Source organism: Pyrgilauda ruficollis, unplaced genomic scaffold (assembly GCF_017590135.1).
Source record: "Pyrgilauda ruficollis isolate IOZ18807 unplaced genomic scaffold, ASM1759013v1 scaffold35, whole genome shotgun sequence".
NCBI classification, from domain to species: Eukaryota; Metazoa; Chordata; class Aves; order Passeriformes; family Passeridae; genus Pyrgilauda; species Pyrgilauda ruficollis.
Genome location: NW_024524934.1, coordinates 7,453,197 through 7,597,375, shown reverse-complemented (window position 1 = coordinate 7,597,375; position 144,179 = coordinate 7,453,197). Strand labels below are relative to the sequence as shown.

The following is a 144,179-nucleotide window of genomic DNA, read 5'->3' as shown; positions in this document are numbered from 1 at the left end:
AAAATCCATAGTAATAATATTTTTATTTTAGCACTCATACCTGAAGGCCTCCAGGTACTTTAAAAAAATGTATAGAGTAGTAAAAGCAATTTAGTCCCCAATATTTGCGTATTTTAATTCATGGGATATTATTATTCCTCTGCACACATATTGCTTTAGTCATCTACATTTTTATGCCCTTTATTTTTACTGTTCAACTGAATTTTAAAGTATATTTATGGACTGCTGTATTTTCCCTGCACACCTATGCACTTTGTTATTTATTCATAATCTCCTGTTTCATTTTAAGCTATTGATTGCAGTATGTTTTTTTTAAATCAATAGTAAAGCTTAAACTCCAGGTTTTGACTTTTTAAACTAGAGACCACACAGGGCTAAATAATGCTTTGTTTACACAAAAGAGTGAAGACAGGATTTGGCCCAAGAATACATCACTCCAGGTATGCGGGAAACCATTAAGATTCACACTGCATACTGTATCTCTGGCACACAAACAATGGGCAGACAGGTATCAGCCAACTCCACACATTGTGAGGAGTATTCACTTTGCTTGCAAAAACTTCTCATTTATGATCAAAATTCCTTGTAGCAGCAAGGCCTTGCCAGCGTGCTTCAGCTTTTCTCAAAGCACTTTCCTGGAAGCAAGGATGCTCTTAGCAAGTCCTTCCCAAGACCACTGTCCCTTCCAACAGCACCAACACAGGGAGGTGTGCATGCAGCCATTCAATAATGGAGTGCTGTAGCACCAATTATCTGCTTTGTAATCAACAGCATAGGATGTTTAAAAACATTACATTGCTCAGATTGGTGTTTTTCCACATCTTGTTCCCTTGAAGGGCTTTGCCAGAGAGGAAAACTGAGTACAGTTAATCTGAATTAACTGCTAAAACGGATTAGTTGAAAATGCATTAAATCTCTGTGTACGTATTCTCCTTCAGAATTAACTTGGCCTTTATGAGACTTATCTTACTTTACCTTAATTCTGAACAAGGACATCTACACAGGGATTTAATGGAATTTAATCAGTTCACTTTAAATTCAGATCGTTCAGCTAGCTTGGGTTTCTTTACTTCCACATGCCTCTGTAGACTAACCTATGACTCAACATATCTGAGGAATGGCTGACAGAGGGTAAGAGTTTATACAGCATTGCAGCCATTTTTCTGAGCCATGGTGTCTGCTTCCTATCTTCACATGCATGTATGCACTCAGAAAGTCTGACAACACATCTGCACACCCTTGCAGTTTTCAAAGAAACTTGCTTCTGAAAACAGCCAGGATCCTCTCCATCATAACCACACAAAGACACTCAGCAATGGCACTCAGGAAGTCAAGGTGGTTCTACCAGGGCTGACACAAGACCCTCCTCCATGAAAAATTGAGATATCAGGATGTGAGGGGGCACCTCTACCATTTTTTTGTTAATTGCCTCTTAAGGACCAAGTCACGAGGAGACACAAACACTATTTTTTAGAGCAACTCCTATTCACCGAGCTGTTATTTCCAAGTGGACATGGCACAGAGGCTTTTTTATCTAGCAGCTATTCCAGCAAACAAAAAACAAATGTCCCCCTGGAGTTAAAGGAGACCAGTTCATCCCATTTGATTGTTTTTGGCAATGCTTAAATGCAGATCATTTAAGCTGTTCAAGAGGAACTACCATGTTCCTCTGACTTTTCTGTTCCAAAAGGGAGGAGAAATGAGCTGTGATTGCAAAACCCTGCCGTCTGCCTTATAGCTTTCTCTCTTTCCCCATATATTTGTACCAATATATCTAAGCCACCTTCTTCTTCATTCGGAATATTTCTCTTCAGAAGTCACATATTCCACTGTTCATCTCCTAAGGGCAGCCAGAATATCACATGAAAGGGAGTTGTCATTTCTCTGCTATTCCTTTGGGTTTCATATCATAATTCAGAAAGGCCCAGGCAAGCCTGTTACCTGCAGGATTTTGCAAGATCTTCTTGCATGCTGTCTTTTCCAAAGATATTTGAAAACAAATTTTAAATACCACCAGCCGTGGCACATATAAGCAAAATATTTTTTGTTGTTTTTGAGATGGAGGAAGAGACACCAGAGAGAACCAGGAAGATGCTGCATGGGCTTAGAAACAAGTGAGGTGTAGGCTGTGTCACTGCCCTCTCACAACTTAGACTGCATGAGTAAAGATGGAATTTTTACATTGTACATGTTTAGCCACTGCTGTTTAAAGAAAAAAATTGGTTTGTCATGAACACCTGGACACATCTCATCAGAGCTCTCTGCCAAAGGTAGATAAGATTCATAAGCAGATGGCTTTGTTCTGGGTTTCATGCTTGTTCCTAAGGCAGATCCATGTCTTTCCCTCCTCTGTCCCTCCATATAGTCAGGCAACAATTCCTCAGTGTATTTACAGCACTGCTCTGTCCCTCTGCCTGCATCCATCCTTGTCTCTTTGGCTCTACCATCATCTTGTCATCAAGCTCTGGACACTGGAGGGGAACTGCCATGGATTCTCCTTTCTCTGTCTTATGTACAGAGCAGGCAAAAAAAACCCCATTGCTCTGTTTTCAGGTCTTTTTTTTGTTTGTTTGTTTTTTGTTTTTCTTTTGTTCAAATAATCAAAGCATTTGTTATTTCTCCTCTTTAGGCCTACAGACTCTGCAAGGGATATTGATCCTCTGTGGTGTCATCACCTCCTCTTCCTTGTAAGAACATTGTGATGTTGATCTCCAGCTTCGTGCACCTCACAACTATCGCATGCACTCCAGCCTCCTGCTTCATCCCCTCCATGCCACTGACATCAGCTTTGCTGCTTGCTCTACAGCTTCTTGTGATGTTTTAATGTGCTGACTAATACAGGTCTTTACACAAACACCCTCTCTACACCTGTCCACCAGGTTTATCCACCAGTAATCCTCATTCTGCTCCTCACTGCAGGGAAGTCCCACAAAACCAGCCCCTCAACAATGGCTGGGGCAGCCATCAGCCAGATAAGGCAATCTGCAGCATTTTTATCACAATTGCTACCAAAGATTAGAATTCCTTCTCTCTTCTTTGCCCTTTCTCCCTTCTCTTAGTCTACACAAACTTGTAGCCCAAGAGGAGGGAAAGATATACATGCTTGTATAGCATCAAGCCAGCACTGCTACTCCCAAGTCCCAGTTGCTCCTGCTGGAATGCAGACATTAAAATAGAGCATCTTTGGGCAGTGGAAACACCCTGAATGTGAAGACAGGCATTGCCTTGTCTAACACACACACACATATCAGGTGCTTACATAGCAAATAAGTGAGAGGCACTATTGGAGATACGGTTAGTAAATTGCCTTTTTTTCTTATATCTTGTTGCAGTAGGAATATCTGTCACTCTCTTAGTGGTTTGCTGCTTGGAGGGTGATTTTAATTAAAATGTAAAATGTCAAACATTAGTAAGAAGGAGGATAACCCTGTGGGGAGTGAGGATGAATCAAATTTATTAGTCACTGAGCAGCAGGCTGGTAGCCCTTCACTTGGAGAAATCTTAAAGGCAGTTAATGTGAAATAAAGAATCATTCTAATCTCCCCCTATTCAAACTAACCTTCTGAAAAACACTATCACAAGTTTCCACTAATTCCAGAAATTAAAAACAAATCTGCTGTAGCGATCAAAAAAGCCTCATTTTGTGTGCGTAGAAAACACAAAAAGTTAAGTCCCATTTTATGAACTGTAAAGGAAAACGTCTCTCTTAGGGGCATTTCTCCCTGTCATAAAGAAATGGCTGTGTTAGCACTGTACACATTGTGCAATAGGATTGTTAGAACCACTGGCATTTGGTAGCACACATGAAAACCAACCCTTGGGACTATTTTTAGGGAACTGTTTCCAAGAGCAGAATTTGCTGGTCCACAGTGCTCAGGAGGAAGGATGATTATAAAACCCTCAGGAGAAGGTCAGGACTGCAGCACACCCAGGCTCCACCTGTCCTCATATGGCCAGATAGTCTCTGTAGTTCTGCCTTACACTGTTGGATGGTCCTATCATCCTTATCATCCACAGAAAAATAGTATCTCTGTCATTTTTCAATGTTCCCTTTAAAAAAACATTTCCACTGTACTTTTTACTTTGCTAATATAAAGTTAACAAACATTCTTATTTTAATTTTTCAAGTTTCAAATTTAATAGAGTCAAAGGAAGAGTAGAACCACATCCTATCTCATAAACAGATTGCCTGGTGGCTTATTCCCCATAAAGGTAGCTGAGAAGTTTATGGGGACTTTCAGAGCCCTTTGCCTAACAGAAAATGCACATAGTGACAAAGTTAATTCTGTCTTGCAAAAGAGGGGCTGTGGGTGGGGGTCTCCAGGCAGCTTTTCAGCTCTACAAATGGATGGTGGCATTTTCTCTGGGCACCTCTACGCATGGCAGAAGTCAGAGATTTTGGTTGGCAATCATGTCCTTGTGCTTATTTCCAGTCCCTGCACACTGTTTAGTCATAGGGCAGGCTACAAGCACTACTCTCGGGTCATTCATGGTCCACATTTGGGTTGTGCTCTCCTTCATGCTAGAGCTAAGCTTCATTTTGCAAAGGGGAAATTCCCTTCCCTGAGAAGGCATCAGTTGCTAGAGAAGGAATCAAGGCAGCTGTCCCAACAGAGACATTAAATACAGGATCATTTTCATACCATCATTTCATAATGCAATGCTTTTTATTTTTTTTTTTAACTTATGATGGGGTGTAAACTCTTGTGAACATTTTGAACAGCTTTTAGCTAAGAGTCCTTCAAATTAAACTGTTTGATTTCAGCTTGAAATCTAATTCTATATGGCAAAAAAGACAGGCAGCATTTGGGAGGTGGGGGGAGGAAAAAAAAGAATAGAGCAACAATATAGAGCTTACAAATTACAACCAAGTGGAGCTGTCAATAAGATCTTGCTCACCATATTGTCACAGAATTTTCCTTCTGTGTCACACTGGTCATTACTGTAACACTACATGAGAAATCACTCCATCTGTTAAAAAAGAAAAGAAAAGCAGCTGCTATCCTCCAGCAAAGATAGAATTAACAAACACACAGTTACTGTACTCCTTTAAACTTTTGAAGCCACCATTTCAGTCCCATTTTATTTTTTCCACACAAGCCACCAAGCAATTCCACTGCCATAGTAATAAGGCCTTCAAAAAGTTCAGCAACCAACATGAAAGTTGCTACCTATGGAAATTGTATGACTGTGACAGCTGTGGTTCTTGCTCTGAATGTTTGGAGGGCTTTGGATTTTCTCTGGTGGCAGGGAAAGGGAGTTGAACATTTTGGGGAGGGGAGCAGTAATCCAGTGATTGCAGGAGACTAGGACAAATCTTCAGAGATTCAAGGCTGTTTTTCTGGCTTAGCTTGGCAGTTGAAACAGGTGAGTTCCATTACACCCAACCACATAAAATAAAAGCATTTGAATGTGTGAAGCGGAAGAGCCTGGATCAAGAGCAGCAGGCTACCAGCAGAGGCACTCAGGCTCAGGAGGAAGCCTGGGTTAGGATTTTATGGCTTGTCATTAACACTAAACAACACATGGAGCCCCCAGGAACAGGCTCCTTCAAGATCACAGTTGGGCTGTGTATACCAATAAAAGGGCTGGGTGTGACTGCACCTATGTGCCATGGTTTTCTGTTCCTACATTATGCTAGAGGGCAACCTGTAACTTCTGCAATTTGGGGAACGTTGATCCAAGATCAGGGAAACCCCAAATCAAACACCTAACAGAGAACAAATCCTAACAGTCACATTCCTCCCAGGAAGGATGAGATCACCAAATATGACTTAACAGCAGCAAAACCAGACACAACAGCCAGTGCATTTGAATAGCTATTGAAGGACAAAGGCTGGTTTGGGTGTGATCAGGCAGGACTGTACGGGAGACCGCACATTCCAGGGAGATGGAGCCACTTGCATCATCTCAGGCAAGCTGCAGCCTGCCTGGGGGACACCCCTTCTTCATATTTGTGTGTGCCTCCCCTTCCCTCAGGCTAGGCTCTGTATTTACACATCTCACCAATGCCTGCCTTCACACTGGCAGGTTCCTGCACCAGCTTGAGCCGTGACCAGCCATGGTCAAGGGCCGTGGAGCAACAAGAGGGTGTTCAGATGTGTCACCATGCTCTGTCACCCTTCTTACACTCTTCACCAAGCACCTGCTGTTGGCCAGGAACAGGGATAGGAGCCTTCTTAGAGGCACAAAGTTACCGTGAGTGCAGCTGCCACCATGCAAGGTGACTTGGTTTTTGTCCTGGCAGGTTGTTTCAGAAGTCTGTAGGCACATCTATTGCCAAAAGAGGCAAATGCAGCTCCAGCTGTTTGAACAGAAACCCCCTGTACTCAAAGAGAGTTCACTCCAGGGGCATTCCTGATCCATTTGCTATCCTGTAGGACTCTTCTGTTCACTAGGGAGTGATTTGCAGCTATTCTGTGGCAGAAGGAATATGGCATTAGGCAGCATCATTCCAACAATCTGCAAGATGGTACTCTAATTTTCTGGAAAGAGTGAATTTCGTTTTAAGTGTGTAAGTTGTATCTGTGCATCTGGTCTGTTAATTCATCCAAAGGCTTCACCATTCTAATAAGCTCAATGGCTACCGTAGCTAGTAAGGTACCTCAAAATAATTATTACAGGTACTCTATTAAATAGAGTATTATTTACTTTGTAGCAATACAAAGATCCAAGTGAGATCAGCGTTCCATTTCCTAGCACCAGTGATAAAAATCTAGTTCCAAAGAATTATTACGGAGAAGGCAATAATAGGAGAAAGGAAATTAAGACACAGAGATTTGAAGTACTACTTCAGCAGGGTAGTAAAGCAAGAAATGCAATCACCTGTTTTAAGCCCACTGACACATATATAAACAGGACCTTCATATTAGTATCAATGTAAGGTATCCAAATAAACTGTACTGCTAGTAAAAGTCATCTAAAAAAATTTTTAAAAACAGTCCTGCACTAAAGATGATCAGGAATTTTTCAGAGCTTATATCAAATGTCATCAGAGAAGGAAGGAAGGAAGTATGATTTTTTTCATGAATAGCCATTTGTTTCTAGAAGGGGGGGGAGGGGGGGGCGGGACAAAACAAAGCAAAGCAAGAAAGAAAACCTGTCCTGCAAAAGTTTCCTCAAACCCTGGGTGAAATTTCTGGCCATGGATAGAGAAAGCCCTAAGTGACTAGAGCCCACTCTAAGGTGATTCAAACCACAGACTAGCCCAAGGTTTCCTTCACACTGGAGCACCCTGTCGTGGCAGGCTGAGTCCTTCTCATTTTCCCTGCACACTTTTGCAAGTAAATACAGTTGGGCTGATGCAGAAGATCAGGTTTTCTGTCCCTGTTCTGAACAGGACTAGAAGAAATTTAATACAGGGACTTTCAGCCACAGGATTCACCTGAATGGCTCTGGAGCCTCAAAATCAGCAGAGTAGTCAGGTCTCCTCCTGCCTACCTCTGCTACATACATGCATGTGACAGAGCCACTGTCGTAGCATACATTGTGCATTTTAAACACAACAAAATATTCTGTAAGGGCTGCCTGACTTTCCAGCCCTATTGTTTTTACCAGGGATAGGCCAAAGGGCTTGGATGCATGCAGGGATTTTAAATACCACAAAGTTTATTAGTACCATTTACGTGGCTTTGGTTCAAGCCAATCCATTCTGACAAAAAAGGAAACTCTGGTTTTTTGAGGCAACACAACATGAAGGCATTCAATGCATCTGCCAGCCTGCCATCATGTAGTTTTTCAGTGTAAAGGGTCAGCAAAACCACTGCACCACACATGAACTCTAACACAGCAATATTTATTGTGCAAATGAAAAACTGTTTTACACAGCATGCCCAACCAAGGGCTTGGCACCACAGCAAGAACTAGTCTCTATAGCAAACTGGATTTTATCGCAGGCTGAAAGACTCTTAAAGTCCTTGAATACAAAGAGCTCCATTTAGAAAGAAATTGCAGTGTGTAAATATAATCCACAATCAAGGCTCTCAGAGTCACAAAATAGCATGACTATATCTCTGATTACTAATTTAATCAGGCACCACAAGCACTTAAGTGAAGAACCCCAACCAGACAAAGGGAGCTCCTTACAGCTGTTTTTAGCAGGCTGTATTTTGCAATAGGCATGTGAGCACAGATCCCAGTTTGTAAGAGATCCTAGGTCTGAGGGGCAACATTTACCAAAACAAAGTGAGATTGCAGTGACGTGAACCACAAGAATCTGCACAGACCTAATCCTCACTGCTAAACTGCATATTCACCATGGTGTGAGCAAATATGAGTCCTGGCATCATCCACACTGACTCCCTGTTAGTCAAGATGCATAAGAAGCAAGAGCTAGCTCAAAAGGCTGAAAAAAGACACTTACGTTGGAAAGATCCACCATTATTCTTGCTACTGAAATCAATAAATTAATACATTCAAACCAAAACCAGACAGGTGTCTGCTACTGATGTGAGTGCCATTCCAGACTAAGCAAAAATCTTAAGTAACCTACACTCAGTAAAACATCTGAAGAGAGCAAGACTTGGTAGGACTTTTCTGAGCTGAGACTTCCCTACAAGTTCCAGAGGCATGAGGGTTACCACTGTCCAGCCCAGGGCAGCAGCACTTTCCACACAGCAGCTGCAAAGTCCTTCTGATCTCCTTCTCTCCAGGACTTCGAGCAGCATCTGGGGGGAAAGTAGGATCTTATGTCTCTTTATTCTTTTTTAATTACCAGAGAGCACATAGGTCTCTCCAGCTACATATTAGGTGTCTTAAATATATCTGTGGATCTCTGCACCAGAGAATAAAACAGTGTGAGTATGCAGGCAGCCTTTGGATTTTAGCCCATTTCCCTTTCTCCCCCATCTACCTTGTTCTGTCCGCTGACACCAAAACCCTTTGGAGTGACTCATCTACTACAAAGGCACGTCTCTGTGGTGTTCTGCCAACCTCACAGGGATACCTCCAACATAAGAGGGGCAGCCAAAAAGGATACAACCTTTACATACCTATTGGTAAGTCCCATGACCAGTCCCGGGCTGCCTACAGACATGAATTATGGCCATTAACTTAATTTTCAGATAATATCTCAAAGTGATATTAAAATACCTATACAAGACATACCTTCTCCTCTCCCACCTTCCTCCCCACTCAGCCCTAAGTAATCAATGGGTGAAAAAAAAAAAACCTCACAATGCCACACAACAGGAAATCTCTGCTTAGTTGGATGTATTAATAGCTCAACTCATTTTCTGATGTAATTGCTTTAATTGTTCCTGTCCCAACTGGTTTGCCAGGAGAAAAAGGAAGGTTCATTTAAATATTAAACACAGAAAATGTTGGGGTTTTTGTTACGGCTTTGCGCGCAGATGTGAAGCAGAGTGCTAAATATCAGCACTCTGCCTCGTTGAAGACTGTTGTGTTAGCAGGAATCCTCACCTATTCGTACAAACTAGCGTGTACCAGATGGCTCCATGGGAGTCAGGAGGCTTGAAATGGAGCAATCATTCAGTCTGCAGATGGAATATACAGTACGTTCCCAGTTAAGTAAGGGGCTCATTTATTCAGATAGATTCTGCATATATGGAGCGTGTCTCAGAGGATAAGCCAGTTTCTATCTCCAGATTTGTCGCAAATTTCTAAGCTAGGTCCATCCTCCATACACTTCTGCTACTAGAGTCCAAAAAAACCAAAGCCCCCTTACTTAAAACGTGAAATTTTGCTCAAGCTGTGCTGAAGTAGAACACTGAACACAAAATCTACAATTTTTTTTTTAAATCTTCTCAATCTGGAAAACAAAAGGTGCTCCAATATTTTTTTTTCTGCACTCATTATGCAAACATTTGGACAGAACCTCCAAACTGAGTGTAGAAGAACTACATATTTATAAGCTGGTTATGACTATTATTTTATCACCAAAAAATAAACCAGTGACTTAATGGCAAGTAAGAACCGCAACAGCAGCACCCACTGCTGCCATGCAGAGTCCCAGCAGACAGACAGCCATGCCTGCCTTTGACTTCTGCAGAAGCACAGAGGCAAGATATGTGTCTAAGGGGCAAGAAGGAGTCTGCCTCTTGAACAGACACCCTTAAAAGTCCAAGCTAGAGGTTTTTGACATGGGACTGTTGTTATTTGTACAATGAAATAAAACAGAAGATGTCCTGAACAGGATTAGTGTGGGACTCAAACTATACAAAGACATGGCAAAGCAACCTTGGTCTGGATGAAACAAGAATTCTAGCCTCATATTTTCAGTGGCTTACTGAAACTTTTCTAGGCAAATAACAGAAGAAAATTATGAAAAAGCTTTTTCACTTGTCAGGGTGGAAAATATTCTTTGTTTCACAGTGTAAGGCTTTGTAGAAAGTAATGTGCAGGAAAAGGGGTATGAAAAGTTATCTGGGTTTTGGTTTGTCTTAGCCAAAATCCATCAAAACACAAGCGCTCATGTTCCACAGAGAAGGGAAACACCTCCTCCTGTGTTTTGTCTTCCCAAGCCAAGTAATTAAAAATATGTAAAGCTTTTCTCTCCACACAAAGTCTAAAAGTAGATCCTGAGAGCCTGGTCAGGCTATGACCTAGATCCACACCCAGCAATGCTGCTTTCCACAGTGGCCCTTCTGGGACACCAAGTTGCTTCAACACACACAGCTGTGATGGTTTAACACCAGCAGGAAATTAAACTCCAAATAAGTCACTCCCCTTCCCCCCATCTCTTCTGGTAAAGGAGGGAAAAAAGCAGAGACTACAGAGACTATGGGTTGAGATAACATTTTACTGAAAGCAAAAAGCAATGGGATAAGACATGCCTGATAATAACAATATTAATACCAAAAGTATTCAAAGGGAGAAGGTGTTTTACCCACAGAAAGGCATTCACCACAGGGAACAAAAACACACAGGGGCTGACCCAAACACCCTCCCACTGGAGAGGGGAAGGCAAACATGGCACACTTCCCATGGGATGCCCAGATTTTCCCTCCCAAAACCAAGGCCCCCAGTGACGATGTGGATAGTGTAGAACAGCAAGCTTGCCATGCCCACGCCTTAGCTCTGCCCCATCTCTGCAACCAGAACAACCATCCCCTTTTCTGCTTCCTGGAAGCACCATCACCTTCTGGTGTGAGCGTTTCCAACAATTTTTGGCAGCCTTCACAGAGGCAAAGGGATGCCTTCCAGGCTTTGCTAGTTCTGCCCTCTCTATACACCATGCTGCAGCTGCCTACAGGGGGACCTCTCACTGGATCCTTTATTTGGTTCCCGGTACCTGACACAGGCAGTGTAGCATGTGATAATGGTATAGTTTACAAATGTGAACATCACAGGATAAGTATTGATTTATAATGACAAGCTGGCAGAGCAGGAAGAGGGAATTGTTAAGGGACTGTCTCCTATCACTTTCCAAGGATGGGAGGAACTCAATTATACCCAGCAGCCTCACCTAACGTAATTGTATTCACTGTCTGTTTGCCTTTGAAGTGCCTCTCCTGCAGTATGTCTTGGCAGAGTATTCTGCCACATCAAAAAGGAAAAAGTTTTACTACCTGTGCTTTTGGAGGGCTCATTAAAAACACACCAAGTAGAGAGATGGAGCAGAAAATTGTTATCAAATCCTCCGGGGTTTTTTGTTTTGTGTTGTTTTTCTTCTCAGATCACACAGAAGCCCATGCACTTCGTGGACTCTGTTACAGAAACGTTGATAGCACAGAATGTTGTTAATTCATCACAGCTTTGCTAGGCTACTTGTCTTCATTTGCCATGAACACAAACAAATTCTACAGACACACCATATCAAATCTGTTCTCCTGAAAAGGCACATTCACTGGTGAAACAAAGAGAAACGTAATGGCAATTAATAAACTAACATTTACTGCACTAATTAGCATCTCCTAGAGGGCTTGATTATGTGTTTACACCAGTTAGATACAGCTCAGTATGAGAAAATACTCACATTTCATACATCAAAAGACATTTCTTTCATATTTCCTCTTCCATTCTTATAGTAGTGAAGTGTGAAGACAAGAGCATGAAGAAAGGTAGAATAATTCATTACCTTGTCTGCTGCTGATTTGTACATTCAACATTTTTTTGGAATAAACACAAAGTCATAAATTAGCTTGTAGCAAAACAGAATTAATTGAATGTCTTAGCAGGATCATCAAACCAAGGTTTAAAGTCAATTTATCTGCCTGGGATATTGCTAATGTAGCTTCAGCTCATTAGGGTGAGAGCTGATGCTGTGGATGGGACACACAGGCTCATGAAAACACACACCAACCCATGTCTTCCCTATGTAGGGACAAAAATACCTCATATATTTCATGTGAAAACACTTGCATAGGCATGTACATGTATTGATATTCACAGAGAAAAAAATGTGAGCCATAAAATAAGTACTCTCAAGACAGGGATTTCACATCAAGGATTTCAAATGGCTCCTGAAGACATCTAGTGATATTTATAAACATAGATTGTCACAGCTTCCACTGGATCTTTGTAGCACCATGTTAATTCCTCAGCTCGTGAGCAACATAGATGCCTCAATGGATACCAAGAGGCACTGTGGTTACATCAGCCCTTCCACCTAAGAGGTAATATTCCAAGGCTGAAAGAAGGTGCAGGACAGTTAGGACACAGAAGTCAGTACTGTGGGTTTGAGAGACATTTTGGGAACAAGTACCATAATAATGTCTCTGGATGCTTCACTACAGCCAGAACGTTTGCTGTCAGGAGAGCTCTGGACAGTAAATGCTCCAGCTAAGCAAGGCAGATGGATGTCAGGCTGCAGGAGCCATCGGAGTGTGCTATTGGCTCCATCAGGCAGCTCCTATAGGCAGCAAGTTGGAAGGGTTTCCGAGTTGTTACAAAGAAGTGGGATTTAACGAGCACCTCAAATGCAGATCAGGGCTTGAAACTTATCCCAACACTCCGTGCTCCGAGATGCGTTCTCCAGCAAGAGCAAAAGATTTTCATGGGACTGGTGAAAAAAACCCCAAAACCATCATGGCTCAAATGCAGCTCCCAGTTGCACCAGACTAAAGGAAAAGCCCAAGCTGACAAGAAACAAAGTACAACCATTGTGTGTCACTAAGTGGAAGGATCACACACATCGCAATTCAAACAAATTCTGGGGAAGGAAAAGGCAATGCAGCGCAGCACTTCAGCACAGCTTCAGGTGAAGTTCGTGATGGTTGCACAGGCTGATGCCAAAGGCCAAAAGCAACACCTGGCACATGAACAAAGTCAGTGCACTGAGACAAGCAGTCAGGATATAAATGGCATTTCAAATCTACAAACCAGTGACACACAACTTGCCAGCTGTGAGCATCTCACTTCTGTCACTACATACCCACCTCATGCTCTTATTCCTCTTTACTGTTTGCATCTTGGGAGGACTTACAGTCTCAGCCAGCTGTGCTGAGAGCCACATAAGAGTGTGATGGCAGAGTCTGTACCTCACAGTCTAGTAAAAGGAGGAAAGCAGCTGCAGCAATGATAAGAAATTAAATGATGAGACCTCTCATAAAGGGTCTTAAGTGATAGGCTGCTCAAGTCACATCTTTAACACTCTCTTAAGCACAGCAACACATTACTGCATACACACCTAAAGATTCAGACAGCAGAATGGTACAGGCAGCAGTCTCCAAAAGCACCCATGTTCAGATCCTCCTGAATTGGGCACTCAGAAGATTTTGATAATGCCAGTAGGTGCCTATGAAGGGTTTGCTGAGGAAACTTACTTTGAGAACTTCAGGGTGTTGGAGACACTCCAATCAAACCTTTAGTGCTTTAGTTTAAGCAGACCCTTAACAGCAGTTTTAGTCCCAACCTGTGAATAGAACATTTCTTCACTTAGCAGCAGCTCCTGAGAGGTGTTACCAGTAGCCTTACGCTTCTTCAGGGGCAAAGCAGTCACCCTAGAAATCTTTCAATTTGCCACCACTTTTGTTCAACAAGCTGGCCCTGACACAGACTGTAAGTCTGGTGAGCCTGCCACATCATAAATATGGGCACAACCTCCTCACCTGCACACCCAAGCCATGAGATCGCATTCCACATGTGCGTATTAGCAAGCTGTCCTAGGCTCAGTCTCCATCAGGCAAAAGCAATGCCTGTAGGTGGTTTAAAACACATAACAAAGGCTACTGGTGCTCAGGTGACTCCACTGGACATTCAGGGCTGACTTTTTCCAGGTTGCCAGTTTTCAACAAAACAGGATCACTTGCTGCTTTTAGATTCCAGGAGACAGTCATGGTAGGAATACCCTTTCTGCATCTCAGGCCGTCCAGAAACTGTGATTTCTGCTGCTGCAGTTGAGAATTTTGCCACTTTGAAATCATTGGAACTTCAGTCCTATGTTTCAAAGATCTCCAAGTACAGCAAGCTAGCTCTATGAGCATATGGATGCATAAAAGGGACGCAGAAACATTTTTGCTCTTTCTCCTTTTTGACCACCTCCCTATTATCCTACTATCCTTCCTTCCCCATTTACTGATCTGTTTGCTAGAGGCAACGTTGAAGAATCTTAAATGGGATATATCCAGCTGGGACAGGGAATATAGCTGGCAGCACCACGGCCTTCTTCTAATGGCCCCAGCTTTCAGTTGTCTTCTCCCTTGCCAGACGTCTGTCCTTCTGTAAGCATGGCTGGCTGCAGTCCATCTGATATGAAGATGATGTCTGGCAGCTCATGCTCAAAATAGACTCTTTGATGTAGCCCCTCATCCTTGCCAAACACCCCAGCACTAGGCTAAGGAAAAGGCAGGGCTATATTGTGTATACAACTGTATGATACAGGACTAATACACATATTTGTCCAAATATTCAACCAGCATCAAACCCAGCACCACTAGTTGTAATGGATCAGTGCCATTTCACATCAGTCCTCCTAAACAGGAGCAAGCTGTTCACAGCACGTTTAGCTGTAGATACAACAGAACTTCTAAAAAAATTCTTTATGAAAGACCTGTTTCCCTACTACCTTAATCATCCCTCTTTTGGGCAAAATTCCACTTTCATTTTATGGAGGTGATTTAGGACTAAGAAGTCTTAGAAAGCATCAGCAAAGTAAAATCAGGACTGCTCTGAAATCCAGCCCATAAGCTGTGTTGTTCAGACTCCAAATTCTCCCATATTATATAGATTTCTGATGTGCATCTCCGTGCATTCAGAATAGTATTTTCATTTATAGTTTCCCATTCTGTTCACACAAGTTACTACCATTCTCTCCTAGAGAGCAAGCATTTGTCTTTCTGCTATGTTTTCCTCCTCTACAGATGAGAAGGTCCTTCTGGACCATGGGGTATGGCAGTGCATAGGTCTTGCACACTTTTTCAGCAGCTAATTTTTCAGCTACTTGAAAAAGCAAGAATTTCAAAATATGCCTGCTTGAAGAAAAGCAACCTGTTTGTTTTCTTGCAGTAGAAATGACCCTGATTTAGTTAATAAAAAGATTGTTTATTTTTGGTGAATTTACATTTGTTGGCAGCTTGAATGTCACTCCAGCTCCACTGCTTCCCTGTCCCTCCCTTTCATGTGATCTGAAAGCAACTTTGGTTTGTTTCTCACTCACAGCAAAGCAGAGCTGCAATAAGAGCAAATGGTCCTTGGAAATCACAGTCACATTAGGCTTCTGTTCAAATAGCTTTTAGGGCTGCGATAATAGGAGGCATTCCTAATAACTGGTGACTCAGTGAGACCCTGCACAGAAGGCCTCCAAATGACAGTACACAATTTAGAATTTAATCTAGAAACAGTGGCGGTGATGAGATTCCAGCTGGGGACCTTCTGGTCTGGAGGCCAGCGCTGTACCAAACAGTCTACAGCAACTACTTTATCTGACCAGAAAGGGGATGAGTCTCCTCTCCCCTGAACTTCACTACAACTTTCAGGGTCGTGTCAGACCCATGAAGCAGAGAGGGTCTTCACTGCTGCCTTGGCTCTGGAGGCTCAAAACCTTGAACCATGGCACATTAAACTGCTAATATGTGGACAGCATCCAGTCATGCAGCATTAATACTAAAGTTAGTTCCTGAACACTGAATTTCAGCACACTTCGGTTCACAGGCCACCTGTATTGTGCCTTTGGACTGCCATTGGTCTGCTATAAATCTAGACTGGATGCTTGCCCAGAGAGAGCAAAGACAGAGTTGTCCCCATGCTCTCATTTCCACCCAGCACACCTCTTATGTCAAAATCACACCATGCTGCTAAGTATGACTTGTGCTTAGCAGCCCAGCAAACATAAAGAAAAGGTTTCCTTTTTTTGAGAGGAGAAAGCCATGACCCTGGTGGCAGAAAAATTATATTTTTTTTCTTAAAACAGAGACTTTGAAGACTTATTTTTTTGCCTTTGTGATGCGCAGAGAGGGGAACATGGCACAGACCTGTTTTTCCAAGAAGAGCCTTGAGTGGGCTCTGGAAAACAGGCAAACACAGTGCTTGGGAAGAGAGAGGCTAGATGAGGGCCTCTTGGGTACACACATATACCTCCTGCCCTCCTACTTAAAGTTCTTCTGATATGCTCTGGTAGCATCCAGTTGGAACAACAGGAAATCTCTCACACATAGCAGAGAAAAGAAAACTCCCCTTCAGGAAAGCAGGTTGAAAGGAGACATAATTGCACTCAGAGAGTTGGGTCCCACTTAGTGAAAAAAGCAGTGTGGACAATAAACTTCAAATAGCCAGGACAGCATTTACTGACTAGTGGGCAGACAAAACAAATACCAGTATTTTGGAATTTACCTTTTTTTTTTACTATCAAGGGTCTTCCAATGGGGTGCAATATTTGCTAACATTGAGTAATTTGAGTAATCCACAGATAGTTCAAAAATACAAAGGGTTCATTGCCCAGATATCTCTATTTAAAATAGCTTTGCTTTTGTTCATCAGTGTAAGGCACATGGCTGAGAAATGGCAAGGTGCCAAAATGAAACTGCTCCTAATTTTCAGAGGAGGCCACCGGCTAATTACACAGACTGCAGGTGTGAAGAGAGAAGCTCAAAGTAATCAATAGTAGTAATTAATCTGCTAGACTGGAGCTAAAGAGCTAACAGCTGGACATCAGAAATGGACACATGCAACAAGATCAGCAATAATTACCTCTTTAAATATTGAATTTCCATAGCAACAATTAAGCATATAAATAAAGGCTTGAAATCAAGGCTCCGAGGCATGATGCTGAATTGCAAACACAACATTCTCCGAATCAACCCTTTTAATAAAACAGTAACAATATGCTTGGGCTGGGTCGACTGGTCTCTGGTGCTAGTAGAAACTCAGCTTCTGCTGCCTCCAGATTTTTTGGCTGTTCTTCCTTGGCTGCTTCCAAGCCCTCAGGTTCTGCTGTAACTTCTCCTCATCCAGCTAGCATCTAAAGAGACCTAGTGCAACACATGCCTGCTACTCACCCCTTCTCTTCTAAGGCTGTCCATGTAACAGCTTTGTTTTTTCCTCTCTTGGGAGATGGCTTCCCTTCAGAATTCTCTGCTGGGGCACCATTTACTTTAGCAGTGCCATCTTGCCTGCATCAAAGCACTAGTTGGTAGGTGACCTTACTGCAGCTTTTGCTGGGCTGTCACAGATGGATCAAGGGCCAGAGGAACAGCTCTGCTGCTCATTATTTTCTCAGCTGAGTCTGTTCTGAGATGGCTTCCATGGACCGTGTTCTCTGCAGACTGTCCCTAACCAGGCAGCAACCACAGACCGTGTCACTGCAGTTCAGATGAATTTTAGCATCTAAAGCAGAGGAGGCCAATCTGCCTCCAGCTCCATCCTGCTTTACTGCAGGCATGAGTTGCCTTCTCCTTCACAAGAGTTAAATAGTTAAATTTCCAACATATTTGACAGGTCGCATAATAATTCACACCCCAGTAATAAGAAAGAAAAAAAATTAAAATCCACATGGCAACTATGAACAGAGTCTATACTGAAACACTGTCAGGGGCATTATCCTCCCTACAACTGCTACAGCACAAAAAAAACCTAAATCACACCTATAGAAATCCAATAGAAAAAAAAATAAATCCTAAATTACATACTTCAGTTTGATCCCTACATTCCCAGAACCAAACTTGGAGCTACATTTCAGGATAACTTGGAGAAAATTTCAGGATCTGTTTCTGCAATTTTTAAATTTTCTGTATTTTAAATATTCCTTTCTCCTATCACTTCATTAATCCTGCTTTCCAGGATTTTTTTATTTTCCTTAAAAGAGCTAGAAGAAAGGGACACATTTCTATAGGCCAATACTGGCTCCAGTCAGATAGCTCAGCTGAGGAACAGAAATGCCTTGAACTTTTCATTCCTTTCAGCAAAACATTATAAAGGTCCACAGTAAGTACTCTTAGGGTAGGACAGGGACCTATATTTTTTGCCTCAGAAGGCAGTGGCATTTCTTAATTACCCTCATGTATTGATTCACCCAACCATGTCAGCAATATTTCTTAGTCTCCACGGTCTGTAAATATTTCCACACATTGTGTTTCAAACTCTTCTGTAGTACAGATTTGTGATGTGCCTGTCATGCTATGATGTTTTACCAGTGCAGTGCTTCTGCAGCTTTGGTACTGACTGTGTTTTTTGTCTTTTTAACAAGTGTGCAGCAGTTCAATTCTCTGTGAACTCCCATTCATGTTGCCAGGTGTTACCAACTCATCTAAGTTGAGTTTGCTTTAAAAATTATATGCTTGGCTGGGTGACACATTTGACTTTTTATCAGGTGTATACAAATTATTACCTCAATCTGGCCACTAGCCCAAAACCAGCTTCAGGAGGATCACCTGCTTCTCTCCCAGGTTTTCATCCCTGGAAGAAGCAGCTCAGTTGTCCATAGGTGACACATCTCTGCCATGGAGAAGTGTTTGGGAGAGGTAGAAACAAGAAAAAAGCTTCTTCCTAAGCTCCACTCTAAGCAGCAATCCCATCTGCTCTGGCATCTCAGTGGTTGGTAGCTAAAGATCAACATTCAGGGACCACAGAGGTGCCTCATCCCGGTGGAATGCCAGGAAAGGCCAGAGAAGACAGGCTCAGCTCCCCAACAACAACAAAAAAAAAAAACAGCTAGAAAAAAAACCCCAGCAGATCCAGCCCTTCAGTGCCTCATATCCTCCATCGTATGAAAAATTATGCATTTACACAGTATGAAATGCTACCATTCTGGTTCAGGGATTGAAAATAGAGAGCCCACAGCAAGGTCAGCTGCGTGGGGCTGAAGATCAGTGTTTGTTCTTAACTGCTCTAGAGCCCTCCTGTGACACTTCAGCTAAACTGCTCACATCTAGCTTGTTGTACCCATTCATAAATATGGTGGACAGACACATGAAGAAATGCGATTTTCTTTCCTGAATCACCTATTTGGTTTTGACAATCGAGGATCTCTTTCTCAGGAAAGTTTGTCTAGATTAGGCAGAGAATTCAAAATTAGCCTACCTTCCCCTAAAATGGGCAGATACACACAGTGGGGGCCAAGGTGTATATAAAGGTCCTTCCCTATCACTGTACAACATCAGAGCTCACTAAATCAGGCACTCATGTTTTCTAGCTGTTAGAGGATTCTGTAAACAGTGCTTGACCCCAGTCAATCCTCAGAGTCTTTTTGCCAGTGACTGTTCTTGTACCACATCAGCAGCCCCTTCACATATGAAAATAAAATTGGAAAAAGCCTGTGAAACACTTCTCCCTCTATCATTCGGTGTATATCAGGAACCCCTGTCTGTGACCTGAGGAAACAGGGAAGCAGAGAAAGAGGGATCCTGTCATCTCAAGACACAAATGTAATAACCAGCAGCTATTCACTCTGCCCAACTCTAGGCAGTAAATTTAGGTGCCAGCACTGAGGGAGATAAGTCATCCTAAGCTGCCCGTATACCGAGAGAGGAAGTTACTCCTCTGAATTTGTGCTCAGAGGAGGATATTAAATTCTTGTTTGCCCTCTTCTGCCTGGTGCACTAAGCCTCCTAACATGCATGTTACGCATGACACAAGGCTGATATGTTCTAAGTCAATGTAGGCATGTGCTTAAAGGTGGAGTACAACTGTGTTTTGACAGAGCAGCAAAATAGTGTAGAAAAATGATAGTTTTTAATATAAGTATAGCTGGAAAAAAAAACTAGGGATGTGAAAGGGATTCTTCAGTTTCTTTTCCATTTAACTGTCTTTGGGGGAAGAAACCACAATAAGCTGTCAGGTCAGTGTCAGTTCATAGAAAAAATGCCAAGGCTGCCTTCCCAGGATATTTTGAGAGCATTCGCACTGGAAATACACAAGAATAAGAAGTCTCATGACATTTCTGCCAGTTCATGTCTGGATTGCATTATCATTTGAGAAGAGACGGAGTCCCTCCCAGAACAGAGAGTCATTTCCATGAAGAGCTGTGAAATGGAGCCAAGGCTTAGAGCATATCGAGGGGGAAGTGAGTGCAGCCTCAGGCCCCCAGATTGCCCTGCAGCAAGCGGGGCAGTCCCTCCAGGTCCTGCTGCTGGCAGCTGGGGGCAAAGCCAGGAGCCCTCCTTTCTGACTGAAAGCCACAAGCCTGTTTTCAACACTGAGCTAGGAACTTAACTTTAAAGACACTTCTCTCAAAACCAGAAAAAAATTGGCCTCTCCAAGTTCACATCTGCCTGTGATGGGCATTTATTCAGTCCTACCAAAAAGACTATCTCAGTCAAGTCTTCTCCCACAGGGAAATTAACAGAAAAAAAAAATTCTATCTTTGCTGCTTTAGCATGTAGGAGGAGTTTCTGCCTTCCCCTTGACCAGAGAAGGAGCCTGGAGGCATTAACCTTGCTGGACAAATGATAGCCTCTGCAAATACCTCTTCAGCACTATAAAAGAGTTTACAAATTTCTCATCCGGGAACAAGCTTGCTCACTACTTTGCAGAATCAAATTGACTTGAGTCAGGTATGTAGAAATTATGTGCAGGTGTATACACACACACACATATATATATATATATATATATATATATATACATATATACACACGTGTGTGTTTGTGTGTGTACATATGCACTCATGTGCGTACAACAAACAACTTCATCATTATTGTTTCAGTATAGAACAGACTTTCAGAGAAGCATCTCATTGTTAAAAGGTTAAGCTTAAATAGCCCTGCTCTCCCTGTTTCCACCTGGTCAGATTAGGGTTTCCCACTGCATAGCTGGCTCCTTAGTTCATCCTGTGCTTTCCATATACCTCTCAGCATTTTCCCCCCACAGCACACAAGGCAGTCAAAGAAGTGAGCTTTGTGTGTATGGTTGCTGGTTGGGACTGGTGGATCCTGGCAAGTGCATCCTCTAGCAGGGTACACGTGTTCCCTGGGCTGGCAGCCAGCCAGTAAATTCCAGCTTGGCCACCTGCATGTAGCATTCTGAGACACAAAGAAGATGAGGAAGCACAGCATTGTGTGCCAACAAGCAAGGACCATGCTGGATGGCAGGAGAGACAGAAGTCATCTGCTTAAAAAGCTCACAACTCTTTGCCTAGAAAATGCCACCCATGCAGATCAATATCAACCAGTCAAAGGTTTACCAGATGCTTTTGAAGTCATCTCCAACCCAAAGAAGCCACCAAAATGACCCTACAATTTGCTAAGTATTCTTTAGATCTATTTCATTGACAAAATGAGTCAATCTCCAGAAGAAATGTCTGCAACAGGACAGGGGTGGAATAAGCACTGAAGTTCCCATTTCTGCATGCTATCATAAGCCACTCGCTTAATGACTTCGTGTGAGGATATCCATTTTATCAGACCAGCTGGGCAAAGAGACATAACACTACACAGGCCTCCATCTCCTTGGATATCTATGAATTAGAACAACACTGTCACATCAGGCAGCTGCTGTTGAGTGAGTGTTAAGGTAGAAATGTGTATCAGTGTGACACATCACAGCCTGTAGATACTGAAGGAGACATTTCACTGAGGTCACATGTCTAGTGCCAGCAGACAGGCAGCTCCTTGCCACCCTTGGAAATGACCCAGAGCTTAATACAGAGCACCACTTCAGGGAGACTGACATGATATGATTATTCTCTGAATTGCAGCACAGCTCCACAGAAAAACACTACTCAGCTCACAAGGACTGAGAATTGAACTAAGTTCTGTTTCTACATATCCTCAGCTGAAGTCACTGCATGGGAGGTGAAGTGGGGGGGGGGTGGTGGTGAGAGGGAAGTTGTCACAGGAAAAAAAAAACCAGGTAGCCAAGTTTTTCCAGACTTGGTAACTTGTAAAACACTTGGACTACCATACTTGGAGATTAAAAACATGCAAAAGTAGCATAGGAGCATCTACTGTGACTGTGCAAATATCTGGCCTATATAAACCCAAGTCCTCATTACTGGTTTTGTTGTCTTCCTTCCAAGTATTATTACATCTTCTCGGACTTGAACTGTAAAATACTTTGAGAGTGGAACATTTCCTACTTTGGTCTTACACAGGATCTAGTGCAATGAGGCTCAAGCCACTATGCTACCAGAACACAACATCTTGAACACTGCTGTTCTCATACATGCTGACGCAGAGGACACCCAGTTTAAAACACGATGACAGCTCTAAGACCTTGGGGGCTTGATTCTCCAGATCTGTATGCTGACCCCTCCTGCCCCACCCTGCTTTACAGGTCCCCATTCCAGTTTGGTGGGATGCAGAGTAGGGGTGAACACCTCCATCCCGCCAGATGCCACTCAAGCACCTGTTTGGGAACACTTTCTCTTCCCACAGTTTAGCATCTTCAGTGTTTATAAAACTACATGTGTACAATGCTTGCCATGCTGTTCACACAGGAAATCAAAACTGTTTATTTTTGCAACAGGCAAATTGTGGGCTAATTTATACAGATGTATTTATTCAGTGACTCATTAACAGTAAGTATCACGAACCTAATTTACTGCAACATCAGCCCACAGATTGTGGCAAATTATATTGCAGAAAGAAACAGGACCCAGGTCTGTCAGAACTGACTTTTAGAACTGAGGTTTATTTTTAGCATCCATTTCACAGCCAGCTTTACATCAGCAGGATGGATTTTGTCAGTACTCTCTACCTATGCTTACTCACCTATCTTCAAGTCTTTTTTTATGAATTTCTGTTCTAGTGACAATTTTTTTTTTGCATGGCAAGACGTAACTGTTCCTGAGGATTAAATCCAAAAGTAGGGTAGGGTTTGAGTGCTTTAAAAGCACTTATGTAAAATGACATCAGTAATTGACTCCTTATACCTTAATCAAACCAAAGAAATATATCTGTATAAGTATCAGTATAAGGAAGGGAAATATTTAATTGTTTTAGATCAGCTTTTAAAATTAAGATTTATTTTGTCTAGGAAACAAGTGCAAGCCAAACATTTTCTTCAGATCCAGTTTGAAAAGAGTTTATATTTAAAGAACTTGCAGTGAAAGAAGATCAGAACTCAGGATGAACACTCACACATGCTGCAAAAGGGGACCAGCATCTTGCCTGCAATAGTCTAGTGGTCAGAGTATTCACCCTAGAGGCTAAAAAGTATTTTTCTTCCCTCCACCTGTTTCAAAGAAATTAAGTCATGCTCTCTAACCATCAGGAGAAAGTTATAACCATCAGGTTGGCTGCAGGGTATTCAGTTTTTCCTTGATTCTCTCCTATTGGAGCTGTTCTGCTTCTCAATGAATATGTATGAATTCATTAAGAGACAGAGAAAGAGAGACTAATTAGTACACTTAGCTGGGAAGGCTGGTTACCCTGTCCCAGTCCCTGCTCTAGTGAATCTCTCATTAACCATACAAAGAGGAACCAGGGGCAAAAACAAGTTATAAACATCCCCCTTTCCAAGCCAGAGCATCCTATAGCTTAGCAGGCAGAGGTCTCATGTGCACATGATTGAGTGCCTTGAGAAGCAGACTTGACACTAAAAGATGATACACAGTGAGCAATCTAACCTCAAAAACCCTTCCCCTCCCCATCTCTAAGCATTTAAGAGGCAGAAAAGAAGGGGAGAGGCAAATGTCCCATTCTGACTTCCAGACACACATTGAGAAAAACCATCAGTGCCTCCCAAAAGCTTCAGAAAACCTGTCCCTTTCCTTAGTTCTCCAGAGCAACACCTGTCAGCTTGGTTAGATGCTCCCAGAGCTTTTTAAAAAAAAAAAAATGCATATGTTTTGACTGCTGGGTTTTTCTCTCACCTTGCTTTTCCCAGATTGATTGCAAGCTTTAGTATAAACATTCATTTATTGCTTGCATTTAAATTTATACAGAGCCCATAAAAGATTAATACCTATCCATGAAGAAGACTTTTATATCAGTCAGATCAAAATTAATGAAACCAGTCGAGTTAGTAGGTGGTTGGTTTACATGTTTTTATTCTAACATTATCCTATCACGTTATACTACCCTGAAAGTGGTTTAATGTATTTTGTACGTGTTGTGAAATGCTTTTGTGGTCTCTTGCCACTGCACCCTGGTGAAAAACGCCCCCTGGTTAGAACTGTTTGAATAAATTACTAAATCAAGCACAAAGGAAGAAAGCCAGCACAGAAATTGGGGAGGAGGATAAATCAGTGTGAGGAGAGAATATATTCTTAGACACAAAATCCCTTGCATAATACTTTGCTCAATAGATCATATTTTCCTTTAGCATTGAGGGAAGAGGCTTTTTGCAGATTAGAACATTTTGGGCATTTGACTGAAGGCAGAGAAAGTTTTATTTATAAACAGAACTGCAAAGGAACAATAGGCACTAACATCTGTAATAATTTGTGAGTTATGTTTCTGAGTGTCAGCCTGAGAATATGAATTATTTCTTTGCAGACCAACCATTTCATCACCCAGTCTATGTCAACGAAAATAAGAACCCCTACACTACCTTTATTTGTCTTCAAGGTAAAACATGTACAAGATAAGGGCTTTTGTTTTGGGGATTTTTTGTTTCATTTTCTTTTCTTTTTTTTTTTTTTTTTTTTTTTTTTTTTTTTTTGAGAGCAGACATATTTTGTTACTGAAGAGCTTTTAAATCGTGGGGGAAGAAATAATTTCCTCTAACCCTTCTTTTTCTCTCCATTGAAGGTATAAAAACTGTGCTCCACCTGTTAACACTCACAGACCAATAACTTAAATTTTTGGCACTTATTTATAGACTCAATAGATCCATCCACACCTGCTTTTCCCTTAATTAGTTGACTACCCAAAGGCTGCAGACTGGCTGCTGCCAGCTTCCTGTGCTAATAGGAAGATCATTTAGGGCTGATGTAAATCACAAAATAAATGAATAAATAGATCTCATGCAGAAACACTAACAAAGGAAATATTAACACAAGAGGGGAGAGAAATAACTAAAAGTGAAAGGGACGTGTATTGCTGGGGAGGGTTGGTTGCTTGGATTTGCTGGATTTTTTGTAGTCAAATCTGAGAAACATTTAAACCTTTAAAACCTCTTTAGGGTCATACATAAGCAGTGCAGGGCCCAAGTTCAGTACTCTTGCACTACTTCCACAAGAGTTTGGGATCACCAAGAAGGAGATGAAATCTTTGGCCTCTTCCCTTTACACATTTTATAGAAGAGAGCTATTGTGGTGGTAGAAGTCAAACTATTATTAGACTAGCTATTACTCAGAGGGAGGAAAATGCTTGAGAGAGATTTACTTTTCACTGTGCTATCAGCTGAGATGTTAGAATAGTAGGCGTTTGAAGACTAAAATGACAGGAACATTGTAAGCACCTAAGCAGGATTTTTGCTTTTTTTTTTTTTTAAGAAAACACTTGAGTCCTGTTTTTCCAGGCTAGTAACACAGAGGCATCATTTACTACATTTAGCCAGTGAACATCCTAGCAAAGAAGTTAGTCTCTCATCCCCAGATAGGGACACTGTTGAGGCAACATCCTGTTTGAACTTGAACCTAACCCATTTCAAAGGATGGAATTAACTCCAAACAAGGGCTGCAACTTTCACCGTATATAGTGGTTTTCTTGAGAGCTCTACTGCTTTTAAGTTCCTGCCTTAACACAAGAGGTACAGCACCCAGGACAAGGACACCCTCATCCATCATATGCCCTCCAGACAGAGCCGTAATTACAAAATCTGGTCCTACTACTGCTCAGATTGTTCAAAGTTTTATTTTTAGGAGAGCGGCTCCAATAAAGCACTCCAGTCATACTGTTTCCAAGGCTCAAAGGAAAAAAATTGCCTGGTGGTGCATGTTAGGACAGGAGAAGAGGAAAACTGTGTAATTAAATACCTAAGGATGAAATAGAACAAGTAGGATAGTAAGAAATAATTACTCATTTGAAGGTTTGCTTTGACCCGCTATTCTGCAGTCACACCTATTTTACTATTCTGTTACCATAACCCATTTTGTTCTGCTTCTAGGCTCAGACCTATGATATTACATTAGATGAATTTCCCATGTTGTCCTTTTCTGTTTGGGAAGTAGTATAATTATAGTGACTGATCTGGGAGAGCAACAGTTTGAAAATGTTGCCTGAGGCTTACCAAAGTCCCATGACTTGTTAATAAATCCCTTCTCTCCCAGGCGCTTTTTTTAGCGCCTTCTTGAAATAATGTTAGCACTTCATTGCAACGTTTGCCTCAGTTTGTGGGTTTGCCAAAATCCAGGGATAAGAGAAGAGGTTCAGGTGCATCTGACATATCAGAGGGCCAGCTTGGCTCACACACAGGCCAGGAAATCTTTCTTCAAAGAGGTCTGAAATCTCCGCTGACTCAGACTACACCTTACCTGAAATGCAGGGAGGCAGGATGGAGATGTATCAGCCTGCTGTTGCAGCCCCCACAGGAGAAAATACTGAAGACTTGGAGAGACAGACCATAATTTTGAATTCCTTTCCTCTTCTGCTAGCCCACAGACATTTGAAAACATTTCTATAATTTCCATTACACAGTAACAAAATTGATTTTGTTACAAAAAAAAAAGAACACGACCACTCGATCACAAGACACCCTATTTCCTTTTTAGTGATATACATACCAAGCAAACCTATATGTTAACTTCAACTGCTTAAGTCATCACTATTTTCAACAACAACAAAAAAAAAGATTAACAAAAGCCTTTTCTATTACTATTGAATAAACCTGGGAAATTCACTGACAAATACCTTTGCTATCAGAAAGCCTGGGCTGCCCAGTAATATGTATCAATCTGGATAAGCAATCCTTTGAAAATAAGAAACTTCTATTTGCACAACTGTTTCTTGACCTTGGTTCCCCAGCAACACGCTTTGTAGAGATGCAAGGAAAGGAGGACAACCACTGATGACCACAGTGAGACAGCATCCAAGGCCTTCCTTGTGCCAGTGCTAACTGCACTGCAGGTGTGCTGTGCCAGAGGGAACATCTAACCCACACCCAGGCACACAGCCTACAGCAGCACCTCACTCCAGCACTAAACCTGTAAGTCCATGTTATCTTTTGCCTTTCTACCATGAAAACCTCATTTCTAGGTACATCTCCTTACTGCATCTTGGTGCTGAAGTGAAATTCTGAAGTTCCCCCACATGCATACGCACACACAGGTATGTGCATTCAGTTTCTCTTCTCACCCACCCTGAATTTTTTTCCTTTTATCCTCCAAGCTCTGCCAAACTCCAGCTAATCCTTCCACTGTTCAATACTGCTCCAGCTAATACAGTGACTGCAGCTGGAGTGGTTGCAGATAATTCCCAGTGAGCAGCACCAGCTCCAGGGGGCCAGAGTTAATGTTTTATTGGCATGTACGTTGATTCTGTACTTCCTGGATTTGAATTTTCCATTTGGAAAGGTCCCTGCTACAACTGGGTCATCTTCATTCTGCATTAATAGGGATTTGTTTGGGTTTTTTCCTTACAACCCTCAGAGCTCCTTTGTGGTAAGGTAGCTGTAATTATCTTCAAAGACTTTCTTTCAGAGTTTTTAGCATCTCACATTGCATATCACCTCTAGAATCAAACTGAGATTTGTAAAGCAAATTACATCCCAAATACTGAATGCAGAAAGCTGTAAATGTAATTTGACCAATAGAGACATCTACTTACAAAAAAAGCACATCTCTGCTGCATAACAGAGTGAGAAATCCCAGTGCTAGGTATGGGGGGAGAGGCTCTGCATGTGCTAGGACACCAGGATAGAGCCAGAAGCTCATTGTAGCTTTCAGGCAAACATTCAATTCCTTGGAAGCATACTCCAATCACTTAAAGCAAGGATGATGACTCTGCAGCAGGTTGGAAAGCTATGGTGGGCTTTAAACCATCACCACTCCTAGGGATATGGGATAAGTATCACCCTCCTTTTCTATCCTCGTGAACAGCCCCACTGGTGCAGCCCCAGTGGGAGGAATTGGTGATTCTCCCACCCCACCACCATCAGATAAGCAGCTCCTTTCCCCAGACCCTCTGGACAAGGTTGGCATCCCCAAAGTCACACTCCTCCCTGGATCCTAACAAGTAGCCAGCCAGCAGGAGCTGCCACAAAGGAACCCAGATGAGCCCACCAGGAGCAGGTCAGCGCTGTACAAGCCCTACCAAGACAGCAGTGCTGGCATTTCACCATCTCAGTCTAGGGAAAGCCAGGCAGGGGTGTGTCACCCTCTAGAATAAAAGCCTACAAGCCCTGGTTGACCACCTGCTTCAATCCTACTTCCTGCTTCCACACAGTGTGCCCTGGGGGAGTCTTCTTCAACACTATGCCAAGCTGTAGCATTATGACTTTATTCTGGTGGTTTGGCACAATTTCAAGATTCTCCGTGCCTTGTATAAATGTAAACTTCCTGCTGAGGCTGAGAAGAGGGTGAAAAAGGTTCTGCAGTTTCTCCTTTTCATCATTGCTCAGCTGTAAACCATTGTAGAGCAGACAAAGAAGAAAGCACACAAGCCCAAGGGGACCACAGAGATGAGTGGGCAGTGCCAGCTAACCCTGTGTGAGGTACCTGCTCTCACAAAGGGAAGGCCCCTGTTAACCCCAGGCTTGCAGCATGCCATCAGCATCACTATGTTCCAGCAGGGCAGAAGGTGGCAACTTCCTCTCCTCCTCCTCCTCCAGGCTCCATGACCACCCTTTTCCTTGCCTTTCTCCAAACTGACCACCTCTCCAGCTGCAAAGCAAAAGTTTCCTCCCACATACCCTGTGAATGTGTTCTCCCACCCAATGCCTAGAAACTTGACCAAGCCCAAAGCATTTAATCTCAACACATGACAGTGTCACCATTGCTACTACACATGAAGCACACCTGCCCACAAATGAGCAGCCACTTACAGGTGATGCCTCTGGGATGGCTTAAAAGCAATCTCAGGTTCAAGCCAGCTATATTATATATTAAAGCCTGGAGCTGGAGTTTTCCTTGATCATCACTAAAGAACACAACAGCCTTCACTAGATCAGGCTGAAGGATGTGGACAGAGTAGTTTATACTGACCTTGATCAGAGGTTGCTCATTCAGCAGCACAGGAGATGTCAAAATTTGGCCAAGCATTTCTCCAGAATGACCCAGTTGTTTCAACACTGACAACCAGGGGTAATATGCTGCTTTTTCCTCTTCTCCCTCCCCCCCTAACTGCAATGTCACTGGGAAAAAAGTTCCCTTATCTAGTAAATAAAACAACCTTTAGTTTTGACTCACTCTTAGGAATAAACAGGGTTGAGCAAAGCTTATTTCTTGAGAAAATTCTTCCACGTCCTTTATGTCCTATCCTATCCTGCTGCAACACAACATGGATTTTAATTCCTCAACTAAAATGTTTGGCTTCTGCATTCCATGCAGAAGTTTTTAAGTAGAGACCACTTTTTTATCTATTCCTACAGCTGCTTTCTTACAATTACATTAGCTATCTATTTATTTTCCTGCTAAAAAAAAAAAAAAATTGTCAAACCGAACAACTCACCATTATGTCTCTTAAAGTATATATGCACTTTTCTATAAAGCTCTGGAAATTCTACAGCATTTCATGTCCTTCTTCTCCTAATAAGACTCATTTTAAAGGGCACCAATATTCCCAAAGAAATGGTGCAGCCTTCTCTTACTGCACCAGAAAACACATTTCAAACATAAACAAGCTAGCAGCAACCATATCTTTGCTTGGCAAACGGAGTAGTCTCATCACTTAGTCCTGTTCATAGCAACACACAAAGGAGTACTCTGTAGCCAGGGGTAATAGCTGATCCCATAATCTGGCAGTAACACTTAGAAAGATTAATTACCCTATTAAGATCTTAGACACTACTAAGAAAATCTTTGTATAAACCTTTTAACTCACAACAAATGCAGCATATTTGGTGCCATGAGTTTGTTGCACAATAAAGGTTCTCACCCTCCCACACTTGCTCAGTTTAGTCTCTGTCTTCCATACTATATAAACACACATACACACGTGCTCTCACACACAGCCCTTCTTTCCTTTTTTTTTTTTTTTTTTGCTTCTTTTTTTTTTTTTTCCTGTTTTCCCAATACAAAGGAATAAAGTACAAGTGTGTTTGGAGCAGATAAAGTAAAGACTCCTTCTGTCCCCAAATTGGCTGCCTCAGAGATTAAGCAGCAAGAGCAGACACTCGCTGATTCAAAGGCTGCTGCTGTGTCAGAAACCAGAGGCACCTAAGCAGATTCAGGTTGTAAACCCTACACAAATTATACATCCAAAAATATAAGGAGAGTTAAATTATAAAAGCACGTTATCAAAAGACACCTTCTAAAGTACATGGTTCCTGATTAGCACCATCAGATGCCAATGCAAAATAGCTCGTCACCTTGGCACGGCCTCCCACTTCCACACTATCTCACTCTCTCACTCTGTCCTTCTCCGCCACATCGTCACCAGCAAGAAAAGCTGCAACAGTGTGAACAGACTTAGATAAAGCGAATGTGAGGCATCCAGCAATGTTTAAGATCACCATTACTGCCCCGGCTATCCATAAGGCGATTGCATGTGATTAAAGTCTGGCGCAAGGGAAAAATCTGTGCCTCGGGCACAGCCTGTGGGGAAGAAGGAGGGGCCTCTCCTCTGCTGGGAAGCAAGTGGGAGGATGCAGGCAATAACACTTTACCTGCACCCTGCTTCCCTTATTTCCTTCTAGGGACTAAGCGCCAGATTTTCCACTAGGGGAACACTTGGCCTGAAAGTCAAAGATGTGGTTTAACATTTCACAGTCCTTTTCTGAGGGAGCACTTCAAAAAGAGCACTGTAAAATCTTTGATACTTCTGTCTTGTAAATGAAGTGGTGGGAGCAACTCCTACCTTAGATCCTAAATGCAACAGGCATGAGCAGTAACTTCCAGTTGCCAGCACACTGCCCAAACTACAAAAATCACATCTGCTTTGATACATTCCCCCTGAATGCTTGTTGTCTGAGCTTACTATTTTGATTTCAAAATATATCTGAAGAAGCTGACCTTGGAAACATACCAGGAAACAAAAAATAATAGCATTCACATCCTAAAGCATAGTTTTCTTATTGCTCATCACCGCTTTTCTTGATAATTGCCAGGCCCCAGTTTTGTCAAGGATGATTTCATTTGTTAGCGGATGGCGCGGGTGGGTGAGGGCCAGCGTTCCTGGTACACAGGGAATGCGACACAGCTACAGTCCTTCACCAGGGGTTGTCTGAGCATCTTTTCTTATTCCCATCTGACACCAGCCACACAAGTAGCTGCTGCTTTGCAAATCAGACCCAAGTGCCCAAGCAGACTCGTTGCATTTCCAGAGCTTTCCCCACAAATACTCTCAGTTAAGCACAACCCACTGTGCAATCACATTGTTCATCTATAAGAAGTCAATGGCATTATGTGCAAAAGCCTACACAGAGGATGACCCATTTCTTCCTCCCTGACATCTGGTAGGTTTTGTGCAACTCAATGGCCAGAACAGAGTGCAGTAACTCTAATAATCTTCCTCTGCCACATCCAGGTCCCTTTCAGTGCCTTATGGCCCGCGCTGCTCCTGCCGCAGCGATTATGGAGACAGCAGTTGCGCTGTAATTAGGATCCTCCTGGGCAAGCCAATCTGAGTTAGCAGCAGAGGCCAGCTGCTCCACTGCCAGCCACATCTTTTTGGCACACCCTCCTCTCGGGCACTCATTCCCTCCTCTCTTCCCAAGCACCGGCAATGCTCGGATGGGCTTTGGATGGAGAAATTTGCCTCCTTTCCACCACTGCCAGCCCCATCCAACACTGCAGCCAGACAAAGCTTTCCCCAAGGAAGTCTGAGCCCGGAGCACAGCCCAATACCCCCCTGTTCTGTCCTGCAGGGACCTGCTGCTGTTTCAGCCCTTTCATGCTGTTTTCACTGCCAGAAGCCACATTTTGCACAATACGGATGTGCACGTTCCTTTTTGCATCAAAATATAAAGGCAGAAGGAAGGAGGGGGTGCATGTTCAGTGCAGTTCTACCCTGTCCTTTTCCCCTCCTGCTAATGACCCAGACATTTACAAGTTTGACCACCTCTGAGTCACACATTAAGAATCTCTTTATAGTTCCCTCTTTTAATTTTTTCCAGAGTTAGAGTCCTGCACCATTTCATTTCATTATGAAAGAAAAAAAGTGTTGACTGTTTTGTTTGATTTCTACTGCTACCAACAACATATAACAGCTTTTATTTAAGCGTATAAATAAATTTAAAAAGAAAAAAAATAATAAAAATCCACACACACGTCTTTCCTCTTGACTTTTAGTGTGTCTCTGTTTCTTATCTCTTCAGGCTTGAGCAACAGACAGTCTATGGTCACATTCATTCTTAGTCAGTTTTTCTTTCTATTTTTATTATTATTTTATTTACTATTTTTATTACTATTACTTCCATGCTGCAATGAACTGCCTTTACCTTTTTTTCTTTCATTTTTAACATTATTAGGGGGAAAAAAAAAAAGGTCTACTGTCATCCCTCAAGAGCACCCCCTCAAAAGCATATCTACCAAGAGATGGCAACACCTTTGCCTGCAGCATTTTACAGCACAGTACTATGACCATGGCCATCATAAAAAATTCTAGAGCAGAGATACGTGTTTAGTTTTCTTCTTACAGGGACAGTAGCTCGTTCTGACATTCTGTCTAATTTAGAGAGAATGGTTAAATTCTGTCTAATTTAACCAAACCACACCTTGTGGGGAAAATGGATGGTCCCCTTAATTGCAGATGAAGGTAAAAACAGCGTAGCTGCTCAGTGCCTCTCTGGTGACAAAGCTGACCTTGGGTAATTCTCATAATCACAAGTCTAGGGCAGACTGGTGAAGAGCTACCAGGTTTCAAGAAATAGGTTCTGAAAGCAAAGGGAAGTTGTTCTCCAGTACTTCCCAAGCTGTCTTTACAACCGTGTTCACGTTGCTAGGTTGAAATTGCCAAGATATTGCTCTTAAACTAATTTCAATTTGCTGTGTTTTCAATTAAAAAGAAGGGGTGTCTGTGGTGCAATGCTTCAAGAATACAAAAAAGTTTCTATCTGCTTCTGTTAAAGATTGGGCTTGGTTTTTTCCGTTAAATTCTGTCGAAGGAAAACAGCCCACCTACTACAATTCCACATGTTCCTCACCTATCAGGTCCTAAGAGCATCTGCTCTCCTGCCTGGAGTGCATGGATCGAGCAGACCGGAGAGGGTGATAATTCCGTGTAGTTTTCCTCCCTCTAGCGATGGAAACCGAGATTGCGGGTCACCCCTGCTCTGAAAGAGGACAAGAAGGTATAAGGAAATACCCCCCCAAAAGTTAGGTACGCTGGAGGAGCCCGGTGACCCTTCAGACCATCTCCCAGACCCTAGCACATGAGTTCTGTGCCAGGAGAACCACCATGTGCCAGCCCATGGGCTCAGGAACCCTGCTGTCTACTCTCCCCTTGCAAATAAACCCTCTCTGCCAAGAATTAGGGACAGAATTTTCAGCCTTGACCCAAGAGACATCCAAGTGCATTTCCTTCCAGAGACAAGAACAAAATGGGGTGATAAGCGTGAACAGCTCTGGCTCATCCGCTGCATTTTGCCTGGATTTAACGATTGTGGGGCTCATAAAAGAGCATGTGTCTTCACAGGGCTTCTCAAATATTTACAGAATGTATTTGGTATCCCCTGCTAATAATAGCCCATTAGGTCCCCAGATAGAGTGCGAGAGACTGAGGCACTCTTGTTCTGGTTGCTATTTCGCGGCCTTGCTTCACAATGCTGAAAGGCTCCTCAGTTCTTGTAAAAGGGTAAGAGACAGGGAAACAGATTGCAGAGGTTCCCGAAGCTGTTATTTTAGGAAACACTGCTTCATCGGTGGAATTGCATGCTTTCTCCAACCAGAGTTCGGTGAGGTTCACACTTACTTTGCTTCAACTTACTTGTTGAAATTAAGAATAAAACCCCACAGAAGTGGACAAGTTTGATTTCTTGAGCTTACTCCTCTGATGTGAAAATTACTTGTTTTGACCACAATGCACTTCTGATATCAGATGCCAAAACCAGAAAGCACCATTTCAAAGCTGCTTGTCCTTGGCAATGAGCCAACTAAAGCCTGCCTATGCAATGGGCAAAGCCAGAGTCTCGTCCTTTGCCCATAGGGTCAATCCTAAACTACATGGGGCTACTCAGATTGGAGGGAGGGAGTTTATCTTTGATGGTCTGGGATGATAAGAGCCAAACAGGTCTTGTGGGAGTGCTTTCCAGGGAAGGACATACAGGAGAAGCCATATTTCCCACACCCTTCCTTTGATCTCTCTCACACACACACAAACACAGGGGCCCCAGGGGCCTGAAGGTCCCGCTGCAGTAGGAAAAGGAAGTCAACAGCATCAACCCTCTATGAAATCTCCGTGGGAACAAGAACAATGAAGAGGGGCTACTTTGTATTGCCCATTCCCATAGCAACCCAAACAGAGTTCCTCCCATCCCATTCTACATCCTCTCCCCTCAAAAGCTACACCTCTGGTCTCTCTCTGGGGACCCTCCAGCTTCATATCTGCAGTCCAGAGATAGAACCTGAGCTAAGATGGGGTCCAGGGACAGACCTGTGCTGCTGGATGGAGATAATCACTCCTGCCTCCACATCACTGATGCACACAGGGTCCAGGATCAACGAAATCCAAACTCCTACCCTAACAGGGGTGGTTAGTCCCTCTTTCACTCCTTGTATCCAGCTGCAAACATTAGAGAGGGACCAGGCCTGCCTCAAGCTGCAGGTCTTGCTTGGTGCAACAGGACAGTTACAGCCTGCAAATGAGACCCAGGTCTCTCCTAAGCTTCGCTCAAGTCCCACTCAATCTCAGTTTGACTCCAGCATGCAATTAAATTCTGTCCTAAGTGAGAACACTCTTGTCAACTAGGTTTACAAACACAGTTTGTCCAAAGTGTGTTTTAGGAGCAGCAAACTGAAGAGAATGGCTGCTGTCAGGCATGGTGCCAAAGGCATCACCACCAAAAACAATCCCCTGGGCAGCAGGGTGGGAAGCAGGTTGATCCCAAACTGAGCTGGGAAGTTTTCTCCTTCCACACATGTGCTTTTGGGCTTTTACCCCTTTTCTTTTTCTTCTTTTTACCTCCCCTGCTTCCTTCCCCCTTCATGATTGAGGGGGAAGAAACAAAAGTCACCAGCTGTATTTTGGTTGCCAGAAGCATTAACAGCACTGCTCAGTCATGGCAGGGGTGCTCAGTGGGGCACATCTGGGGTTCCAGGAAATCTGGAGCAGGGCCAACCCTAAAGGAAGCACATCTCTCTCCTGTTTTCAAGAGCACAAAGGCAGGCACACCAAGGGCAGAACCATATTTTGTATTAAAGTCTTGCATAGGATGACAAGGCAGCCCAAGCAAGGAGATTTGATGCATAAGAACACACATAAATGCCTTTCTCTGCTGGCTTTATGCACCTGGCTTCATACCAGGCTGTAAACAAGTACCCTAAAGCCAAAATGATGCTTCATAACTCAGAGCGCCCCACACAGAACAGGCACTGCACAGAAACCATTTGCAATGCATTTGTTGTTCCCCGCACATAGTGCTGCTCTGGGTTGAGCCCAGGTTCTTACTGGGACAGAAATGTATTGACTCAAAAGCCTACAATACAAAGTGAAATACTCAACAGCCATGGGCCTGCACCCTTCCCCAGAGCACAGCAAGTGGCACACAGGGAAAAGGGGGGAGATTCTTCTAAACAAGTCTAAAAACTACCCTTAACAGCCAAAAGACGTGTTAACATTGGCACCAAGAAGAAGCAAGGATGAGTCCGCCAGTTAAGGAAAAAAGACATGTAACTGCAGTGGAATTTCTAGGAATAGCTTCATTTCTCGTCTCCCTCAAGAATTCATGTGAAGAGCTGGAAATACAGAGGATGAAGCTAGGCACGCACAGATGTCCCAAGGATGTACTGAGGGATGTGCCAGGGCAGCTTCTGCAGGCGCAGTTCCCTGCAGATGGTTGTTGAGTACATCCATATTAGTCCAAGGGTGTTTCTGCACACCACTGAAGTCAAGGAGATGGAGCAGGGTTGCACAAGCAGAGGTTGTATAGAGAGCCCCCAGGTCTTCCCCCCTCCCAGTCACACCCCTTCTTCCCACCTCAACCAGAACTGGCAGTCCCACACGAACACAAAGGGACAAGCTCTGACCATCAGCACTGTAGAGTTTGCATTGACTGGGCATTGCTGCATTTGATTCACAAAAAATTATCTGCCTTAAGCACTCTTCCACCACATCCTACAGTGAGAACCATTCACTTTGGGCTGCTGCTGCCTCATCTTCTTGGGCAGGTCCCTTTGCTTAACCATTTTCACCCTGTTGGTCGCCATTAGCTTCCTCCTAAATCCCAAAAGTTCCTACCACCAGTCTCTACCATCTGGGAGCACTCATCTACTGGCATCCCATAGGACACCCTAAGACCTACAATACTGGGAAGAACAGATCCAAAAATGCGTGCAAAAGGTGCACATTTGAATCCAAATTGCACCTGCTTCCAAACTAGCCAAGCTGAGTCTCCAAGGACATCACCACAAAGCAGCCTGTGTCATCAGAGACTGGAAGACTTCCAGACTGTGGCTATTTAGGTACTGGACCCACTCTGCTTTGGTCCCTCCCATTCAAGCCAGTAGCAGCATGGGGACACATGCTTTTGGGTGACTCAACCTTCTCCATTCCCCATATCTAAAAGGAAACCTTGGAACAGTCCAATGCTCCATTTCAGTTCAGTTCTTTTGAAGGCAACAAACATATGCATGAGTGTGAAAGTGAACACATAAGGAAGATAGGTGTTGCAGAACATACATGGATACACTTTTGGTTTATGTGCATTTGATTCACGATGATTAAAGCATCACCAAACACATCCCAGCAGCATTTAACAAACCACGAGCCACTCCTGGTTACTAGATACAGTAATTTTCTTCACAGATACTGTGATTTGTCCTTCAGAAAACTTCACAGCCTTGTCATGAATCTCTATGATTTACAGTACCTGCTGCTAGCTGGAGCTCACAGATGGAGCGCCAGTACTCCAGACTGACAATACGCAGCCAGTAACGCTGAGCAGGGATGTGTCACCTCTATAAAGGTTGAAAATAGGACAAAAAATATCAGAGAACAGAATAAACTTCTAATAGAGGCTATTTTAGTTCTCTAATATGAATATTCAGGCTTAATTTGGTATTTTACATGGGGCCAATTAGACATCCACAAAAAGGCACAAGACTGGTTTGCACTGATGAGTATTCTGGGTTTGTATTTCTTCTGTCAGCACACTTAGTTGCTTGTTATTTTACAGTCAACTTACAGGTATGTTTCCAGGGAGGTAGCAAGGAAGGGAACATATTATCTTAAAAAGATATTAAATTCCATCAACAGACCATTCTTTCCCACTTACATATGCAAGTTTGCTTAACTAGGTTGCCTGCCATTTTCAAACACCAGAATTTCAATTTATCTACCAAATTAAACAGTTACCTTTGTACCCCAGGGGAAAGCTGCACAGAGGGAGGAAAAGGGGGAAAACACATACACATGGGCACACATGCACGCTTTTCTGGCTTTTAGAAATAAGGAATAACTTTTTTTTTTTTTTTTTGTTATAGCAGCATCAAATCATCTAGAAGAAAAAAAAAACTAAACTAATTGTGAGATTTACCAGTTAAATCTAGCTGTTCCAGCAAGGGTATAGGGTGCTCAGAAGGGAACATGCAACTGGCTATCAGTGGAAGTCTCTGCTACATCAGTACTGTGAGCCAGCGCTTCTCCATTTGTGGCACAGCCTGAAAGGGACTGCATGCCTGTCTGTCATGAGCAGATCACTTGAGAAGTGATGAGAAACATTTCTAAAGGAATGATGAGAAGTGTCAAAACATTTTAAGTGTTAAAAGCAACAAAAGATTTGATTTAGAATTTTATTCCTCTATCCAGCCAGAGCTATTGTCATCAAGGATGCCTGAACCTTCTCAAAATTTTTTCCCTTTTTTTCTTTTTCTTCTTTCTCCCTCTACTAAATTTAAAAAATATTCCTATCATTTCCAAACCAATGACAGGAAATGAGGATCAAGGAAACTGAACCCTCCTAGCAGTCAATGCAAATTTGAGCAGACTTGCTGACACACATTAGAAGACAGAGAAACTACTGACATTAAGAAGTGATAGAAAGTTCTCAGCAGCCTCTCACAGGTGCTATAGACTCAAGGAGAAGGACACAGAAGATGGGCCATGCATGTCATTCACATGCTTACTTTGCACATTGAAAAATCACAGAAGAGGCCAGAACAACTTCCAGTCCCACCTCAGCAGCATGACCCCAGCAACAGCTCCGTTTTAGCATTGATAACCAGAACTCTGCAGGGTGGCATCTTCACCTGAGGAGGTTCAGGCCATGAAGGGGACACCACACGTGTTCAGCAGAGCTCTGTGCCTGAAGGGCCGTGCTCTGTGGAAGGGGAACTGCGGGGCTTAGTGTCCATCACTGCATGCACATGAGAGTGCAAGGGCACAGCCATGGCAACCACTCAGCAATTTCAGGTTAAGAGGGAGAATTGAAAAGCATAGCAAATGGTCAGGATAAACAGACCTTTATTTTATCTTTTTCAGAGCATATCTTATAAGCAAAACTACAATGACTACACCAATACCAGCCTGCACAGCAGCTGGCCTCCAGTGTTCTTTCAAATGCTACCTTCACAAAAGTCAGAGCTCTTCCCAGCTAAGAAAGTAAACAAGCCATGTTTGCCCTATGACAAACTTGTAGCTGACTTGGGAACACATTGCTAAGCTCTCACTGAGAGAGAAAGTAGTGCTTGTGCACTAGGTTTGGCTCCTGGGGCACCCTGGTCCCACAGGAGTTTGCAAAGGCAGCAAACATCAGTCACGATCTTATGGGTTGAGGACAAGATTCAGGTCATGAAAGGGGTCTCAGATAGAGACAGGTCTTAGAAGAGCTCTGCATCCTCCAAAAATCTTTAAGGAACTGGTTTTTCCTAGGAAGAAGGCAGATTTTAAGTGACCAATTTCCAAAAAAATAAGAACCAAAAGGAAATTGTATTACAGTCTTCTGTTCTCCTTACATCTTTTACTTCTCATTTCCTCTCACACACTGGGAACTCCCTTCTAATCAACTTAAAAAAAAAAATACCACACACACAGAAATAAAGAAAAGGGCAGCCTTGGGCCTGGTATCACATGCTTCCAAGACAGGCAGAAGCTTTTTTCAGGGGACTAACAGATCAGTCAAACACAGGACTACTCATTTTTATAACTCCCATCAGGAGCCTTCTTGCCCTGACAAGTCTTCATTGTGCTCTCTGTGGGCAGCAGCCAGTGCAGACCTCCAGCATCTGATGAACCCAAAAGGATCAGTGGCTGGAGGGGAAAGGGGACAAGAAGGGTGACCCTCCTAAATAACTTTTGCGAAGTGACTCATCCTTTCACTGACAGCATTAACATCTCTGCTCCTGCCAGCTGGGCAGCTGCTCCAGCCCTCGGAACAGTGAGGGAATGTTTTGTTCCAGAGATGGGAAAAGGGCGGGGGGGGGGGGGGGGGGGGGGGGGGCAGGGGGAACAACCCTTCTGTGTGCATGTGAGCGTGCATGTGTAATTGCCGTATGATTTCAGCTATTTTGACCTAATAAGAGTTATTGCATTAGTCACCAGCCCTGGTACAAACAGATGGGTTTGCAAGAATTTAAAACAGAAGGGGAAGGGAAAAAAAGATATGAGAGATGCCAAGGTCTCCAGGGCAAAAGGGCGTCCTGGCCATGGGAGCTGGGGAGGTCCCACACAGCACAGTCCCACTGAGAGCAGCTGGCCCACAGCACCTGGTGGCTTTCCACCTCTCTGCAATAAAGTGCCAGGAGATCCCATCTCTCATCCAAACAACTGGACTCAACACTCCACTTGTGCTGAAAAAGTTTCTCATGAAAAAGAAAAAGCACAGCTGATATTATACAATGGTTTCTTTAAAACCCTCCATATTTTTGTCACATTGTAGGATCAGCTTTCAGGTCTTCATCATAAATTTGCAGCACAAGTCAGTAAGGCTTTCTTGGGACACAGACTGCCTGGTTTTGCTCAGGGAGCATACTTGGTGCCGGGTTAAAGGAAAAGGCACGTCAAGGCAAAAATCAGCCTTCCTACCCTCTGAAGCATCTAGATTAACCAAACATAAGCCTCAGGTCCACAGGGTTGAGCCCACCAACATTAGGAAAGCAGATTCAGTGCATCTGGAGCACTGTTCCCACAGCCAATATTTACTTTTCCAAACTAGAGCAGGAAGGCTTTGCCATCATTCGTGGAAACAGGGGCAGTTCTCTACTAAAAATACTTTCTAGCCTTCCCCCTTTCCTCCTCCCTACAGCATTTCCTATTTTCTTTCCAAAAGCTTTGCATAGGCCTCTGCAGATTCCACTGCCAAGAGGGACTGGACACACACACACATCTTTCCAGCAACATTCCCGCCATCCGTGCAAAAAGTCTTTTTCACCCAAGAGCTCCGTCCAAGCCCACAGGAAACTCCCATTGGCTTCTACATTGGAGCATCAATATTAAAAACTCTCTTCTGAAGCCTCTAACTTCCCCACCTTATCCCTCTACATTTACTCTTTGCCTCAGCACCTTTCATTAAGCCAGTGCAATCAGTGCAACATTCCAGGTACCTGCAGCAGAGCATTCACCAAAACACAGATACAGCCATTCCTGCACAGGGTTGAAGGTGGAATGTGACAACATGGAAGGGGGTTCAGTTCTAAGCACAAGAAGCCCATGGACCAGAACATCTACTCTGTAGAGCACCTTTGCCCAAAATGATGGGAGCTGGGAACACTGACACCAGGCCTAAATGTTGACCCTGAACCCTAGCGTGCAGGGAAAGGGAGGGGGAAGCTTCTTGCACTAAATTACAGGTCTGAACATCAGTGACAGCAACCCCAGTTGATGAAAGCTTGTAAGAACCTGCCCAAGCACATACATTTTCATTCTGAAATAAAGAGAACAAATCTGGGAGCATAAAGGTTTTAAATTCTTGATTGGAAGATTTGCATGTAGACAGAGTATTGTTTTCTTCTCCTGGCTCACTGGGTAGCAAAACAGAAAAATTATGTGTAATTAAATGGAAACAGTATCAATTAGCTGTGATTCTCCAAGCTGTGGAATGAGTAAACCAATGAGGAAAGACTGTTCTTGTCCTCTGGCAGCCTCTTCATGTCAAGATTATTCTGAAGATATCTTAAATCCACTTAAGCATGAACTATGCAAACAAATTTTAAAAGAAATCAGTGCAGGTGGAGGGTTATTTACTAGCCAGCTTATTACTCAATCAAACATATCCTAAGGAATTAACTTGATTGCCAGTACTTGAGCTCATTTCATTAACATTACATCTTTGTTCTCCTTGAGTTATGCCCCTGAAGTTTAAAGAGCAATCTAGATAGGGACAGGCTTATCTTTTACCATTATAGAAAGTGCCTTTGGGTCAACACTTTTAGGTACTCCTAGAAAAAGGACACACACAAGGACAGCAAAAGTCAACAAGTTACTGTACCCAGTACACACAAAATCCTGAGCTTTAAAACAGTCAGGCTGACTCCACAAAGACATTGCCCATAACTCCCATTGCACAATAAGAAATTTTGAATGAAGTAGTGTTTTATTATAGACTTATTTTCCCCTCTGTGATATTGTTAAGTCAGAAACTGCATCACTTAAATCTATTAAGTAACTATAAGAACATTTTGCTTGCTTTTCATAATTTAAAAGTAGTATACTGAGTGCACAGATCAGCAAAGATTAATATTCCTGGTTTATATTAGTGTTTCACACAAGAGCAGAGTTGGACCTGAATTTGATGTAGACAGGTTCTTCCAACAGTTCTCATTCATGAGAATAATTGCTGACACATGAAGGAGATAATTCAATGCTTTTTGGTGCAAATCCAACATCTCGACTTGGTCTTCTAAAAGACAGACATCCACCAAAACACCATCAGCACATTGTTCTTCCATCTTTTTTTCATGCTTATTTTTAGGCTCACAACCAAAGAGGCAGAAGTACATAGAGAACACATTTGCCAAAAAAAAAATGAAAAAAAGAAGTCACAACTTGACTGAGTCACCATTTGAAGACATTTCATAATACCCTGACATCTCTGAAATAACACTAATTTCTTCCTGACCCAGGAATGATTTGTTTTGGTTTGGTGGTCCTGAGAGCTTGATATTAACACACCCCCAATAAAGTTTTTTCTTCTGAGCAAACAAATGCAGCTTGCATTCTCTAAAACCTCAGGACTAGTCTGCTGCTGCCTGCCTGGGGATTTTTGGAGTATCAGGAGTGCACCTTGGAGCTGAAAGGAACAGAAACTGTGTGTGGCCAAGAGGAGTCTCTCCTGCATACCAAGGTTAGCCCAATACCATATGTCCCGCCCATTCTCCACCACGGTGTGACCCTGTTGGCCTTCCTCCAGGCAGGGAGCATGCCACCTCCATAGCACCTGCCAGCACCCTTTCAAACTATTTGTCAAGTAGTTATTTATGAATAATTCTTTTAGTGCTGACACATTTTATAAGCTGGCTGAAGATAATTAACAAATAGGGAAAAAAATACAATTGTGAAGTAGAATAATTTATTGCTAATTATTCTCTCAGGTCTAAGAGAGCTGCTGACCTTCTCAATACATTTCTTTTAGTTAAATGAGTACAAACAGATGCTGACCTTCATCAAAACAGCACTGATAGATTTCCTGAGGAAACACAATTGAGAGTGTAAAGACATGACCAAACATATCCCAGCCAGTCACGCATTAGTCATGAAGAGCATTTTCCAAAGTGCTTACTTGGTTCTAATGCTTTGTGTTTTGGAGGGGAGTAAAGGGCACATCACACCTCTGACAACTCAAGTGCAATGGTCTTGGAGTTGAGCAATTGAAAACCCAAGGACATAAAACAAGTGGGTATTTCAGATAATTTTATACATTGTTTTACACTTTTTTTTTTTTTGTCAAGACAGCTTCTGGACCATTGTTACTCATCATTTGCATCAAGTTTTAAGCTAGGGACAGCAAGAACTGTGAGTTTGAAATGTGACACCACACATCACAATTTAATGAGGCCTCTAGGGCTACGTGCAACACAGCCCCATTCCCCCTGCATGTACAAATACACTCAGATGGTGGATCAGAATGGAGAGCATCTTGCAAAGCACCCCAGGGCTTTATTTAAAGGGAAAAAACCCTGCGATTTGTCAAAGACACTACAGCTCCCTGGAAAGAATGAGATAGTCTTTCTGAGTATTTGTGCTCATGGAAACTTAGAGATCCTTGTCAGGAGTGGAAAATGGAATCATTCTGGTTTTTAATCCTGAGCAGCAAGTCATTTTAACAGCAAGGTTTCTACAAAATCATTTTTCTTGACCTGAAAGAGTACACACATACAGCCTCCAACAGATGTGAAAAGCAGTTAAGTCAGTATAGATGCTCCATTCAGGGCCTTCCTGAACAGAGATGCCAGTGCTACATAAAGACAGGTATTCATAGCATCCTCTTAGAGCAATTCCAGCCATCCAGCTTGGACATTATTCACAGGAGCTAAACTCAGAAACACAAGTTTCCTCTGCAATCCCTGGAGCGAGGAGACTGACCAAGCACAACTGTGACTACCCACGCTATACTAGAGTGGGATGGGCTGAGTGAGGACCACAGCTCCCTGTCAAGAACTTTTTGAGATACAAGTCAGTGTCCTGTATGCAACAGACCTCAGACAAGAAAGCCAGTTGAAACCAGCTAACAGGTATCAGACACTTTATTCAGCTTTGAAATAAAATGACCAAAACATCGTATATCCTTTTGCCTGCCTGCTGGGGCGAAGAAAGAATCAGAATTACAATAATAAACTTCTGCTTTTAGTGTTGAAGGATGAACAGACAAAAAACACAGTGCAAATCCAGATCCTAGTTTCCTTCTAAGGCCCCCCAAACATGTATTTCACCTACTGCTCATGCACACTCAGACTTAAAAAACTGAAAACATTAACTTTGATCTAGCCTAGAAGTCATCAATTACAGAAGGGAGACTAAGCTTCATCTTTCAGTTTTCATAACCCCATCTCTCTGTAGGCTCTGCAGCTATGATATACACATAACCTACAGGAGATCTCTGTTTTTCCGAGTAAAAGCAAACTGCCAGGAGTATTTGCTACCCCTCATTATGAAAGTTAGTACCAAACCCTGTTACTTATACGTGAAATCATAGAACATTAAGGGTTGGAAGGGGATCTTCAGGATCATCTAGTCCCAACCTTCCTGCCATGGACAGGGACACCTCCCACAAGGACAGGTTGCACAGGGCCTTTGGACATCGCTTTGGACATCCCTGGACATTGCCAGGGATGGGGCATTCATAACCTTCCTGGGCAACCTGTTCCAGTAACTAACCACCCTCATAGTAAAGAGTTTCTTCCTAATATCTATCCTTAATTTCCCCTCTTTGTGTTTGTGAATAATCTGACACTTGGAATTTAAGGCCTTTAACATAGGATTCATATTTCCCACGTGACACTGTCTTAAATGTCAACAGTGGTCTGATAGACCACTTTTTCCTGCCTACCAGGGTGTTTCATATTGTCCACAAAGCCCAGGTTTTAAATTTTGGAAGGTTTATTCAAGAGCCTACATCACTGCCTGTGTATCAGAAAGAGTTGGAAGGGCTGGTGGCACTATTAAGACCCCACAGCTCTGTGATGGCTGGAAATTCAATTGTTGAGACATCTGGAAAAGGCAATTTGTGTTCTATATTGCAAAGAAAAGCAAACAAAGCCTTCAGGCTTTCATCATTTGACCCCACACATCATTCTGACTTTGGGCATTATGTAACCAGCCCCATCCATAGGGGTTTAGATCCCCCATCCACAAGGGTTTAAATCCCCTATCCAGAGCTCTGCTGACCATGATATTTCAGAGAAAGATAAGAGCTAAAGAAACAGGAGAACAAATTCCCCAAGCTTGGAAAACCCCTTACCAGCAAGCAAGAATAAAGTTTGACATCCATTCTGCATCTGTGGCCCAACAGGAATCATAGCACTCTACCCCATGAAAAGAAACCCTTCTTTCCTGAATATCCTCAAAGACAGGGATGAATGAAGGGAACCTTGTACCAAGAAGGAGTTGCTGAGTTCACATATAATCTTATTGTTAAAAAAAATGCACCAAACAAAAAAAATTAATCTTTTTTTTTTTTTTTTTTCTCATTTTAAATCTGCAAGTGAAGCTCTCCTCTGCTGAGCTGCTCCTCTATCTGCACTACTCAAATACCTGCAACACCATCTCTCTTACCAAGATTAAACTCAGGGAACTGGCAGGGACTAGACAGCAGCTCTTTCACAGAAAAATAGTTCTGGAAAAGGTGTCTACGTCTTCCAAATATAGGTACTTATATGGAACGATCAAGTTATCCCTCAGTCTGTTTCTGATTCACTGAAATGCACAAACCTCTTGAGATTCACTTCATAAACAGATAGTTTGTAACAACCTCATCATTTTTCTGACCTTCCCTCAGATTTTCTTTGCACATCAGCACTGATTCTACTAAGAGTTCAGAGATGGACTATGGTCCTTTCAACACACACTTGACAGTTACAGGTAGGGAAAAAAAAAGAAAATAAAAAAGGAATATCAAGAAGATAGGATGTTAATTTCTCTGAAGGCATAATATTTATATGATTATTTGCCAGTTTTAACAACAAAGTCCCTTTCACAGTGTAAGTACAAGTTATCATCCACTGTTGTCAGAACATTAGCAAGCAAATGTCTGGATTAGCACATCTAGCTGGAACAGAAGGAGTTTCATTATGAATTTCAAAGGTAGAGAAGAGCCCAGAACACCTGAGCACCACAAGTGCACACAGCACACTGTACTTTGAACGCCAGCCAGTGAGACTACATTGAGCTGAAGGAGGAACCCCAGTCTTACTTTAAAGTACTAAAACAAAATCCAGCATGATTTGTAACTCAGCAAGTAAAACACTAATTCCTAAGTTGAAGTCAGGACAGAAAAACATGCAGAAAACAGTGTCTCCTACTGAAGAAAAAAAAAAACCACCCCTAGAAATAGTTTATCAGAAATGTGCATCTACCTTTCCTCATCATTTTAGCAAAAGTATGAAGGAGGAAAGCACTCTTTCAACATTTCACAAACTTAAGAGAAAATCAGTAAATCCTTTAAAAACAAGCACTTACCTAGGACTTTTCCCAGAGCTGGTCTGCTTCCCTCAGGCACCACACAAAAAGCCACCTCACGTTCTGCAGCTAGTAGCAATGAAGCTCCTTTACAAATACCTGTCTTGCTCTCTGTAGACTTTTGTGATCCTAAAATAGTGTTCAAATGGAAACAGCTGCAGAACTGAGGGAATGCTGGAACTAACATACTTTCACCCTCTCTTCTCCTTGGTTTCACCTTTGCACTAGAAGATGCAAGTATTTGCAGTGCTTGGTCTTTTGAGACTCTTCACTTTTATTTTACTTTGAAATAATATTTCCCTTTGTTACCTTTAATGTTCTGTTTGCATGTTTCTTACTGTTTGCAGAGCCATCTTAAGAGGCCTTGGAAGACAAGACTAAATCCCATTTTTACCTTCACGTAAATGATGTTATCCGTGGGGAAACCAAATTCAACTTTTCTAGTAACAGCAGAGAGAACATAAGAGAAAGGGATTTGGAGAAAGCTGGATCTGACCAGATCTTGATAATTAGTGAGGCTTGGGACTGAAGATAAGAAACGAGGTGTGTGGTGGGAGATGCAAGGTGAGGAGCTGAAAGTAACTGAAGCTTTGGCAACTGGAAAGAAACCCAGGGGCTACAAGGGTCAGGCTGGCCCTGACCTTTCTGGAAAGGTCTTTTTCTGTCCCCCCACTTTCCATTTCTCTAGTCTCTGTGACTACCTTCCTTGCTTCCATTACTTTTCCTCCTATTCCCCTCCTTGAGAAAAAACAGAAGCTCAAGGGGTATTTTGAAGTACTTGAATACCAGCTATCAGCATTTGTACATCTCCTTGCTGTCAACTCCTTCACATGCTTCCACCTCCTCATGGCAATAGTCAAGTGCAAGGCAGGGATGGGGTTCCCATCTGGCTGGGGCAAGGCAGGCAGGTCCTTCTTGTGGTGGACCACAAAGACCACGCACACAGCTTGGGTACTGCGCCTGTGATGGTGAAAACCATGCTGAGCCAGAGAGAAATGAGGGCAGATAGAGCCAAATATGTCAGGACTGCTGGGGAATCAGCCGTGCCTCAGTGATGCTGGATTCTGCTCTCTATTAATAGGCCACCAGCTTCCTGCTCCTCCAAGAGTCAGAGATGCTTTGAAGTAAAATCAGCTTTTCCGGGGACTGATCAAAATAGAAACCCAAGCTGCCTAAATCTGCAATGGAAATTTCAATCAACATTAAGTTTTTAAATAAAATTTGGACTCTATTCTGGTTCAAAATGAATTGAATAAAGAAATCAGACACACAAATAAGGCTTTTGGTCAGCTTTTGCTTTACATTTGCTCTAACAAAACTTCCTGTAAAATGAGGATTAACTCTAGGAGATCCCAAGTCCTCACTTGTGTTGAGACACTGCCAAAGATGCCAGCAGTCAGCCCAAAGAAAACAAAGAAAAACTAGAAACTTTGTACAGGTGGAGACCCCATCCTCCAGTTCTGACAACTCCCGGTCGGCGAAAGTCAGCCTCCCAAAGAGTTAATGTTCAGTGGGCCAATAAAATGTGATTGATTCATCGATCACACACTGCTGCCTTGGGCAGAGGGAAGAAGCCATCTCCAGAGACAAGTGAGGCAATTGTTTGCTGTCCCTGGTGCCCGCAGAGTGCCCCGCGGTAACCCCTGTGCTCTGGAATACTCACGTTGGTTATTTCGAAGCGGGGTGCAGAGCTGTGCTTTCCCATGGCTGCCACTAATGACTTGCAGCTGTTGCTAATCCGTGCCTCTGATTTCCTTTGATTGCTGTGTGTATGGATGCCTGTGGTAAACAGGCATCTGCCAGGTGCCAGCACAATCAGGGGGGAAAATATAAAAAGTTCCCTGTTTCAAATTCAATGTGACATTGTGCTTGTCGAGAGGCAGACGTTTAACTATTTAAGGGGAACAGTTTCCTGGGCTCTTCACTGGCCTCCTGGCTATGTAGGAGATTCTCATGCATTTTGGTGATAGCAATCTCCCAGCCCCAGCTGTAGGAAATAGCCATGGGGAGAAGCTGGTGTCTACAGGAACTGTCCCAGCCATATAACATAGCCCATGACATGTGAGTTTGGCTCTGCTATCCCAGAAAGCAGGGGCTCTCTGGCTCCACTCATTCCTCCCTCCTCAGGCACTGCATCCCAGACCTTTAGAAGGACATTTGTTCCCATGTGAACACTCAGGCTGACCTCAGCCTGCTGCCCCTTTCTCCTTGATATTCTCTGCTTTTGCTTCATATTATACAGCAAGGCAGTGGAACACCTCAGCTCACAGTTCCAGGCTAAAAAAGTGGAGCAGAGGCTTCCCACAGCCCATTAGGAAAATATATGTCTTGATGGAAGCCAAGGCTAATATTAAATTTTACAGAAGGAAGCATAGGGGTCTCACAATAAGAAATGTCCCTGAAAGTGTTTCCCCAGCAGGGTGCTGTAGCCTGTTCCTGGCACTAATGTTTTGCCTCAGCCCCACAGCCCCTCCAAGCAATTTCTCTGGGCATTTCTGATTCCCCTCCTGTCACAGCAGCCAGCTGAAGATGCCACACAGCTGCTCCATGCCTCCATCCATCATCCTTCCTCCTGGTAGCAGGTAATTATTCCCAGCTGTTCATTACCCAAGACCATCACACCTGACCCATATTGTTTGCCTTTCATTTGCACCTCAGGTACAGAAAATAAATACAGAAAGGAAAGCCTCAGAGAGGAACTGATTATATGCCAGGGCTAGAGAAAAGGGTATCCTGCTCTCTCCAAAGCTGCTTTTGTGGTTCCTTTCCTTGGGTTGCTGCTCCCTTGTGCACCAGGTCACATTTAAGGGGCAACAATAAGTCAAAGGTGCAGTCTCCAGAGTATTCAGAGGGGTTCTCAGCATTGGCTCATTCTGGTTTCCCTGCGTGCTCAGAGCAGTCCTCAGGCTCAGGAGAGTGGGAGGCTCTGTGGAGCACAGCAAAGGATGCAACCCCTGTCCTCACAACAGTGCTGGAGAAAAGTCATGAATATTGAAGTTTACTGCAGTTTCTTTAAGTCTTGTTCTACTCCCTATTAGAAAGGAGGGGAAGCTCAGCTTAGGAGAGGCCAGTGATGTTGCACCTGAAAAGCCAGAGGGTACATGACTGCAAGAGTTATGTTCCCTGAGAGTCATAGCTGTGTGCTGGCATTTTAGACCTCCTTCCCACTCAAAAAAAGAACACTAAAAATGAACCATGTATCCAAATGTGCACACACAATTTCTACAGCCAGAGCTGTTCACCTTGGCTACCAACTAACAACTAAGAGTTATTTGACTCATATCACTATCATAACTGATACTATCGTTCCAGTTTTGTGCCAAGTGCTAATTCTAGTTCCCTACAGACAGATGACTGAAATGGAAAGCTGAGCATCCTACTCTCCTAAAACAAGGCAAATAAGGTGCCTTAGAAATTTAAGGTCTCTCTGTTAAAAATGATAGGGTTGAGCTTGGTATCAGAGAGCCAGGATGACAGAGGGAGTTGGTGAGAAGCTGATCCAAATGGAGAAGGAGAAAAGCCCTCCATCAGTGTGCACAGTGCACAGCCCACAGGAGAGATGAAGAATGGGGTTTCTGAGCCAGGGGGTAGTTGATGGGAAATGGGGGTTTGAGTAAAGAGGCAGCCTTCTAGTTGTTTGACTGCTAATGAGTTCAGGGTAACACAACCTTGTGCTTGGGAGGTACCATCTGACTTCAGAGACAACTGAGTCCTCTATCAGCCTCTTCTCCTCCATGCAATAACTTTAACTTTTAGCTTTGGTCATTATGTCATATTTAGCTGATATAGAAAAAGCACACCAATTTCAGTCACTGAACAAGAGAAAGCAAAAAAGCCCTCTAGTAAATATAATGAAGTTATAAAGAAAAGGAGTTTTCTTTAGCTTAAAGACTGGGTGATTTTGGGCTTGGAGCTACACCAGCCCTCAAGACTTCTACCAAGGAAGACTGCTCTGCCCCTTTTAATCAACACTGACACTCCAGACTTCCTCTGGGCTGTAAAGCAAGGCTCCCCACACTCCCAGCTCACTCCCAGGGGGGAAAAAGATGGACATTGGCAAAGAGCAGCAGGGTGAAGGTCGCAGCACTTCCCAATTAGCCTGTCAGGTCCCTTCAGAAAGTCACATATCCTTGTTCAGATGTGGCTGGGGACTCAAAGGGACAGGAAGGTTTTACATTTCACCACTGAGAAGACTCCCAGAGGTTTTGCCAAGTACTTACCACGTTATTTAGAAGGAAAACAAGAACTCGTCTGGGCTTCTCCTTTGTTTCAGTCCTGCTCTGCAATCAGGCACCTGAGCTGGCAGCTGCATCTCGTTCTAATGACACGAGAGAGAAGGGGACATTCATGCTGTCATCCCTGCTGGCATATCCTGTTTCTGTAAGTTCACTTCTTGTAACCAGCCTAAGCTAGTCAGCACTGTGTTTTTCAAAGAAAAGAAAAACATCTGAACTTTGGCATCAAACCCCTCTGGAAACTGGCCATTGCCTAGGATGTAACCAAGCCCTTCAGCTTGGCTTACATTACAGCAAGACTTCCCAGGAGAAAATGTACAGAGGTCCAACAGCTAGGAGTTTTGTTAGGATTTACAGTGTCGCAAACCTGTTTTTTGCAGCAGTAAAACACAAAGACATGCCACCGATCCCACTCAAAAGCCATTCACAGACCCACATGACCTCTGCTGGGAGCACACTTGTGTTATCAGCCTCCCCCCAGGCAACGTAGGAGGGTGCCTGAGGACCAGCTGGATGCCAGTGGCAGTGAGCAGGCTCTCCCAGGTATCCCTTTCAGTGTGGCAGCAGGCAGCACAAAGAACAGAGGGGGCCAGGGTCCCAGCCCAAGCATGGTGCCGATGATGCCAAAGAGAGATTCCCTGCCCCAAGGAAGGCCTGTAGGGTCACTCCCCACGAGGGAAAATTGGGATCAGACCAGATGCAGAGTCTGACCCTGCTTCCCTACATGGATTTGCAAGGTTACACGCTCTGTTCTCTGAGCATTATTTCATCTCCAAGGTACACTGGCCAGCACCAGGTCCCGATGACAGCAACAGCCCCTTCTACAGCTCCAGCCTCCACAAAATAATAGAGTGGGCAAGTGCCTCTCAGTGGACAGATGTACTGCTCAGTTTGCCACTCTAATCTCTTCCGAACATACCTAGGAATGGTTATGAAGATAAAAGAGAGACTGGAAACTGTTATTGTATCAAAGCAGATCTGCGGTATCCAGATTTTGTGTGGTTCTGTCATATTCTCCTCTGCTGGCTCTCTATTTTTAAAATCTGAGTGACAAAAAATAAATTACTCTCGACCTGAGTGTGAAAAAGAATTTTCTTTTATACTGGAATCTTAACTTTATCTGATAATGAGACCCAAGTAATTTCCTTGAGTTTCAGCTGCAGCAAGTAATGAAACAGTGAAATCTTTCTTCGCTGATTAACAGTATTAGGCTTCCAGGGATCTGAAGCAATTCTCCAGTCTCAGGGAACATGAGAAATTTGCAGGTAATCCTAACCTCATCCGTGTCCCCTCTGACTCCCCAGCTTCTGTCTCACTCAATATGTTAGATTGGCAGCAATGCAGCAGAACATAACTTCCCAAATCATTAAACTGATTTAAACCTCTTGGGGAGAAAAAGTTTATGGGATTTGTGTTGTTGTTTTCCAGGATTTCAAATCCTTAAGGGACATATTTCAAGATTTTTTCTTAACTAGAAAAGGCCTACTTGCTCTCCCTTGATATTTCTAGCTGTGTCATCTCAGCTGAAGTACACAGAAACTCAAGGAGAGACTTTCCATTAACTTTAGTGGGCTCTCAAGCAGTGGGTTTATGTCAAACATCAAACATTGTTTTAATCCAGAAAGAAGTATATCTCCCTGTAAACTTATATCTGCATTCAGGCTGTGATATGAATCCACATCTTAAACATATAAATTACAATTTGATTATTATGTAATCATAAATTATCCACATTTTAATTATATAAATTCCACATCTTCTCTTACAGGTTTTCTAACATATCAACACATACGTCAACCCTCAGCACTTGTACTTCATGGTGATCAATCATCAGCCAATCTCCAGTTTTCTTTTTGCAGCCAGGAGACCATAGGCAGTCACAAGCAAAAGCAGCCACGTTTTGGGAAGAAGTAAAAGTGTTGTAACAGAGACCAATTATGACAATAACCCATAGCTGTGTAACAGAAAGAATAATCTAGAGTCTTTTTAGAGAAGCCGTTTGGAAAATAGCTAGCCATTTTGGTGCCAAATGGGATATAAACATCTGGTTTCCCAAGGAGAGTGAATATCTGTTCTCCGGCAATAAGACACCTCTGCAAGTTTCAGAGGCTAGCCATTAATAAAAAAAAAAAAAGGACACCCCAAAATTTATCAACCACTAGGCTGCAACTAGTTCTTTTTCAGAGCTGAGAATATGATGTGAGATGATGAAGCAGCAGATAAAACTTCCAGAAGGGTTTTCTTTATTTCCACATGCTGTATCTTGGGTGCTGATGCTTGCAGACCTGCTGCTCCTGGTGCCTGCACAGCGTACGGTAAGTGAGGGTGACATTAATGCTCAACTCTGTGGCAACCACACGCCTGCCTACAACAGAAGTCAGTTGCACACACTCGTGTATAAGCCTACTATTTGGGTATTAATTGAATAAGCTTTCAGAAATAGTTTAAGCAAATTAGTTCCTGATACATTGCACATCTTGAGCTTTCCATTTGTGGCCTTTCATTCATAAGCGATCATCCACAGAGTGAAAAGAAGCACACTTCACTCTAATTAGGGAGGAGCTAATTATCCTCCATCAATTAGATCCTACAACACTTATCTGTAAACAGTTGCTGGAAAGGTACATAACAGATTAGTGACTGAAGACCTAATTAATAAGAAATAATGAGCTCCTTCCTGCAGGAGATAGAGGAAGTGTGCTCGCACTCCTTGAAAATGCCTAGTGATAAGAGCCATAAAACAGACCACAAACGTGGCAGGAGTAATTTTGTACATAAGAGTTTTCTCATTTTTACATCCGATGTGCAGCCTGTGCTTTCCCGACCTCACTGTGCAGCCGTGCCACACCGCTCTGCCTGCCACCATCAGGGTCGTGCAAACAAAGTGGAGGAAATGTTGGCTTTCCCAGCTCTTATGCCTCATCTGCTATTTGTACTTCTTTTCATTAAATTAAATATGTGTATTTTCCTCTGCCTGTTTATAGAAAGGCAGCAGTTTAGATGGTTTTTCCCCCTAACTGGCTTCACATGTGATTTTTTCCACTTATACCCCAGCAGTTTTATGCTGCTCTGTTGCACTCACTGTCAGTTACAAGTCCCCATTTCTACCTATCACACAAGTCCCTTTGATTTCTAGGTCTTGGCTCCTGGTGCAGTTGGATGCTGCTCTGCTCAGTTTCCTCTTTCTTTCACATCAGGATAGCTTACCATTCTGTTTTTGTTCACAGCAGCTTCAGTAACTGACAGTTCATTTCTCATCAGGATTATCTTCCCAGAAGACACACATTAACCTGTTTCCCAGGCTTGCTGACATCTACTTTTTGAAGTTCACTACTCTTTTTCTTCTCTTTTCCCTCCTTTCTTTCCCCAGAGCAGTGATTCTGTTGTTTCATGGTTGTTTTCACTCAAATTTCTTTCTAACTTTGGTTTACCTCCATCCATTTGTCCCTTGCAGAGTCAAATTTCAAAATAGACACTGCTCTGATATTTTCAATATTATAAAGTCTGATCTTGGATCCACAGGGAAGTTATAAGTGATGCTCTGGTTTTTATGCACCAAGGTGTCTCACTGAGATGTTTCTCTTACACTCTGTCCAGTGGAAGAAACTCATCAGGTGACAGTAAAACCAAATAAACCTGGATTCCTTTAAAAATTCTTAACTCCACCAGTATTCTGTTTAAAAATATCAGGTAATACATATTCTGCAGATAAATAAATTATATCAGTCAATGAAAAATTCTATGAGTGTCCTATGAAAATTGTTCTAACCACATAAAACAAATATCTAACTTTGAAGCCTTTAAAAAGATAGGGAAATAAATTATTCCTGAGGAACGACTGACTGAGGTTACATAGAAATAAAATTAAGGGGGGGGGCAGGTGGGGGAGGGAAATTTTAAAAAACTAAAAAGGAAACCACTGAAAAGATCTCAAAAAACCCAGAAAATGCCCTCTTAGTTGCTGCCCTCTCCTGTTGCAGAATCTATCTCCACTAGTGATTATAACAGTGCAGATGGACAAATATTTCTAAGATGGACCTGGTGCCAGGCTGCTCCAGACTTCAGACCAAGACGATTTTGTAAGAGATGAGGTGAGAGGAAGCCTGGGTATAATCTAGCTGGGAGGGAAGCAGCAGCAACTTCATGCTGTCCCTCCAGCATATACAGGCTTTACACAATTCAGCATTTTCCTAGAGTGTGTGTATCCTGCACACCCAGGAACAGGCAGAACAGAGCGATGGACAGTGAGTTAATGCACACCAAAGCCAGATATACTGAAGCTTCAGAGTTTTCAGGAATGAACGCATGACAGAGCACTGACAGTTTTCTGGAAAACAGAAACTGGTCAGAAAAGACCAATATTAGAAAGCTGCAGAGGAAATGGAAAGAAAATGTGCTGCTCCTATACATAACAATTTGTTTCTTCTGCTCAGGATGGTGTGTAAGGCCTCAGCTGGACCATGGTCTCCAGTTTTGGGCATCACACTGTGAGGAAGATAAGGACTAATAGTAAAATATTTAGAGAGACACAGAAAAAATCAGGTCTTCATGGGATTACTTTATGAGAAGAACAATGCCAGCTTTTTCAGAGGAGAGAGAACAGAGAGAAGTGGGATGCATTTAAGAATTAAGTGTTTTATCCAAGGAAATCTGTTTCACATACTGAAGACAAGAAACAGATGTCCAGCAGTACCATATTAGGGAGGGGAAAAATCAGGTAAAACAATAGGTATGGAAAGAGTCTGACTAAACAGAGACATCTCTGCCATAGGCATCTTAAGCTGAAGAAATCAACAACAGTGAAGGCTGTGAAGGTGAGACTCTTTTTGTCCTCAATAGATGACTACAGTCAAATTCAGTTATGCTGAATAGAGGGACTAAATGTCCATTGAGCATCATGGCAGCCAAGAGTGCTGGGTCAGAATACAGAGAGCAAGGGAAGTCTGGTTTTGTGGAGGAGGTTTCATTCCAGTCAGAGACCAGAACTGCGACAAAGTCCACTGCAACTGATACAGAGCAGCTGGAACTTCATAACTCATTCATCAGCTAAAAGCAAAACTTATCTTCAAAATACTTTTAAACCAAAAAAGTGCCCATATGTGCCAAGATGTACTTGAAGGCAGCATTTAACAAGTGTCTTGCTAATAAATTAAGTAGACTTAATTTACTGTGAGTATTTATATAATAATACACACAATACTTAGCTATAATACAAAATAGTAAAATAAGGTTTCAATGGGAATATGTTCGAGGGGGCTGTTACTAACTGAGCAAAACAGGGAGTCTTGGAATAGAGACATTTTATCAACCAACTACCTGCTTGTGTAGATCCTGCAGACATCAAATCAAACCCTAAGAAAGCCATTCTGAGCAGGGCACAGAGAAACCTAAATAAACCAAAACAAGAAGCCCCTGGTGAATCTGGGGCAAAACCCTGTTGCAGATCAAATCCCCAACAGTCACGGCTGCCTCTGTGTCTTCCAGGTCCCACAAGGCACAGCTGAAGGGCACCAAGGCTGAAAGAAGAATTTTTTGCTCTGGACCCAGACCTGGCAGTTCCACTCACCCAGCTGTTGTACCAAGCCACCACCACAAGCCCCTCTGCCACCACAGCTGCTAAAGAGCCAGGAACAAGGTGGTTGGCACTCTGGACACTTACATCACTGTCCCTGCTGCTTCTGCAAGCATACATGGCTTGCAGGAGGTTCAAGAAATGTGTGAGCTCTGACTCTATGGGTTACCTAAACAAACGCTAAATTCCAAAACATTTTTAATCCACATGAGGTTAAAATCTAGGCTTGTCAAAAAATTTCCCTGGGTAAAGCCAGCTCCTTTTCCAATTACCCAGCTCAGATACTGTCTGACAGAGCCCAGAAGTGCTGCTCCCTTGAGACAGACAAGGATGACCTGAGATAAAGCTGAGGAGATGAGTAGGACTGATTAGGATTGCCATGTCAGGAATTTGTCCATCCTTACCTACCAAAGAACTACTGGACAAACCTGATGGCAAACCACCATTACTTTCCACTTCAAGGAAAGGCCAAAATCATTCTCATTTCTATGAAAGCAAGCATGCCTTCAGATGCAGAAAACCTCAGTGAAGAGGTTTTCATTAAACATTATTGTCCAAATAGAAGCACTGATTTTTTAAAAACATCTGCAAGGCATCAGGACCCAGTGAAGAGATGAAAGAAAGTCTCTTGCCACCAAATCAAACAGAAAAGGGAATCTATGTGGATGCAGTTATACTCTAGCTGCTCTTCTCACCCCAGGAATGCTCCAGCTGGGAATGAATAGATTGCAGTGTTAAAAACCAAGGTGATCACATCTGTTTTATTTCTGCACGTATCCACCACTAGAAGTCCTTGCATATCTCCTCTGGGGAAGGCTGCCCTCAGTTAAACCCCTGTGGCTGAGCACAACAAAAAATTACATACTTTTAAATCAAACTCTCTGCTTGAGGAGTTCCAGCCCAAATGATTGATAAGAGATGATGGCTGAAACTTTAAGCCTATGATTTTTCCTGCCTTAGCATCCAACACTCAGCCTGGGGGCTTTAGGTTTGATACATAAACTTCAGCAATCTCACTTAGGCTTCTTGTCCAAATTATATCTTCTGGCATCCTTTCAAGACAAAGCCAGACCAATTTTTTTTAATCCATCTATTTAATTCAAACAATATCAGAGGATTATAGTTTACCCGTGTGCTTACATGTGTTTATCCAAACTCCAAAAGACACACACAGTTTTCTGCCTGCCATGCAAATAAAGCAAAGCACTTTCTGATATGTTTTTCATTAGTTTTACAAGGAGTTCTGAGGTTCAAATTTTGGTCCTCTGATGCAGCTGGCTGTGAAGTTGATCTGAATGTTTGCCATGTGCATGGTTCCTAGCATGAGGAAAGGCTCTGAATGGGACTTTGTATATAATATAATAATTCTCTTTTTCCTCAGCCTCAAATGTTACTTCACTGGAGTCATCTTCTGATTTGGTTCATTGAAGCCAGCTGGTCATTTCTGCATCCTTATATATACTGGGGGAAAGAGAGGATAAAGGGCAAGAACTTGAGTGTGACCCCTGCTAGACCCTGCTTCCATATCTTTATTCTAGCAGAACGTAAAAAGTAACATAGAACAGCTTTGGAAATGTAAGGCACCCGAATCTTTTGCAAGGAATTTATTGCAAGGAAGATATTGCAAACATTAGGATTTGCCATCACCAACATAAGAGTCTTATGAACTATAATCTAATAAGTTTGGGTATATAGTGCTGCTCTTGCTATGCCCTGAGCCCAATTACTCATGGCTTTGTTACACCATGGCTTTGGGAAAGACATTGCATCTTGATTTGGCAACTTAAAAGGATGGAGATTGCACTGTACGGCCCAGGAAAACAGTTCCAAGAGTAACACTCCTAGTTACAAATTGGCTCTGGTTTCTAGCCTGGACATGCACTGTGTGTGTTGGATAATGCTCCATGAGAGCCTTTTCCACTCATGGCTTGCCATTATTAAACCTGTTGGGTACTACATGCCCAGGGTTTGGTATTTGTGGGCTAAATTTTTCCAGATGGTCTCAGTGGGACAAGACAAAGTGCAAAATCCTTCCTGAGTAGTGACTCTTGGTCATCAAGTGTGACCAATGACACCTCCACTGCTGCAGAGGACACATCTATCCTGTAGCACCCAAAGTTCTACCCTGCTCCGAAATTAATGCCCAGATGTGGTGTGGCCAGGTGTTTCACGAAGCTGGCCTCCTGATGGGAGCAGCAAAGGAGGGATGCAGTGGCCATCAGGAGCTGGCTGTGCCCAGCACCAACTCTGCTGCCCCCACGCTGCAGCCTCCTCAGCCACAAACCCAAGAGCTTACAGGTACATCTCTCCTACTTCTTACTGGGGACAAACTGGGGCAAAACAGGGGGCTCGTCAAACCCAGATGGACCTTATTAGCTATTAGTGCCATGGTACGTGCCCAGGAAGGGAAAGTTTGCCCTGTCTACATGTGGCAGGTGAGGAAATGGCACGTGTCTCACCTTGTGAAAGTCACTGCTCTGCTTTTTGTGTACTTTTCACCACCTTTGTCTCATCTGCACTCCTCCAGGAGTTTTTTGACTTTACCTCCGTCCAAATGTTTTACCTCCCCAGTGATCAAAAAGTATAGCAAATGTATCACCTCGAAGATAGAATCACCTTCAGAGCAGGGAAGTACTTCACCACCATCCCCTCATGAGGCTGTCCGACCCACCAGCTGCCCCAGTTCACCTCTCACATCCCCACCTGAGTGCACTGTCAGCTCTTGTGGGGTCATACACACATCACCTTCCTGTGTCCAAACAAACCTCCCGACTCCAGTGAAGGGGACTGTCATCTCTAATTCCCTTGTAACAGTCTTTAAAACATTATAGATGGATAAACACATTTTTAAGGCCATTACACATTTGTTCCCTTTTTAACAAGAGATCATTAACCTTGTTTTAAAAATACACAGGTTGGAGAGCAGTAGTTTGAGTGTTATATTCCTGTTTGGCTGCTTGCACTGCCCTTGGTGCCAGCAGTTTGCATCTTATCAAGGATTTAAGTTCTTCTGGGATGATGGCAAGGTTTTTTTCTGAGGGCTGAAAGCAAGGGTCACTCCAAGTAATTACTAGGGCTGCCCCCAAAGACACCAGCAGCACCAATGATTTATCACCGTTGGCACCACGGCTCCCTGAGATGCCAGGGAACAAAAAGGACTGAAAGAATGGTAATGAGACACCTGCAGTATTTCTAGGCATCCTGCTTTCAGCAGCAGAAGACCTCTTAGTGGGTCTCCCTGCCAAGCTTCAGGCTGGGAGGAAGGCACAGAAAAAGGGGATATAAGGAAAAGTCATTGTGTAATATGCTGTTTCCATGACAGACCTTGCAAGGTGCTGTTTGGAGGCAGAGGGAAGAAGCTTGCTAGGTGATAACAGGATGCAAAGGTGGTTCTTGTCAAGGGTATTTAGAGACACAGGAGCAAGTATTTGAGTACCCATAACGTATTATACTGGGATGAATGGGCCACAGCAGCAGCACACACAAAGGAGCTCCAAGAAACTTTCTAAAAATGTTTCCCAGGTAAAAATATTATCTTCATCATGTTCTTATTTTGAAGCAGTAAAAGGACTCACAAGTTTTACAGTGAAGCCTTGGCCTAATCAGAACTTATAGAAGCTTCTTCAATTTCTGTAGAAAATGCACAGATTTTCACCTGTAAACTCAAGAAAGTCCAGCTTGAAGTTAAGATTAATTGCAATCCTAGTAATTTTTTAGAGCTGGGAGGGTCAAGATTTATGTGATCCAAATGAACCATTTAAACAATCCATTAGTGCCCTATTTCTCTGCTTTTCTAGGACTGCCTTACACTTCTCCATGGGAAAAAATATTACGGGTTGTGGTCCATCATTATTAGGGCGGCCTGAAGCATTTAAAAGTACAAAAATAAATAAAAAAGTTAGAGGTTTCCCTTTTTTATTGAGTTCCCTCCAGATTCAGCAGCAAAGTTTACCTCAGGGTCTCCTTGCCCTGTCAGGGGCATCACCAGGGCGCTGTTACAAGGAAGGAGCAAAGCCAACCTGCTCCAATGCAGAGCCACAATGCTATGGAGGAAAAAAAAACAGCTTTAATTTTGCCTCAAATCTGGGAAGAAACCTTATACCCTTATTAAATAACAAATCTGTTTCATGACTAATAACCCACCACAACCTGTCTTGGCGTGCCGGAGCTTCCCACGGGTGTTTTCCAGGAGACACAGGATCCAGGCCCCGCGGTGTTCCAGGGTTGTTTCCCCGCTGTTTGTCTTTGCCAGCGGCTCCTCTCGCGGCCCGGCACCAGAACCAAGCATTTCTTGACATTTTTAGGTACCCACGAACGTCACTAGATGGCAGCAAGAACCTGCGCTTGGCCACCCGATGGGCACCCGCCCCCCTGAGTGCCCCCACTCCCCTCGCCTGGGGCCGCGGCAGCTCCTGCGGGCTGGGAACTCACTCTGCCAGGGAGCATTAATCCCTTTCACCCGGGACACCAGGGATACAGCAGCTTTACCAACCCAACAGCATCCTTAACACACAATAAAATCACATAGATAGAGCCTAAAACCTCACAAGTTTCACAATGAAGGCAAGTGTTACCTTTCCAAGAAGCTGGAGGGATGTTCCCTTTTCCAAATTCTCTTCATGCCCTTCTTATCACACCTACCTCATATCACTTCTTGCTTTCCCAGGACTGAATGTTGTACATCCAGGTGGCAGAGAGGGATCTGCTGGAAAAGCCCTCAGCTAGCTGCATCCCCAATCCATCCCAAATCAGGACCTCCAGCAGGAAATGCCTCCTCAAGAGCATCTTTCCTCCACTGGCCCCAGGTTTCTCTAGTAGATGGTTTCTCAAGCTGTGCATACAACAGCAAGGGTCACACACACTTGGTGTCAGCAGTGGTCTGTGCTGTGCTTTCTGAAAACCTTCCTCAGTTGCCAGATATCTGTCTTTGCCTCCCATATCCCACCACTATCTCTGTCTCTTCCCCTCTGATGGAGCAGTTTTCTCCCAGTGATAATTTGGAGCAGCTTTTCAGAGTGTTCCCACACACACCCACTTCTCCTTCAGCTCTAAGGCCTGGGTTTCTTTCACCAACATCTCTTTTGCTTTATTTTCTATTAGAGCCAACTTTTTATATAACTGTACTGATCCACATGACAGAACTGTCTTTGCCTGCCCCAACTCATCCCTCTGTCCTGACGTACCTACAGAGATGCCCTCCTCACCTGCCTGATGGGGTGGCAGGCCAGAGAAGAGAAAATAACTGGAATAATCCATTGGATTTGCTTCATTCTCTTTTCAATATTCACTTAGAGGCTGTGGACAACTTCAGTCACCCACCTGAGCATGCGCTGTGCATTTCCCCACACCATATCCCATGAGAGCTCCTCTCAGAGGGCAGAAGAGTCACTCATATATCCTGCTTTTGTCACCACATTGGTGCCTCCTATCCAGGGACAGAAAGAGCAACATGGAATAGGATCTTTAAAATGTATGACAATGGGCTCAAACACTTCTGTGGCACAAGAACCAGGAGCAAGGAGGCTGCTCACAGCTTTGCTTTCCCCAGCTTTATTTCCCACACAGAGGCACCCAACAGTGCAGCTTCTCAAACTGTGCACCCCTCATAAGCCTCTGAAAGCAATGACAACCAGTGACCACCTGGAGAGACTATTTTAAGGGCCTTCCAGTGCTGCTCAAGGGAAGCTGAGGAGGTTCCACTGGGGTACATCATCTGTCACACTCCATTTTTAAGCTCGTTCTTCAGTGAAAATGACAGGATGGGTTTGAGGTGACTCCTTTGTCTCCAGCAGCACAGTGCTTATATTCATACCACACAGTATAAAACACATATCCCCTGTATTTACTTCTGCAAGCTGCCTGACTCTTCCTGGGAGGGCCCAAACCTGCCAGCACCAGCCTTGAGCCCCTCCTGGATCAGCCACAGAAGGTAAAGAGGAACACACAAATTCCCCAGTCTCATATCCATAATAACAACCTTTCAACCCCTTACTGGCAGAAGGGGAGACCATGAGCACCACAGGAAGGATGAGACCTGACAGACAGCCAATGCTCCAGTTACAATTGCCCTTTAACATCAGACGCAGTTAGCATCATGTGCACATAAACCCCCTTTTTCATCCTCTCCCCAGTACTCAACCCCTGACACTCATTCCAGAGCAGCCCACAGCTCAAGGAAGCCCATAGCTCATCTCTCCTCTGCAGCCTGCTCTGCCACAGGTGCCTGGTGCAGGAGCCAGGACCTGCCCTAGCTACCCTCTGCAGCCAGGACACAGCTGGGCAGGGCTGGGCTGTGAGTTGGGAGGTGCAGCATGCCCCAGCTATAGTCCCACCAGTCCCATGGCAGGCGGTGAGCATGCGAGAGCTGCCAGTGCTGGCAGCAACCTGAAGGAGTCAGAGGTTATTTTGGCAGACCTGTGCCTTGTGCCTTAAAGCTGCACAAACTTGGCCAGCTAAACTGACTTCCTTCCCCCTTCTTTGCTAGCACCACCCAGGTTCCTTACTGCACTGGGTTTCTATAGAAAATATAGCAAAGTGGAAATAGGGAGTTCTTTCATACAGTCTATATGTGCTTCTCCTTCCCTGTTAAAGCTGCTTTCCTCGTCTCTGCTAAAGCTGCTCCTTCAAAACACACTCTTTGACCTTTGATGTCTCACCCAGATCCAGTTAGTCTGCTGCTGTACCACTCACTCTGGCAGTGACTCTATTCAGAGAGCCCCATTTCACTCAGAGGCTTCAATTTCACCCTCTCTCTCTTTTTTCCCAGCATTTAATCCAACCTGCTGCAGCACTACCGCACTGGTATTTGTAGCAGCAGCCAACCTTCAGCCTCACCAGCTTTCTATCCAACCCAACAGCAGTTCCAGGGAAAACCTCACAGGCAGCAGAAGGGAATCCTCGGCATTTCCAGACCCTTCAGAGCCCACACCAAGAAGAAAATAAAGACTTTAGCAGGAAAAGTCTAACTCTGTAGGTGCCTACTCCAAGATAAAAGATGTGAATCTTCTAAAAGGCAAAGTACTGGCTGTCATCATCAGCTGTATCTACCACCTGCTGGGACGGTCATTCCCTGGGCCTTGCCACAGTGGCTGCTTCTGCAGTTCCAGAGCACTCATGCAGCTTTGGCTCTGAAATGATACTCAGCTGAAACCTCTGGATTAGTCCTCTCTTTGTCCCGTGGAGAGGGCAGCTGCCTGGCAGAGGGGCAAGAATATCAGTGATTCCTCTTAACCCTACCCCGTGCTGTTGCCTTGGGTCACACCTGCAGAAAGGGGAACAAGCAGCAAAGTCCCTAGAAAGCCCTTCAGTACACAGAAGAAACCCAGGTTGTTTCCAGACTTGTAAAGCCTCTGTTCCTGCAAGTAATAGTGAAATTTTCCACACAGAGAAGTGTCTGCAGCATTTCAGAGACATCCTTTAACTTCCATGAAAAGCAACACTGTTTTGCTCCCACAAAGCCTCACACATCACAGCTGAAGCACACAGCAATCCATGGTAAAACCCTTATCCCAGTTAATGAGAAGTTGCATCATCCCAGCAACACAAACCATGTTTGGATGTGTCAGATGTTGTGGCATTTGGAGAACATAAGCCTACTTCCTCTGGCTGAATTTTCTCTTATTTCCAGAGAATCAACCACTGCAGCACAGGCAGGCAGGGGAGCAGAGCTTGCACTCAGCTGTGCTACAAATCAGTATTTAACCTTCCCACTGCTGCAAAGGAGAAATTGCTGTGTGTGGATCCTTGTAGGGCCAAACCTCACCAGTTTATTCCATTTCTACTCCCACCCTTGCTAGAGGTCAGATAAGAGAAATGGACACCACCTGGCAGCTTCCATGGCTCCATCCCTTCCTGCCCCTCTCTTCCCAGATCTGGGGAGCTGGCACTTGCTCAGTCAGAAGCCATGAGCGCCCAGCAAGCAAGCCCACACAGAGGCATGGTTCAGTTTCCTCTCCAACCCCTTGTTGTCACTGTGTAGAGCCCCCAGACTTGGCCCAGCTGTGGCAAAGTTCATGATCATGGTGAATCCGCACCTCTGAGAAGAAGGGTATCCTACTTTCTGGAGCAGGAATGTGGCTCTGCAGTGTCTCAGCTTCACCCATCCTTGAGGCCACACAAGGAAGATCTTTGGGGGAAGCGGAGGAGGAGAACAGGGAGGGACAAGGACATAAACACAGCTTCCCATTATTGCTCAAGGATGTTCAAGTCAGGTGCCTCCAAGACTTATGCAGCAGAGCCCCACCTGCAGAGCAAAATCAACGATGTGCCCACCTGAAGCCCCAGCACAGGCTTGAAAAATTCCCCCAAAGGTATTGGAGAAGAAGATTAGGCACTGGTGTCTAAGATGTCAGCTCAGGGCTCTGTCCCATCCCAGTGCTGGATCCACTAGGCAAAAGGCATGATCTCATGTGACATCCCATGACAGCAGGGCAGAAGGGTCCCCACATGCCCTCCCTCTGTGGGCAGCTGTACCTCTCTTGTGCCCTGTGGAGCCAACACCAGCACCAGCTCAGCAGCACATGCAGGTCTCCATGGGGTAATTCATGCTGTGGTGCCCATCCATGTGCCAGTCCCTGAGCTACCACTTGGATAAACCCAACTTCCAGACCCTCAACACCACCTCCAACATCCAAAATCACTTCTGATTCCTCCAGGAGAGTAATGTCTGACAATGTGCCCACATCAACTATTTCTCAGCAGAGACTAGGCAACATTAAAGGAAAAACAGCTAAATCACTCAGAGAAATCAGCTGGCAAGAATCCTACACTGTTTTTTTGCCTTTGAGTCAGACAATTATTGTAACCTGCTTTTTGTTTCCTGGCCCATGTTTTGCCTGTTCACTCATGTAATCCCTCACTCAAAAGTCATTTCCCTGCCATGACACAGGCAGGAGATTCAGAGCAAGGAGCACAGCCAGCAACCGGTGCTTTTCCACAGCTTTCCTGGCAGCTCCGTTGCTTCCCGGGAACACCCTGCAGTAACATTCCAATGGTGGCTACGGACAAGGAAAACTTCAGAAGTGTAAGACAAATCTCTCTGACACTCATCACTGTTTCCCTCTCGCTCTCCTTCTCCCTTCCCACACTCACTTTCTCCTCTGCACAAAGTCACTGGTGAGCAGTCGCTGTTCCTGCACTGCTGCTGTTCCTCTCGCGCATCACCTGCCCTGTGCTCCTCAGGGAAGCAAGCAAGGTGGTGAGCTGGGTTTTACCTCAGGGCATTTGACTCTCAATGTTACTGCTTAGCCCAGAGATGCACCAAATGGATTTACTGCGGGTACCACAACAGTAAATGGCAGAATCCTACATCCAAGGCAGTATTTGGTTTTTCTTTTACCTCTCTCTTTCCCACCTTGGACTTGCACATCTTTCCCCCACTGTTTTCCCAAAGATGTAAGTGAAACACAAATGATACAGCATGAAACAGTGCAAATGGTTTCTAGTTAAACCCTGTTTAAAAATAAATGGCATCTTTGCTTTTAGTACATTAGCATCCATTTTTTAAGACAAACCTTGGAGAGGAAGTTATTATACTTTGCTTGACGCAGTCCATAGAGTATAAAGCAGTCTCCTCTTCCTCTGTCCTGCCAGGCCATGGGAATGCAGCAGCTCAGCAGCAATCCCAGCAGGCCCACATCAATGCCAGCCTTTACAGGAAGCTTGGGATGTGCAAAATCCCGTAACCAGAGGCAGAGGGCACATCTGCAGCCAAAATCACTGTCATTTCAAAGAATGAGCCAGGGCTAAGGGGGACAAGGATGATGGTGACACATGATTTGCAAAGAACAAAATAACTTCATCTTCCCACAGAAAATGCCTCCATCCTCCCCCAGCAAAGCAATGTCCTACATAGCTCGAGCCTTATGACCCCTGGACTTCTCCAGGCCTCAGAAAGCCAGGTATTTCAGTTTCACATGCACTGGAGCATAACCATGTTTGGGAAGAAACCAGTCACTTCGGGTGTTCCAAGATCACCACATGCATATAAATATATGGTTAGATAATGGCAATTATATAAAATTATATGATAATATAATGATAGCTTATGAGTAATGGGGCTTATAATAACACCTCCACTGCTGAGGTCATAAGCAATCCTAGTTGTCACTGGTGCTTATCCTTCCAGCGTGACCTCAGTTTATTGACAGCAGCAGACACCAAACCCTGGGTCTGAGAGGGACTTGCCTTCCCAGAGGAGTGGAAGCAGGATTACTGAGTACCTTGCTGCTCTACAGATCAACCTGGGGGAGAAGAGGTGAGCTGCAGACATACCTCCCTGCCAGGGTGCGGTGTGGGGCACACACTTCCCTCTAGGCCACCATCACAGCCTGTGCCAGAGAAGCCCTTGCAGATACTTACAGCTGTAACACCCCCCATCCCAGCCTGCACAGGCTCCAGGGTCTGCTGGAGTCACTCAGGAGCAAAGGTGTTCACTTAGAAAAGCCACCAGTCTAGTTAAAATCAAGTCTCTCCTTGATTTTAACTAGAAGGCTGGGTCTCACCATGCTTCAGTAACACCCAAAATACATGGATGCAGGATCAGGAGACACAAGGTGCTTAGGAAAAGAAGGTGGCACCACCCTCCGTTCCCTTGGGTGGTGTCAGCAACAGATGAGGCTGCTGGAGGGAGGCAGGCATGCAATCCCACCAGTCTCCGTGCCCACTGCCATTCAGGGCTTGTCTCCTGCAGAGCTGTTATCCCACAAAAGTTTATACACAGGCACAAACCATATTGGCAGCAATGGGACACACATGCACACACAACACTAAGAACAACCACAAGCCACAGCTGGGAAGAGTGACCAAAATCCTTAGAGGGATTATGAACCACCAGAAGCTTAGAATTAGGGCCTTGCTTTTAATTAACAAAGAAGTGCATGCTTGATTTTTGCTGAGTTACCCCCTGTTGTTTTCATACATGCTCTTTTCTTTGAATTCTTTTATTGATCCCATGTGCCTCAACACTGGCAGCTGAACCAAGTCATCTTACAAAAATTAACAAAAATAATGTAGTTTTACATATTACTCCCATGATTTGTTCTCCAACACAGGCATTCACCTTTCCCTACTTTGAAAGGGTTTTTCTGTCTCTGCAGTCTGGTTTTTCCTCTGCAATATTCATCTGCAGAGGGATTTGGAAGGGCTCAGAGGAAGGGTCTTGCCACACCAGGAGCTAGCTGCCAGGAAGCAAATGTGAGCAGAGCCCTGGAAGGCAGGGGAGACACTGGGGCAGCAGCAGTCATGTATCCCCCTGGGTCCCCAAAACTGCCTCCTCTTCCAGGCTCTTGGGGAACACCTTTCATATGCCCTGTTCAGGTCCCAAGCTGGGATTTGACATTGGACAAAAATCTTCCACAACCATGCCTACTCCCCTTGTGTTTCCTCTATAAACGGGTCTCACCTTAAGCACATAGATAGCTTTACTGGCTCATCTAAGATGGGATTAGGGCACTGTAAAAAGAAGACAATTCTTAAACAGCGAAGAGAGGTGAAAGGACAAAATTCATGACAAAACTCTCCCTTCATCTTGCTCTGGTAGGAGCCCGTCCAAGCTCCCTACAAGTGATGAACAGGTCCAAGCCAAGCTCTGTGCAGCAGCACAGCCCTGTGAAGGAGACACTTTTACCACCTCTCACAGTGCTCAGGCAGAGAGATCCTCTGGAGTGGCTGTACCGGGCACCAGTTCAAGTAATTACATAACAGCATGAACAGCTGTGCCACTTGTCTGGCGGGAACAGGCAGAAAGAAAACCCACAAGCATCACAGTCTATATGAGGGATGGGACATTATGGAAAATCACTCACCTTCATAAATAGAATTAGTAAGAGGCTCATATTTACAGGCCGAACTTTAACCAGGACACCTTTGGCTAACCAGTGAAGTGTCTTTTCCTCCAAAATCTATCTGCAATACAGACTAAAGCCTTTAATTAAACACTATCACCATACCAAATGTTATACATTTGGTGGAAGAGAGAAGAGGAAGGTTTTCTTACAGCCACCCCAAACCTCCACTCTGTCTACCAGACTTCTCCTGTGGCCAAGAGCCCTAGACCACACATGGGGTGATGTGAAGGCAACATAGCTCAGAGGTGGTAGAAATGAGTGTAAAACCCAGCCAACCCACCACTACCACAAGCACTCTTCTGGTTTCTGAGCCACCACAGATTTATCAGGCCCTGCTGCACTTTCTCACCCAGCCAAGAAGGTCTGGCTGCAGCCCAGAACATCCCTGTTACCACTTTGAAACCACTGCCCCTGAGGAGCCACAAACTGCTCCCTACTGAACCTTGTGATGACACAGGCTGGAGGCCTCAGGGCATGTCACATTTTAGTTGTTTGTAGTCATAGCCTGAGCAAAGCTAGAAGTCTCCTATCCATTCTGATTGTGTTTTTTTAAATTACACTACCTCACTTGGTGCTGCTGGCACTACGACACTGCTCACTTCAGCTGACTTTGGTAGCAGACATGCCACAAGTCTTCTCCAGCCGAAAGATCATCGGGAACACCATGCCTTCCAGGCAATGTGTAGATCAGCAAAACTGAACACAGGGTAGCAGAAAACAGATTAATTCCCCTCTCCTGGCAGTGCTGAGGGCAGAACAACAGAATTTAGTCAAACTTCAATGTCCCAAGGAGTCAGATATCAATCCCTTGATCTTTCCCATGGCATATCCCACTGTATGCTCTGACTGGGAATCCCAGGGAGACCAGGAAGAAAAACCTCCAAATGGGAGCAGGTACAGTTAAAAAAACCTCAAAGCTTTCTGAAGAGGCATTCAGCTGAGCAAGGCTCAAGGTTCTGAACTACCTCCTCTGCTATCCAGAGCGCTGCTTCTGGGCACTTCCACAGGGCACTCCCTGGAGTCCTCTTCCTAGGGTGTGACCCAGAGGCCCCCATCCCACAAAATAGTTAGGGTTGTAAGGGTCCTTGAGGTCATCTGGTTCCAACCCCTTGCCACAGGCAGAGACAACTTCGAGTGAACCAGGTTACTCAAAGTCTTAAGCAGCCCAATCTTGAAGACTTCCAGGGATAGAGCACCCACAACTCCTCTGGGCATCCCAACCAAGCAATAGGATGTTCAGACACACTCACATGGGTCAATCCAACAGCTGCCAGAGCAGCTTCCCCACCAGCTGGGGTGCCTAGGATGAGCAGGAGCTGCTGGAAGCAGCAAAAGCAGCAGCAGTCTCATACCTCTCACACCTGGGAACCACACACACTACCACAGGAACCTGCACCCACCTGGGCTTAAATACAAAGTTTTTAGCCAAGACCCAGGAAAACACAATTACCTAGTAACTGGCCAGTCCTGCAGGTTTCTCAAAGTCTCTTGACACTGGCATGGATCTCAAGAAGGTGAGACTGTGAAATTACCGGCTGTGCTTGGTAATAGATTATGCTAAGAAAGGGTCAGCATCAGGAAGGATTTTTCATTTCTTCAATACATGACTAAGGAAATGTTACTTCAATAATACTAAAGAAAAAGACATGGGGTGCTCTTGCTCAGAGGCTTCACCCTTCTGCATTTATAACCCCATTTTGAGAAATCTGAGATCCTGCAATTTTCCCCTTTTGGCTAAAACACAAGCATGTCTTCAGGCAGGTGTGGACACAAGACTTGCTTAAGAGCTCTGACACAGTTATTCCAGTATCCTGCTGAATTTTAAAGTGCACTATTGCTAGGTGCACTGCTCTCTAGCTCAGCTAGAGCTCAGATCAGGGAAAGGAACAACAAGTATTTATTTTTTTCATACTGAGTATCACAGTACAGATTTGAAGCCTTGAGTTTGCCCATTGTACACCTGTGAGACTCAGCATGGCAGAGGCTGCAGACATGGCTCACTGCAGAGGTGTTAACAAGGTGTTCTCTGAGCTGAGAAGCTCAGCATGAGACATCCCACGCAAGAAGTAACCCATGGCTCTAAGTGGAAAGTGTTTCCTCTGAGAAGTATAATTTTGTGGGTAGTATGGGATGTTGGTTTGGTTATATTTTTGTTGTGGATTGCTTTGGGGTTTTGGATTTTTTGGTGGTTTTTAATTATGCGATATCCATGGAAAGCTCTGTAGAAAGACAAGCCTTTTTGTTCTAATTTTCCATGATTTCTGGTTTCCTAAAATGAAGTTTTCAGACCGGAAAAGCTGTAGAACTTGAAAGAGAAAGGAGCTGCCGGGAAGGCACCAGGATCAAAGGACATTGGGAAAGGTATTTGCAAGGGCAATGCTTCTGAGAGGCAGGCCAGCGCTGCCTACAGAGGAGGCAGGATTCCCAGGAGGAGTCACGGGCCCCACAGGAAAACGTGACAGAATGATGATGGGGTGGGCGGCACCACCCACAGGATCACCCCAGAGCAAAAATGGGAGACCAGGAAAGGTGTTTTAAGAGGATGATGTGGGTTGTGTTTGTCAAACTGGAAGGATGGATCAAACTGTGGGTAGTGTAGAAGTGGGTGTGAGTGGATGGATGTGCACACACAGAGGTTAAGAAGGTAAATGACATCTTATGTTAATCTCAAAAAACATGGAAAGATCAAAATTGAGGGATTTGGTTACAAATAACTCTGAAATAAAAAGCTTTTGAAGAAAACTAATCTTCATGACAAGTGCAGGAGCTGGGAGGGGAAATTGCACCTTGAAGCTGCGATCAAATAAAATCTGAATCCATTTAGTTTGTTTTTATTTTCTTGGCCAGAAGATGTTTGGGTTGCTTAGACTAGTCTGATTTGGAACTTTAAATATTGGAAATTCAGAAATGTGTATCTTTTTCTTGGAAAAGCTTTGTTGGTGTTTTCTTCAAAGTTGCAGGTGAGGAGCTGGCAGTTCACTCGTCTACCAGGTGGGAAGCCAGGCAGTTTGCCCACCACTGGCAGCTGGTAGGCTGGCAGGGTACCAGGCACACTGGCTGCCAGCAGCTGGTGCCCATCACAAGTCTGACAGAATGGACACATTCCCATCAGAAAGCTGGTTTCTCAGCAATCAGCAAGATCCTCTGAAGGAAAAGTGCCGTGCTGTACACCTTCAGTCTGCTGCAAGTCATCACCTTTGTTAATGCGTGGACTGGTAAGTTACTCCTGCTTTGTTGCACAAGAGCAGAGCTTTGAACACACACACACACACACACACACACACACATTTTAAAAAAAAGTTTTAAAAAATTACTGTGTTTAAGTGGAATAATATCAGTGCTGAATTTACTCTAAGCAAACTAGTGGGGGGAAAAAATGTACATTCATGACCAAAATTTGAGCTGGAAGTGACAATGGTGGTATTCTCCTCAACCTCCATCCTGAAAACATGTTCTCTGAGGCAAAACTATCCAGACCTTTCAGATAATGTATTCAGGTGAAAAGCCCCAGAGATGACACACAGGGTTTCAAAGATGTGTCAGCCAGTTGGAAAATCCTACCTTCAGATGCTGAGTAATTGTAGCTAAGCTAGAAATATTTAACGGTAAACATCGCCTTCCTGTGTGATGCTTGGAACCACAGCTGTGATTGTCTCTTGTAAGCACTGCAGGATGTGGGAGTTTATAAGGAGCATGGATGTCTGAAAGTGCACAGCAGGATGTAACCTCCCATCAGATCCTTTGGAAACTCAGAGCAGGAGGCCCCATTCTGCTGCAAGGAGAGGCAGGGCTGAGGGAGCAGTGAAGAGAAAGGGGGCTCTGAAGCAGCAGACTTTGCTTTGTGCAGCCTGCCACACAACCCACATCCACTTCCTGGGGTAGCTCCAGCTCCTGGTAGCTCCCAAGCCAGAGTCTCCACCAGACTTTGCAGGGGAACAGATCTTTAGTAATCCTGCATCCCACCTATGGAGAGCAAACACCACCGCTGTCTGCACACCATTGCAGCAGCTCCCAGGGCTAATCCAGAGTCTGCCCCATACTCTTTAAAAGGATTTAAATGTCAATTATTCTTGAGAAAGTAAATAACAGTCAAAACTCTTAATCCCAGCTTTTTTACCTTATTTTATCCTCAAAATTTCCATTAAGCACATCTGATGTATTCAAATTCTTTCCATAAATTTTCTATGCTATCTTTTTAAATGCAGTTGAAGATTACAAGAAAATGAGACAATGTCTTTACACTGATTTTTTAATGTTGTACATATTGCATTTTATAACATCAGAAGAAAAAAAAACCCCAAAGTAAACCTTAAAGACAGAAAATAAATATAATTTTTGTGAATATATGCAGAGAGAGAGTGCAAAAAACTGCATCTGTAAAACATTTAAATGCTGAATCATACCACAAAAAAAAATTTACAAAAGCACTTATTTCTTTATACATGTCAGCTTTCTTTTTATAAACACAAAAATATTTTAACAAATCTTACAAAGATCAAACCCTTTTGCCCTTCACCAGAAGAAAAGTGGTGAAGAAAGTGTATTACCTGGAGGAAAAGAAAAAGCCCAAAAAACCAGATAAACAGAATGTAAAATCTGCGAGGGGCAGGACAGGGGTCTGTGGCCGCTGCTGGTTCATGCCACACACACAAACACACCCAGTGTCAGACCTGGACACTTCCAAGTGCACACATTTAAAACACAGGCTTTTTTTCAGAAATAAGCAATGCTGGGGCAGTCAAAAGAGCTCTCACACAGTGACCCTCGGTGCCTGTGATGCCAATACCAACGTACGGAACAGTTCTGCTTCTTTTCATTCCCAAGCCTTGCTCATTAGGTAATAGTAAATGATCAGACCAGCTGAGCTTCAAATAGCTCATGTGAACTGAAGCTTCTGTGAGCTGGTGACACTTGAAGGCTCAATTGGCCGAGTCCCTCGTGCACCACATCCACCACATCCTGCACGGGCCCCAGGAAGCCGTAAAGCTCAGGTACCTTCTTGAAACTCACTGCACACATGCTGCAGCATTGCACATTCAACCTGTCTGGGATCTCCCGGCACATGGCCACCAGAAGCTGCAGTTCTGTCTGGACATCCAGAAGGCATAAGCAAATTACTGACATCCTTAATTTTCATCCAAGAAAAGATAAAGTTTCTTTGGAAGAAGGGAGAAGAATGCGGTTGTGTCCTCGAAAGAGCTGGTGGATCTTGTCAATCATTATCACCTTTTATAGCTCAGATTGCAATGGTCAATAAAATTCATTGCTAGGAAATTTCCTTTCCAAACAACAGAGATTTGCTGGATTCAAAGAACTAACTTGAGGGATCACAAAAAAACCTCTGATATAACTACAAAATAGTAGGAAACATTTACTGTGGACTGCACCGTATCATACAAATTTACTTTGCAGGTACACCATGACCTTCTCTATGGGAAGCAGAAGAAAAAAGCCTTCCAGTATGAATGCAATTAAAATAAATATCATATGATAAAGGTAATGATACTTCATCCTTAGTATTTCATAATTATTAATTATAAATTATATTTGCATTGCATAAATTATAATAATAAATTATAAAACCACATTGGTTATGAGAAACTTGAGTGTCATGACACAAGACAGACCTTTGGGCTTCCTGTTCAGCAACATCATTCAGCTCTCACTTCATTACTTTGCTAACTAGAGGACAAATTAAAATGAGACTGAAGTTCTCCAGAGTCTTAGCAGTGAGTTAACCTTCCAGAAGACTGCAGAAGAACCAACTCTTGCTGTTCCAGGAAAGGTAAATTTTCACATCTTTATTTTGAGCCACGTAAATTATGATCTCATCCTACACACTCATGTGTGAAAGATGTCTGACAACTGTTTTATAACTAGCACACTCTGTTCAACTGCCTCAGCATATGTGTAAGATTATCTTCCTGGGTAAGTATACCCTAGAAAGCCTCCAGAGAGTTTGAATTCTTAAATTATGAATCTACACAAAATAAATATTTTTGATTTATATAATAAAAATATGCATACAGGATGTAGGGGTTTGGGGTTTTTTTTCCCCCAGTACATTTCCAAAGAAGTCTGCTTAACAACAGAAGCATCTCTTCTGTGAAGATCAAAAGCTGTATGGCTCCCTTATCTATGAGCTCTAACAAAGCAGCCCTTATTTAGATGTTACAAGAGAACTTCTTAAGTCTCAATAAGTTTTTCTAAACAAGCCAAATCTGGAATTTCTAACTTTGGTCAGGTAACTCAGCATCAAATTTCTTTTTAAAACCTGGGAGAAAATGACTGGAAGATTTTTATCCTCATACAAAGAAATCTACTAGCTTTGCTCTAAGACTCTTTGGCCTGAAATACAGGATGAAAAATAAGATCATAAAAGGAATTAGTTTGAGAAAGAATGACTGGGAGAAGGAGATTACAGTGCAAAACAGATTTCAAAATTTTAAAGCAGCAGGCACTACAGCACAACCACCCATTGTGGTACCAAAAAATGGAGTGGCCAAAAGTTGATTTTATTGTTCCATTGTGGAAATGCAGTTGTACCTGTCCACTTGTATTTATTTCTTCATGCAAATATGGAGGCAATGTCCAGTTTCTCTTAGTTCATTCAAGTAAACTTTGTGTACATTTTAAACATATCTTTGGACTTCATGCTCTGCTACTGGACAGACAACAAGATGTAGCATTTAGCATCATTAAAGCATTGAGAAACATTCATTATTGTTGCCCCTTCTGCCCTTCTTTGGGGTAAGTAACCCCATGCACCAAAAATAAACCATCACCTACTGAAGGGCAGTACTGAGCACCCAGTATAGCTCTGGAATAAATACTACAGAGATGCACTTATGCTGCAGCATGACAAAAATCTTCTTTCTATTAAGAGATGGATTTGGGAGCAGGTAGCATCATGTTCATTTTAATACAAGAACATGGAATGCCAAATGGGATCTTCAGCTGTATTTGACACATATCCAGTGACTGATGGGAAATGATGTGATATGTGTCCATGGAGATTTGTGGCCAGATGCAGTACAGATCCAGATTTCTAGCAGCGCTCTCTTAAGTTTAGGAACTGACCTTTTAACACCTAGAGCCCAATTTTCACTAGGTCTGAACACTCCTGGTTCAGAAGGAATGGAGTACTTTCCAGTTCTGTTCTCCAAGAGAGACATCTGTGAAAGCTCTCCATGTAACATTAAAGGCCCCAAATCCCCAAGGTGTCTCTCAGTGGTTAAAGGCCCAAGAACAAACTGGTGATGAGTCCAGGGTGGGCAACTGCTCCTGTGTGGTACCTGCACTGCCACAGCCCTAAGCTCTCCCCTGGCTGCTGCCCCCACACCACAGGGGCAAGAAGAGAGATGGGAAGAGCAGTGAAGCCTGGTAGCTGGTGATGTGCACCAACTGCATCCCTCAGAGGGAGTTCAGGAGAGTGGATTTACAGATATCTTGATTAAGAAGAGTCAGATGTAGTCAGAGTCCTGTCTTTTTTCGTTCTCCCTAATTATTACTAGTATTATTTGTCATGCTTTCAATAAATCTTTTTAAAGTGACTTTAATGTTTCTTACAAAATTAGCAAACAAACCAAAGCAACACAAAAGCAAAAGCCAACACTGTAAAAAGATTCCTGCTAAAATGTTTCTCTGAAAACTCTGTGAGCTTAGCCAGTTGGTGCAAAATAGCTGCCTTCTGGAAAACAAAGCAACAGGGCTTTCCTCCTCCCAGCACTTCAGCGCAGGTAATGCTTGACTCGGCCAGGCCAGGGTCTACTTAATGCACATGCTCAAGTATTCCCATGCAATGAAAAGCCAGGACACGTGGAGTACTGAACATGGCCTTTAAAAAAAAATAATTGTTGCAAAGCTTTAATTTTAAGCTCTTAAGATGTCTAGAGCTTCTTTCTTGGTCCATTTGTTGCACCTACACAGCCAAAGGAAGGGGTGCCTGTAGCTCGTGTTCTCCTTATCCAGTTTTTGTGTAAAGACTTCCAGCAAAAGCCTGGGCTACCAATACACATCTAGATTTCTTAGATGCCAGGCTGTGTTAACTCCTGCATGATTAATTTATACCAGTTTTGGTACGCCCACCAGGCACTTAAACTGGTGCAAGAGAGCTGCCTTCAGCCGCATTTCTTTAGCAGAGGGAGAACCTGACAGTTTCATTAACACAACAGTATTAATGAAAAAAAATCTGCCACCCTCATTCCAATAGGCATTTAGCAAAAACAGGCCAACAGAAGGAGGAAGAGGACAAGGAAAGAAATCAGACGAGCAAAAGATGCATCAGTCATGGGTAAGATCACAAAACATGAGAAATGCTCACATTTTTACATGCAAAGGATATTGGTACATTGCAATGCTGGTTATGGTTAAACAGACTATACAGTTCCTACATCTTTGTCCTTGAGACTTTGTTAAAGTAAGACTTGCAACTTCAAGTTCATAAATAAAATGGAAATGACAGCAGTGCCATAAAAACGTAGGTAGAAAAATAGTGCAAAGCCAAGGGCTGGACACTTTAATCTGTCACAAGTACCCCAAAGCACTACCATTAGTGCTCTTCAAGAAAACACATACAGAAAACATTCTTTATTTATTATAAATGGCAGTTGCCTGCATTGCACTTTGTATTTAGAATGTACTGTCTACCGTTCTGCTTCCCTTCAAAGCTGAGGATGAAGAATAAATACAGCCTTTCACACTGGCGAGCACTGCCTGCCCTCCAGCCACAACTGGTAGCAAAGTCAGACAGTATTTATAAAAGAAATCAATTAAAAAGTAAAACAGACAGTATCATTTAAGGCCTCTGTCCTTGCTAGTCTGCTCAACAGACTACACTTTCTCAAAAGAAGAAATCCTGCCACTTTTGTTACAGTAACCAGAGAGCGAAGTTAAACAGAAAAAAGGTCACATTTACAGCTGCCAAGAAGGCAAAGTTCCTGAGGCTCGGCCAAACACCACAAGCAGACAGCACTCACAGCAGCCTCGCAGCACTCCCCGCTGACCCGCGCCGTGTGCTCGGAGAGGAGCAGCCGGGCGGAGCGCGAGCCCGACACCACGCTCGGGCTGAGCATCTCCTTCAAACCTTGCAGCCCTTATGGAAAGGGGTTTGGAATTACAACCAATTATACAGTGCAAACTTGAATCTGTTCCCACAGATATAGAATGCACAGACGGGAGTCCAGAACAAAAGCGCCACCGGCCCCGGTTATGAGGAGCACCATCCATTAAGGAAATAAACTCCAGGGAGTAGAGTCTGATCTCAGCTACTCCTGACTGAAGAGCTGCAGTAATTCCAGCTCTTCAGTGAGCTTTCAGTGAACTTATACAGGTGTAACTGATATCAGGGTTTGAATTGGTTTGACGGTGAGGCACCAAATTAAAATGAAGCACTTATTAACTGACAGCCTTCCAGATTTAGAGTAACTAAAAAATATCAGTAACAGAGTTTGTTAACCTTGAGCAGGACAAAAGAAATACCCACCAATGGACGGAGGTCACATTTACACAGCATTTCTCAAGTATTCCCTTCAGCAGGTCCATAAGGTTTTGAAGAAGGGCTTGGCTTAGTCTGGTTTCAGTAACTTTTTAACAGGGCTCTTGCTGCCAACCCATGTAAACTGTTAAAAAAAATACACTGATTGCCCATAGGTACTTGGTATATCTGCGCCCATGCCGCCACTCTGCACACACTCAACCAGGATCTCAACGCTCTGCACAAAATGGGAATTGCATCACAGTCTTTCTTACAATATTACCTTCACTGTGAAGTTGGCTACACCCAGGGTATTGACTAAAGGCATGCCCAATGATAGGGAAATATGCATATTCCCAATATTTCATGGTAGATATGTCATGTTTGATGTGAGAAAAATAGCAACTTTCTCAAGGTAGTCCAGTCTCTCAAAAGAGATCCCTATCTTAGATACAGTTTTGTTGTTTTTTTACTCCTGTAGTTGAGATCAATGATAAAAATCAAATGGATTTCAATGTTGAAAGAAATGCCATGGCAGCCAATTGACAGGAAACTACCCAACAAATTTTTCTCAATGGTTTGTTACATTTAACTGGACACAAGCTATCAGACAGAAGAACCCAATCAGGCTTTTCCCTCTCCCTCTTTCACAAAAGACCCAAAACTTTCTGAGAAATCTGAGTGTCACCAAGAACCAACAGCAAGCACGACAGTAATGACTGAATCTGCAAAGACAGAGTAATGCAGCAGGATCAAGTCATGTGCAGCTGCTGGAACATGGGAATGTTCTATCAGTCCTGAATGGTAGATCATATGGACTGAATGGTGTCCTGTTTTCCTACTCAGGAAGCAAAAACCTACACTGTATGTACTGCACAATAATCTGGACTTGTTAGTGACAGAGTAGCCTGTAAAGAATAGGCACTTATCCCAAGAACTGGCAAAAAAAAGGGAGCATTATCTGGTAGGTATGGCACCAAAACACAACCATTGTGCTCTGTCACATACATATGCTGTACAGATGGAGACTCAAACAGACACAGAGTTTTAGGTTGTCGGCAGGCTGGGTTTTTTCTTTTTGCTCCGGCAAGATTTGCAAATGCAACAGATGATGCATGGAGATGCCACAAGCAGCAAGGGGGAGGTCACCAACGCTATGATACCTAGTCCAACGAGGATCCCCACAACCTGAAAGACAGGGTGGTGAAAAATACATATTTAGATAGTATGGAAAATGAAATATGCATGTGCATGCATAAACATAGCACAGGTCACCAAAAAAAAGCTGAAAATATGAAAATAATCATCTTGGTTCTTCTCTGAAGGCTAAAATCTCTTTGGTTCATGCATGCATGAGAGCTCTGCCCAGCTGGCTAGGAACACACCTGTGTTCTGTTCCACATCACTGAAGCCCGTGAGTGGCCCAGCTTGTTTCTGCAAGGGCCTCTGTCGTAATGCCGTAAGAAAATATCATTCTGAAAAACAAAAGGAGAAGCTGTAAGAGCAGGTTACAGAACTGCAGGGAGAAGTTCAAGACCAGAGTGGAAACACAACCTTCCTGGCACTGCTTTGAAACTGACAGCTGCCAGCAGACAAGTTCACCTGTCTTCCAAATAATTACCTAGAGTAACTTCTTGCAGTTTCAGAAATTGGCATATGTTTGGAGCCTGAGCTATCATACAGCATTTTTCCTCCTCCACTTCTAAAAAGCATAAGCAGATGAGTTTAACCTAATTGCACAAGTACCTGGTCTATAATTTGGTGATGATAAAGGGAAATGGAAACAACAGGCATTTCTGAAAACTAGCAATGTGAGGAATCATCTTCCTGAAGTATTTTACCTTCTGTTCTCCTGCTGTACCTACTTCACAGTAATTCTCTTCTTAGACTTAACAGGAAAACATAAAAAGTACAAAAATCCTGTTTAATTTCTCTTTTATCATTAATACTTATTAAACTATCCATTCTTTTCTTCAGAAGGTGACTCATGCCCTGCATTACCCTCCCTAAACCACTTTACTGTAACCTGATGCTGCTTCCCCTTTCATTTTTCAGCTCTGCTCTCTGGCTTTGCAGGTATTACCTTCATCTACGCCTGGAGCTCCTGTAACCCCTACACATTCAGAAGAACTACATTTGAATCACACAGCTACAGTTTCTTTCTCTCTTTCTCCCTTTGAACTGGCAAAAACTCGATAAGGGCATGTCTGCAGAGTCTGCAAGAATGTGACACTCTTCTGGTTCAGCACAGTGTTAAGCAATCACTGTGTACTGCTTGTACTCTGAGGCAAGCCCTAAGACTCATGTTGAAAAAGCACGTTCACCCACACAGAACGGGGACATAACACTAAGGGAAACCTGTTTAGCGTGCTGAGTAAAGGACGAAGACTGAGGAAGTCTCATTGTTTGCTGGCTGTGGAGTACAAAAAAGACAAGAAAAGCCATGCAGCACATAACATTTTATTTCAAGTGCTGGTAAAGTCCTTTTCACGCTCCCACAGCTGTTACTGATGACTGTGCCAAAAGGGCAAGCTGCCATACATACAAGTGCATTACCTCCAGGACTCATGCTGCTAGGATACTTGAAGTCCACACAAGTTGAGACTGGTTTGCCACCTTTGAGAAGTAACTAGCAACATGCACTTCACAATCTGCGCTCATGATCCAACATTTTTATCCTCAAGCCTAATAGCCAATCATTCTCTTCAGCAAACACGGCACTAGAGATGGACTAGTAACGGAGACCTAGTCCTCCCTAGCCACCATACCATGGAACAACCCCTTCACCCAGTACCATACCATTTTTTAGACAGGCTAAGTCCTCTGCTGTTGAAACAGGTGGAAGACATCTATTTCCCTCACTCTCAACCAAACTGTGTTTAGGAAGAGGGAATTGGAGCAAGGTATTGCTGGAACAAACCTCCAGAAAGCACTATGTTAGTCCCATTTCCCTCAAAGAACTAACATGGAACCCACAGACGTGGCCATAACTGTTTATGGAAGAAATAAAAAAACTGTACTGATATAAATAAAAGGACTGGGTGAAAGAAGAGAAAGCAACTGAGTCAGAAGCTGAATTGAGCCAAGAAATTCACTAGGACAGCAATGAACTAAAAAGAGCTTGCACAGGGCCTCAGACTAACCCTTAACCCCATTATTCATTATCCTGGTGTTTTTTTTGTGGCACTTACATCCAAGTTCTGTAGACAATACCAGCAAAATGTGTGCTTGCAGTTCTTGCACATCATCTGAGCACAGCCCTCATTTCGCTCAATATAAATTCGACAAACTGGGCACTGCTTAATCGGTGCCTCAGTTTCTGCTCCAATAAGGAATCTAGAAAAGTAAGAGAACATGAGAGTGAGATGTGAACATAATTGTTGGTATTCAGGTCCACTGCCTGACGTGTATTGTGCTTATTTTTCGGAGCATCTAATGTTGTTGTCCTAACACACACAGTGTGTAAAGCTTCTTGTATTCAGTACAATACATTGAAGTATACTCACTACTAGGTGTAAGACTATTAATATCACATAAAAGTGAAAATCCCTTGCTTTGTTCCTTTATGCTATATAAAACCAGCACTCACTACACCCACAATTAATTACCTATAGCATTAAAAGTTAGGACTTTGTTACAGAGACCTCGCACAATTCATTTAACAGGACTGGATTATGCAACTCATAATCCTTGTCTGAATCCTCCTTGTCTGAATAAAATAGGCTTAAATTCCACCATAGCCAGAGATCACACCTAGAAAAGAAAAATCATAGCAAGAGTTTTTTGGCAACTCCTATTCCATTGATTCTCTAGCAAGCAGAATGCTCTAGGTCTTAAGTCTTTCATTTATTGAAAAAAAAGGATAGAAAACTTTGAAAACATGACTCAACATAACCTAATTCTGAAAACAAAGATGGATAGCCAAAGACATGACATAATTTAAACACAAAAGCCTCTCTTCTATAGATTAATGATTTTTACAACCTGATCTGTAGGTTGTCTGCAGTTAAGGAAAATGAGCAAAATAAGGCTTCTCACTCCAAGTGCAATTTACACTGTGTAGAGTTAAGGTTTTTCTATGCAGAGATTCTGTAAATATTAAGCAGGGGTGATTTCTTAACCACAGTATAAGCAAAATTTGGATCCTGCAATATTGGTATATTGGATTTTTGGTATGGGCACAGGTCATAATTCTAGCATGTGAACAAAGCCTTTAAGCAGATTTAAAGTCCTGGAGGGCTTCACCTTTTAGAAGTGTCAGTTGCAACCCAAGCTAGAAAAGTACACAGATAATATTAAGTATTAAAAAACCAAAATTTAGCATTTAAAGTAATATTTAGACTGGAATTGTATTTAGGAAACACCAGGAGATACGGACAGTCTCCGAGGTGAAGCTGTGGACCTAGAGGGAAGTTGCTCCATGAACCCGACACCAAAAGACGGCACGGCCATCATGGATGCCCATCTTACCCCTGCTCGGTCGGTACCGGGGTCGTTTGCTTTTCCTGGCACTGGTGCTGCCCGTGCCATGGCTCCTTGCAGGAGGAGCAGAAGGTCAGGTGGCAGGCGGGGCACTCCACTGGCACCGGTGCTCCCGACTCACTCGGTGCAATGTGGCACACTGTTTGGCAGTCGGCTGTAGGGCACCATGTCCTCTGGGGGTCCAAGTGGACTTCTGAAAAGCAACAGAGAAATAAAACTCTTTATACAGTCCCCTTCTTCTTCCAGTGACATGTGTCTAGGTATACAGCACCCAATTCTGCACAAGGGTGTGGAATCCAAAGCGCTACACACCCAGCCCATGGGCATTTGGGCCTGATCTTCTTTAGGCAGGTCTGCATTTGTCCTCTGCTAAGCAGTTGCACTGAAAGCATTGCAATAATAGAAATACACTACACAGAATGCGTTCCTTCCCTTTTTACAGGGAGGTTCAAAATATGAACCTAACTGCTGCTTGCTGAGAAGCACATGTCTTTTGTAGCACTAGGCAACTGCAAGTCTTTGACATGTGCAAGCCAGGCAGTAACTTCCATGTAAACAGCAGAAGGACTGTAATTAAATTAATGTCAAGTCACTTTCCATGCCTTATTTACTCTCCTTTATCTATAAACTGCAGTTAATATTTACTGTATCATATCATTACTATTTGTTTGGTATCAGATTATTACAGGTGTCAAGATTCAGGGTGTAGACACTGTTACAGTCATCACCACACAGCAGAGAATGATAAATGTTGATCCTCTCTCTCACTTCCCAGTCTTTATTCAAGGAATTTGCAACAAAAGCCCAGCTTTCACTGGGACACATTCACTGTTGGTCATTTTGCTGCTGAATTCCATGAGGTGAAGCTGAACACTCACACCCTGCGGAATCTCCCCAGAAAAGGGCTGTCACACCTGCAGGAGCTACCTTATCCCTCCTCCTTCCCTGGGAGCCCTCTGGTACCATCACTGAAAATAAATACATGGAAGGGATGTCTCTGAAGTCAATGGAAATCCTGATTGTGAGATGGCAAAAGGCATTACAAGGTACCTCCAGCAGATAAAATTAGTTGTCCCACTTGAAACAAAAAGCTGCACAAGGACCTCATATATATCTGTTCTCTGGAAAATTTTGCTGAAAGCACATATGGATGTTCATCTTCTCTGCTGGCTGCAGGACACACAGGTACACAGTGCTCTGACTTCAGGTAATTTCCGAGTCTGTGTCAGAGAGCTCCAACAGATGTACAGAATTTCTATTTCCATGCAAAGCCTGTCACATATAATTTAGGCAGTGACAGCAAAACACCTGCACCATCTACCTTCAGCCATTTCATGGATCTAGTTGCACTTTTTTCTCTTACTGTCTTGCACACATTTCTTTGCCTCCCAAAACAAACATTTTGCTTTCTACTGAATGAAAGTAAAAACAAATTAGTTCTCAGCTTCATTAGTATGAAGAAGAGAGCCACAGCAAATAAAATAACTTTTTGTATTTACATACTTTTAAAAGCTCATGTCCTGACTGAGAAATTTTTATTTCTCTAGGTTCCTTTGGTGTCTCTTAAAAGAAACCTTGAATTGAATAAGACTACGGCCTAGTACTTGCTATTGCATTTAATCCTTCACACAATAGGTTCTGCATGTTTCTTGTTGAAAATTCACCTTTCGAAACCTAAATTCCCCTATTCTGTGTTTGGGTGAAAGACAGAATGTCTGGTTTTGACATCATTGGGAGGAGGGGAGTGGGGTTGTAAACCTGTTTTTTACAAATTTGTTGCAGCAAGATGTAAAGCAAGAGATGAAAGTCCCTCCTCTCCCACTTCCTCCATTTTACAAAGAACCTACAGATGGTGTTTTGCAATCCATGCTGTCTCATACTGTTTGGTTTACCATGGAGTACAAGCGAAACCAGAAAAAACTAAAAAGGCACAGCCAAAAAAGGGAAAGAGGCTATCATCCTGCTCTGGCAAGTTGCTCCATCTCTTGGTTAGGGCCATTTCTCTCCTGAGCTTTCCCCCTGCTTCCCTGCAGCCAGTTCAGCCACAGCTCCCTCAACTCTCAGGAGAAAAGTCTTCCCAAACAGCACCAGTTTTGGGCAGGGATCTGGCCAGTTTTCATAAAACATGCAACCAAGCAGGTGCGATGTAGGTGGCAGACAGGGGAAATGCAGCACACTGAAGAAAATAATTTCTGGCTCAGAAGAGGTGTTCACTGAAAGGATAAGACTATGACTGTGTTTCACAGAAATCTCCATTTAAAACAGACTACTTTTGAGTCAGGCATAAAATGGAGATTCTCTTCATCTACCACTCAGCCTAGTAACAAACATAATGCATGTGCCCTAACCACTTACCATTCCTCTGTTTCTTTACTTCTGTTGACTACATCAACCCCGTCCTAAACAGACATAGAGTAATTCCTGTTATTCTAATAAATATGCTTCACAGAAGCTCTGTGGCTTGGCCCTGACTGGATGCAGAGAAGTTACAGATATGCAAAAAAATCTTGCTTTTAAATAAAACACATTTGCATGCTAAGAACACAAAACCCTCAAGAGAATAGCATATTATCAGTGCATCTATTATTAAATTTAACAATTGTCTATAGATACACCATTCTATACCAATAACTTCTCACTGTGTTTTCACACAATATTATTGGCCCATTAAAAAAAGAAAGTAATGAAAATTAGAAGAAATATATTCTATTAACACAGCTAGCACAGATGGAGGATGGGGGAAACAGCTGTCGGATGTATAAGTCCTTCTTGGGGTGTTCCAAATTTTCCTCAAAATTAATCTCACAATGGAAAATGTCTGGAAGGGCTCTACCAATCACTTGAAGATCAGTAAGGAGTCTCTGGACAGATTCTGGGTCAGAATTCATCCCCAGCAGATGCCATCAGTGAGGTCAATTGCTAGTTTCAGAAAAGAGTGTTAGACCAGGGCAGGCAGGCCTTGCCAGCTAAGGCTCAGGTCTGAGACTGGAGCTCCAGGCCAGCAGAAGCCAATAAGCCAAGTCCCACTGACGAGTGCAGAAAGGTCAGCCTTGGGGACAGCACTAAATCCAGGATAGGCAAAAGGTCTTGGCTAAGGCTGGGATTAGTCCTGGGTGTCCAGGTCAGAGCTTCAGCTAGCAGGAATTGTTGTTCCCAGACATCAGTAAGCTGGATTTATTGCTGGGGCCAAAAGGCAAGGCAAAAGGGCTATGTCTAAGTCTGCTGCCTGGACACCAGTTTTATCATAAAGGAGCAAGGACAGATCTTGGAATCACAATGAAGAGAGATAGCAGAGGTAGAAGAGGATTTGTCAGACTTAGGCAAGAAAGAAAAGGAAACGAGGATTTAAAAACTAGACAAGTTTCAGGCTTCTTTGTGTGGGAGGCAGTAAAAAAAAGTAACAGTGAGTTGGACAAAAGATCATGAGTTCAGCTTTGGCTAGTTATAGAGGAAGAGATACCAGGAAACCAATAGTTTCAGAGTCTTCAGTTAAGAAAGGTTTCACATAAAACAGATTAATGTATTGCAAGAAAGTCTCTTTTTCTTAACCCTTTAATATGGTGATTTAACAAGCTCTGATTTCCATTGTCTAGGACTGTAGACAAGCCACTGATTAGCTTATGAACTGGAGAGACTTGGTAAGAAATTAAGAATAAACAAGAAGGTGGTAAAACAGGAGAAAGAAATAAAAAATAAGCCAAGGTTTGGGATTTTTTTTTCTTTTGTTTTTTTGACCTGAGTGCCTGAAAATCATAGCTACAATCTGCACTTGCCCATAAACTCTGGGGCATATTTGAGTATTTTGCAGTTTTTCTACTTTGTGGTCATTCAAAGGATTCATGTCAGATGAGATTCTGTAAAAACCTATGTATGCTTCTATCTGACCAATTTTTCAAGTGCATTACTTTGCCTAATTTTTACAGACCTCTGCATTGTCTTACACAATCCACTGCATCTAAGCAGGCATGCAGAGCAAGAACATAAATACAGTCATTCAAGGAAAGTTTAAGAACAGGCAGAGTGGGACTGTGCCTGGGACACACCAGTCTGCACATACCATGCACTGAGTTCTTTGAAAAACACTGCACCTTCCAGCTGAAACTTTCGAGCTGGTGACAGTCTTTAAAACCAGGAAGGGGATCTCATCTTTCTGACTAGCAAGTTTCTTCTTCAGCCTTGTCAAGGAACCTCTCTTATGCAGAAAGGTGACATCTGGGCACAGGAAAGCTTGGCCTCAATCAGACCTTCAGTTTTAAACTTCTTTACAAATTAGGCCTTCCTCAAGAATGAGGGGACCTACTATTCCTTGGGAAGAAAACCTCTACTAGATGAACACACATCAGGCTTCTATGTAAGCAAAGCTATTTTGCAGGGATGCTTGCAAAAATTTACATTGCATTTCAGAGTATGTGTAACCTAGAAGCTCTGAAGATCCCTATGGATGTGTAAAAGGACTGTATGCCCTGGCCAGCACCAGCCTCTAGCACCTTGACAAGGTCTAGCAGTACAACCAGCTCGAGGACCAAGATGAGCATGCCATCAGAAGAACAACGGAGCCCCAGGCACAGTCTGAGAGTGCTGCCCACAAGCTTGAGAAGAAGTCTGGTAATTCATTAAGATGCTGCTTTTTTGATTCTGCAAAACAGAATTTCAAACAGAATTTCTGTCTGTGGAGCACAGTCAGACCTAGTGACTGCTCTTGAACTATTTCAAAGCAAAGACATCTTCTCTGTTTCTTCCTTAACCCACTCAACAGGCTCCGTCTCTGCCATATATAACAGTGCTGCCTCCACTGACAAAAGAGAAGGTAATAGAGACAAAAAGCTTCACACCTCGTTCAAACTTCAACCTCTTGTATAACTCAAACTGGTCAACAGGAACCAAACTGGCAATCTGAAATGAGAAATACACAAAATAAGCATTAGAAATACAAACTTTAAAAAGTTAGTAAGTACTATGTTCTACACACCTGCTTTTCTGAGCTGGCTCAGAATTTACATTTTTGTTCCAGCTTGCTTTCAGCACCATATTCTTCCACATCCTGACTTCTTCTCCAAAACTTAAAAAAGTAGTTCTTAACCCCCACTATTTCAGCCACACAACCCAGTAGTTCAGCCCATGTCTGTCTTTCCATGCACACGAAAACCTTCTCTGTGGATTCCATATTTACTTCAGGCTTCCCAGTTTTATTTCATGTTGGTTTAGTGTACCAAAGGGTGACATGTTGCCAGCCCTGGAGACTGCAGCATGCTGTTCATGCACAAGAATACAGCTCAAATGAATGGTTCTTCATTCACGTCTCCCAGAGTTAATGGCAGAGGCACTTAGCTCTCGGGAACGGAAAGCCAGTCTGGTTTCCATTTTTTATTCATTTCATGGGGTTTGGGCCAAGACAGCTAATGCCATTGCTATTGGAATTTGCCTTAGACACGGAGCAGCCTATTGGGAACCGGACTGAAGTTAACAAGTTTAGTTGGCACAGACAAACAGGCTTTGCTGATACATTTTACACATTACCGTAATTAAACCAGCAGCCTAAAAGGCTAAATGCTCTAATCTCCAATTAACAGTCTACGTAAGAAGACCAAGTGCCCTATTTAAAACTAATAAGCAAACCTGAATACAGGGTATGGAGGGGTTTAAAGGGAACTTCACAGACACTTCAGGAGTCACGTGTTAGTCAGATTCAGAATGCGGGACTATTCTCTTTATCTGATCCATTTGTAATATTGTACCAGCACTGGAAATATTTTTCTCTTTTACTGAAAATAAACCTAGACGAATATAAGACCTGGGACCTGATCATTTGAAGCACTGTGAGACAGTGTACAACTGACAGCTTCAAAGTGACAGGTTTCCAAATCTCACATCCAGTACCCAACTACAGTCCAGATTATTGTAAAGGGCAAAATTTGCCCTCAGTGAAGTGGACACTGGCCCTTGATGTCCTTCTCAATTGTTGGGTTTAGCACCCATGAGAAGAAATATAATGACAAAAAACCAATATATATTCAATATCATGCTGTGAATAAGTTTTCTTTCACAGATGGAAAAAAAAAGTATTATAAAATACAAAATTGCTTTATTTATATCTCAAATCAATTGGACTTGATGGTACACAACTGTATCTTGTAGCAGATACTTGGCTCATTTATTTAACTGAAGCCAGAGTAATACAAAAATGAATCCAAATTATGTCAAGATTTAATAATTTAAAGATTCATATGGGTGTAATTAATTAATATTTAAGATTAATATGACTGTAAGACACAGAGGTTTTTCTGGGAAACTCTTCACCTGTTCATCAGAAGTCAGCTGAAATACTCTTGGAAAACACACACCAAAAAAATCAAATGGGTCAAAAGAATTTAGCAATTTCAGCAATGACATTTCAGTTTTGCCCACTCCTCCCCAGGACAGCTTCACATATAAATAGTTTGGAAAATGAAAAGAGTCATCTGCATTTCTCTAGCTGGGTGAGCACTGGCAACAACTTTAAATTTTCCTTCATTACAACTAAATTAAAACAGTGAGTCTCAATGCTGTAAGAGCCACTTGAGCGGATTGTTTAGTTGGCTGGGGTCCTTCTGTACTTGCTTTTACTTCTAACAAACAGTTCTTTCAAGAGCAGTTCTATTGAGCCCAGAATTTCCCATGTATTAAAAATCAGCCTTTTTGATTACAGTGGGAGCAGAGTTATGCATCTTAACAGAGATTTCAATAGGAAGCAGAGGCAGTGCTGACCGCTTCCCATTCTCCTGGGGAAAACTTGAGCATACCATGCCAGCTTTCCCCACTGGCTCCACTCAGCTCCACTCTTTTTCCTACATACCCTCTTCACAGCTCAGCTTCCCCCTCCCTGCATGCAGCCCATCATCTGTGCCACTGACTCCCACAGGCTTGGAAAGACCAGGTCCTGATGGCACCCACACACAGGTGAGCCTGAGAGGTGCTGAGCCAAAACCTCTCACAGATTTAGTCTCTTCAGGCCTGAGGAAAACAATGCACAAATTCCTGCTGCCTGAATTCAGTGCCATGTGAAAGCTGTGTGTGCAAACTTAATTGAGGGGAAAAAAACAAACAAAATGAATATCAGGTCCCTATAAAAAACCAGCAAATCCTTTCCTCAGGGAACTTTTAATCTCATTTATACCTAATCGAGAAGGACAGCAGTAAATACAATAAGGGGATTAGGTGTTTATCGCCTCCTACTTGGCATTGGTCTAAATGTTCATTTCCAGAAAACTTCTAAAGCCCCATCTGGGTGTCTGTCCATCCCAAACACCTCTTCTCCTCCACAATCACTCACGTCTCTGGGCTGGTCAGGGCATGGAAATCTGGGGAGGCAGCAAACCAGCAATCCAGCAGACAGCAAAGAGCCAGAAGAGGAAGACCATGAGCATACCAGAAAGCAGGCTTTTCTTATTCTATGTCATGGAATTATTCAGTGTAGGAAGAAATGCTAGACAACAGTTTGGTGAACTTGACCTTTTGTTTTAATACTGGGGGTTTTAATTAAAAAAAAAATACAGGCAAGAACGCTCCTCTCCTGAAAATATCTTGATCTGAGACTTATCAGGCTGTTAGGAGTTGAAATAAGTTTTCTGATTTTCCATACCCTGCAAACAATATCTGCAGTTAAAACCCTCTTGCTACACAGCACAAGAACACAAAAGAGCTATTGCTAAGAACAGCAGCATTCACCTGAAGTATAAATATTGATTTACAAAAGCAAAATTCTGAAGGCTTACTACCACAAAGGGCTCCAGCTGGATCCTTGTCAAGCATCCAAAAAGATCATATCATGAAATGTGTCACAATAACCAGGGTCCCTGCTAATACATGAGACAAAAGAGCAAAGAAAGGAAATTGAAAGGGTTCAAAATAATTTGGTTCAGTGTACACAGCAGCAAACTTTTCCAGGCAGTGCAGTAACCAGGACCCAAGGAAGAACAACTCCCCTGTTTTTAAATACTGGCTACCACAGTGGAAAGGGAAAATCACTATTCCACCTATTCTCAGACTTTCAAGGGACATGCAAGGAGGCAATCAAGCAAATTGAATAGATCTTACTTCCTTTCACACCCGTATGAATCAAACTTTGATAATGCCAAGGGAGGGAAGTTCAGCAGGACAAAAGCTTCTCCCTTTCTCACTTCAGCAGACAGACAGCAAGGGCAGATCCTTCACTGGCAGAAGAATTTACAGAGGGTGGCATTGCCCACCTCTGCCAAAGCCCCACTCACAGAGGTGCTGTCTTCTTTTGCAAGGAGTAAAATGGTTCTAACAGGGCCTCTGGTTTGCTTTTGAAAGGGGTATGGGAGCTCAGTCTCTATGTTGTTAGAAATTACACCCACAACTTTCTTTGTCAAGCTACCATGCTCACTAGAGTCATAATGAAATACTAAATTATTCATGTTCTCCATTAAAGAGCTCCTCTCTTATTTAGAGACAAATAAAAACAAAATTAAGGTTCTCTCACTTGCTCCCCTAGGTTTTATTTAAAAACAAGTAAATAAGAAGAACAAAAATTTTTTTTTGACCCTGAAAAAGATAGGTCAGCCTGCAACATTTTCTCACATTCCTTCTCATTTTACCATTTCAGTCTCTTCTGCAGCAAAACGTAAACCAATTTTGAAATTAAAAATAAAACTGATATTTTAGACTGAGTCCCAGTGGGATTTTGTATTTGGCTAGGTATATAATGCAATTAAGAATTCTAAGATCTGGGTTGCTGTCCTATTTCAGCATTGCATTACAAAGTGCTGACAAACCTCTGTCAGGTTAGCACTGGTGTGGATCACAGATTTAGACAGACAGAGGGACAAGGAGCAGGATCTGTGCTGCGTGCAAAGGGGTAATTCTGGACAAACTTAAGAACCCAAATCAGTGCCTCCTTTACTGACTGCTGCACAGTTTTAATCCAAATCAGATTATGTATACATGGATCACTGCATAGATGTTATAAACCATAGAACAATACAGGAATCAGAAACAGCAAAGCACAATTGCCTAGATATTATCCAAGTAAGTATTACAGTAGAAATCCCTGTATGCAGTGGAGATTTACCCTGATTCATAGTTTATACTGGTGACTGGATTCACACCAAGCAAAATCATTTCAAACCATGATAAATTACCCCTTATTTAGATTAGGGATATTAACTGGTCCAATTAAATCAATGGAGCAAGTTCCCAAGAGAGACAGGAATATTCTAGACAGAAGAAGTCTGCGTGTTTAAAGGGAATTGTATTAACATAAGATGTTCCTTCTACCTTCTGCTTCCAGGAAGGAATCCAAGTAATCTTTGTTTATTGTGCCACTGGAGCTTGAAAGGGCAAACATTTTGTTTAGCAAGACTACTTTTGAACTTCCCCTGTTTTGTGTAACCAGCTATTTGAAAGAGAGTCTGTAGCCAAAACCATTGCCTTGCCACGACCACCCCTCATTTATTTCTGCTACAAGACAGCTACACTACAAGCAGCGGCTATCTAGATGTAACAGGTCAAGATGTGACCTAGGATTGCACTTGATTTCAAGCACTTCCGTGGAACAGTTCCTTCTACTTAAATGCACTATTTGTCAAAACAAAGAAAAACTACTGGGAAATAAACCAGTTTCAACTAGATTTTGTTGAAGGAAAAAGAAACCCAAGCCAGAGCGGTTTCAGAAAACATATTTTCAAAGCACTGAAAAGTACAATTTTCTAGTTCAAATGACTTTTCGCTTTATGCATTTTAAGAACAAAAAACCTGGAACATTTTTTTCTGAGGTCCAGAGGGACCTCAGAAAGTAAAGCCTTAATTCCCAACATCTCCTATACTCTATGAATAAGCAGTTTATTCCCCAAGCACTGATTAAATATTCAACTGTTTTAGAGAAACACATTCCTATTATTCACACTTGCTCATTTCTTCATGAGACATACAAGAAAAAAATCCATTCTGTGTTTAAATTGTTAACCAGAGTTTTTCCCTCCCTCCAACCCCCAAAAGCAACTGAAAAGGAACACAAATCAGAAGCAAGGCAAGAGCTTTGAAAAAGCTCTAGTAATTTAGGACCAAACTAGACAGACCAGAATTTTACTGAGAAAATAAACAGGGCTTAATTCTGATTTGTCTAAATGAAGACAAACAGGTCATTGGAAAGCACTGAAGGAATGTTACACAGCTTGAATAAGGACCTTGAGAGGGAGAAGAAGAGGAACTTTCATAGCTATACTGTGTTCACAGGTATACTGTGTTATATATGCTTATAAGCTTTGTTATTATTGTTCAGTTTCCTTATCGAAGAAAGCTCAATCCAATATGCACTGAAGCCAATGAAGAGGTTTTCCTCCACTTCAAATTATGCCGAATTCACCTTTATCTCCCTTTAGCAGGCTATGGCAAAAGGCATTTAAAAAAGCAAACAAAACAACTGCTTTAGCTAATATAACGAGATGCATTTAGCCCAAAGTATAGGACCCAGTTTAGCAACGTGTCCATGACAAAGACGATTTGAACTGTTATTTTTTCTCCAAATTGTAACAGTACCTGATGAACAGCAGTCACAGAGTAGTCTGAAATAAACATGACATGAAAAATACACCTTTTCAAATCATTGATGCTATCTTAGAGGAGGAAAAAAAGGACCTTTTATTTTTGTTTTTCCCCACAGTACAGGCAACGTGTCATTCCTCACACCATGGTCCTGGTGAGGAACCTTTTCCTGGCAGAAGCCAGAGACAAAAGAATCCAGACCCCCCCCAGAGGTGAGAAGCCTCCTACTCTTACACCAGGAGTTTGAGAGTGTAAGGAATAAACTGTAACTCTAAATAGTACTTCCATGCCACACAATAGCCCTAGTTAAGCACATTCTGTATCATCTGATAAGGTTCTGCTTTTTCAAGAAATATCTTTAACAGGCCACATTTTCACAAAGAACAGCCTTTATTTATAGAGGGGGGGAAAAAGGAATACAGAGTGTTCATACATAAATCTGTAGTTTACATACTGTTCTTTTAGACTGTGAATGGAGTCAGTCTATTCTTTATGTCATTACTGTTTTTCTGGGTGGTTTTTTTTCCTTAAAGAAATAGATATTTGGTAAAATACATAAGCAGTAATTTTAACCAGGCTGGGGATTTGTTTTCTATTCAAGCAGAAGGCTTGTGTTTCAAGCACATTGCCAAAAGGGAGTGTCAGAACATTCAGTCATCCACAGGACACTAAGGCACTTTTGGGCTGTTTAGTCATTCTGCTGTCAGCCCAAAAAACACCCAAGGATTAGGCCAGTGGTCCATTATTAAATGCCCCTGGAGTCTCTTTTACTAAAGGGAAATACATCTTTCTTAATTCCTACAGCATTATAACCCTGGTTGAACAAAGCAGAACTCTTCCTCTCATTTGGTAATTTTCCTTTAAAAATACATTTTCAATAAAGGCTAGATGCCTCCAGTCTGGTGCAATGGGTGGAAGGACATTGCTACACCCTCTCTGTATCTTTGCAGAAAGAGGAGAAAGGGAAACAGCTGGCTGCTTTTCACAATAGCTGGATTCAGCCAAAAAAAGGGGTCCACCATATGCCTGCATGCCATAACAAAAATAGATGAAAGTCCCATGACCTGATTCAACTAAGCACAACATTTCAAATGTATGCTGGAGAGCAGATCCAGAATTTTTTTCTGGAGAAAAAGTAATGTTTGGTATCGGGAATCACACTGTCACTGATGGCATTTGAATAGGATTACATCCTTCTGCCACAGTTACGGCATCTGTGTGCACAGGGCTCAAGAGAATTCTGAAGACAAACTTCTCTTCTTCAGTTCAAGGATGGAGATCTAATTTTCCTTGATTTTATTTCTCCAATGCTGAGAGAATGCACAAAACTAATCAAAATCCCTTAGCCATCTTATTTTTCCTGGTTTTTTGGGCTGGGTTGTTTGTTTTTTTTTTTTTTTTTTTTTGTCCTACTTGTATTCTCAGGCTCAGCAGGGACATTCCTGCCTCACAAAGCAGGCAAGCAAGCATCCCTTGGGTGTATCCCAAGAGACACCTTCCACACCTCTTAAGACCTACCTCTACCTGGTGTTGTGCAGGCACCTTTCTTTCCATATAATTATACAGCCCTGCATGATTAGATTGGACTGCAAATTGGTTGTTGCAGCCCAAGATCAACATACACAAGGAAATTCTGGCCTCACACACCATCAATCTGAGTTCTTGCTCTCAAGAAAGATGCAAGAATTTCAGTGTTTGCAGTTGAATCAAATCTGACTGAACTGACAGTCTAATGGAGGCTCAGCAATTCTGGGTATTCTGGTTAAGTCACCTGCATGGGTAATTCAGAGGCTGTCCAGATGCCAAGTGAAATTCTCCCCCAAGGCATAGAGGAAGGGGAAAAAGGAGCAAAACCCTTGAAAAAACATCTGTTTGTTTCTATGGCCTCTTGTCAGTCAGGCCTCTTGCCAAAAGCACATTAAAAGTAATTGAAGGGAGGAAAAATTGTATTATTACATTTATTATTATGCAGATAAAGAAATTTGGGGGATATATGTTAAAAAAAAAAAAAAAAGAGAGAGAGAGAGAGAGAGAAAGAAAGGGAGAAGTATAGATACCTCTGATTCTTGTAGGGTCCCATGGTTCAAGCATACCATGTCTGGACATGTGATAGGGGAACCACAACCTTCTTGAATTGCCAGCTCCAGGTACTGTTTTAGACACTAGAAACAAGCAAAGAAAAGAAAAAAAAAAAAGTTATAGCCCACATGTTGGCAACAACCAGATGTCAGAGATGCTGTGCAGTTCCCACCTTCACCACCTTAATTGGCTGTCCTGAAGCCCCAGCACACAGCAAACATCAATTACTATAAGCGTGAATGCTACAAGTGATTACATTGGAAAGAATGCAACAAAGAACAATTAATTATGCAAGACTTCATCTGCTGAGCACTGCGTTTACCTAAGTCAGCAAGTCAGACCTTTCAGCCCTAACAACCCCTATGCTCTGCTAAACTGGGATTGGAGGATTTGGCAGGGGTGAGTATCTTTTATCCTAATTAAACAGGCTTTGTGCCTTTGTTTTCCTCCTGTGTTCTTAATTCAGACTCTCATCTACCAGTCGCCATTGAAGGAGAATTCATTTACAAGAAAGACACTGTTCTCAGCTGCACATAAGAGAAAAGGGTTTTAGCACCTGGTTGGGAGGTTATAAAGTGCCCTAGAAGATGTGCAGCTACCAGTTTTTCTTTGTCCTCAGCCCCACCCCCCATAGATCAAATAATTTCCATAATTTCTCACAATTTATCATCAGCCTCTACTCTATCCAAAGTCTATTTCCAGCATGGAGGCCACTTTAAGAATGTTTCCAAATTGTTCCATTACAAAAACAGCAGGCAATGAGCTCCAAGCTCAAAAAGCCCTCTATTCTCCTCACACTTTATCTGGCATGCCAGTTTCAAATATATTCAACTTGTCTTTGTAACGTGTTACAGAGTCTTCAGTAAAATCATGGCACAAAACTCATGCAATGGACCAAAGAACAGTGCTTGAATTGTTCCTCCAAATTGCACAAACAAGTAAGTAAGGTCACTTATACATAAAATGAAACAACAAAGTCTCCTCAAAATAATGGCAAAGCATACAATAAATTGCAAGTCACCATTAACAGATCAACAAAGCATGGACTTCTGACAGATTTTGGTATCAGCTTGCAATGTTTACTGTAAATGAAAATAAACATATATTATGAGAAGTAGGACTAATGTAGTTTTTTCCCTACAGTTTTATATTTCATGCCCACACTACAAACCTCTTCCCCAGTACTGCTGATTTTTTCATTATTGCCCCATCAATTTTCAAGAAATATGTCAAAGTAAAATAGGGTTTTGAGACCTCTGTCGATCCGCCAACTTTTGGAAGAGGCACTGAGTTCAAAAGCTAATAGGTGAGTAATGGGGAAATCACAGCCCTACCGAGTATGGCAGCCTTAGACTCTTCAAAAACCATTGTTTTATTATTTATAGGCATGTAACACTCAAGTCTGTGTTAGTCTGGACTATTCTGAGAAGGCCTTGCATATTGCGCTCTGATTAAAGAAATTTCCTCATTTGTATTTTTTATTGGAAAACTGATTCCCTCTAAACCATCAGGATAATTAGGACCCTTAAAAATGGAAATGAGATTTCCTTATTATTCTGTCTGTCTCTCTACTGAAATCTCCACATCCACATTTTGTTTAATTCTGATGAGCTGTAGAGATATTAGCTCAAGCAAGCAGAATCAACTTACTGGCATTTTAAATTAACTTACTTTTGATTTGCAAATATTTGAAGTGTATTCTCTTAGAAGAACGTTGGGATATAACCTAACTGGTAAGCTTTAAATGTGTATCTCATTAAGCACTAATGTATTCAGCTCCAGCATGCACCCCTATAAGAAAGCAGCAGAGCAGGTTGTAAGGAATTGATGGTGCAAGTAGTATGTGGGAGGCGAGGGAGATATTCACAGGTGAAAAGCAAAAAAGAAATCATGCCAGTTACTGAAGGCAGTACTAGCTCCCTAGGGATTATCAGCCCAGATTTAATCAGCAGTTATTCTTTTATTATTCCAACAGCAGTCTCAGTGCCGTGTCCCATCTTCTCGCCCACCGCTCCCAAAGGCATCCAGGCACAGTGCTTTTACAAAGTCAGTTTACCCACGGGATCAAAGCACGCCCAGCACAGCAGCTCCCTCACAGAGCAGTGAACAGAAGCAGGTATGGAACCACAGTGGTGCCTGGGAGTGGACTCCTGGTGACAGTGGAGCTGCCAGGGCTGTGCCCACATCTGCCATCATGGTCTGGGCAGTGGCAGCAGGTGACATAGGGAAAGCCCAAAAGAAGCATGCCCAGAGCCCAGGGTGGCTCCCAGTGCCATTACTGATGCAGGTGGAGGCTGTGGGTGACCTTGTCCTGCAGCTCCACATTCATTAAGCACTGAGCATTGCCCACGTGCTTCAGCACGTATCACAGGAGAAATGGGGCAGCAAGTACTCACTCCCTACACAGATTTTCTTCCTGGTTTGTACCTGTACATAGCCTCCTCCACAAATAATGTAAATAGAAAATTCTGCCCTCAGAGTCCTTTCTCCAAGGCCTGCATGTGCTGCAGTGTATTGAGTGTTCTTAAATCCGTGGGCAGAACCTCCTCACATCTCACTTCATCTCCTCATGGGAGACCTGATTACTTTCTGGATCAAGTCTCAGGGCAGCATTTGGCGAAGGGCAAATGTTTCCTTCCCACCAAAGCATTTAGGTTGCCTTAATTCCTCAGCAAGCATGAGAGAGCAACCTTTTACTTTTGCTAAGATCCTGGCTTCTGTCTCCTCTGTGGTGCCGCCCGATATTTAGTAATTTTTTTTGACAGCATGGTACAGTGGATTTGTGTTGTGGGAGCAGCTCAGGTCAGGTGGTTACAGCGGGAGGACAAAGCATGAGAAGTTACTGCAGGCCCAGCAGCAGCCCAGAGGCTTGTTCTTAATTTAGACTCTCAGGACAGGAGCTCGGAGCACTGACAATTACGCTTCCGTACAAGGATGGGCATGAAGCTCTTAAGGAGCTTCGATCCACAGTATAGATTTTGCAATCATTTTCCATATGCAGTATCTAAGCCATTAGGGGTACCAAGGCAGGAGAACAGAGGTTTCTGAGGATTGCTAATGATCTGGATTCTTCTTCTCTTCTCACTCACTGCTTGGTTGTAGGTGAACGTAAGTGGGCAACCGAGCCTTCTGTGGTTCTTTTAGAGGTTGCTGTGTTTTCAGCTTGGAGAGATTTTGTAACTGGGCTGTGCAGTGCCATGGATCTTCAAGCATTTGCCAGAAAATCTCCCTGTTAAATCACTGTTATAGATATGGAATATTTGCTCTTGACTTTCTATGCTTGAAGAAGGTGCTTTGGGTGTAATACAAAAAGGGCTTAAAGTTGCTGGGAAACTTGAAGAAAGCATTTAATATTTATCGCTGAAGGATTAGGTTTTTTACCAAAGTATGTACATGAATGAAGATGTGAATTTCTTGTTCCCTTTTAGCACCAAAGAAGAAACATTGGAAAAATCACTGAAATTTTAAAATATGCCTTCACTTTGCAGAGAAACTGTTTTCAGAGGGGTTTTACCATTATTTACAGCTCAGCTACTAATTTAGCTGCTTACTTGAGAAGAGGCAACTAAGAGTATCTGAAAAGATGCAAGCCAAAAATGTGATGAAAAGATGTTTCCATGTCTGTATAATGAATCACGACTGACCTTCTCAGCAGTGTGTCCTCCCACACTTTAGAGAATACATTATTACAGACACAAAATGGCAAGATTTTTTGTGCATTTTGTCTACAAAAATCAGCAGTGTCTCAGGAAGACTGCATACACTACATATGCTACTTAATTGCTCTTTAAAGTGAAGGAAAAATCAAGATGCTCTGCCTTCTGTGATACAAAGCGTTGCCTAAAAGGGTCTTCATCTTGACATACTAGAAATCATGAGATCTCAACACGGTGGGGCTACACTCTCCAACCAATTTCCTGCAGTATGGTGACTTTTGAGCACAGAGAGCAGTCAGTGGCTGGAGTGGCCTCAACACAGGATCTGTGGCTTATGGTGACATTAACGCCATCCTCTTACTTTCCATGGCCAGAGCCAGCAAAGTTTCCATGAATGTGTCACGTAGCCAAGGCAGAATGGTTGAGACAACAAACTAAAAACTGACCAAGGTCTTGCTGAAGAGATTAGAATCCTGCTGACTATAGATCACACACTGGAAGTTTGATTCCATTGTGTTCACCCCTCAAATAAAAAGCTGACACCAACACAAGTAGTTTTAATTCCCATACCTGCAAGTATGCTTTAATCAGTTAACTCGGATTTTCCCCACTGAGCAACTACATCATATACACATCTGTGTTCTGGGAAACATAATAAAATCCTCAGGCATTCAAGCAAGAGAGATCAATTCAAATGTGATCATATAATTCCACTAGTAAAACTCAGTACACCTAACAGAATGTCTTGTTGCTGATCTAGCTTTGCAAAGCGCGTTTTACTCCTGCTGGACTAGGGACAACTTCAGTCAAAAGAGTACTAGAAGTATTTTTTTCTCTGACTGAGATTCATAATGTATAATTACTTTTTTTTTTTCAATAATTTGCTGTCTAAGCGATTTGGGACAGGATTTTTTTCCTCTTATGCTGGTTTTGTCTTTCAGGACATCACCTTCCTCTATTTAATAAAATAAGATCAATATCCAGTTACCTATGTCACAAAATGCTACTCATGAGGTTTTTTTGGTGGGGTTTTTTTTGGGTTTTTTCTTTTTGTTTTAGGGATTTTTTTGTATCTTGCAAGACTTGTAGGAAAGATTACGATTTAGGCAAATTCTTGAAAATTCTCACAAATTGCCCAAGTAAATATTCCCCTCCTGGAGGTAAGGGTCTGTTGAAAGAGTACATTGAAACGTGACGGAGTCATCTTTAAAAATACACTGAAAAGTCTAATCAAGGAATGCACAAACTAGTAATGTAAAAGATTCCTTCTTCAATAATAAACAAAAGTGCTTTCTATGGTCAGCTTTAACCCTAAGAATGAAAATTCTGTTCAGGCTATTAATGGATTTTTCATTTCAACACTTCTGCATGATGCTCTAACTTCACCTTCTTCCCCACCCCACCCCCCCCAAAAGTATATTGTACAGAGGTTATTTTTAATGTGCTTACCAAGAAAAAGATGTCTGTTTGGTTATGCATTTGCTCTGCAAAGGGATCATAACAGTTCTGCATTTTAACATAAAAATGAGTTCAAAGTGTAACTTCAGTGTTAGGTTGCTATGTAATGATGTGCTTTCACTGTGAAATCTGAAGTTTCTATTCAAATCCACTTTCAGATAATTTATGTATCAAAGACAAAAGATGGATCTCAATCATTCCTGCATACTGCTTTTCAAGTACCTGGACATGTTCCATTACCTTGCTCCTCTCCGACCTGCCTGCAGCTGTTCAGCTCGCAAAATGCAGCCTCATTAGTTTGCATACAGAAGCATAAAAGAAAACCCCATATGTAATATGACAAAACTGAACAGGTATCTTTATTAAGAAACATGGAGAGAGGATGAGAAAAAAAAAAGAAACAGAAAACACTGGCTTATTTTCCTGTCAAATGCCACCAATACTGCTGCCAGCCACTGTGCAGCAGTTGGTATAGGATAAGTGAGGGATTTGTCTTTAATTCAATTATGGAAAGGTAAAGAACAGATCTACAGTATTTCTCAGACAGTACCAGGCCATGATCTACATTAAATGTGAAAATGTACAAAATGATTGAAGGCATCTTGCCAACTAGACTGCTAACATGCAACTTGAAGACAACTTCCATTCCAAAAAAAAAAAAAAAGAAGAAAAACTCAGGTCTCCCTTTTAAAATCCACAGGTATTATTTACAATGTTAAATCTATCTTCCAGAGATCTTCTCAAAACTGTGTTTGTTTGGGGTTTGGCTTTTGTTTAGCCTAGGCTTTTTTTACAAACTCCAGGTTTGGGGGCAGGGTGTGGAAATACTGTATATGGAGAGAATACTTTTCAGTTGACATTCCAGAGTGTCTCATGATTCAGAACAGATGAACAGACAGGCATTCAGTTTTTATTTTACTTCTGGGCCATGGTTATGTACTTTTTATTCAGTGAGACATAACATTCATTTATTTCTTATACTTTAGAAATGTTACCTGCTCTTTAGTGAGTACACAATCTAGTATCACTAATTTTAGTAAAACAGTTCACGTCAGAACTCTAAATTTAACCACCTTGATCTACCCAGTATCTAATCAAACATGTACTAAGATAAATGTACCCCCCTAGACAGTACTCATAGTGTTTATGGCAGAGCTATATAATGTTTAATAATATGTTCATCATTGCTGTGACATCTGCACTTCCACACGTTCAATCACCAAAATGGATCAGTCACTTTGAATGTGTGGTACTCAAACTCCTCAAGTATCTCTCAAATGTTCTTAAAACTAGATGAAACAAATGTACTGGCAATTAGGTTGGAGCCATTTGCACTTCACTTGGAAAAAAAAAGTGAGGCTCTTCCAATTGAAGTTTTTAGAAACTACATGACAAAAACAGAAATATCTTAATTTGCTACAGATAAACTTATGACAGGCACACTTCAAAATGAGAAACAAAATTCCAATGAAATATGCATATTGCCCAATCTCTATTTTAACTGCTAAGCACCAGATACAGTGATAAATGAATGGACAGAAGATCAAATGGATAAAAGATCAGGCCACATAAGAGACTTCTCAAGAAAGATGCTTGAAAGAAAGTGAAAAAATGCCACTGTAGCTTCAGAGAACATACAGTCAGTTCATGGCTCAGCACGAGGGAAGGAATAACATCACTGACAAGAATTTCATTTTGTCACAACCAAGTGAAAACACCAAGCAAACATGACAGTGGCCCAGAACATAACTGGTACCAACATAACTCTTGGTCCACAAGCCTATTTTTTATGGGATCCTTCAAATGTACCTGAGAAATATATTGTCATCACCTTTGTCTCAAAACATCTATCAGTGATGCTGAATTCTGCTCAGAAACACAGTCTGAAACCATGAGGCCCAAGACATCCTGGCAGCCTTTCATAAAAAGCAGGAAAGGTTCCTGGTAATTGTTGCCATGAAGTGGTACCACCAAACAGAAAAGGACCAGAGAAACTCACCCTTCACAAAATGGAACCAGCTGCAAATATAATTTCTCTTGCCAAAAATCCATGTCAAGCCAAACCTGGCCTTACCAACAGCTACAAAACAGACATGAACATGAGGTTTATGTCACAGTCTGGCTGAGTTACTGCGGCACTTCAAGGGATTGACAACTTACTTCACATTGATTTCTTCATTGGTTAAATGGAGATAACACCAACTGCATCGATGCAAAGCTGTCATTAAAACATTTTTTCCCTCTTCCTCCCATCTTCCCTTAGCCACCATCCAGAGGCTGCCACCTTCACTGACTTCAGAAACATGCAGTCCCTCTTCCTGTATTGTAGTATACCTCAAAAGTCAATGGGTACTCTTTTGGTAACCCAGCTCTGCCTTTGGTGTTACTCTACAGAGAAATACATGCAAGAAGTTCTTAAACCATCTAAATTACTATACAAGTGATCTGTGTTCAGTGCCAGTATTACCAGGTGTAGGAATTCTCTTTTTTAAAACTTGAAAAAAAAATTATTCTGAAACATTTCAAATGTCGAGCTGGGAAAAAAAAAAGGATCCCAAATGTCAACACTTCCAAATGGAAAACAACTTGAGATGAGCTTTATATAAAGTAAGTGGGGCACTGCAGCACAAGGTATATTTAGGAAGAGGAGAAGGTAGTGAGTGTTCTGGTGCAGTTGTGAGAAGGTGTCTCATAGGACGGGGAGAAAAAGAGAACAAACCCCTTCTTGAAAATGAGGACAAAGAAACAAAAGTGATACGAAAACCCAGGGTTGGCTAGACGATGGAAAATCCAAATACTCCCTTACTCATAAGTTTTAATAAGTATTATTTCAGTGGGTTATTGATACACAGTTGTTTCACTTAGCAGGTATCCTATTCTTTTTGCCACCTGCCTCCTCCTTGTCCTTGATCTACTTGGTCTCCTCTGCTCTGACTCTTCTGCTCATGTTTTTTGCAAAGACCCCTCACATTACTTTTTCCAGTGCTCCCCTCCACAAAAAATCTGAAACTTGACAGCGCTAAGGGCCAAACATCACTATTCAGCCACCCAAAGGAGGGAGGACAATGCACAGCTGTTCTTGAAAAGATTAAGGAAAGCAGAGGAGCCTTAGAGCCTCCTGTTGATGAAGTACCAACAGAGAAACTCCTATTTCTCTAAGAGAAAATAAGAAGAGTTTCTTCTTCTCCTCTAGTAAAAGCAGCCATCAGCACCCTCTTTCCGAGGCTGAAGGCCCACCAGGGACCAGGCAGGTGGCTGCCCATGGTACCACACTGCCCACAGCAGCAAAGGAGCCTTTTGAGCCCATGCCTAGCCCTAGCCTTGCTGTCATACACAGCTACAGCAGAAAATCTTGTTCTCCAATTGCCTTTGGAACACCGCCTACTTGTAGAAGCACAAAAGAGCACAGAAGCTACCTGGGCTTGCATGCTAACTTCTCCTTCTCCTAAGGCTGCATTGAAATTTAATCTCATTTGGACTGCATTGTGTGCACCAAAATAACAAACAGGTAGATCTTCACAGTATTTGTTTTGCACATTTTGTAACTCAGTTGCCTCACACAATTCTCAAAAGTACAAGACTCAACAAAGAATTTGCTTGGGGGAAAAAAAAAAAAAGGGTGAATCATGCTAGTTCTGCACAAACTTGTGCCAACAACACAGAATAACATACTTGAAAGCGTCTTCTGTTTTCTGTTTGTTACACATTGCCTTCAACATCTCAAACCCTGTGCCAGTGAATTATACACAAGATAGATGGACATAAGCTGCTGCTTGACATAAATAGCAGCAATCCCATTTATTGATCACCTGGCTCTCATTGGGGCCCTGAAATACTTAAGAGGAGACAAAGAAAAGATGAAAGACAACCAGAAAGAATTGGTGTGCAGGGGAAAGTCAACCCTGGGTTTTTTACTGACCCATAAGACCACATTTCTGCAACAGCACTGCACTGGTTCCCTCCTGTCACCACTGCCACCAGGGCAATCTTATCCCACCTGCTAAAACCTGACCTTCACAACTGCCTACAGGCTACAGACTCACACCGAGTCTTTCATAGGGCCCTTGGTATTTCCAGTGTTACTGCTAGTCCTGCACTTCTCTCTAGCGCTTCCATAGGGTAGAGTGTGCTGTGCTAGACACCAGGGCAATTCTAGCCCAGGGGATGCAAGATGCACGTGATCATAGCACTCACTGTCTCTCCCTGCTGCTTTCCCAGTTTCACCCATGTTTTGAAAAGGAAGGAGTCTCCTAGATGCACACTTTCCAGACTGTCTAATGAGCACCAAAGCCCAGGCAACACCCAGTGCGCTGTGCAAAGCCAAAGTGGGGAGTGTGGCCCGTCCATTCCTTGCACTGCCCCACCAGAGCACTCCTGAGTCTTACCTGAGTGAGGCACTGCGAGAGCTCTCTGGGCAAAGAAGGAACGAAAAGAGCAAACATTTAGGAACCTTTATTAGAAATAAGTATAATATTCAAAGTATCATTCTGTAAGTGACTCAATCCAGAAGTAATTATTATTAGTTTGCTATGGACCCAGATGCATTAAAGTGCAATTAAATACTGTATTTTTTAACACTATAATGGTGTGGACAGACACAGTGTATAATTATTTCACATACATATGTGAGCACCATGACCACTGCGGGGGCAAAAACCTGAGTAAGTGCACATCCAAGGAAGAGAAAATTGCAACAAAAGGTAAACCTAAGGGCCTGCTGATAAGAAGGACATCCCCCCCCAAATATACAAGGATGAGTGGGAAGACAAGGAACAAGATGAGCAGTATCAGGAACAGATGAGACCCCCCCTCTCCTTTCGGGAAAGGGATAAGTAAAGGTGACAAAGGCACCATAAAATCATGGAGCTTGAGCAGTACAGATATTGCTGAATATCCGTATCTAAAAGTGTGCACCACAGCATGGCACTCTGCAAAGATTTTACAGATACAGGAAATGAACTGAATAATGTGAAGTTCGGTCCTCTAAAACTTTCACAGATAAAATATATCTCACATCTCTTCCCAACCCTCTTCAGAGATCAGTCTGTCATTCAAAACTAATACAAATCTGAACACAATGAAACCAAGTCATGAGGTACACTACAGCCATTTCCAAATTCTTGGGATGTGTAAATGTGTGCTTTATCTCACACTGCAGTGGAATCTCATGCCAAGTGCAACACATGTTGAAAAACATGAGGCTGATGCCTCTTCAGACCTGACTGAGCTACCAAGTAAGATGGCAAGTATGTTCTGCAAGCCATCTGCTTTTTCTGCTGAGAACAGAGAGAGTGAAAATGTTTACAGTTATTTGAAAAACTCCTGCCCTACTAGCAACATTCCACCAAAATGCAAACATACACATTCTAAAGCACAGTTTACTTACTTTGGCTAGAACACAGCTTTTATGGGGTATTTTGTTTATTGCAAGAGTTTCTAAGCTGAAAAAATAGCTGTACACAATTCTAAGTTGTTTGAATGCCTTGGTTTTACAGACTACAAATGGAAAGGAAATGTAACCTCACTCCCACAGATATCTAAATAGTAACAATTTCCAATTATTTCCACAGCCACAAATACTGTGAAAAATAATCATCATTGCAGCATCACCATTTCAGTAGAAGGAAAAAAAAAAGAATACTTCACATGTAACAGAACAAAAAATTAACAAAAGCAATTGTTTCAGCTTATTTGAGCAAAATCTATTATTTCCATGTCAAGCCCTTTTCTATTTCAAATTTAATACTACTTCTGGATCTATAAAATTACCCTTAGTGACAGAAGAATAAGCTATACAAGCTGAAAGCATTGCTAGCTGAAAAGCTGCAAAACTGATTGGTGCTCAACCCCATAGCTCACAGCACATATTCTTACCCCAAAGTTTTTCTTAAGTGTAGTGTGAAGGTATCTAGATATTCTGGCATGGGTGAGAGGAAGTTTAGGGCATGGCACACCAGTAGAGCTGCTGCAGGCTGTGCCCCAAGCAGTCCCCCTTGCAAGTCCCAGCACTCCATGTCAAGCTGCTCCTGACACTGCTTTTTGGAGGCCGCCCAAAAATGCAACTCATATAGCCTCCCAGAAACTGCTCTGGCTTCAAGACAGAGAGCCATGTAGCCAGGTTAAAAGTTTCCAGAGCCCTCTTTGTTACAGGATGTAAGATCTACATGTCTCAGCATGCATCAGCCCAGACACATCCATTGGGAGGACATTGGGACACAGGCAACAGTCAGACCAACACTGGACTTGGGAGCGTAAACACAACTGAGGCATATTATGCCCACTGAAATAAATAGAGCGTGTCTAAAGGCTTCTCCCAACTGCACTCGGGCTCGCTCATGGCTGGCTCTGGGTTCAAAGTCAGCCACGTTTGCGCAGATGCCAAACAACTGTGACTGCACCTTCCTTGACGCTGCCACAGCACTGGAGCACCAGGCTCACAGGACTCTCTTCTGGTGCTGGCCAGGGAAGGAGTGTATGGATGTGATGGCAGCTGTGACACCAACAGGAGACATGCAGGCACAGCCATCCCTGACCTCTCCCTTTGGCCAGCGTCCTGTTGGAGTGCAGAGTCCAGCTCTGCCTGGCAGCCATGCTTCCCTAAGGGTTAACTCTACCCAGCTAGCACTGAGGTTCATGTACCATTAACAATACTAAATCAGAGATACTGAGTTCTTGGGATAGGACTGGGACCACTGTAAAAGTATCAACTTCTCCAATTTTCTGCAGTTTTTTGTATTTAAAGCAGTATCTTCACATCTACCTTTTAGGTTACATGTTCTTCAAACTTTTGTTACAAACTAAAATACAGAAATGTTTCGTGCAAGTTCGTATGGAAAACAAACTTCATGAAGTTCAGGTTGAAATGCATATTAATCAATCTTATCTTAGTTTCTTCAAATACACAGCTAGATTTTCATCCTGTTTCAGCTACTCTGAATCCAGTGTAAGTGAAGATATTCTCACCCTAGCTGGCTTCACAAATATCCAATTTCTTCATGAATGTAAACAATCAAGGGTAAAACATAAACATACTTGCTTGGTGCTTATCCACAATTTGTTTTTCAAAAATAAAACCAAGTACATTTATTCTAGAGTTAAAAAAGAACACCCCCCCCCCCCCCCCCCAAATAAAAAACAAAACAAGCAAACAAATTAAAAACAAACAATAAAAACAACAAAAAACCACCACACCAGCATCCTCCAGTGACTTCTGACCTGTTTTCAGGTCAGGTACATTAGTTACCATTAGTGAGGTACATCAAAGTCACTATCACCAGAGAAACAAGGTCCATTTTTCCCATGCTGACAAAGAGACCATAAGAGTACCACTATCTGTAGTGTCTTTTATCAGCTTGTTCAACTTCTCCCTCTATCATTTCCACCAGCTTTATTTGATCTGAATTTGCAGGCCAAAAAGTCCTTACTGACTACTATAGGCAACGCATGACCTGAGCAACATCTCTGCAGCACAGAGGCAAAGGTTCAAAAGGCCATTTTTGTTTAGGTTTTCTGATTGCCCTTAAAAGTTACATAGAAGACTTTAAAGGTCCCTAAGAACTCAGTAAAGGATAGTAAGGGGAAAAAAGCTCACAGCTATCCTATGATATTTCAAGGTTTTGCTTCAAAAAAAAGTAAATACTGAGATTGCATGCAAACTGTGTATGTTCTCCAACACTCGTAAACTGCAACTTTTTTCCCTTTTATTCCTGGGTTTTACTAGTACTTGCTACTGGAACATATGTTAGTTACTAATTTTCAAAAGTTAAACAACAAGAGCAATCTTTTAAATAAGGCAAGACAAGCTAACACCAAATGCTCTTTAGAAAAGCATCCTGTGTCAGCATGGGTGTAACACATGCTTATACACGACAAGTAATCCCATCTCACAGTTCTATCCATCTTCCATTACCCTGCTTCTGCAATGCAAGTGTATTTACAGATCTTACCGCTGTACAAAAGACGCAGCTGCATTCCTGAAGAGTGGTCATCTTATCCAGGGAATATTCACAGAGACATAGCTTGCATGTGAGGAGAGGCTCCAGAGCTAACTCTCCAGCTTCTGACTCATCAGCTGTCATGGTGTGAGGACAAGCCTTCTCAGCAGTGCCCATTCAGTCATTAATGGTGCAACTCAGCCTGAAAAGAGAAATCGGCAGCTGAAAGTTTGCACAAGCCATGCAGTCACTTCCATTGCTTTGAAAATTTACATCTCAGATCCATAAAAGTACCTGCACACCCAAAATGTACTACTCAACATCTTGGAGCCAGTGTCAACTTCAGGCCATTCAAAATTTATAGAGAGAGCACACCTCCTCAAATGACCTGAACTGGCTGGGCTCTCTGAGAACATTCATTCACCTTGCTGGCACAAAGCACCTCAGTCAGGCTGCTTAACATCAAAATAAAGAAAAAGCCAAACAAACACAAAACAAAACTCACACAGATGGGGCATTTTTATTTATTTATTTATATACATATATATATATATCACTCTGCCTTTTCAAATGAGTTTCAGACTCACCCATATGGGATCCTTCAGTCTTCACTGCACCCACACAGTTCCAGTGAGTGTCTGCACTCCCACTTTCTATTCCAGTTGGTGGCTTGGAAACTCCCTTAGGCAGTGCAAGACAAGACCAGATTCCTACTTTCTAGGCAAGCACTTCAAACATTTCGTCTGTAATGTTGGTAATAGGTACCATGAACTTCACCTTCTCTGTCACTAAGACAGTGAGCTGGCACTCTATTGCAAGAGGGATGGTGAAGGCATCTAAACCCAGGAAAGGGCTTCAGCTTGCATGTGCTACTTCACACAGATCTGGAGCTTAAAACCAAATGAGTAAAAGCATTTCATGTGCAGTCTTCTTTTTTGCATTGCCCTAATGATACTAAAAAGCATCCCACTTCCTGGCTTCCAGCTCTTCTATTTATTTCACAGACCTCTGAGGCATCTAACTGATGTTTGTGAGCCAAGTGCACTAGCACTTTGACAGAGATGCTCACCAGAGCCATGTTTTCACTACACGCCACAGCAGTGCTTGGGGATGAAATTTCTCTTCTTTGATGAGCAGCAGATGGAAATGCCATGTCTGCATGTAATGCTTTCTGGCCTAAACATTTGAAAACACTGCACCACAATCATAAAAAAATCTCAAGACCCTCATTCTTACACAGTAACACTGAAAAAGGAATTAGAGAATATCCTTGTGCTTAAGCTGAAACAATGCAAAGCCTATTTGCAGATTTTACTCACCTCAGCACAGACAGTGGGGTTCACTACAGTATTTAAGGCACAGAAAAATCTATCCACACCTCTAAGAAACTCGGCTCAACCTCCACAGACCTCCTTCTGAATACACTTTGCTGATGGCAAGACAACCTTCACACATATTTTACAAGCAGAGACCTGATGGCCAGCTGTGCACAGCTGCTTGCAGCAGCACCAAGAGTGCAGCTCTACTAAATCTGAAGAGCTGCATCACAAACGAAGGCTGCACGAACATTAAACCAATCAAGACCTATTGATGTGCCTGTCAGATCTGACAGCTCATGAGGGAAACCACAGACTTGAGCTCTTTGGTCCTCTTCTGCTGGCCTCCCCTGCACTCCTGAGCACCCTCTGGGCAGGGCTGTCAGGTCACATTTGGCAGCACATCCCTGCTGCCATTCTGTGGCTGCCAGAGTGGCCAACGCAGCTGCAGACCATCAATGCATATGTGATGTACTAACTTGCAGTGCCTGCTGAATTCCTCCCTAGGGGGAGAATGATGGGGCTCATAGAGTTTGTGGAACCTATCCCTACGGCTCCCACCTCATAACCTTACTCACAGCTGAGCCCATCCCCAGGCCTGTCCCCAAAGCTTCATGCCTCATGCTCCCACAATCTGCAGGAAGACACTTTCTCTTCAAAAGCCACAAAAACACAATAAATCTGGGTCAGAGAACACTTACTCCTTTTTAATTTTTACACTTGGTAGTTTCCCAGACTATCCTGCCAGAGAAGCCATCAGATTTGTACCTGGAATGTCTTTCTTGTAAGCACACAATTTCAAGAGATATGAGGATCATGGCCAAGATTCTGGCAACCAAACTCCTGACCACAAATCCAAAGCAAACTCTCTTTTTATGGCTTGCTATCACTAGTTTATAACGTACACTACTCCCACATTATTCTTGTTGCAGTCCTGGGGCCTGCTACCCTGATGTCCCTCACAATTTGCTCCATACAGCTGCAGAGCTGGAGCTCCAGCATGGCCAGAAGCCTTAGAAGGAAGTCTCCCTCTGAGTCAGGAACTGCAACAATCTTCTGTAATTACTGCAGCGGGGTGGGGGGGTACACTGAGTCACTGGAAACGCTATGGCAGATCAAGAACTACCTGTTATTTAAACCTACATGCTAGACGTTATCTCAGTATTTAGGAGAATTGTAACATATTTACTCAGGTTGCTTTTCAACAGCAGCTGCATCTGTACAGGTGAGCTACTCACCCTCACTCTGCAGTGATCTGAGATTTCTTCATTTACACAGTAAAAGGCAGCAATGCTAAAAGAACAGACGCACAAAAGAACAGGTAGGAATGTTTCAAGATGAGGGAATGGATATAAAATGGATAGAGCTGTTTCAAAAGTCAGTGTTCTTCTTATTACTAAAAGGGTTATGACCCTCCATGCAGGCAGCATTAAGGCAGCTGTAGGAAGATTCAGGTGTATGACTGAGGTTTAAGGCTAGAGGCTAATTTTAGACGGCCTAAATGCAGCACTCAGTGTGACAGTGAAGAGGAGGCACCTGACACACTGCTCTGCACTAGTAGCAACCTAATGCCACAGTGTGATGGCTGTAGGGACTCATTATGATATCCCATTGTCATTGATGATAACCCTTGTCCCTGAAGACTGTAGGTTAAATTCAGTTCTGCTCCCTGTCCCTGCACACATTTACCCTTCCCTCACACTAAGATGCCAGAGCACAGCTGAGGTTCTCCCTAAAACAGGCAGGAGTCCCTGTGGAAAACTCCAGCAGACAGCACCAAGCAAGCCTGGCACATCAGAGGATCCACCCCCAGCCAGCCCAGGCTGGCTCACTCACTGCAGCCCCATTAACTCCATCGGAGTTCATCAAACGAAGCAAACAGCATCAGAGAACACGGAGACAGCTCCGTGTCCTGCCTGCTCAGCCCTTGAAGGAAACACCACGGCTACCAGGAAGAGCACTCCTACCACGGTGCCTGAGAGGCCAGCTTGTCCACAAGCAGCTCTCTGGTCAGGCTGGCACAGGCAAAGCCATCCTGCTAGCACTAAACACCCGCCTGCCAAAGGGAGAGCAGGCACATGGCCGGCTGGGCCTGCTCCTTTTCCCAGGGCAACCCAGCCCATTGCTCCTTCCATCTGCCCATTAGAACTGGGATTTCTGCTACTGCTGCCAAGGGACACACACTAGGGGAAGAGCTCAGGGTAACAGAGAAGGATAGCACCATCCAGCAGCAGCTGGGCTCTGAACATCCCCTGCAGACCTGATCTCATTCTCTTCATCATCAGATCAGAAGGTGGTAACAATATCTTCCTCCAGCTCCCAGCCACTACTCTTCCTGTTCTTCCCCAACAGTTGTCCTCTCTCAAGATCTTCAACTATCTCCTTAACTTTATCAGCCTGGCAGAACTGCCTCTTCCAAGTGCAGCAGGGAAGCCATGAAGTTCCACCTCAGCTGCTCTGAATTTTTACGGCTTTCACTTTGCTACACTTATCCCACAGATGGTCATTACTTAATTACACATCCACCAGTCCTCTTTACAGAGGATTAAAATTCCTATTGTAATTACAAGTGAGTTGCCAATAGGTTAGATTGAAAACTAAGCATCTTGGGTGTATGTCTTGTGCACAGGACGAGGGAGTCACTGAAGAACAAGTAAGGAGCAGAAAGTAAAACACCATTCCATATTTAGTTATATGAACAAAAGTGATCAGAAATTAAAGTAAATGGAAAGTTTCTGAAAAACAATGGACACTCATATAAATACAACACATAGTTAAGCATTAAAACCTTCCCTTTCATGCTTGCAAACACAAATGACCTGCTTAGGAAAGCATCCCAAACAAAGCAAGAAATGCGTCACTGAAACTGTAGTGCAGCACCTCAACTCCGCAAAAAAAATCTCCACTGAACAGCAGCACAGGCTCCATGAGATGTTGTGGAATACTGATAAACACTTCTTGAGGGCATTCAAATCCAGAGAAATGTACTGGTCTGAATCTTGCACCAGCATGAATCATGACAAGGAAGGGTCAAACTGGCCCTGGAATGCGTAAACACTCAGGAACTCGGAAGATCCATTTTTTTTGTCTACTTCTATCAGCCACGTACACACATGCAGATCATACTCCTTTAACACTGCACAGGATTTCCAGGAAATTGGACATCTTTCCTCAAATTGTATGCTGCTCAGCTCATAAGAACACTCATACTTCCCTGGCTGTGACCCTGATGGTGCTGATGCCACAGGATGAAGCAGGACCACAAAGTCTGAACAAATGTGAGCGAGCTGGGGAGGGTCAGCCCTGTGGGCTGTAAACTGCACAGTCACCAGGACCACAGCTCGCCAAGCACTCAGACCCTTCAACGTTTCCGTTCCACTCATCTGCCTGCGGACACTTTCGCTTTGTCTCTGGGAGTGACAAAGCTTTCTGCTTTCTTGTAGCACCAGAACATCTCAACGCTGCCCGTAAGCAAGAAAACATTAGTGTGCTCAAAGCAGAAAGGACTGAGAAGGGTAGGTACGAGCAGAAACACTAACAGAAAGCATGAAGATTTTAAGTGAAATATGAAAAACAGAAGAAAAGCACTGGAAGAAGGAATGAAGAACTTGTTTGCCTTCAGGGCCTCCTGACACTAGAGTGTCTGATGTCTAACCTTGAAAATTACTTCCTACCAGCAAATATCTGTAATACCTGCTTCTAGACAGGTACCCGTTGCAAATCCTGGCATTAGCATCCCAAAGTGGAAACTACTAACTCCTGTGATGGGGGTGAGAGAGCAGCTGGGTGGGTGTCTGGGAGACAGTCAAGGCCAAGCCACCCCAGTTCCATAGAGGTATCAAAAATCGATGCAACCTACTGCTGAAATTTTCCCTGTAAGCAGGAATTTTAAGGTAACATCTTTGTTACAGTCACAGAAAGGCTCACTTGAGCCTGCCCAGCTGCCTCAAACCATGACTACTACTGAAGAACAGAAGTTACTGTGTAGATGCGATAAAGAAAACAAGGCAGGCAGTCTCCTGAGCTGCAACGACAGGACATTGTCGGTGTGCCTGCAACCAAGTCACTGTGTTTAGCTAAAAAAAAATGTGTCTGAATGTGACTTTCACCACTTAGAAACATCACAGAGAATTTATTAAAGCCTCTTGCACTGAAGCTGGAGGAGAATCAATGGAGTAAGTAAGTTCAGCACCATAAGTTATGCTTTCATTTTTCACATGCTGCATCCAAACAGAGCTCTTGAAGAAGCTACTTCAAGTCCTGTGCTTACAAACAATTCTGCTGAAGTTAGTAAAGCTGTATGCTTTTGCCTGCAATTAGAAGGAAGCCAAGAAATGCAGCAGTAGGAGACACATTGCTCCAGGAAACATTAATGGAACAAAAAGGGTCCTTAATGTGTTTTCCCCTAGGGGTATAAGGATACATGTGGGTCTAACACCTAGCACAGCACTTCCCTCTTTTACAAAATAAAAAAAAAAAATTTAAAAAAAAAAAAAAAAACAACCAATCAAAAAAAAAAAATTAGCATCAAAACAAACTCACAGTATGTATGCTACACTCCTATTTAGTGTACTATGTATTTACTAAACTCTCTTGGATGCACATTTGCAAGCACTGCAAGTAATTCTTTCTCATGCCCTAGAGATTTTTCAAGTAATCTACCCATTATGAAATGCCTTCAGTGCCATACAAAAACCTGGTTTGACATTGTTCACTCAGGATTCTGTTGTTTCCTGTAACTAAGGCTCCCTCCTTAAAAACTAAAATAGAAAAAGAAAACTAACTGAAAAACATGAGTGTTCAAAACCAATGCTAAAAATCAGGTCCTTGGGGAAAAAGTAATTACAGAAAGATTTAAAAAATGTAACAGAGTGGTATTAAGATAATGGGGTCAAATTACAAGATATAAACTGAGCTGTGACATTAGGACTTGTGAAGACAGCTGTCAGAAACCCACATTTCTATCAATTTCAGTGAAATGACATCATTACCAGTTTTGGTTACAAGTCCTTAGCTGTCCAAACTCTCTCAAGACAATGTCATTCAAAATTCATTACTAAGACAGGTTTTTTAAACTCAGCATCTCTGCTGGGAGAATCATTCTGAGTCAAGTGCACTAGAGCGTCTGTGGTCTTACAAACAGACCACTAGCCCATGGTGCATTAATTTCTCCTTATAATATGCACTGCCTACACAGAGCTACCTATCCAGTCCATACAGCATTACTTATCACACAGTGATCCAGTTAGGCTGTAAAACATATGATTAAAGCCACAATTTAAAAAAGCCTTCATCTTCAAGAATGACATTTAATCATATGTTTAAGTGCTCCTGTGTATCAAAGCCTGAATGTTCTGCTTTATTTAAATGAGGTTATTAAGAAGTTAAACAAGTACTTAGATTTTCTGAAATCATGTTCTCAAAAAAAGCAACCAGATCCACAAACAGAAGGTCTCATTTTAAATACATTTTTAATATATTCAGAATTATTGTATTACATCTGGGCCTTAAAACAGCAAGCACTTGATTACATGCGTGTACAAGGAGAACCCATTTCTGGATTACCATAATATGCTACCAAGCTGAAGCATTAGAGAGAATAAAAGCATTTCAATATCTGTTTTCTTTGAGCAAGGCTTAAGAAAAGTCAGAGGTATAATATTTCATGACAGCTTTCTACATTGTAAAATTTTTATTGTCAGAAAACTTGTTTAAAGGACAAGCAGCCTAAGTAAATGTGCTGGTAGATGAGAACACACCAAAGGCAATTTCTCTCACTTGTTTTCATTAGAATGCCTGGGGAAAAAAACCCAAAACCTTGAGTTGCTGTTCAAGAAGCAGTAGCTATATGGAGTATTGTTATATCATGCTAGCAACCAAAAAATAAATATATCAAATACTTTTAAAGGAATGCAGTGGACTGACTGTAGTAATTCAGAACATGATCCAGATTTCTGCCAGGAATTTTTATACCAGCAATTTAGGATATTTAAAATACACGTTGAATAGCTTCCCAAATATCACATGCACCCAATCATTCCAAAACATTCTAATAAACCAAAACACCACTAGAACACATATATATCAGTCTCCACAAGGCTTTGAGAATACACTTGTAGGATAACTTCTCTACTGTACTGTAATACTGTGAGGTATGAATAACTTTGAAAATTTAGAACACCAGTTCTTCACAGCAACTTCCTGTGACCCTATGTCTGTATGTCCTCAGGGAAGTGAGGTTTTCTACAAGAAGACCATGGGTATTAAATGAATATAGCAGAATATTTTCTTTTTCTGAAACAGAAATTGTGGTAATACTTTATAGATTTCCTTGCCGTACTGCTTGAGAACAGACAAGAGGGAAAAAAGTGGGGGATTCCCCCTTCCACTCTTAAAGAGCAGGAGAGGTCAAAAACGGAATCTGCAAGATAATGGTGAAATAAATGCTGCAACTCACAGCTGAAGGGAGCTAGGAAAAGCACATTTGGATCACTTAAAGACAAAAACATGTCAACTAAAAGAGAAATAACTCGGCCTGTTATTAAACTGAAATGCATAATCAAAACATGGTATTTGGCTCTTTCCAATACTGACAGGAGCCACACCATGGCAATACTCATGGAGTCCATGAGGATGAGAGCAAGCCATTCTGCATGGGATGAGGTCAGACCACACTGCAGAAGCCACCACTTTCACTCAGTTCTGCGCTTGAAACTAGCACATATCAACGTGCAGGACACAGCTCTATCAACACTGGCAGGCTGGAAAGCCTCCTGCACCAGATCTACTGGATGTGAGTGCTAGGCAGGCCTGTGGGTTTCCATCTCAGGGTGACCCAGATGGTACTGCGCTGAGCAGTGGGATGGTGCTGGCCCCAGGCACAGGCTTATGGTGACCTCCCGGTCCTGAAGGACGTCAACAGCAGGATTCTCCTCAGGTTTTATGTTCATCCTGCCCAAAGTGCTCAGCAAAGTTGATCAGCACAAAATGCAGTGAAACAAAATGCGGTCAGACAAGAAAACCAAGAGTGTTTTGGCATCAAACATTTCCAAATATTTCCAAAACATATTCAAACAACAAAATTATACCAAGTGAAATTCCAAGCACTGGTTACCAGGTCTGAGATTAAAATCTAAAGATTTTCTAAATAACATCCTCTGTTCTTAATGACACTATGCAACATATGTTAATGCTAAGCTACAAGGAATTTCCACCCAAACTAGTTTGGTGAACTTTACTTTTAACATCCTGTTGACAAGAAGTAATATACCACTATTAAATAAAAACACATTCTTCAAAATGACAAATGATAGTTCTTTCTTTCAGACCACATTAAGGCTTTTGGTAACTGTGGCATTTACTAAGTAAAAGGAATTGACCTTTTGGGAGGTCAAATGGGTTGATAACTTGGCTAGCTGTCTCTGCTGAAACAGGAATAGAAAGTCAGATGTAACAATTTGCCTTTGACACAGAAAAAATGTTTATTTTTGTTAATCAGATAACAAAACCTTGGTTTTATGCTAAATCCCTGAGATGGAATGTTTACAGTTTAGATAGGGTGTGTTCAGAAGACATCTGCAACACTGGCCTGTTCTAACATAAAGGATTTTTAGGAAATACTTGTTAAAGTATTTTAACAAGACATTGTTAAAGTGAAAGCAGTGGAAAACAGAATGTACTGAAAGCCATCTATTGAAAAAAAATTAACATGTGTTTATTTTTGGAAGGGGTAATCTGAGAATTTTTCTTTCAGTGCTTGCAATAAGATGACACCTTTAACATCTCTGTCATGTAGTTTTGTTAAGCCACAGAAAGTGCAAACTTGCAAGAATATGGTTCTATAGACTTTTTCCCTGCAAGCACTGAAAAGCACTTTTAACAACTTTAGATTTACGTCAACAAAAATAACAGAATAAGCTGATTTTCCTCCTATAATGATTTTTGTGTGACTGCTCAGTGAACAAAACTAATACATATAATATTTTAATCTGCCCTTATCTAATCTTACAGCCAAATACACTGCTCATTATTATACAGTAAATATGTTATTTGAGGTAACCAAAATAAAATAATTAAAACATTGAAAACTGCCCTTGCTCCAAATGTATCTCAATGACTTAGAAAGCTTGCCCAGTGGTAACTTTCAAGTCTTAGCTACAAGGACAGTCAGTGAATTAAAGACCGGGAGTCAAATCTGAGGATTAGACCTTGGGGAAGTCACTATCTCTAACATAAGCCTTTGCCATTAAGAAAACAACATGAACAGCTACTGGCTGTGCTGAAATTTGGCAAGAAACAATAGTAGAGGTTTGGACCCAGACATGAGGCTGTTTTGAAACTAAACACATTTACTGAAGTAATTATTAGTACTGCTTTTCCTGACTGGTAGTTAAACTAGTCGGAGTGCATCCCTAAACCACTCCTCTGCCAGCTCCTCAATGAGTCCTTCCAAAGGCAACTGGAGATGAGGAAAGGACAAATTCCAGCTATATGGCCAGATATGCAGAGGCAAAAAAGTAGAAGTAAACACCAGTAACAGTCCCCTGACTTAGCATCTCTCTCCTTGTATTCTCAGTACTCACATTTCATCTCCCTCTTTCCCAGCCCATGCATGGGAAAAGGTAAGGGCCCAGCATGCTGGGAGAGAGATCCTGGGAGGAATTCTGCTGCAGGCAATTCCTTCCATATTGCCTACTGCTCCAGTGTGGAGGAGCCCCACGTGCCCAGGCTTTGAATTTGGGGCACCTCTAAGCTCTGAAAGGCCTCACATACATGCTGCTGAACAGAAGACACAAACTATGCTGGAATAGCAAAAATAAGTAGTCTTATACTCTTGACTAACTTTAACAGACATGTATTTTTAAAACAATTGTATATTCCCATTTTTAAAAATAAACATTTTTAACACACATTAACTATTTTGCTCTGCATTTCATTAACAGTGTAAGACAAATACAACATTTGCTTAAACCTGAGTAAAAAAACTGTTTGGCTGATGACACTATCACACAAGACAATGCTGTCTCATTGCTGCCCTGCCCTCTCCCACCCTATTTTCCACATTCCCCTTCTGTCTCTGTGCTTCAGGCTTCAAGCATTCACAAGAAGACTTTTGCCTGTACTGTGCTAAGCACAGGGAACACAGTTAGTTTCTCAGGGGCTCTATGCAACTACTTAGAAATCCAGATGTTAGTATAAGACATGTAATAAACCAGAAGGGTCCATCAAACACAGTAAGAGGTTTGTATTCATCACTCCCTCACTTCTATTCCAAATTTCAACATTCACTACAGAAATAATTACAAGGGAGAACAACAACCTGCAAACATATGAGATTTCAGCCTCAAGTGCCTCAGCCTCTGCTAGCAACTGGCTAGTCTCTTCATGATCTTAGCCATGCAGTCCAAGTCCTGCCAAGGGGAGCGTTTCCAAAGGAGTGCTTTTCAATGGACCTGTGCATTATGTGCACAAAGATAAGCAACTGGGAGCTTATCTTGGAAAGAACCTGCCCCACCTCCCAAACCCTCAGAAAAATGACTAAGTAGAACTGAAAAGAACTTGTTACATTATAGGATTACAGTCTTACAGAAACCTTTCTAGAAACTTTGTGCTGGTTGGTCTTTTAAGTATGACCATGACAACTCATGCCCATAGGCAAAACAGGCATTTTGTCCTCATTGAAGCGGAATTGGGAGAAAAGACAAGAATTCCTGACTTTTTTCTATTCTTCACAAGTGTATGTTTCCTTGATTTGTTGGTCCATCCTCCCAAAATGTGATACGCAAAGTTAACAAGGGGGCTGAAATTGCTCAAGCCATGCACATTGCTTGGGTATTTGCAACAAAAACATTGACCAATCCTAAAAATACATGTCCTCATAGTAGTATTGTCTAAATTATGTACATGTATGTGGCTTCTACTTCACTCCTGCCAAAGGGATGATTGCCTTTCCCACAGATTTTCTGTGGCAACTGTGATGAAGAGTCCTCACCACTGAAACCATCAGGGCAGCAGTGGAGAGGTCAAGAGGGTGCAAGATTGCATCTTCTCCATTGTGCAAAATTTCAGCAAGCAAGTTGTTGCTGGCCCCATGGATGTTATCTTAGCCCTAAAATGGGTAAACCCCATGGGGAAGAGTTCCAGTATCAGTGGTTGGCAGAGGGCCCACTGCTGTGAAAAATGTTCCAGTGACTGCAATGGTAAACAGCCCACAGGATCAGCTCCATTTCCCCAATGACTACAGCTTTGAAACCCTCTTTTTTTGAAAGGGGGGAAGACTGGCTTGTTTTCCTTCATCATCTCCCCACCTCCATCAGAATGCTTCAAAAATTAATCACAGGCAGAACATATGAACTCTCCCACCTCCTGCTCAGACATAACCAGTGCCAGCCTGTGTGTCACTGCTTCTACTTAATTCTGGAATTTTCTTTGCATGCAAAGGATTAGCCTGGATACTAGTTGTCATGAAATGTGTTTTTCCTTCTATGTACACAGGGATTTAGAGAGTGCAATTTTGAACTATTTGCAGCTATATATACACACAGGCAAAGAAATCTCCCCCATGCCACAGCAACATACAGTACGTAAGAGTGTAAGCAGAGGTAGCCTCGAAGGAATCGTTTCAGTCCCTGAAAACAGATATAGCTCTTCTGTTCCCATGATTTTTCCTTTTTTCAAATATATAGAACACATAAATGTTTTCAGATCTGCAAGTTTCGTTCCTGTCTATCTGAAAATTCAACAGTTTGTATAACCAAACCTGAATATCGTCAAAGCCTCTGTCAGATACCCAGACAATGTCCACTCCTTGAGTAATGACTCGCGTCTTATACTTTCCATCCTCTCCTCATTTTTACAACAAAGCAAAAGGCAGAAAAGCTTGCAACAGACAGAAATATACTGACAGTCTCAATTAAAGGGCAGAAGCATGAGCATGACAGTAAAATGGTAATTTTTCCTTCTAAAAAGAAGTGATTCAGTATTCTGTCTCCTAACCAGCATCTGAACAAACTAGAGAAGTGGGTGCATAAGAACTAAATGGTTCAGCAAGGCCAAGTGCAAAGTGCTGCACCTGGGTCAGGGCAATCCCAGACATGGGTACAGAATGTGAGAAGAACTCACTGAGAGCTGCTCTGCCAAAAAGATTTGGCGGTGCTCGTGGATGAAAACTTGGACATGAGTCAACAGCATCAGTGCTTGCAGTCCAAAATGCCAACCACACCCTCAGCTGCACCAAAAGCAAAGCAGGCAGGAGATCAAGGGAGGGGGATTCTGCCCCTCTACTCTGCTGAGACACCACCTGGAATTCTGAATCCAGCCCTGTGGTCCTCAGCACAGGAAGCACATGGCCCTGTTTAGAGCACGTCTAGAAAAGGGCAACAAAGATGATCAGAGGGCTGGAACAACTCTCCTCCAAAGACAGGCTGAGAGAGCTGGGATTGTTCTGCCTGGAGAGGGAAAGGCTCCAGGAACATATCAGTGTGGCATTCCAGTAGCTAAAGGGGGTCTCTAAAAAAAGGAAAAGTCATTTTTACACAGGGAGATGATGAATGAACAAGTGGAATGGTTTTAGACTAGAAGAGGGGAGATTTACATTAGGTGTTAGGAATAAATTCTTTCCTCAGAGGGGTAGTGAGACACCAGAACAGACGGCCTAGAGAAGCTGCGGATGTCTCATCCTTGGAAGGCCAGGTTGGATAGGACTATGAACTAGTGGAAGGTGTCCCTGCCCATGGCAGGTAGGCTGGAACTAGATGGTCTTCAAGGGCCCTTTCAACCCAAGCCATTCCATGATTCTGTGCTCTCTTGTCTCTCCTTGCAACAAAAAGCACTTATAACAAGTACCCCTGATGGCAGTGTCTACAACAAGCTCAGGAAATACACAGGAAGAAACTCCATGCAGGGAATTTGTTCTAGTGTGCATGGATCCAAAAGACAGATTCATGTGTACCAAATCATTATGCTAGGTGCTGGCTGGCATTGGGACTCCAGAGATATTGACTCACTCAGAAGGAGCAAGGATGCTAGGTTAGCCCAAGCTCCACCAAAACTGGAACTGTGCTTGCAGGAACCAAGGACACTCAAAGCAGAAGACAAACTGGTGACCTTTCTAACTACATATTATGGGTTTTCTCTTGCAGGCTGAGCAGGTTCCCCTGAAAATATAGGAAAAAACCACCCAGATGTTGGGCAACTCATGACATTTTTTCATTATTATAATAGAATAAAAGAAACCAAAAATGAGAAACACATATGTCATTGTGCACAAGTACCAATACATACAAAGAGATCAAGTAAACTCCATAAACAAAGTGTTTTTTTTACATAGCTACATTTTTTATTTGAAAGCATGTTTGCAATGCAATTAACCTAGTTATGCTCTGGAGCCTAAAAATTCCTACTTGGCACCTCTGTTCCTCCTGGAAGACTAGGAGTTGGAAAAGTTCTACTTCAGCAGGAAGGGAAGGATAAGGACCTTTGTAATTTGAGATACTTTTTTTTTTTTTTTAGTGTTTTAGTATCTCCTAGCAGTGACCTACTTTATGAATGTAAAGCCCACTCAGTTCCCACTGAGCTGAAACCATTTAGAAGAGACACAGAACGATTACTAAACACTATTTTCTTACTGATCAGCACAAAGTTATTTGGCACAAGCATCTCTGTAAATGTTTGTCCAAGACTAGGCAAATTTGCAGTGTATGATGGCCCTCAGACCTGTGCTTCTGTCAAGTGAGAAGGCTCATAGTCTAGCACTGCAGCTCAGCTATGCTTCAGCAGAAATACAGAATGCTAGAGGCTGAGCTTAATATCACTGCTGTCTTTCCCCTTGGGTCTGTTCTTTCTTGTTTTGTTCAATGTTTCCCTTTTCAAACCAAAAGAAGATTAGTTTTCAAATGGAATGAATGTAAGGGCAAAGAAGACAATTTGTGAAGTGCATTATACTGGGCTCTGTTTAGGCATGGAGAAACCAGAGGAAGAGGAGGGAACTGTACCCAGCTCTGGGCAAGTACCAGAGGAAAAGCACAGCTCCAGAATCACTTTCAGCCTCATGAAGCTGAAGGCAAAGTCTGCTTTAGGACATGCAAGGAGGTCTGATGGACTCGGCTCACAGCAACACTGGCAGCCTGCCACAGTATTCTGTTCACGTGTGCCTGAGATATCCATGGGCCCAGAGCTGTAATTATGGTCTCAGATATCACAGTACTACTAGCCCAGGCGATATTTATGGATCTGATCCGTACAATCTATAGGCACTGTGAAGTTTCAGGCACATTCAAGAAAACTCCCCACTCCAGAAGAGGGACAGCAAGTCTATAGCAGTTCTTTCAAGCTACATCAAAGCAACACACTCCACTGGGTCTCACCACTGAAAGGTCTGAACGGGGTTAACTGCAGGCACAGGGCTCAGGCTCACACCACACATGATATCAGAGGCATACTAATGAGCTGTGAACCAGGTTAAGCATTAGCACTGCTTGTTTCCCTATGGAGTGGCTTGCTGATTCTCACAGTTGCATTTTAAGCTCACAATAATAATATGGACAGGTACATACTTTCCTCCGCGTAAAGGGAAAGGCCAGACAACCACTTCCACACTATTTATTTCTAGAAAGCTTGTGAAGCATTTAGAGAATAGAGTGCAATCCAAGAACCTAGCTAGAGAGAAAAAAGCTCCATATTGTTTGCTATTTATATTGCTAACTTTTGCCTCCAGGGATAGTATCACACAAACAGAACCACCAAAATGTCACATCTGTGGGAAAGAAGCCCACAACCACCAGCGAGGTGCATGCAGAATATACCTCAGCATGGGGAGCAGAAACTATTGCAGGTTGCCAAATGCTACTTCCACATGAAGCCTAGGGAGGTTTCTGTGTCCTTGTGTGAGCAGACAGGACTTTGTGTGAAATATCTCCATCAGCCAGTAAGATGCATGGGAGAAAAGGAGTCTGATTTTCATCACACTTGCCTGGCTCTGGAGTAGCTCTGGTTTAGTTTGAAAGAATACCTCCACTTTACTACAGCTTTAGACACCCTGCAAACACACACTTCTCAATCCATTATCTAAAGCGTTACTTTCAGCAGTATAACTGCAGCCATGCAGCCTCATCAATGTGCAGTACTTTCACCAAAATAGCTTATGTTCATTAATAGAAGGGTTTCAGCCACTTTCATGCTAAAGCAACAACTCAGACACCCACTCACATTCAGGCACAGACGAGTCCTATACAGGACAAGCATCAGGACAATCTGTTTGTTTTGAAAAATATTTAAGAACAGGATTTTGAAACTTCTATTTCCGTAAATATTGGAATCCCAAACCCAGTGCCTGCCCTTAACCAAGACCACTTGCCCTTGAGGCTGAGGGCAGCCAAACGTATCAGATTGCTCTGCCTGCTCCCAGGCAGCTGGAAAGCTGCATGGGGGTATTTCAGTCACAGCCTGTATCTCTGCTAAAATTTACTTCTTTAAAGCACTTGGTGTCTATTGACCAAGAGGATTCAAAGCTACCCTGCAATGCTTTCTTTACTATAGTAATTTTAAATATTTTACAACTTACAGTGATCTCTGAAGGAAGACATTTGATATTGCTGTATGCAGTTAGGAAGCAGAGTGCTTTCGTATTACAGAAAATACAGAGCTTTAAAATAAATTAGACTGCAGTATCTTCATTACTAAAGCTGCTTTGCACTGAGAAAGCCTTATGATGAGAAAGCAGTGCAAACATTCCAGTAAATGCAGTTGTCTATTCTCAGCATCAAAAAAAATTTAAATGCAAACTAGAAAACTAAAGTATGCTATATTTTGTATGTGCTTACATAAACGACATAACCCTAAACCCTGATCAGATTAGAAGTGTACATTAACACGGATTAGAAGTTAACACATGTACAATACAGATGAACGTATTTTTTCCTTCCTGATACCAGCTGCATGAAACTGTAGCAGAAGAAATGCCTTTAAACCAGGAGGAAGTATCAGCATTTTAAACTCAGGCTTCCTCCAGCTTAATCAGGTATTTTTTCAGTATGAAAGAAGTTCTTCTATTTATACTAATACATATGCCATTTTAGCAACTGCCTTTCACACAGATATATCCTAATTTTGCAGCATTTTTAAACACTTCACACAGACATTTCTCCAAAAGTTGCACTGACAAAAGTAATTTCACCCTTTTGGGAAGTACTTGACGTCTATTTATTTTCAGCCTTTTAACAGTCAGGACGTCAAGATCTCCTTCTGCCTCAGCTCTAAGCACTACATAGTTTGATTTTAGCCAAACCACAAATAACATTTATTTTAGCTACTTAATCATCCTAGTCCTTACCTAAAAAAAAAAAAATTAAAAAAATTTATAAACCTTTTCCACTTTCTTCCATTAGAAGCAAATGCTGGCTTTCTGTTCTTTGAGGGTATCCTGTGCTCTTAAGGAAAACCAGACAGAAAGCTGTATTCCAACATACCTTGAAAGGAGAGCAGCGCTCACTGCCGGCTGTGTGACTTCTCAGGGGCTGCACTCGGAGCCGGGCATTCCCAAGAACCGCGATGTCACAGAGCCCCGAGCTCGCAGTGAGCAGCGGAGCCGCTGGCTCCCACACGCCCTTCCTCGTCCCTGGCTATCTGACAGCCGAACACTTTTTAGGGCTGCAGCCGGGCTCGTCTCCCAGCCCCTGTGCCACTCCGAGGAATCATCCCCTCCCTGCTATTAAGTGCACGCTGCCATTATATCTTACACGCGCGTCACAGCCCGCATGCAGCGGCTGTGGGAAAGCTGCATTTATTTGTACAGGAAGCTTGAGCACAGCACTTCCTACTTCCCATCCCAGACTCAATTCAGCCGCAGGTGATTCCTGACAGCCGGGCAGCTCCCAGCCAAGGCACACCCTCCCCTTCGGCTTTGGCTCTCTGTGCAGCTTCCGACCACGGCTCCCATCCGAGCCCCGACAAGGTAAAACTGAGAGCAGCGAGGCTTTAGATGTGACACTCATCAAAGCCCTCCCAAATTAACCTGCTGGGGAGAGCAGTTTGCGTAGCCGCTGATGTCTGAAACCTCGCTGGCTTCTGCTTGTGAAAAATGTCATCTAAAAAACAAAAAAAAGTGTGATGTGTTGACGTTGGAGGGGAAGTGAGCAAAAAATCTAAACTCAAAAGTAAAGTACCCGTGCAATTTCAGATGTGAGCGTTTAATGATGATGGTGTTCATCTCATTCTGTCAATACTAAAATTTCACTCTTTAAGCTGTCCCTGTGTGCAAGAGGGGTTGGGAATCCTGCAGTTCCGTATTCCAGACCTAAGGGTGTGATTCACATCAGCCAAGTAAGTAGCAGGAGAATATCTAATTGTGCCACATGACACCAAACCCTCAAGAACTTTTCCTGCTGTAGGAAATGCACCACACCCACAGATAAGAAATATAGATATATCAGAGTGCAGGGAGTGCAGAAAAACAGAAGGAAGCATAAATGTTAATCTACAATTTTCTTATGATGAAATAAATTTACTTTGTACTTCATGCAATCATTGCTGGCGTTTTGCCTTCAGTACTTTCCTGTGAAAAATTATATATAGGCATTTCTTCCGGGATGTATAAAAGCTCACAGCTGAGCTTTTAGTCATTTTCAGACAATTATACTGCATCAGATTAATTTAAGGAAAAAAAAAAAAAAAAAAGCTTGTGCAACTTTAATTCAGCCTCCTTGCTGAATTATTCCTTTATATTACAGCTTTGCTTGAATTACCATCATATACTCTTTTCCTCTTAGAATAAGTAAAAACTTAGAATTTATCTATTTAACACTGTGTTAAAATATCTTTGGGTGTTATAAATAATGTTAGATATAGTTATGTAAGATATGTATAATTTGTATTATTTTATATATACAAATTTTATATATTTATATATTATTTATATATATTTAGGGAGGGAGGGGATAATAACCAGAAAAAATATAGCTGTTCCAACATGTGGGATCTTGCTGATCCTTATGGTGTTCATCAACACGGTTACAACAGGATTAGGCAAACTAGAGCCACGTCATTTACTGCCACTTGAACAAGGAGAGCAATTCCCAGCAGAAGCAGACATATATATTCTCAGCAGTGGCCAGTCCTAGAGAAGACTCAAGAAACACTGAAGGCTCAGAGCTATTTTTTAGGCTCTAGAGCAGTACTGAAAATGTGGAATTCTTTGGACAACTTTATGAGTAGAAAACAATTCTCCTTCTCTGGTTAGATTTTTATCCTTCATGTTCTGTTCTAGTATGAAATAGCTGGAGCCTCTATCACTACTCTATTCACTACCTTCCCTCTTGCTTCCAGCTCCTATATTTTCCTCCAGCAGCTGCCCCCTTTGCTACTCTGCCTCCATCACACAAGTACTTGATAGGCCACAGATGAAGCTCAGCAGGAAAATTCTCCCTGTTCTCAGCCCCTGTGCTCAGCACCACAGCATGTGAACAGCAAAAGGCAATTATCTCAAGGAGGAGAGTGGTGAGAGAGGGAGGATGAAGGAAATCATGTCATTCATGCAGGTGTAGGAAAAACAGCAGGGCAGTAAGTTCAGAAGCAGAGCAGGGCAGCTGCCAACATCAGAGTAGCAAAAGTAGCATCTGGTTTGGTACTTACTCTTTGCTGGCACAACAAAACAAAAACAAGCTTCATTGAAGTAGCCTCCACCAGTGAAGAGACAGAACTACAACAAAGATTACCCATCTTCCCTTCAGGTATGATGAGGCCAGCTTGTATCTGGGGGGGGATGTTCTTTTAAACTATGAAAACTAGATTTAGTACATTAAAATGCACAAAAATTCTTGAAACTTCAGCTACAAACATCCCATCGTATTTTTATCCCATTTCCTACTGTCTCCATGCAAGTTATAATGTGATTGCATAAACGTGCAAAACTGCTTACAACAAAATTATTTTCCTTTAGACATCACAAAATTGGTGAAAAAAATAATGCTTCTCGAGACATTTAATTAACTGGAAATGCTAAGATATGCTTGTTCCAAGCACTCCACTTCTTGGGTATCAAATCCTAAACTGTGGGGCCCGGATTTACACACCAGACAATAACTTACTGATGCTCTGGGGACAGCTGGCTATGCCTCTGCTTCCATCTTCTCTTCAGTATTTGCCCCTACTTTTGTGCTTCTCCAGGATCCCCACAGCAAAGGGGAGCTGAAGGTGACGTGGCACTGTGCAGGAGCTCAGGCTATAAGGACTTGAGATGATCAATACTGATGATTCTTTCAATTGCCATCACCAAAAGACGTGAGCTGGACTTTTATGAGCTCTTCTGTCAAAATAATTTCTCTTCCAGCTGTACCTCGAGCCCAGGTACTTCACAGTTTCACAGAAGCACATCTTCTTGGCAAGCTAATTTTATGAAGTGTTATGAGTCATGCTAAAATTGCTACCCAGCTCAAATCCCTGAATCTCTTACCCAGATTGATTGGCTTCCTTTCTGAGCCAACAAATAGAAGTTCACATTGTCACACAATTCCAGACAAGGCACAAGCTAAGTTCTCCCCATTTGCCTTCTTCTTGGACAGCTGTGATAGACAGCACAAAACTGAAAGGGTCCAATTAATTTTTTGGACACGCTTAACTGATGCTTTTATACCTCCAGACTGGGGGAATAGCTGAGCCTTTGAGATGTCAAAATGCAGTATCACTGGAAACTTTTAGTTGAGTTACTAGCCAGAATAAGAATAAAGACTGGCATAGTTAATTACTAACATGGCTGTGTCATCCTTACAGTGACTCGAAATACTTCAGAAATGACTAAGCCACTCTTCATTAACTGAAATTACTAATTAATTTTTGACATGGATGGGTAAAAAAGTAATAGCGTGACCAGTGAAAAGATCACTGACATCCCACAAACAACATACCATTAACAGCAAGTGAAAATGCTGAGTTAGTGTATAACTAACAGTTTCATTGTAATTCTACATAAAGAAAATAGGACTAGTTTATGAGGGAAAAAAAATTTCACTATCATGTTTCGCAGTTTTCAACTAAAAAAAACAACAGATCACCTGAACAGCAATTGCTGTGCATAGGTGTAATATAAAAAGAGGTTTTATAACAAGCTTTTTAAAATCAGAGCCTAACTAAAAAAAATTAGTCTTTATCAATTTTATTTAGTGTACATGCAAATAATCTATTTCCCGGTGGAAAAAGAAAGTATTTGTAGATGTAAAAGACATAGTTTCACAACAGAAATAGATACTAATGAGTAACATAACCAATGCTGAAAACAAAACAGGAAGGAGTTTTGCAGAGGGAGTATACATATATTATCTGAAGTTGAAAGTGTGACGCCCCTGATGTCATGGACTATTAATAGTTGTCTTCAATGGGAACTATTTTAAAGGGGAATTACACCATAAAAAGTCATTTGTGATACCTTCATAAACCAAATATTTTAAAAAGGAATCTCTATTCCATATATGTATTTATACAACCACATCTAGAAATCAGATGTCAGTGCAGAAAAATACAGAGCTATGCAATATTTTGCATGCAGACAAGCTTTAATCAGTACAGCCTCAAGAAAATCAGGACCACATCTTTTTCTGTTTAAATAACCCTATTGTTCTACAATTCTGACTTGGTATGCAAGTCACTCCTTGACAAACCAGGCTTGAAATCTTCATTAATCCCTTTAGCTAAAATATAAAACTTTATTATAAGGAGTTTTCTATTAGAGTGAAATAAATCAAGTTAAATTATTTTGAAAGAATAGTAGGTGCAATGTAAAGAGCTTTTAATTTTACAGTAAAAAAAGGGAGTGGGATGGCACACTGTCTACTGAAGATTTATGATTATGATCTCAAAATGAGTGGATTTGTCTCAGACACAAAGAGTGGTAGGTGACTTACACTCATCCTGTTCCTATGAACCAAGCAAAATGCAACATTCATTAAACTTTGTTGGCACAGTGGACCATCTCCAAACAAAATCATATAGCTTCCATGAGTTCTATTTCTTCTCCATCAGTATTTTTTCCTGTGTTTGTACTTTAAACTATATTTTGGTATTTGATCCATACAGAACCATGTTAGAGGGGAAAAAATAAAATAGAGCCTCAGCAGAAAACCATGAGAAGTCAGCCTGCTACCCCAGTGGGTGGGTTTCAGGTGCTTAGAAATTTCAGCTTAAAGATCCAGGCCAATGGCTTTAACAGTGTATTACTGGAATTCCAGTGCACCTTGTCTTCTTGAGACCTGAAAACATCAAAAGAGACAAAGTGTATTTGCCCCCAGAGCAAAACCTGCTGGTGGCAGAGCTCTACTACCAGCACCACAAGGAGCAGGCATTTTGCCACTGGCAACCAAACAGCTCTACAGAAATTTTTGCTTAGGCTAACTCCTTTCTGCTCACTATGTACATGAAGAATCAGCCTGCAAGAAGAAAACAAGCTAAGTTTCTAGGAGCCTGCCATAAATAAGACATTGATGAGCTGCCAGTGAACAGCAGACATCCTGCCCAGGGCAGCCAGAGCAGCACTCTCAGGCCAGGGCACATCCTCAGCCACCTCCTTGCACTCAGGACACAGGGAAGAGGCTACTGTCACACCCCCCCTTGACCTTCTCCTGTGACATGAGGTGTGCCAGCCACCATCTCACAAGGCAGTTGTGTCCCTCCCCAGCCACACAGTGGCCATCAATGAGGTGACAGCACTGCTTCTGGAGACACTGCAGCCAGGGCCATGGGACACCTCTCAGGCCCAGAGGCCAGCCTGTGCAAGCAGGTCCCAGGTCCCCAGCTGGACAGCACATGTAGCCCCCCCAAACCAGCAGCACCTCATGAACTGATGATAAAAAATAAAATGAAACCAAACAGCTTGTTTTGCTCTCATATTCATGTGTTACACAAACAGAAGTAGAGTTGCTCAGCTCTTATGGGCATCAGGTAACAGGTGAGACCCTCTAGCTGTGAAAAGAGTAATTTATAAAGCAGCATTGAAGGAACCATACTAAATACACATGAAAGAGGAGACACTGAAGTTATCCTCTTCTCCCGCCTTCTCTTAAAGTTAGCACACATTTTTAACAAGAGTATGTAAAGATTTCATGGGGATAACTTAAGGCTCAGATAAATTGATTTTCTATTAACTGTGCTTATAGCTAACTTCAGCGCACGGCACAGACATTCAATCCAGCAAATATATTTTTTTTTCCCCTTTTGATTGTGTGCCCAAAATGACACATTCTGTTGACTTTTAACGAAGTGTTTTGGTAATGCACCTGGAATTGCAGTGATTTCAGACATCAGAATCACCATCAGTTTAAAAACAGAGGGGAAAACCATCCTGGCAGCCAACACAGGAAGCTTCCTCTGTAACAGAGGAGGTCATCAACCTGTCCTTGTCATGAGATAAAAATGTGCACTGTTTTCATGTCTCTGATTCTACTGTGTTTTCTGTCCTGCCTCAAGCTCTTGACTGCTTTTTTTGTAAATAGTAAGAGACAGCTTTATTCCTTCCAACCCAAGCCAGTCTCCTAGGTGATGGCTTTGCCTTAGCCTGATGAGACTTCATCTAGAGGTTTATAAGACAGGTAGAATTTGGAGGGGAGGGTTGCAGGGGGCACCTAATAATACATTTCAGCCCAGACCTTGTTGATTTAACTAACCTCTCAAGTCAAGGATGGGCAGGTCAGAGATGAGACAGAGCTGAGACAATTTTATGGCTATAAAAGCCAACAAGAGGACTTTCACTGACATCTGGCAGGAAGGACCAAGGTGAGGAGCTAATATATACCTTTGAGACATAACTTTTCTTGAAGTATGACACACACAGCTTTTGGTTTATTTAGGGTGAGAAATAGTTTCCAAGAGGGGTTGGGCAGGGGTTACTCCAATGGACTGGCTATGCAGGGAAATAATGGAGCTGAAGCATACCCATAGGGAAAAACCAAGAACTTGTCCCACTCTCCCAGCATCCTCTCTCCTTACTCAACTTCCAGGAAGGGTCTCAATGCTTTTCCACATCCCTTTTACAGTCTCCTTTCCTCACCAGAATTTACATCTCACCCATTTATGATGAGACCAGATATGAAAAGGTTTGTCCAGATCCACTTTTCTTTCTATAGAATTTAATCATGTGGTCAGGTAACACAACTAATAACGTCTAAGGATTTCAGCCTCTCAGTGCACCACAGCAGGGCTGTTTGAGTGATCCTATTTTCTCCCTGCTGCTTTAGGCTGGCCACCTTTGTAATGGCAGCATCCAACAAGGACACAGTACCAGATGAGAAGCAGCAACGTGTTAAAACATGTGCAGCTGTTTGCTGGCAGCATTCTTATCACATCACAGCTGAAGTAACAAAATCCAAGATTGCTTCACATTCTCATTAGGATAGTGATAAAACTTTTTTCTCTCCTCTGCTCAGAGCACAGCAGACAGCAATTACAACAATCTCCTTGAAAGGACACCTTTAACACTCACCAGCTAGCAAGCAGTTGTTAAATTCAACAATCCCAAAATTAGGATATGGGAACTCAAAACCAAGCACATGGCTGGCTGGCTGCAAGTGACGTAAAGATTTATTCAGTTGCACTGAAATAATTTGAGAAGGGTTTACTTAATGTTTATTTTTGTATCTGTTACAATCAACTGCTACGTAACTTAATTAAAAATAGGTGCTTTTAACCTGGTAATTTGTTTAAGACTCTTATAAAATTAGGGGTACTCAGTTGGGCTGAGAGAATCTCCAGGAAAAGAAACCGGAGTTTTACACGACTGATCAGGGGCAGGAGGGCAAGAGACATACCAAAACCTTTGGTTTTCCAAACACTGCTAAAATCCAAGCAAATAGTGTTTTCTGCTTCAGTACTATCTGCGGTCACTGAAGAAATTACAAGTGAGCTCATCTTTTTGTTAAGCTTGACTTCATCTTTGAAAAGCCCCTGGCTCCACTTAGCTGCCCTATACTCATCAGGAAGAAATTTAAACAGATCAAGTATTTCCTCCAAGTTTTGATTTTATACATGTATACATATTTCCTGGGATATGACAAAACACAGTCGGGGCAAAATGCATCAATAAATCCGTTCCCATCAAGAATTACTTTGCATTATACAATATAAACAAATATATAAAACATATAAACAAAGCTTTGAAGTGTGAACTCTGAATTTTTAGTTTCCATGAGTTCTATCTTACAAGGTGAAGAAATCTGTTCAGTGACCTCTGACTGTGAGTAAATTTTTCTAAACTAAATTTTTCCTTACATTATCCTTAGGATAACTCTCTACATGCTTGCAATTTACACAGCTTGGGAAAAACAATATCCTAAATCACAGGGAATGGAAATGCTGCATTGTGGAAGAAGAGGAAGAGACTTTAGACAAAAGGAGAAACAACTGGCCTATTTGCAAGAAAGAACCTGACACCTCTCTCACTTACCAAACAAGCAAAGCTAGGTCAGATCGCACCTGCAGAAGGCAGACGGGAAGAAACTTCCAGGATCTTGAAATATGCCAAGGAGGTGTGAGAGAACATGAAGTTTAAGGAGGAGCTCAACACAAAGTTCAAGGAAGGTTTGGTGGATGAGAGGCTGGACGTGATCCAGCAATGCACACTTGCAGCCCAGAAAGCCAATTGCACGCAGGGCTGCGTAACAGGAGCCATGGCCAGCAGAGTGAGGGAGGGGATTCTCCCCCGCTCTGCTCTCATGAGACCCCACCTGCAGTGATGCTTGCCCTTCTCAGGTCCCACACACAAGAAGGCCATGGACCTGCTGGGGTGAGTTCAGAGGAGGACCACAAAGGTGATCAAAGGGCTGGAGCACACCTCCTGCAAAGACAGGCTGAGAGAACTGGAGAAGAGAAGAGTTGAGTGAGACCTTATAGCACTTCCCAGGAACCTACATGAGAGCTAGGGAGAAACTTTTTACAAAGGTGAGTAGTGACAGGTCAAGAGGGAATGGCTGTAAAATGCTCTATAATTCTAACAGAGGCCAAAGGCAGGGAAACCATTTCACTCTCCTGAAAAAGAAATTAGCAGCATGAAGAGACTGAGCATAACACTCTCCAGTCTTTCTGATTTTGGCTCATGAATAGAGTACATTTGCTACACCAAAAAAGAAGCAAGTGAAAGGGAAGGAGAATCATACACACAATTTCGAACACTGCATGAAAAAACACTAAGACCTTTTAGCTTTGTACATCTTCATGGCTTTTTGAACAACATAAACAAAAAGATTACACACGGCACTTCCCAATACCCTTGCAGAGAACAAAGGCAGTGTCAGAATCTAGATGTGTAGCATACCCAGCACCCCTCTTGGTGATCACAAACATCCCACCAGTCTCTGGGTGTCCCAGGGAGCAAGCTGCCACAGGTTTCAGCTGGGAAAGCAGCACAAAGCACCTTTCTGGGCTGACAAAACTGGAACAAACAGGCTGCTTCCTACTGAGCAAACCTCAGAGTAATTATACAGCACAATTTGGTAAGAACCAAGAAATTCCACTTGAGATCCTCTTGAAATATGGTGATCATCACATTTTGCCACAGGAACACGGTTTACAACAATGGCTTCTCACCTTTGGGTTAAACATAGTATCAGATCGTGATGTGAGATGTAGCACTCAAACTTGTATGTGGAAACTGAAGTTGGACAGCAGGAGACTATAGCTTATTTCAACTATGGATTTATTCCTGATAATACTAGTTTAAAGATTTGAAGTATTTCTGGCAGTTCTGTTAAATTGTTTATTTAATGATAATTGTTTCTCTTTCCCCAAGGAAAATGACAGGAAACATGAATCAAGATTGTTCAAAAACTAAAATAACAACTTCCTTTGTCCTTATTGATAACATTTTTCTGACCTGAGTGGGTATTTGTGAGTGTGTTTACTGTGTGAAATCTTTTTCCAATGAGTCATTATTTTGATGCAATATTTTACATAAAGCAAACAGCTGATCTTGTGTGTGATTTCTTTTGTTGTCAATAGGACTAGGAAGGAGAGGAGAGAACTGAAAAACACGTAGGAAGAATAAATAAAATTAATGTTTTACAGGAAATCAGATGTTCTCTGGATGTTCTGCTGCAGTTAATTTCCACTAAACATAGCAGAGTATGACGGGAATGGAGATAGAGACGGTGAAGGAAAAATTCCAATAATGTGCTTTCATTCTTTGATTGTCTTTCCAGGAAACAGAGTTGCTTCAGCCTCCTTCAAATGGCAACAAGTGCGCAATAAATTTTTTATCTCTTAGTGATAACCCAAATGTGCAACACTTCATATACCAAGACGTTTTGAGTTTCAATACTATTATGGGCCACAAGACCCATCCATCACTCTGTCTAGACCACACAAAATCTGTTATTGGCACTGTATGAAGGTTTAAGATTCTCTCACATTAAAGCATCCATAAACTGACGATCGAGATCTCTGCTCTCTATACCATCCATTGCCAAACAACTTTATTTTTTCTATTGTAAAAAGATTCCAAAAAGCTTATGAATTTAAAATAATTAACACTTGTACAAGTATTTCCAGCATGTTGCTGAAAAACAGACAGTGAGTAAATTATTTTCCTCACTCAGAAGGCATTGCAAACCATAGTTTTCCTCAGGAATGAAGGTTTATTTATTCAGCAGATTTTATGCTCCAAACTAGTATGTGAAGAAGTAGTTGAGCAGCAAAACTGACAAAGCCTGGTTTCTAAGGATTTGTGTGCCTTAAGACTACTGAAACAATAACCCTAGTTCCCTGGTATCGCTTCCGAAGTGCCCCTGGAGCAGTCATAAACTGCACTGCCCCACATGCACACTGATTAGTGAGCCTTATATGTGATGCTGGTTTTTTGACTGGATGTACCAGAAAATGTGCAACAGGGGAGTCTTGCCTGACTTTTTACATCAATGGCTCAGAAAGTTGTCAAGCATATCAGCAGACAAATAGTGTAATCCACATGAGCTCTATTTCCCTAAGAAATTCAGTTAAGCAGGAGACATAAATCAGTTCAAACCTTTAAGGATTAGACTGATCATTTCACAAAATCATAGCAAAAGTCAGGGCACTTTACTGGGTACTCTTCAAACGTGTGGCTATGTACAGCCTTTCAGTTTCATTACACACAGTAGGAAGTAAAGAGGAAACACTTTCATTTGACATGCTGGTTTCAACCACTGGAAGTCAACTTCAGGAATTTTGCAATAGGCTTTCCAGCTCTTTAACAAAAAACACCTGGAGCACAGATAAAAGGTTTAGAATTTTTTTTTTCCTAGACTTTGCCACAAACACCCTCTGGCCTTGGAAAAGCACAGTAATTTTATCATCTGTAACACTACAAAAAAACTGCAAAACCTTGCTTACTTGTATACAAAGTATGCAACGCATGCCTCAGTTGTCCTGTATGCTTTGTTACAGACTGTAAAGTGTCTTGCATTCAAGGACAAAGCAGTGAAACACAAATTTTCAAAGGGAAATCCGGAGTGAATTAAAAGATGAAAAGTTAGTCCCTATAAAAATAAGTTTTCTAGTGAACATCACTGATATGATGAAGTATATTTGTTTCAAAGATAATACAAATGATCATTCAAACAGTACAATGTGTCTACATGTGTTTCCATCAATCCTGCCAAACTAAGGTAGAAGAGATAAATGCCATATACATTCTACCTGCCTAAATACTACATGGTAATACAAAATAAATACAAAATTCTTGCAGAGGAGCCAAGGGGCCACTGATACCTCTCATTTCTGAATCTCTTCCCATATTCTTCCTCCCACCTTCCCACTATCTTCCCTTTGACTCATGCCCTTTCTATCTTATTATCTCAGCCATAAAAAATGTTTGGCAGACAGTTCCTAAAACTTCCTGCACTACCTGTATGAAGCCTGTCTGAATCTACCCTAAAAGTCTAAAATCTTTTCACCTTTTCTTCAGAATAGTTACTTCCATCACTAAGCAAAATCCCAAATATCCCACTGTGAATATGGCACTAGCTCATGACTTTTTTATCTGTAGAAATATATAACATGCTCCAGTGTGCTTGATCTTGTTTTTGCCTTAAAGGTGTCTTGTGAAATGTGTTGAACAAGCAATTTTTTCTTCTAGTATTTACATCTGGGTTCCTGTGCTACTGCAGATGTAATGTGCATGACCATGACTTTTTAATGTTTGTCATTAATGTGTGCATAGGATTATCAGAAGGCAACTCCTTCAGGTAACACCTATTTGACAATTCCTAACTGCTAACATTTCTTCTTTTAAAAGTAATGATAAGAGGCTGTACTTTGTGAGACTATGAAGTAGCCTGGTATCAATACTTTTTATGTTACAGATTTTCTGCACCCTACTTCAGACCGTGGTCCCCCTGCAAGGCATCACCCAAAAACACTGTCAGAAAGAGTTCACAGTCTGAATTGCAGTCAGAGGGAACCAGAGGAAGAGTTGTGAAATAACACAAAAAGCAAGGCAGGAAGAAGATACAAGATACCTTTGTACACAATTAAACCAGTCTGAACATTTGACATTTCTTCTTCAGTCTCCTTTCCTCCTCATCAAGAAAATGAATAGCTGCAATTCTTGACCAGCATTAACTAGTCATCACTGTTGGCTAGCCACTGGTACAAGTCATAGAGGAAGCAAAGAAGCTGAAAGAAGAGATGTTTCCCTTATGAATAATAAGGCAAGGTGCTTTTTTTTATAGATGGGCCCGCATAAAACATAACAACACAAGCAAGGATGACATTGATGGCAGAAGACAAGGGAGTAGCAGTGAGTTGTGGAGGATCAGAAAGGTAGAGAGGAGAAGCAGCAATCCTCCCTGCTGAAAGGTTGTGGGAGAGAGGGTTCTTAGCATGATCTACAGGCCAGTGCAGGGACTGAACAAACAGCTGAACAGCCACAGGCAGCACCACAGGATGTTTGATGGTAACACCTAATGCCTGAAAACCACTCACAACAAAACCACACATTTCCTTTCACTGCTTCCAGAATCGATCATAACAGCACTTAAAAAAAAAAAAAAAAAAAAACCAACAAAATCCCCAAAACAACAACAAACTTTTTCAAGCAGATTTTATCCATTGGCCAGAATACTTTTCCAGACTCAAGAGCCCCATCCCATAAAGCACTCCTTCGTCAGTTGATGTCAAAGATTTTATCACAAAGCTGACAGTCCCTGCATGGCATTAAGTGAACAATTCCTCAGAGATTCCCCCCTTTTCAGCTTTTCCTTGTTCATCCACCAACCCCCCCACTACCTGCCCCCTCCCCCTCAAAAATCCTCACTGTTTCAGATAGGTCTTGGAAGAACCTGTTTTAGTAATCAGTAGGGTGCTCCAATTACTTCATCATGACACAAATATTGCCAACACCTCAGATGCGGAGGTGTTTCTGGCAGAGTCTGTGTTTTGCCATGTAGCCTTCCTCCACAATGGGAGTCACCTTAATAAAGGAAGACATTTTGCTGACATGCACAACTGAGAGGAAGTTTCCCTGGCATGTGTAACTGGAGCCTCAGTAACTGATTGTCCTGAAAAATGATACAAGGAAACTGTTCTAGGGGGGATTAGCTCTTAGTTAGGAGATAGAAACACAGCAGAGTGTTTAAATGCTATGAAATGAAGGAGTGCTCCACAGACCACACTGGAAGAACAGTTCTGTGTGGATCAGCTTCCTAAAAAACAGACATAGAAGAATGCAGAGACCAGGCTCTAGAAAGCTTCTGTTTGTCTGTCTGTCACTGGGGTTGACAGTAGCCAGGCAGACAGGTTAGTGATCCCCTGACTCAGCCCCCTTGCAGTGTCACACAAAGCTTTGCCTTTCCTTGGATACAAAGTCCCAAGCCCTGCTGACAAAGTCAGCAAGGGATCAACTGTCCCTGTTCTTAGCTAGACACATTTCTCTTTTCAAAGTCTGCTTGAGCCATTTAATTATCATGAATGCTGTCTTTATCAAGCCTGCCTCCAGTCAAGTGGCAGACTCAATACTACTCAATACTGTCTGGCAGAGTAATTGAAACCCATGAAGTGTGTGCAGAACAGTACTCCGCTCCCCTGAAGCTCAGATAACTCTCGAGCACTGCCTTGCCACGATTTGAGACACTGAGAAAGATTTTTGCCTTTGAGAAGCATCACGGGCTCCAGAGCTCCTCCTCTATTTCCACCTCCACTTCCAAGTGAGAACAATTAATCTTTTTTGTCAGCCTGACCCAACTGAACAAGCTCTCCTTTTTTTTATATACATATATTTTTCAGTTCCTTCCCCCCATACTGACACCCACTACAAGGAAACAGTATTGGCCCATTTGTGCTCCCTGCAGCTATTCAGCCTCTTCTGGGAATTTGTAGACTTCCTCTTGGGACAACTGCTCCATGCTGGGAGTAAAACAAGAAACCACTGACAGAGGGGTCTGGCCTGAAAGTCAAAAAGTTCACACAGCATGTTACCAACATCTGGAGTGCTGGACAACCTTTAGTCAAGTATTTTGATCATACAATTGCATTATTCGTCTTAATATCATGCACAAAACAAACCTGATGGTATCTAATGAGCTTTTCAACTTCTGCAAAAGGCAAAATCACTAATGCATACTAGCACTGTGTGTGAATTTCCAGTAAGGTTTCCAAGAGGCAAAAAACAAAGGTGATAAAAGCCCTCTGCTTCTGTACCCCAACTCCTTCAAAAAGCTGCTGAGCAAGGTGATAAATGAACATGCTACAAGATCACCTGAAAACCAGCTCTGACCAGTTATTCAGTGGTTCTTCAAGAACAAAATAAATACTGAACACTTCAAAACGAAGGTCACAGTTATTATTTACCCTAGCTTAAAAGGAGAATAGTCAATAAAATAGAAGACTACTTAGTCAAAGCTACTGCAGTAAAAAAACACAGAAAACATTAAAGAGAGAATGCAAATTAAGAGCTGTGATAACTGGATAGTGTCTGGCATTAGTAGGCTGAAGAAAAACACACTACTGTGTAAAAGATGAATCATGTCTGAAGAGAAGTGCAATTACGACCAGCTATCACAGGATTTAACACATTATCTCATCAGACTACACCAAACAGGTTCATGAGGATCTTTGTTAACTGAAATCAGATAGATGCTGCTGGAGGAGGAAGTTATTGGTGTTCCCAGTGGCTCATTTGCAGGATAAAAGCCTTTGAGATCCAGAGCACCAAACAGTGCACCAAACTACATTTTACCTTTTTTTTTTTTGTTTGTTTGTTTTTCCACACTGACCACAGCTTGCTCACTAAGCTTTATTCACTCCTCTTTCTGCCTTTTTAGTTTGTTTACATTGTACTGTGTGGGATAATGTTGTTAAACAATCACATTTGTGAATGTCAGAAAAAAGTATCCTTTTGAAAGGATTCAGTGGGAATCAGCAGAGTTGCATACAAGGACCAAAGATAATTCCATCCCCTCCAAAACTGAGGCTCATCAGAGGAGCTTGAATTTCCCTTTTGATGCAACTACATGCCAGTCTCGATTTTAAAGATCCATTTCAGTAGAGCTACTGCCTCTGCATTCTTTTAAACTATTGTGAAGAAATATGAACACAAAAAGATCTATTTTTATATCAATATTCTAAAAGCACATAAAAGGGAATCTAGCTTTGTCCTCATGATTCATACTGTCAATAGAAAGCTTTAACTAAGTTACAGTAATATTATTCAGTTGGATTTGGGGTTTTTTGTATAGCAAACATATGTGAGCTATAAATCTCAAGAAACAAAAAAATCTATTTAGCTTTAGGCGCTTTTGTATCACCAGCAGGCTTAGGTATGCTTTCAACATTTTGTCTGTTCAATGCTAATGGCAATGGATTAGGCAGATTAGCTATGCCTACCAGTGCAGTTCCCCGATAAATTACAGGCTTTCTATCCTCAGCAGGCCCTCAATAATTCCATTTTCTGTAGAAATGAAAATGTGTCTTTGGAACAAAAGAAAGCACTCAGTCTTCCAGCCATTCACAGAAAGTTTTGCTGGTATACAGCCATATGTCAAAGCATGCCTACTGTTCTGTAAGTCACCCTGGGAACAGCAGGACTAATGAAGCCTGGTTTCCTACAGAATCATGTCCTCCACTTAGCACCCACAGTGTAATGCAGTGCCTGAGCCCTCCAGTGCAACACGGCTGTATTGCCCATGTTTCCTCACAGCAATCCTGCACTATACCTGAACTGCTCCAACACACACAGCTCAGCCCGAGTGTACTCCCACAGCATTTCTGCACTGCCTCCTCTCCATGCCCTTCCCCTTCTCAGAGTCACTGCACTCGTCCTTCCTCCTTCCCAGCTCCTGCCAGCCTAGTGCTACATCTGTACTGATGGGTGACCAGCAGCAGCTGAACATAATGAACTAGACCTGAACTCTGTCTCCTCCAACCTGGCAGGAACCACTACAAGTTGGGCGGTGAGTCCAACACCATTAGAGGGAAGATGGACAGACAAAGGGATACACAGGGTGGTTGGACACCCTGTGTTTTCTTTGAAGGCAGAAAATCTAGTCTCTTGAGAAGGCTGCTGAGATGCTTCATGGTTCTTTTCAGTAAACACATAAGCACGACAGACTTACCAGAAAATTTACCCTTCAAAATGTCCTGAAATAATTATTTTCACTGCACAACTTCTGCTTTGGGGAGTTTATTCACACAGCTAACTCAAAAGAGAGAAAATAGCCACTAAGTGTGTTACTAAGTTTTATGCACTTTATTGAAGCCAATAAGAAGCTATCTAAGAATATCAGCGCTGCTGCCTCAGACTGAAGTTCTCAGCCCTATCTTCCACCTACAGAAAGGCCTTGGCATGACAGAAGAGGATGTGCTATGCAATTCCTCAAAAAAGATGGACTTGTGGCAAGCTGTTCGGTTTCCGCTAGCTGAGAGATATCAGACCTGTATCAGCAAGAGATTTAACAGGGTTTTGGCTACTGTGTTATAAGAGAGACCTCAATAGCAGTCAGATACTTTTTGTATTTGTATTTTTAAACTGTGTCATGGAGCCCAGAGCAAAATTTGCTCTATGGAGGAAATGTGCAACTGGAAAAAGTATGAACTCTTGGCAAAATGAACATGGATAGTTAGGGCAAGTCTACAGGATCCAGCCTGTCTTTGTGAATCTTTGGACAGGCTGTCCCATGAAAACTAAGTAAAAAGCAAGAATGGAAAGATAGGGACACAGTCTTGGATACACTGAGAGTGTCTGCATGCTTTGCATTGGAAAAAGGGTTATTTTTTACCACCACCCACATAAAATTTCCCACTTCCAGCTAACTTCTCAGCTGAAAGCTGGGAAACATCAATTTTAGATAATGTGTAGAGAAAAATGTATCTGCATACCTATCACAGAAAAGTATTTAGCTGTGATAATAGTGGCCAACACCCACCTTCTGAGATTAAGAATAAGCTGCATTTATATGGAAAGTTATAAATTATATTGCTTACATGGGTTACTAAATATCTGTGGGTTTTATAAACTTCATCAAAACCACAGACCTCTTCAGCATTCCCACACCTATTGGTATACAAAGTAATGGGAATTGGTTTGGCCCCATCACCACCTTTTTCTATTGGCAGAAGTCAGGGTCTAACATTAACATTTCACTTCCCTTCCTTTTCTTTCACTGCCTCTCTACAATCCACATAGACATTACCTTTTCCTCTAGAAAGAGCTATGCTTTTGAAGAACAATATCAATATAACTTGTTATAAACTGAAAGAGACATTGAGGCAAATAATACTATATATGATAGAGGATTCCCCATATTTGTTAAAATTCCCAATCCCTACATTTGTTAAAATACCCAACAGGATTTCTTTCATCAGAAAGACGGAGTTCTAAATGTGCTTTTAATTCTTGATTTTTCTGTTGATGATTAGGCTTAGCATAATTTCTTATTTACAAAATGTCAAAATTATACATTTCATGAATTTTTCAAAATGTTTTTACTAGCAATATAGTCAAATGTTGTCTGCAGCAAGTTTTTGTTTCAGAATTTATGTAATACAGAACAAATTTATTCTCCTTCAAAGAACCCTGTCCTTAGACAAGTTAGCATTTTAGAATTACTTGATTCTTTTAAACATAAGCCTTTATCTTTTAATAATGTGAAATACATTAATCTTTCCTGACTCTATTTGTTACAACTTAGTTTCCTCCTGAAGTGCTGCAATTCTTGGTAATTATTTGAATCTTGCCCTAAAACCTAGAATTGAAAAAGCTAAAAATATTACAATTATTTCAAGTAGGAATTACATTATATATATATATATTAAGTCACATTAGCAAAAACTTAGTAGAGCTAGGAAATGAGCTTGGGCTTCCCAGAATCACAGTATTTCACATTCTAGTTTTTATTCAAACAAAGCCTAGTCAAATAGAGCTAACCAAGACACAGAAGACTGAAATATTTTTTAAATGCATTATGTTCTTTTCACTGAGCATTCAGTCTATTCAGCTTAGTGCCAACACAGGCTCTCCTTAATCCTAGACTGCACTCATGGGATAAGCTGCTGATTATATCAAAGGAACCGTCTCGTTGCCAAAGTGTTTGATACCTGGCATTTTCCCTAGGCAAGTGTGTTTTGCAAGCTCTATGAACTGCGTTGTAGCTTATGCTATTTTGGTTCTATGATAGTTAGAAGCAGCAGCTGAGACAGATCCAAGACTGCAGTCTTCTAATCTAAGCCACCACACACATCATGCTTCATCAGTGATGAAAAATAGAAATATAGCATCTGGACATGTCTTTGGCCATAGAGTGGCCAGAAGAAATTTTAATGAAGTCTAATGTCCATAGCTCAAATTCACTTTGTGTGCAGCAAACTGAACTACACAGACAGTGCATTCATCCTCAAAGAAAACTGAAATTACTTTGATTCTGGTAATTGTTAGGTCTAATATTAGCAGTGTTTGGGGGAAGAGAGCTATGCTATCCTCCATGGAATCACTTCAAGGCACCTCAGCAAGATAGATAAAACTAAATGCTACTGCCCTGAGGATAAGAAGAAACTAAGCATTTCTGTCCTCATTCCTGGGCCAGCAATATCTGGAAACAGCAGCAGAGCAGGGGTATAGGTAGGGCAGAGGTGATAGGAGTAGGGTTATGGTAGATGGGGAAGTTGTTGGATTGCAGTGGAGAAAGGGTGAGTATGTGAAAGAGATCTGGACAGATTCCCAAATGTCCCTAGGGAGTGGGTACCATCAAGGCATTAGAGGGTTCTGAGAGGGGTAGAAGGTTAAGGACTAGCCAGGGACCATTTGTGCTTGTAGCAGGTTTTCTTTGCCTCCTTTCCCCCTAACCTTCCCCACTCCTCCTCACAGTCTGACCTCAGTACAGCAGATGCCTCAGCCTATTGCTTTTCAACACGGTATCTTCTTTCCCTATCTTTTTCCCTGGCAGGCAAAGCACCCCAATTCCACCTCCATCACTCTTAGATAACATTCTCCAAATATTCTCTTTCTCCCACTTTCCCCAAGAGCTTCTAGCATGTAAGAGCAATTAAGTGAGCTTGATGGGACTTGGAGGAGAGAAAATTATAAAATGGACCACAATGTTCTTTCCTTGCTCTCTTTGCAAGCTGTTCTGGTCAGGTTACACTTCACTTAACATTAAGAATCTTTTCTGACTAGGAAAGACTCCTTCTTGTAAATTCATAGCCCCCTTTTGAACAATGATTATTTTGAGTCACCAAGTCACAGGAACCTAAAAGAAAAGCCAGATGGGAATAGATCACTCTGACCTTGATTTGATAAATCAAGATCAACTCTGATCACTTGATTTGATAAATCAAATAGATTAGTTCAACAGATAGTTCAAATAGATCTCCTGCTCTTGGGCCCACTACATCATTACATTTCTTTACTTCCAAAAATTCCACTTGGAGGCAGAATGTTTTGTACAGAACACCACCAGCAAGGGCTAAAAATAAGTTGCATATACCTGTGACGGGATGCAGAACATCAGGGCCAGGAAAATACAAGAAAGTGGGGAATGTTTGACAGACAAAGAAAGTGTCTCAAGT

At 42.3% G+C, this 144,179-nt stretch overlaps 1 protein-coding gene across 1 annotated transcript; it reads right to left on the bottom strand.

Annotated features, from left to right (window-relative positions):
- Positions 1-72,373: 72,373 nt before the first annotated feature.
- RNF144B (ring finger protein 144B) lies at positions 72,374-124,954 on the bottom strand. The gene is made up of 9 exons (XM_041475404.1): positions 124,640-124,954; positions 107,872-108,061; positions 94,790-94,894; positions 87,023-87,083; positions 82,179-82,383; positions 80,900-81,044; positions 79,094-79,183; positions 78,717-78,896; positions 72,374-77,853 (listed from the first exon to the last, which is right to left on the bottom strand). Exons 2-8 carry the CDS (start codon positions 108,034-108,036, stop codon positions 78,756-78,758), a joined length of 912 nt encoding a protein of 303 aa, XP_041331338.1. The 5' UTR covers positions 108,037-108,061; positions 124,640-124,954; the 3' UTR covers positions 72,374-77,853; positions 78,717-78,755.
- Between the last annotated feature and the right edge of the window lie 19,225 nt (positions 124,955-144,179).

Bases quoted from the DNA above. Each gene is read 5' to 3' on its own strand.
- RNF144B (XM_041475404.1), bottom strand. From the start codon at position 108,036: ATGGGCACTGCTGAGAAGGCTTGTCCTCACACCATGACAGCTGATGAG. The intron at 82,384-87,022 runs GTGTGAAGCTTT...GTTGCTTTTCAG, and splicing joins GAGGTTGAAGTTTGAACGAG to AAGTCCACTTGGACCCCCAG. The intron at 78,897-79,093 runs GTGTGTTCCTAG...CCTGTCTTTCAG, and splicing joins TGATGTGGAACAGAACACAG to GTTGTGGGGATCCTCGTTGG.